Genomic DNA, 121,896 nt, shown 5'->3' with positions numbered 1-121,896 from the left:
CAGCCAGAGAGGCAGGCAGAGAGAGAGGAGGAAGCAGGCTCCCTGCTGAGCAGAGAGCCCGATGCGGGGGCTCTGATCCCAGGACCCTGAGATCATGACCTGAGCCAAAGGCAGCAGCTTAACCCACTGAGCAACCCAGGCGCCCCCAAATCTGGAAAATATAAGTTAAAATCAAGAGATAACTCGAGACTTGACTATGGAAGCAATAAGGCAATTTATTGTTTAGTTTTGTTAAATTTTGTCTGATTTTAGTTTTTATTAAACAGTTACATAGGTATATATATATATATATAAATTTAAAATAGAACCTTCTTTTTTCTCAAAGTACTCCCTTAAAGCAGTTTATCCCATTAACTGGCCTTAATAAAAACAAAAACCAAAAAACTTTCTATGTATTAACAGGCAGCTTCACCTTAATTGGCTTTAATTACAAAGTTCCCACTTGACCCAGTTAGTTAAAAAAAATACTTTTAATTATTCAATTCTTAAAGAAATTTTTTTTTAAAAGTATGTGACAAGAGAAAGGAAGGTGAGCATTTTTAACTTCTTCGCATACGTTAAAAGATTAGACAACAAGCCACAACTTTCTTGTTTTGTACAATCTTCTATTCTTAGGACTTCTGAATTAAGAGTTTGAAGAAATGACTTCTCTGTATGCCAGAGGACTTCCTCAAATTATGTATGTTAATGATTAGAACAGGAATCTTGAAAAGCTTATCACACATTTTCAAGAACGAATGTTCACAGATGGTTAACAGAGGGGAAAAAAGAAAAAATCAATTCAATCCTAAGGATTCAAGCTCTGGATCTGCTCATCAGTAAAAGAAGTTGTACTACAGTCTTTAGTGGCTTCTGGCAACACAGTGCTACAATTTATGCACAGTGGATACCAAGTATCCAGTATCTGCAAAGAACTAAGCTGCAAAGTCTTGCACCTAGATCATACCTGAGAGCAACAGCTACTAGTCCCTTTTATCTCACTTCAATTCTTCACTGCGTATGAGATTGTAAATAAACCAGCTATTGGGACTTAGCCCCCATCTCCACAGGTGTTGTTCAAACCTGTACTGTTCAGTATTCTAGCCACTAGCCACGTGTGACAACTCATCACTTACAATGTGGCTAGTGTGCATGGAGAGGTAATGAAAGGGTAAAATACTTTTGGATATCAAAGATTTAACATGAAAACCAGAAGATAAAGTATCACAGTAATCCTTGATATACCAGATTACATGCTGAAATAGAATTTTGGAGCTACTGGGTTTAAATATTCAACTTTTTTTTTCTTGTTCAAATTTGGCTATAGAAAACTCAGAATTACTTATGTGGCTCACGTTGCATTTTTTTTAGTCTCAACTCTTATGGACCTCATCCACAGATGACTGTGACCTCTCTTAATAGCCCTGATTATAAAAAAACAGAGGGGTCAGCTTGTATTTACATCACTCTCGTCATTCCCCTCTTCTTGCTAATTCCGTCTGGTCAACCATTTACCTTCATTATTACTTGAAACCAAATCCTTCACTGTTAAAGTTAGCAATGATACTTAATCAGACTCTAGATTTCAGATAAGGAAGGGAATAGTGGTTCTTTTCAAAGTCTTTTTCAATACTTGGAAACACACACTATGTCCCATGGAGAAATACACACATTTCCAGACTAAGGAACAGGATATGAAAATGCCTGCACAGTTCCCAAGCCAGTGAATAGACTTTTTACACGTGTTCTCTTTCCTCCTCACTACCTTGAAAACAAGAAGACTTACGCTCAGCCTATCAGTAGTTACTATTACTGAATTTCTGCTGTCCATCCTTGACTCTTGTGAGTCACGGACTATACCCAGGCAGGGAGACACAACAAGGAAAGTGAAGTAGCCATCAGCTTTGTAACTAGTCATATGCATTAAGACAGAAAAATGTAAGTCTTCATAATTCCCTTAGACATTAAGAAGCATTTTTTTAAGAGAATATACATACTCCTCCTTCTCTATTTATCTGATTCTATTCCTCGAGAAAACCTGATTTTGTTAAAAGGCTTCTTAAAAGACCATTCATGAAACAACTTGTACAAGGAACTTGTAAAACTTTACTAGATCCAGGTAATAAAATTCAAAAGTTTAAAGAAGAGCAACAATGAAACAAGGATATTTTGAGGTTACTATAAATATATATGCATGTATAAAACGAGCTGGATAGTTGAAAATAGCTTGATAAAATACCATCAGGAAAACATCCTTTTTGGTTTTAGAAATCTTATTTTGACGTTATTTTTGTTCTAGCCTTGTTTTATTAATAGGTGATTTTAATTAAAATTTGATTTCCTAATAGAATAATATTGATACTGGAGTTTGGTATTTTAAGCAAACTATTTTAAAGTGGAAAGGCACTTCAGGAAAATCAGTCTTATACCCTTGTTTTATAGATGAGTTTTATGTGAGAAGGCCAAAATCACGTAGCTACAAAGTGACAGAAGCAAGACTGTACACATGTTGACTCCAGGTTCAGCTTGTCCCACTTTAGCGGGTTTAGTCCTTCTTTATCTGGCTTAAGAAAAAAAAAAATCAGACCTATCCCTAAAGACTATGTTATCAGCAATATTAATGCCCTTGTTCTATTTACTGGAGTGAAAGTATTTTAGTCACATGAATGGATGTGGAGATTGATAGGTGGAGGTGGGTGGAGTGTTGAAGATACTAAAAAGGTTGGTAACTTTCCAACAGACTCCTTTTTTTGGCGAAGGTTGTTAAGAGAAATGAAGTCTGGAACGGGGTCAGGGTTTGTTACTCTCTTCAGCTTGATCAAGAATGAAAATATTATTTTATTTGGAGGTACTGAATATTCTAATGAACATACCACGGAAGAATTCAAGATCTTGATGGGAATAACTAAGTTGTTAACCTACTATGTAAACTGTACCTTTGGAAGTAATGTGATGGTGGATGCAATAGTAGAACATCACTGTAGATTTTGCTCAGTACTAATGGTACAACAAGATAGCCTATGATATAGATTATGATGAACTGCTCATTTCTCAAGAGTTTCTAAGTTATTTGTAACAGAAGCAACAGGAGAAGTCCTATTTCTGCTTAATTTTCTTCTTCTTAAGGGAGCATGTATAATTTTGCATCTTCTAGGATTTTCGTTTCCTGTTCATCAAGTCTTTCTTATTAACATATTATGTGTTAGGTACTCTTCTGAGTTTCAGGAGTCTAAAAATCAGTAATGTCTACAGCAGGGTTTAAACTTCAGCTGGAACAGGTGGAAGCAAACATATCCTGAGAATACTCTGATATATGTATCCAGTAAAGTGCTAGAGAGGGCTCAGTTCCACATACCATACTTGACTGAGCAGGGAAATGGAGCTGGTAAGCTTAAGAGGGGCATCTTTAAGAACACTCTAAAAAATGAAAACTGTGATGCCAGTCACAAGTTAAAGCTTTCCCTAGCATCAAGAAATTAGATAACAGCCATCTGAACAAGATACAGAATCACTAAGAAGAGGGCCAAAGACAAATTTCATTTTACTTCAAATGTACTTTACATTATCCTTGTTTTTCGTGCTCGCTTCGGCAGCACATATACATTATCCTTGTTTTTCAACAAATCATGGGGAATTTCAGCATGGTACCATTCTGTGTCAGGTATGAACATGGATGATCTTACCTACTTTAAAATGGAAAACAAAGAAAAGGCAAAGAATAAATCAAATACACGCAAAGTCTAGGACTTGGAAGATAAGAAGTTGAGCAAAATCACAGGACTTGTAACAGAAGCAGAGAAATACATTTTTTTCCTAATTCCTAACTTGGACACTGGTAAGAGGGATGGGAGTAAAACAAGCAAAGGAAGTATTCATTCTCTCCCTTACTCAAGACAAGAGCATTCCCCAGAGTAGAATCAAAAGAGCAATGTTCTTTGGTTTATGATGATTTCAGAAGAGAACTTAACCCTCATTTCATCATTTATGAAAGAGTTCAGCTTTTTCTGTCAACTAAGAAAAACTTAATGGATCACAGCATCACCTATGTACATCTAGAAGCAAAAATTTCTCCTGATTAAAAATGCTTTTAAAAGCTCTCTAACATTATTTACATACCCAAATAATTTGTTACTAATAATTCACAAGGAATATCATTTTATTACTGTAATCACAAAATCATAATTTCTGTACAGGAATGTATAAGTGAACATTAATCAATCCATTGATAATTCACTTCATAAAGAGGGTGAACACACTACAGAATGTAAAGAAAAAATATTGTAAAATTCTCTGGCCTTGCAGTGCACTTTTTAGTGCAAGTATTTAAGACACAATAGTGTTCAATTCAGCAAAGTACTGCAGAACGTCATGCCACAGTCCGCTTAATTCCAAGAGGGTCAGGACATGCAGCTTGTAATAAAATGTCAGAGTATATATATATATATATATATATATACACATATATATGTATATAAAAAAACCACATGTAATTCATAAAATATAGAGTGGTTTATTTAGATGGTTTTAAATCATTTCACTGTGGAATTCAGCATAACTGGAACAAACATCCAAGATCTTCGTAACAGAAATCTTCTTGCTAGGCAATGGCTTTGGCTTCAGGCAGGAATGCCTCCCAGTATTTTATCAGCTGCGGATCATAACCAGATATTCTAATTATCTTTTTGTCACTTACATGCATATATACCATACAGCATTTTTTAAAAAACTTAACAATGAATAACATTTACTAAAGTCTAGTTCTATAAGGGATCATTTAAACTTCTAATTCTGAAGTCTGTCAATGTAATTCAAGTATAAATTATTTAAAATGTTAATTACTACAGGCTAATTTCAGTTTTTGAAGTAAATGATAAAATTTTTTTTAAAAAACCTCTCAACTTAAGATCTTCTTTATTTATGCAAAACTCTGTAAGCAGACTGTTAATGTAAATTAAGTGAGAATACCTTAAATAAAACTGCAATGAACCTTTCCAATTTAAAGTGATAACATATTCTAATTCAGAGGATATTCACATTTTATGTTACTCTAGCAAAAAACAATGGCAAAAAGGTGGAAGAAAGAACGTATTAGGCAAGAAAGGGACATGTGTTTGAGAGTAAAAGGAATCTGCTGCCAGTTTCTTCCGTAGTCTACAGAATTAATCAAAGTATAAAGTTACATTTAAAACAATTTCTTTAAAAACAAATTCACATAAATTATCTTATGAAGTATTTAAAGACTAAATAGAATTTAAAGGTATAATGTTATCTCTCAATTAAAAATCAATCTATTACATATTATATAAGCAACTTCCTAATCTACATATTTTAAAGCTGGATAAAGAAATTCTTCAATTCATGACATCAAATAATCTGATTACTCAAATTTATACTATCTTGTTACAGATTTTAATTAAAATTTTAATTACAGATTTTAATTAAAATCTGTGGTCTTCTGTTCTCTAGTTAAGGAAACAAATACCATCTGTGGCATACCATTACCACCTACTACACACAAAATAAAATAAAAATCACAACAATAAAAAACCCCACCCCCAAGCTTAAAAAAAGCCAGTTTTTAAGTTCTGTTATGGAAGAGAACTTATTAAAAGAATTTACTCAAACAGGTGTGATCACTGGGGAAATAAAACCTAGGAAGACCGAAAAAGGGAAACGCTGTTCAGCAAGTTTCTCCTCACCTTAATCTGGGAAAAATGTATCTCAACTGGAGTTTAGGAGTAAAGGCAAAAACGACCTGAAAGTTTCCAATTTAACTACCATGTTTTCCTCTGCGGTCATCAGTTTTTTTTCTACTCTGTTCCTTATTCCTCCATTAAATTTAAAAACTCTCTTTCACTGCTATCTTTAAAATGAAAAAGTATACCAAAAGTAAGTTCTAGAAGAAGTTTGTATGTTATAAAATAAGTTATAAAAAAATTAGCTTACCTGTTGTTGTGTTTGTACTAACGATTCTAAGTACTTGATAATAACAGTTTTAAAATCTTTCACCCGTTCTTTCTGTAGTACAATAAAGAAGAAAGTCCATCAGAACAAAACTAAGTTTGATTTTACTACAAAATCATAGCAAACAAGGACCACGTCATTATACTCGCCTCAAATCTTCCCACTTCTTTTCGAATTGTCTTAGAAATCTGTTCAAAATCTCTTTCTCCTTGTTGTACTTTTGCCTCCCACTAATAGAAACAAACAAAAATGCACAGATTTTTAATTCTTGTAAGGAAAATAGTATAGAACTAGCTGTCACGATCACTCACTTAATTTAATTTCTGTCAACCCTAAGGAAGCTCCATAAGGGCAAAGCCCAATTCAGAATCATTCAAACTTTTATCTAACTTTTCAATACTAGAAATGCCTATCAGCTTAATTTTCATTAATATTTCACTGTCAGACACATACTCAAGATTAGGATATTCTAGTACTTAATCAATTACAATCCTCAGAGTTTAATTAAATATGACTAAGACAGATGAAAAGATTTTTGAATATAAAATTCACTATCAACTTTGCAGTGTTGGGGTAGTTTTATCATTTCTTTCTGATATCATTGTTTCATAATGTATCAAAAAGATTCTGCCAAGTTCAAGAATACATGTTCACCACAATTTATATGCCCATGGAAATACTTTAAATTAAGAAAACTGTACAACAAACATTTAAAAACAATTTTTATATTAAATGCTCAGATTTAAAAAAAAAAAATGTGGAATTATGGTCTACTGAAGACCTACTGGTAAACATTAAGTTCAGTACAGAAACAACAAAACATTATGATTAGTGACCAATGGAGTAGCTAAAATAAAATAACTGAAGACTTAAAGCAATGAAATGATATTTTCCCACTATGTAACCAAAACAGTGGTACATACTCTTCAAAGAGCAGGTACATTTACTTTTAGTAATATAAAGGTTGTCCTACCTCTTCAATTTCCTTATTGAAGCATGGCAAAAAAAGTGTATAAATTATAATAAACTTATATAAATTTACTAAAATACCATATATAGTACATATATATGGGGGATAATGTTGCTTGGAAAGCTAAATGTGGGGTAAGTCTATGCTCTAAAGCTATTCTTAGACATAAAATAAGTAACTGAAATCAAACTGACCATCTCAAAAGAAATTATTAAAGGTTAATTTAAATCTCTTCCTTGTGTGCTTCTTTATCCATTCCATAATCATGTGGAAATACCAAAGGGCTCTGGAGATTTTAATGATGATCAAAATGTTAAAGTAATTCCAACACAGTTCATTAAATTATGGAAAAATGACTAGTGTTGAATGGTTCAGAAAAAAATTTATGAAAAATTATGCATATATGAATGACTCATGAAAAATCTGAGTAAAGCGTAAGTAAAGCATTTTATATTAATCACCTCTCTTATTTCATTTTTAGCTTGCTGTATTTTATCTGGTTTGTTAGCAACCATCATTTTTGCCTCAGTTTCACGTTTTTTAAGCAAAGTAATTTGAGCATCTTCCCATTTCTGCCAGCACTTCATTCGATGGTCAAACACACCCTGTAAGTGAAGGACATGATGTTAGTAAGTGACAATAACACTGAAATACTTTCAAAATACGAGAAGTGCTGTGATACTACTGAAAACAAACACAAAAAAGCAAGTACTTAACACACTAATCTCAGATATTGGGATAATGAAAATAAACAGGCTGATATAAAAGAAACACCCATTTTCATTTGCTTAAAAACAAAAATTTAAAAAGGCTCCTATGACTGGATGAAACAGAACAACTATGAATAAACAAACAAAAACCACATACAAGGGGCGCCTGGGTGGCTCAGATGTTTGGGCGTCTGCCTTTGGCTTGGGTCGTGATCCCGGGGTCCTGGGATCGACTCCTGCACTGGGCTCCTTGCTCTGTGGGGAGCCTGCTTTTCCCTCTCCCTCTACTGCTTCCCCTGCTTTTGCTCTTTCACTCACTCACTCTCTCTCAAATAAATAAATAAAATCTTTAAAAACAAAAAACAAAACCCACATACAAGATGCATTTCACTAGCCTTTTGGGTTTTACATTTGACTAATAAGATTCCTAACAGAGTTTTATGCTTTCAACAAAGATTTCTTTAGTAAGAAAAAGCTAGTATCATACCTACATTCTAAATTTTCCTACTTAGTAATACTAAAAGCAGATTTAAATGTTGGAAATAAGACATAAATTATTAAAATAAAATGAGAAAAACCCATAAACAAGAGGAAGTGAAGACCAAAAGCAAATAAAACAAAGGCAAAGTAATTAAGAAGTAATAGTATAACACAACTCAAAAAAAAAAAAAAAAGAAAAGAAAAGAAAAAAGGAGAGATAGTCCTACACAAAAATAAACAGGGCAAACAAATAGGGGTATTTGTGCATGGCTTTATTGTGTGTACACACACACACACACCCCTATCTAGTAGGCAGGACCAAATGAAGAATTAGACAAAAAGACCGTAACAGACCAAGTCAACCAAATCCACCAGTGGTTTCAAGGGGTTTGGTAGAACAAGAGGAGTTTGATGGAAGCCAATAAATGAATTATGACTATTAGAGTAATTTGAATCTCAGGAGAAAAGGGGATGGACAGGATGGGAAAAACCCCATAGTAATTCCTTTCCTAATTTGATGCTGGGGATACATTGTGTGTTCTGTCAGCATTTGCTAACTAACACATGAAGCAAGTGTTAATAAACTAGGTGAAGCAGAAAGCACTACACCAGAGTTATTTTCATTATTCCAAAAAGAACTTTTTTGACCAAAAAACAGTAAATAAATACATGTCCTAATAAGAGAAAAGCATGCAGATAATTTATTTTTAAAACGCAGGCTTTTGGGGCACCTGGGTGGCTCAGTAGGTTAAGCGTCTGCCTTTGGCTCAGGTCACGATCTCAGGGTCCTGGGTTGCCCACACTGGGCTCCCTGCTCAGCAAGGGGTCTGCTTTTCCCTCCCCCTCCCCCAACTCATGCTCTCCCTCTCTTTTCCTTGCTTGCTCACTCTCTCATATGAAACAAGTAAAATCTTTAAAAACAATGTAGACTTTGTCCACCATGATCAGGCGGGATTCATCCCTGGGCTTTTACAAGGAGGGTTCAACATTCGCAAATCAATCAACGTGATACAACAAATTAATATGAGAAGAGAGAAGAACCACATGGTCCTCTCAATTGATGCAGAAAAAGCATTTGACAAAATCCAGCAACCGTTCCTGATAAAAACGCTTCAAAGTATAGGGATAGAGGGAACATTCCTGAACCTCATCAAATCTATCTATGAAAGACCCACAGCAAATATCATCCTCAATGAGAAAAGCTTGCAGCCTTCCCATTGAGATCAGGAACAAGACAAGGATACCCACTTTCACCACTCTTGTTCAACATAGTATTAGAAGTCCTAGCAACAGCAATCAGACAACAGAGAGAAATAAAAGGTACCCAAATTGGTAATGAAGAAGTCAAACTCTCCCTCTTCGCAGATGACATGATTCTTTATATGGAAAACCCAAAAGACTCCAGGATACAAAGTCAATGTGCAGAAATCAGTGGCTTTCTTATACATTAACAATGAAAATACAGAAAGGGAAATTAGAGAATCGATTCCATTTACTATAGCACCAAGAACCATAAGATACCTGGGAATAAACCTAACCAAAGAGGTAAAGGATCTGTACTTGAGGAACTACAGAACACTCATGAAAGAAATTGAAGACACAAATAGATGGAAGACCATTCCATGCTCTTGGATCAGAAGAATAAACATTGTTAAAATGTCTATACTGCCTAGAGCAATCTATACTTTTAATGCCATTCCGATCAAAATTCCACCGGCATTCTTCAAAGAGCTGCAGCAAATAATCCTAAAATTTGTATGGAATCAGAAGAGATCCCGAATCGCTAAGGAAATGTTGAAAAACAAAAATAAAGCTGGCAGCATCACGTTACCTGATTTCAAGCATTATTACAAAGCTGTGATCACCAAGACAGCATGGCACTGGCATAAAAACAGACACATAAACCAGTGGAACAGAGTAGAGAGCCCAGATATGGACCCTCAACTCTATGGTCAAATAATCTTCGACAAAACAGGAAAAAATATACAGTGGAAAAAAGTCAGTGTCTTCAATAAATGGTGCTGGGAAAACTGGGCAGCTATATGTAGAAGAATGAAACTCCACCATTCTCTTACACCGTACACAAAGATAAACTCAAAATGGATAAAAGACCTCAACGTGAGACAGGAATCCATCAGAATCCTAGAGAACATAGGCAGAAATCTCTTTGATATCAGCCACAGCAACTTCTTTCAAGATATGTCTCCAAAGGCAAAGGAAACAAAAGCGAAAATAAACTTTTGGGACTTCATCAAAATCAAAAGCTTCTGCATAGCAAAGGAAACAGTCAAAAAAACAAAGAGGCAACCCACGGAATGGGAGAAGATATTTGCAAATGACAGTACAGACAAAAGGTTGATATCCAGGATCTATAATGAACTCCTCAAACTCAACACACACAAAACAGACAAACACATCAAAAAATGGGCAGAAGATATGAACAGACACTTCTCCAATCAAGACATACAAATGACTATCAGACACATGAAAAAATGTTCATCATCATTAGCCCTCAGGGAGATTCAAATTAAAACCACATTGAGATATCACCTTACACCAGTTAGAATGGCCAAAATTAACAAAACAGGAAACAACATGTGTTGGAGAAGATGTGGAGAAAGGGGAACCCTCTTACACTGTTGGTGGGAATGCAAGTTGGTGCAGCCTCTTTGGAGAACAGTGTGGAGATTCCTCAAGAAATTAAAAACAGAGCTTCCCTATGACCCTGCAATTGCACTCCTGGGTATTTACCCCAAAGACACAGATGTCGTGAAAAGAAGGGCCATCTGTACCCCAATGTTTATAGCAGCAATGGCCACGGTCGTCAAACTATGGAAAGAACCAAGATGCCCTTCAACGGATGAATGGATAATGAAGATGTGGTCCATATACACTATGGAGTATTATGCCTCCATCAGAAAGGATGAATACCCAACTTTTGTAGCAGCATGGACGGGACTGAAGAGATTATGCTGAGTGAAATAAGTCAAGCAGAGAGAGTCAATTATCATATGGTTTCACTTATTTGTGGAGCATAACAAATAGCATGGAGGACATGGAGAGTTAGAGAGGAGGAGGGAGTTGGGGGAAAGTAGAAGGGGAGGTGAATCATGAGAGACTATGGACTCTGAAAAACAATCTGAGGGGTTTGAAGTGGCGGGGCAGGTGGGAAGTTGGGGTACCAGGTGGTGGGTATTATAGAGGGCACGGCTTGCATGGAGCACTGGGTGTGGTGAAAAAATAATGAATACTGTTTTTCTGAAAATAAATAAATTGGAAAAAAAAAACAATTTAGACTTTGGAACAGATCAAATTTGGATTCAAATCCTAGCTTCGTCACTCTATGAGCATGGATAAATTAACTTCTATAAGCCACAGTTTTCCCATAAAAAAGGAAGAAAATGAGATCTGTATTCATGGCCATGAAATAAAATGAAAAAAAATGTAGCACATGAAATGCATCTTGTATGTGGGTTTTGTTTTTTGTTTTTAAAGATTTTATTTATTTATTTGAGAGAGAGTGAGTGAGTGAAGGAGCGGAAGGGGAAGCGGTAGAGGGAGAGGGAAAAGCAGGCTCCCCACAGAGCAAGGAGCCCTGTGCGGGAGTCGATCCCAGGACCCTGGGATCACGACCCAAGCCGAAGGCAGACGCCCAAACATCCATCTAATAATTAGCAGGTACTATTACCGATGACTTCTAAACACACACATTATCAATTAGAGTTGATTAATTCAAGATTTATATTAAAAGTGCAAATAGTAACAGCTTAGTAACATGGAAAAAAAACAGTATCAGAGTGCATATTTATATCATACTGCATATTTTAAAAATGTAGGCAACTGCTCTGAAAGCTTCAAATCCACCAGAAACAAAAGTATTTTTTTCCAAAGACTGTGCATATTTCATAATAACCATGATAAAAAGATATACTGGGCAAACTGATAAATCAAAACACTTTCATCTACCGGTACTTAAATCCACTTTGTTAGTTTTCATTTGTCGTCTCATATAACTTCTCTTCTCACATTACTAAGTACATCTTACTGTCCCCTTTGTCGGTTATCTTATAGTCATGAGATAACATTTTCCTCAAGACCTTTCTTATTACAAGTTAATTTTGCTTCAGCCAAGTTAATTTGGGACAAAAATCACAAACATAACAAAAACAGCTACCATAACTAGATTGTGCAAGTCACTCGCATTTAGAACAAATCCTCACCCCTTCCACACACACATATACAACACCAAAAAATAATTTAAATTCCTCGTCTTTAGGGGAAGAGGGCCATATCAGTTCCTCATTTATAAGACTCCTCTGTAATAACAATTTGATTACTAAAATATGTACCAGTACAGGGCAAAAAGATAACCATAATGCCCTCTAATTTTAATATCTGCTTAAGTTCTCAATATATATAAACTGACTTTTTTGGTGATACACTAATTTAAACTAATTTGCTCCCTGTCCAATTTAGTAACTCCGAAGATTCCAGAATTATCACATGTTTATTATGGCAAAGATGTAGGAGTTACAAAATAAAGACAAAATTACTAAAGTCAGGTTATTTCAGAAAGAAAAAATTCATCTTAGCTCTGTAAGAAATAACTTTTTCATTTGTTTTCCTACCCTTGGAACACATAAACACACACACAAAAGAATCAAAAGCATACTTTATCTAAAAATGCTACCTTAAAGATCAATAAATCATAACTGTATTTCAAGATGCTAGTCTGCTCTAAGAGAACCCAGCCACTCCTCTAAGAGGGACAAACTTACACTGAGGACACACTTTGGACTCCCCCCCCCCCCCGCCATTTATGTTACACGTTTGTATACAAACTGGTCTAGTTTAAACAAGGCTGCAGTTGTGAAACATTTTTCTTGGCCTATCAAGACACTGCGACTGTAATTTTAATTAATATTACACTGCGATTCAGTGAATCTGAAAGTATGTTGCTCAGGCTCCTGGAGTCCCGAAAGGATGGTGATTACTTATAGCTGAACAATGAGGCTTTTCAACTTCTTGGGAAACCCATCTACTGGGTTGGTTTAAAAACGAATTTGATAGATTTGGTAAATTCAGATTCCCTGCGAGAATTCTTTTTATCAAGAGTTCTAGTGCTAAACACATTGAAAACCATTATTGTCAACCCCTGTCCCTACTTTAGTGATTCACAGAAGGCCAATGCATGAGAATGCAGGCAACGAGTTTACTATTTAATAGTGCTAGTCAGAAAATGGAGTCCTGGAAATGAGAGGCCATGTTCTGTACAAAGAGGAAAATAGGTGTTTCCTGTATATAAGGCCAGGCCTCGGTAATACTGTAAATGGCTGAAATTTATCTTTCTTCAGGGTCCAAATTTCAAAGGGTCTTAGTTCCTTCCCCGCTTTGGCCCTATACTCTAAGTTTCAAAATTATCATCAGAAAAGTATTTTTGGATACGTGGATGATGCAGATGGTTGAGCATCCGACTGGGTTTCAGCTCAGGTTATCTCAACAAGGTTGTGAGATCGAGCCCTGCATCAGACTCTATACTCAGTGAGTAGTCCGCTTGAGTGTCTCTCCCTCTTCCTCTGCACACCACCCCCCACACCCAGTGCTTGGGCATATGCTTGCTCTTGCAAATAAGTATTTTTTTTTTAAAAGTAAAGTATGTTTGATATGATTAAAAAAAAAAGAGCTAAGTAGTAGTAAAGAGCTTTAAGAAATATGTAAGACAAAACACAAGAGAAAACTGGACAAAGGACATGAAGAGTTCACATACACACACACAAGCAAAATACAAATGGCTTATCATCTACACAGATGCTTAAATTCAAACTAACCAAAGAAATGTAAGCTTATACAAAAAAATACCTTCATCATTGGGTGAGAGAAGAAGCAACATGTATGCTGATGGGAGTACAAAGAAGTATAATCTCTTTGGACAGTAACATGAGAGTATCTATTGAAATTTAAAATTCATATACCCTTTGGCCAAGTGACTCCACTTCTAGGTATTTTATGCCCAAAGAGTTATTTTCAAAGAACAGTATTTACAACTAGACTGATTAAATAATGTAAGGTACTTTAATATGCTATCTAAAACCATGCAAACATAAAAAGAATTTAACATCTCAACATATCCCAACATGGACACCTCTAAAATATAAAGGATCAAAAAAGTAGGCAAAGTACAGTGCATCTAGTATGTTCCTTCTTCAAGAAGGAAGAGATGGAGGGAGGGAGGGAGGAAGAGAAAGAGAGAAATGGGAAGAAAAAAAGAGCCTTCATACGTGCATAGCTAATTCTGTAAAGACACACAAGAATGTAACAGCATCTGACAAAGGAAAGAGGGTCTAGCAGTCTTGGCTAGAGAACTTGACCTTTTTGGGCTGTTGGATTTATTATGTCCATGTATCACTTTTTCAAACACAAACGAATCAGTTTAAAACAAAAACCAAACCAAATGTAAAGAGCACAAAAATTCCCTGTCACACTATTCCGTAACTTCCCAACTCCTTGGTGCAGCTGACCTGGGTTGGTTTCAGCAGAAAACACAAAGCCAACATGAAAAGAGCTCAGTCAACCTCAAGGTATAGCTTGAGCACAGCTCTTTAACTTTTTTTTTAGTCGATGAATCACTAGTTCAGGTCTTTCCAAACTCTGTTCCATTCATGTAAAAAGATATTAAATGGAAAACAACTCCTGTTTGTATGAATTTGGAAGTCTCTAGATTAAACAAAGTTAAATGTTTTATTTTTTACTGAGAGTTCTGAGCATTTTAATGCTCTGTGAATCAGTAAGACAGGGATACTGTACATTATCTCCCAAACTCAGTTGATTGTGGTACCTCTTTTAGTGTCACTGTTACTCTGGGAAACATAAATCCAAGGGTAATTTCAGAAAATATAAAAATACACAGGAAGATTTAGGCAGCACGAGGCCTGCCCAGGTGGGAGCTCACCACCCCGGATGCTAGCAGGCCATTCCCACCATGGAAGTGTCCTCCCAGGTTAGCTCTTCTCAGCTGGCACTTCTCACAGACACTGCCCAGCTTGCCTTTGTGGACCCACAGTTATTCTGAAAGTCACTCAAACTTTTTTACAGCAGCCCTCATAATAGTGCAAATTCTGGAATGAAGCTGAGAGCGGGCAAGAGAGAAGCAGGAATCATTATTTGTGAACTGGATTTTTGTTTATCACAAGCTGCTGATATATAGCGAAGTACAATCTAATAACTGTTATCTACATTAACTTCTTCCTTTACAATATTTTATTTACTTGACAGAGAGAGAGAAGCACAAGCAGGGGGAGCAACAGAGGGAGAGGGAGAAGCAGGCTCCCCACTAGCCAGATGTAGGACTAGACCCTAGGACCCTAGGATCATGATCTTAGCGGAAGGCAGAGGCTTAACTGACTGAGCCACCCAGGTACCTCTATATTAACGTCTTCAAATAACTGAAAAGAAAAGTTAACCATCAGGAATATAAAGAGTAACATCTAACAGTAAATACAGGCAAAACTGGTAACTACCAAACCCAAGGTATCACCATTCTGAAGGGCTAAGAACCCTCTAGCAATAATTGTTACAATTAGCTTGAGAAAAAGATCATAAATGAATATGCAGTGTATCAATGTTCTGACTACAGATGAATATTAACTTGATCATAGACTTTAGTTGAAAAAATTCTGCATAAGAAAGCAAGAACAAGGTCTCATTAACTTTCAATAAAAGGTGAATTCCCAATTCCTCCACCCAATGATGATTAATGCTCATAACAATAATTAAAAGATGCAACAAGACCTTTAAGTACCTTCTGAAACACAGAATAAAGTAATACTTGGTTTAACTGTCTGATTGCTGGAGATACTTACAGAGTACCAATTTTTACTAGTTAACTCGATTACTCTCCCAATTACTCAGAAACTGAACTGTTTATTCTTAAACATTACCACTAGAGAACACAATTTATTATCTAATCTAGTCCCATTCCATCTATAAATACACAGTAACTACACCCTTCCGTGTATGCACAGAATGTCTGCTTATAGTCCAAATACATGCTAAAAGCCACCATTAAACATACTTGTGCACCAATCACCTCTGGTTTTGTTTTGCTTCCTATTATACCTTTACTAAGAGCCCATGGCTAGTTTCAGTTCATGCTACAATGAACAATAAATGCTACCACCTAGCTGTAAACTTATATATGTAAATATGAAAGTAAATGTTACCAGTTTTATCTTATTTGGCATTTCTTAGATCTCTTAAAAACATCAATTATATCTACTAAACTGTCCAAGTCATAGTAGAAGAAAACATCTGGCTATGAACCATCATTTTGAACCCATTATATGTACTGGTAGAATACGGAACTTAAACACTTAAATACATGCCTTACAGCTAACCAAACTGTTCCAAACCAAACCACAGAAGTGAGAAGAACTCAAGGGAAGATTGCAAATAAAGCTTACTTTCACTGCAGCAATAAGACGAATGTAGTCACTAAGTAGTTCTGAAAACATGTAAAAGTCAGCAAAAGCTTGTTCTTGATGTAACTGGTCTATCTTCTCCTCTACCTCTGCAAGCTGAGACAAAGCTCTAGATAAAGCAGTGTGGTCCTCAGAGTTACCTAACATGGCAGCGCTTTTCGCAAAGGCAGCTGTGTTGGCTGAAAGTTCTGAAACAGAAAGTATTCACTTTTAGTGTTCTCTAGTAAAGTTCTTAAATACTGCTGTGGTTTTTCTACCTTTCCCCTAAATTTTATCAGTTCCTATATCATTCAAATAATTATTTTAAAATAATTAACATAAAACAACCAGTCATTAAAATGCCTTTGGCATAAATGCCAAGTGCTCAGAGCTCTACTGAGAGTTAAGAAGAACATTAAAGAAAAACTAAGAACTACTGCCTATATTCCCAGGGAAGGAACGATGTTTAATAATTTAATATAACAATCTGCCTCCCCTTTCTTTCTAAAGGGCTCACTGCTTTTACGTATTCTTGCAAAAGATCAGATTTATTTTTAATATGGAATGCAACGGGAACACTTACAATCAATTCATACTACGTTTTTTGGTCTTTAAACATTTATTTGAAATTGAAAATGTCTATAATTTTTAATGAAAATACCATTTAGCTAACAAGACAAAAGTCAGGTAAGTTATATATACAATTCATGGAAATCTTATTTTTTTTTTGTATGTACTACAATGCTTAAACAATGCTCAGTAGAAATACTAAAAATTTCTGAAAGATTTTTGAACATTATCATTTCAGACACTTTGAATAAAGAAAAACAGATGTTTACAGAATATATAATGTCAATGACTAATAATACACTGCTCAGAAACTGACATTGCCTAGAAACTGAATTTATTTCATAAAATTCTCTAAGAACCATAAAACAATTCCCTAAGAGACGGTACAAATGGCAAAAGCTGTTATAAACTACTTTCAATAATGAGTGCACTGATGTATTTCTCTAATTGTTTTAACTAAAATGGATTACTGGAAATGGCAGTAAATTGCTTATTAAGTATTTTAGAAACCTAACATTAAGATCCTTGTATTCTTAAAAAAACAAACGTTTCATGGCAGAATTTAAAAAATCACAACTTAAATTTTCTATCAGTTTTTTCAAACTTGCCCTCCCCAGACTTTCCAATATAGTTGTTCAAAAACAAAGAAAATAATTCAGAGTATTCTATGAAATACAGGTACACAAAAAAATTTTAAAGATAAATTTCAAATATCAATTTTTTAATCTGTTATTTTTAATTATATCAGTTACTAACAAGACATCTTCATTAAACTATAAGTATGCTTAACAGAGTTAAATGAACAACAGTTTTAACCTGAAATTCAAAATATATTTTTACAAGCTCAGGATTTTTCTATTTCTCAACTACAAGTGAGGCTAAAGTAGAAAAAAAAAAATTAACAAGATTCAAATAGAAAACCTTCTCTTAAACTTTTGCTCTCCCTCTTCTATAGAAACCTTGGAATGTTCATTTTAATAAAATTTAAATAAAATATTTGAATTAACTTGCGGTGTTAAACACATAAAAAACAAGGCAAACACACCTTTTCTATGACAGACCAAGGCTTCGACACTAGCATGAAGTTTCCTAAGTTGCTGATCCAGATTTTCAAATTGTTGCTGCTTTTCTTCAAACCACTAAGAAAAAAAATGAAAAATGGAGCTAATTTAGCAAGAACAAACCACTGTAAATTAGGTTACCAATAGCAAGGCACATTCCTTGTTTTAAAGCAACAAATTAACCATGTATAACCATGGTAGTCAACTGATGTGGCTGAGAACTAAACTCAATAAGCAAATTAATATCCTATTTTCTACTTGTAAAGCTTTAAAATGCAATTGTTGGGCTCATTAATTCATCTCATTATTCAAGTCGAAAAATCAGCTCTTACTGCATCCGATTCATTCATCTTGATTGTCATTTTGTTGACAGCGTCGGCAGCCTTGTTCACCATCCTCAATATTCCTGCTCCACTCAGAGCCTGTGTGTTAACTGCTCTAGGCAGCTGGAATTGAATGACAAATAAGGGCAAACAAACCGGTTAAAAGGCTGGAGGTTTAACTGGGCACAAAAGGGACTGCACACCCCCACCAAAAAAAATTAAAAAAGAAAAGAAAAGAAAGAAAAGAAGAAGGAAAAAAGGCGGTTGTATTTTCTTCACTCTCATACGTTTCAATAGTGAGATCTAATTTCTCAAATACACCACTTGTATACTCTCAAAGGAAAACTTAAAAAAATAGACTTTCCATTTGCTTTTCTTCTGCACGTTTACATTTAGATGGAACAACACTCTGTTTGTCAAAATATATTAAGAAATTGCCAACTACCTTAACATTGACCACCTGTTCGCTTGCAGAAATAAACTTATTTATAAGAAAAGAAGAAAGTCTTGAGAAAAATCTCCTTAGGCTCAGTCAGGACAGTGTGATTCTATATTTTTCAAAAATTCTGGGATTCAAATAAATTTTTTTTAAATTCAAAGGGTAGTAATTAAAATTCTAAACTGTGACAAGTCCCAAATGTACCAAACATCTCAACTATAAGGGGAAGCATAGTGATAATTTAAGCTCTTTCAAGTCACAAATCTGCATTTCAGAACCTCAGTAAGAATATTAGAATGTAGACAAATGAACACACTCAAATGTCTATAAAAGAAGGCCCGAATAAACTTATTTCAACTTAATGCCTAAAGCAACAACTTGGGCACTAAGAATTAGACTACTTATAAGTCATTCTTCTAAATGTGGTTTAAAATTTTTGAAAAAGAAACTGATCATCCTATAATTATCAATGCAAAGAAGGTATTTTGGTAGTAATTTAAATAATTAAAGCTAATTAAAATACTAAGCCAAAAAAAATTGTTTTATTCCATTTACCAATCCAACTATTTACTGAACATATATTTTTACAAAAGTTAATAACAAACACAAATAATGAGAACATTCATATCATATAAAAATTTAAAGTAGAAATAATACCTCTGAACTTTCCAGGAACTGCCTTAAATCAGGATCCTGTAGTAAAGTTGGATGCTTTACTGTTCTTTGAAGATACCTAGATTTAAGAATAACATAAATAATAATAAAAATTAGGTAAAACAATATCCTCAGTCTGCCTTCACATTAATTTGTTTTTAGACTCTTAAAAGCAATTTAAGGATTAAAAAGCTTTCTATCTTTTGCAAATTCGTAATTATGTAAAAAGAGACAGTAGGTCGTGGAGGTGGGGGACATAGAAGGGTGATTAACTTACCAAACTTCACACTGCAAAGTATTAGAGTTGTAAAAGGGTACATGAATTTGTTGAATAATTTTATCTTTGAGTGGCATCACCATGTTCCCAGCTATTATTTCAGACTTCCAACATACATATCACGATACATATTTCAATCAACTATTTTTGATTATTCCTATTATTACCAAAACACAGAAGAGACTACCAGTTTTTTTCTTTTCAAATCAGCTTTGATCCTTTTTTGACAGTGGCTAAATTTTCTTTAAAATTCTACTTTTAAAAGGTTTTTGCTAAAAATTTGACTCCTTTTTTAAATACGATACCACATAAAATAAAAATGATAAGGGAAACATCATTATTAATCACTATTAGCCCAACTTTAGTAGTTTTCCCATAGCAGAAAAGCCAAATTCCCATCATCCATAAAAAATTAACATTCTTTCATAAAAAGAAAAAAGGCCCACCATTTAATGATTCTTGATTACTTATCTAATCCTATTTTTCAAAAAATACCATTCTTTCCTTAATGACTACATTTCAATTACAGTATTTTACTTCATTTAATGTACCTTTTTTCCTGTGGAACAAATATAAGCAGTAATTTCTTCAATCTCATTGTAAGATTATGAAATATGCCTGAAGTTTCTGAAAAACATTTGACTTCTATGAAGTCAAATTCTATACAATGGTTAAGATGAATATTTTATCCTGGTTTACACGTTAACTTCTGTTTTTATATATTTAAATAAATTCAACTTCAAGTCATTAGCCCACACATGAAAACATTATCACAGAAATAGAGCATTTAATAGATATGTGCAAGACAACTACACTGTGGCTTAAACAACTACCTATATTATCAGGCTAAAAATGAGATGCAACAGGAACACTAATTTTGTGTTAAAGAAATGTTGGTATCTTCCCACTGGAACTTTACTTACAATTTTAACACCCAAGTTCTCCAATACTATTATTTACTTGTGTAGACTGCATACGGCTAAGAGCAGTTTGTGTAAGCTATTTGTCGTAGAAGACAAAACATGTCATACCCAAACATGGAACAATCCCAGTATTTTAAACCTAAATGTAATTACCTAAAATGACTTATATTCTAAAACAGCTTTCCAAAGTGAGTTCTGTGGAATAGTCTTATGCAGTATTCCAGGGAAAACAATGTTTCTACAATCAAGACAGCCTGGAATATACTAAATACATATTCCTCTGAGTTATAATGGACAGTAGCATTTTTTTTTTAAATTTTATTTATTTATTTGATAGAGATCACAAGTAGGCAGAGAGGCAGGCAGAGAGAGAGGAAGGGAGGCAGGCTCCCTGCCGAGAAGAGGGCTGGATGCGGGGCTCAATCCCAGGACTCTAGGATCATGACCTGACCTGGTTTAACTTTGTTAAACCATATGTTAACAAGACTCAACAGTCTACAGTGTTTCCTTTTTCACCCTACCACAAACTAGTATTCTGAGGAATCATTTTGGAAAATAGTATTCTAGAAAAAAGACAAAATTTTACTTCTTAAGGGTTACACAGAACAAAGGGGAAATAACCATTTCTTTAAAAGTACTAAATTTACATCAAAATTAAGAACAGAAACATAGAAGATTTTTTGTTCCAGAGATAATTACCTTTTAATGTTTTTTTTTTCTAGGAGTGTGAGTATTTACACACACACAAACTCAGGTAGTTTGGTTTTCACAAAAATATTACAGTTATGCTTGTAGTTGTGTACCCTTTTACACAAAACAGTATGTTGTAGATACCTTTCTTTAGCATTAAATATTGTTCTCTAATGCCATTTTCATTTACCACATGAATTCTATTATATAAATGCACTATAATGTCATTATTTTTTAATACCACAATGACCATTACTTGCTTATAATCTGCAAAATGTGACAGTAATCACATTCAATGGAACTTTAGTCTTCAAAGCGGTTGTACCTAATGTGTCTACTTTGCTTTCAATTGCACATTTTAAATGAAAATTCCCTTTTTTAGGGTGCCTCAATGGCTGAGTCATTAAGCATCTGCCTTCGTCTCAGGTCATGATCCCAGGGTCCTGGGATTGAATCCCACATTAGGTTCCCTGCTCAGCAGGAAGCCTGTTTCTCCCTCTCCTACTTCCCCTGCTTGTGTTCCCTCTCTCTCTCTCTCTGTGTCTCTCTCTCAAATAAATAATAAATAAAATCTTAAGAAAAAAAAAAAAAGAAAATTCTAAAATTCTTTAGAAAGTGGTGTGTTTTAAAATCTGACAATTAAAGGAAGAGATTTGCATTTTTTTCTTCCTTCACATCAATCTTAGTATCATAATCAATTTCTGCATTTCTTACAGGCCATGAAACTATCCTTTATCTTCATAATCCTTATGTTCATATATTATGACATATGTGTATTTTTTCACTTATGTGTATCTTTTCACGTTTTTCATTTTCTAATTCCATTATAGTCTACTTACAGTGTTCTAATACTTACAGGTGTACAATACAATGATTCGACAATTCTCTACATTACCCAGTGTTCATCATAGTTAAGTGTCCTCTGTAATTTCCATCACCTATTTCACCCATTCCCCTACCTACCAGCCTACTCTGCTAACCATCAGTTAACACAGAGTGCAACAGTCTGAGGTATACAATTCAGTGATTCAGTACTTCCATACTCATCAGGACTAGTGCACTGCCTGATTTCCATCACCTATTTAATCCATCAGCCCACCCACACCCCCTCTGGTATCCCTACAGAATCTGTTTCTTAGTTAGTTCTCTCTTTTTCCTCCCCCCGTTTGTTTCTTAAGTTCCACATAAAGTGAAATCATGTCTTTCTCTGACTTATTTTTGCTTAGCGAAATACTCTCTGGTTCAGTCCATATCACTGCAAATGGCAAGATTTCATTTTTTTTAAATAGCTGAGTAATATTCCATTTTACACACACACACACACACACACACACACACACATCCCTTCTTTATCCATTCATCTATCCATAGTTACTTGGGCTAATTCCATAATGTGGCTACTGTAAATAATGCTACAATAACATAGGGGTACATGCATCCCTCTGAATTAGTGTTTTTTAATTCTTTGGGCAAACACCCAACAGTGCAATTCCTAGATCATAGGGTAGTTCTCTTTTTAACTCTTTGAGGAAACTTCGCACTGTTTTCCAGAGTGGTTGTACCAGTTTGCATTCCTACCAACAGTGTAAGAGTGTTCCTTTTTCTTCACATTCTTGTCCACACTTGTTTCTTGTGTTTTTTATTTTAGCCATTCTAACAGGTTTGAGGTGATAGTTTTAATCTGCAATTACCTGGTGATGAGTGATACTGCACAAAAGATACATTTTCAAATTAATGAGTATTTGTAAATACTCACCAAATTCAGTATTTAGGTCAGAGAGGTTATAGATATATAAAGGATGGATGCAGAACAGAGAGAGGAAAATACAGGAAGAACACATGAAAAGAGGCATGGGGCGGAAGAGGAAGAAAGAAACGGAAGACATAAAGGAAATGATGAAATGTTAGTATCACACTCAACAAGAGGTAATCAGTTGTAGTTGTTTTTCAAATTTGCTCCAAGGAAAGGTACTGATAAATTTAGAAGAATCACTGAGGGTTTTAAACTTCTATTTACTCATTGAAAATAAGACAAAATAAATCAGGCTATACAAAATTCAGAGGAAGAAAGTTAAAAATATTTCTCCTGCTTGAAACATGTGCTAACAATGAGATAACAGAAAGGCAGAAAGAGCCTGATCTTTGATGACATTCATTTGTTCATTCACCAAATATTTATTAAGCATCTACTACAAGTCACTTTCTGTCCTGAACACTCAGTGTATCAGCAGAAACTGTATTTTAGTAAGAGAAGACTGATAATAAACTATAAATACAATAAACACATAAATTATATACTATGTGACAAGTTGGCAAACGCTGTGGAAAAAGAAAGGATAGAACAATAGAGCAAATGTGATCAAGTATATAAGGTATGGTTGGTGGCAAGTGAAAGAGAAGAGGTTAAGAATGGAGCCAACCATCAGAAAAGACTTCACTGGAAAGAGGATACTTGAACACCGGAACTTAAAAGAGATAAGGGAATCAGCCATGCAGATACCTGGGAACAAAAGCTTTTCTGGCAGTGGGAGAGGCCAGTGAGAAAACTAATAAGGTGGGAAAATGCCTAGAATCTTTAAGAAGCTGCAAAACATCAGCATGGCCTGGAGCAGAGTGATCAAGGAGGTAACAGAGTGAGCAATGCATGTCACGTGTCACGTAAAGTTCTATAGGCAATTGGAAGGATTCTGGCTTTTACGGAGTGAAATGGGGAGGGCGATATATTATCTGATTTGTATTTCAAAACGATGACTCTGATTGCTGTATTAAAAGAACAGAGGTTCAAGGACGGAAACAAAGAGGCCAATTAGGAGTCCACTGAAGTTAATTCCAGCATTTGGACTAGTACTGTATTGGTTGAGAAATGGCTGTAATACAGATAGTGGAAAGAAGCAACAAGACTTCCTGATGAACTGGCTAATGCTAAATATTTCCTTATATGAAAGAGTAGACTAATTAACCTATGCTAACTGTTTAAGCCAAGCCAGTTGAATTTTTCCGTGCTTGCGGTGAACACAATCCCGATATATTGTAAGACAAGTAAAAACATATTCAAGTTCAGTAACTTGCCCCAAGTCACACAGATAGTGTATAGCGTGTAGTGGAGTATAGGCATCAACAAAAAAAGGATTCTACAACTCTTTCATGCCACTCTATACTTCTTTGCGTATATCTACAGAACTGGGTCCTCACCTATGAAATAAACACAATATGGTCTTAAGGAAAAATGTGAAGCACTCTCAAGAAAACCAAGAGGGATCTTATGGATACTCTTCCTAGAAGTAGTTTCTGGTTACTTTAGTAAGTCTAACTTTCTTAACCATTCCCCTTCTCTTCCAGTATTTTAATACTAGATGGTCATCCTTTCACTCAAGACAGTCATCTAGATTTTCTGAGTGAAACAAACAAACGAACATAAACTGGTATAGCATACACAAAGAGAAATACTTCCCTGACCCACTAGATTCAACTAGGTTGGGGTATTCCACAGATAAGCCTGTTTTCTAATTTTTAAATTTTAAGATATGCCACAGAAAACTGCCTTTAGAAGAAGCATTCCAATCTCTCTGCTTCTAGACCTTTACACTTATATTTTAAGTCATAACTTTTAATGCAAAATAAATTTCTCCCTTATATTACACCGTTCCCATTATTATTTTTTTTAACCTGCAAAGTCAACTAAAGTGGCATTTAACAAGTAACACTTATCACTGAAGAAACTACTCAAATATCCAGCAGGTCAAGTCTCAGTATTTCCTTACAATCTCCTCAATGTTTCCTACTACATGATGTTATGGTAAGTACTATGCAATGCATTCAAGTTGCAAGAAAGGTGAATGTAAAACCAAATTATATGTCCTTGGTACAATAAATCTTCATTAAGTTCCTTATCAAGCATGCCATCTGAAATATTTCAAATTTACTCATAGAAAAATAGGACTTGAAAGGTTTCTCAAAGGGTCATGGTTACACTTTCAGAAGAACTAAGCAAAATCAAAATGCAACATTATCTACCCTTTACTCTTAAAAACATTCAGTCTATGTGACCTCTTTCACAACATAAACAATTCTAATGCCTAACCTAAACTTCTCTTGATACAATTTAAGTCCTTTTCCTGAGTAACTGCAATCCTCACAGACATAATCTCATCTTTTAAGTCCTCTCTAACAGTAAGCTGCATATTTAGCTTTCTTATTATAAATCGTTCAAACCTGATTTTTCTGTGGCATTTTCTTAAAATGTATACAAATTATAACTAAAACCCAGAAATAAGATGCCTTAAAGGGTTTAAAAAATAATGTGTATTCTGGACATAAGTACACTACTCCTTAAAATCTGTCTGACCTTACCACACCCACTGATACTAAGCAGAAAGACAAAATAAAGAATAAGCAAATTCAATTAAGATAAACAAATCTGACTAAAGTAAGAAACAAAAAAACCCTATGAAGTTAGAAAATTTGTATGTCTAGGTGATTACCACCTTATGTTCTAAAAGCTGGACTTAAGGAGAGTTTCAAATTTATATTCTCAATTTTCAGCAAAGTAATTAAGGAATAAATGTTAAGATTCTGGGTTTAGGTTCCCTCTATTCATTTCTCTTTTTAGTCTGTGACACCCAAGTCTTCAAAACTACAGGAAATGTGTCAAGTACTCTAAAGGAAGGTAGAGCAAATATATCAGATTTTAAGTATACAGTCAACTCAATAGATGACTAATACTACTATGCACTCAAGTCAAACAATTATACAAAATTAAAGGAGGGAGCACAAACCCAATTTTTCATTGTGTTTAATAATGTTTATGAAGTAATAATTCAAAGGAAAAATTACTCTAGATTACCTATAATTAGCCAAATTATCCAAGACAGAACTTGATACAAGCAGAATTTCCTAAGAACCTACATAATATTAAATATTAAAAATCCAAATATTTTATCACTCTTTTCTTCCCATTCACAAGTTTCATAGTATCTTTTTACAAGCTTGGCAGTTTCTTACTTTTCATGTGGATGACAACTATGACACATAAATTCTTTTCTTTTTTTAAAAAAGATTTTAAGTATCTCTAGACCCACATGGGGCTCTGACAATCCCAAGATCAAGAGTTTCACATTCTACTGAGCCAGCCAGGCATCCCATGATACCTATATCTCTGACTAACTCATGCGTTTACACTATTGCTTATATCACAGCATACAAAAATAGGTATGATTTTATTAGATACACTATTGCTAATAAATATTAATCCACTATGAGGATTCATAAAAGCAGAACATAGTGTTGTGTTGTTAAAAGAATTTTCTTAAAAGTTTAAAGCACTCTTAGTAAACAGTCATGAAATGGTACTGTGAAAAAAATTAATCGTTAAAATACAGTGTGCCATATAATAGAATTAGACTCCTATTACTGAAAAAAAACATGAGTTATAATGCACAGCTGTCCACAATTACCTTTCAAGAGCTGCTCTCCGTTTCTCTACAAATTCAGTGGATGAAGAATCTTCTTTACCCACTTTGACCTTGGTCATGCCTTTGAAAAAAATTGAAAGACACTCATGATAATTTTATTATTGTAAACATCTTTTATAGTCATTTCGGCATAATTTAAAATATATTTAATATTTGAACTTGACCAAAAAATGCTCCTAAATTTATCATACTTCTGAGGAATTAAAACTCATGATACAGGGCGCCTGGGTGGCTCAGTGGGTTAGGCCGCTGCCTTCCGCTCAGGTCATGATCTCAGGGTCCTGGGATCGAGTCCTGCGTCGGGCTCCCTGCTCAGCAGGGAGCCTGCTTCCTCCTCTCTCTCCCTGCCTGCCTCTCTGCCTATTTGTGATCTCTCTCTCTCTGTCAAATAAATAAATAAATAAACTCATGATACACTAACATCTCAACTTGGTAAGTACTTACAACACAAAACTAGATAAAGCGGAGGGTGAGCTTTGTCTGCAGTCTTCACACCTGTTTGGGTTCCGCACCTGTTTGTTTGCTATACTCTTGGTAAATTAAAATGTGTTTGCGTTTCAGTATGCACAGAGATTCACATTAGCAAATTTAAGTTCGATTAATATTTTTAAAATATTTTATTTATCTGACAGACAAAGAGAGGGCACAAACAGGGGGTCAGGCAGAGGTAGAGAGAGAAGGCTCCCCGCTGAGCAAGGAGCCCTATACAGGGCTCAATCCTAGGATCCCAGAACTCTGAGACCATGATCTGAGCCAAAGGCAGACAGATGCTTAACCAACTGAGCCACCCAGGCATCCCTGTATTAATGTCTTCATTTCTTATAAGCAATATTAAGGTTCTTTCATTTGGAGACTAGAAAAGTTAAGTGTAATCCATGAGTTTGGTAAATGTTACACCAATGCAGAGTCTGAGAACAAGCTGTTAATCACTGCTGGTTCTGTGACACTTGAAAGAACAAAGGCTTTCATATTTTAAGAAATAAAAATCATGTTAATCATTTCTGTAATGCAGATGATTTTTTTTCCTTGTTTGCTCTTTCAACATCAATTCTGTAGAAATGAAGTACTGACATAGGCTACAACATGAATGAATCTTAAAAATATGCTAAATGAGGGTGCACCTGGGTGGCTCAGTGGGTTAAGGCCTCTGCCTTCGGCTCAGGTCATGATCTCGGGGTCCTGGGATCGAGCCCTACGTCGGGCTCTCTGTTCGGCGGGGAGCCTGCTCCACCCCCCGCTGCCTACTTGTGATCTCTGTCAAATAAACAAAATCTTTAAAAAAAAAAAAAAATGCTAAATGAGGTGTGCCTGGGTGGCTCAGTCAGCTAAGTGTCTGCCTTCAGCTCAAGTCATGATCTCAGAGTTCTGGGATTAAGCCCTGCATCTCTCTGCTCAGTGGTGTCTCCTCCCTTTCCCTCTGCCCCTCCCTGTGCTCATGCCCTCTCTCTCTCAAATAAATAAAATCTTTAAAAAATGCAAATGACACTACAGACAAAGGGCTGATATCCAAGATCTATAAAGAACTCCTCAAACTCAACACACACAAAACAGATAATTATGTCAAAAAATGGGCAGAAGACATGAACAGCCACTTCTCCAAAGAAGACATACAAATGGCTAACAGACCCACGAAAAAAACATTCATCATCATTAGCCATCAGGGAGATTTCCAATCAAAACCACACTGAGATACCACCTTACACCAGTTAGAATGACCAAAATTAACAAGACAGGAAACAACATGTGTTGGAGAGGATGTGGAGAAAGGGGAACCATCTTACACTGTTGGTGGGAATCAAGTTGGTGCAGCCACTTTGGAAAACAGTGTGGAGATTCCTTAAGAAATTAAACATAGAGCTACCCTGTGGCCCTGCAATTGCACTACTGGGTATTTGACTCCAAAGACACGTGAAAAAGGCCCATCTGCACTCCAATGTTCATAGCAGCAACGGCCACAGCCGTGAAACTATGCAAAGAACCAAGATGCCCTTCAACAGACGAATGGATAAGGAAGATGTGGTCCATATATACAATGGAGTATTACGCCTCTATCAGAAAGGATGAATACCCAACTTCTGTATCAACATGGACGGGACTGGAGGAGATTATGCTAAGTAAGTCAAGCAGAGAGTCAATCATTATATGGTTTCACTTACTTGCGGAACATAAGGAATAACACAGAGGACACTGGGAGATGGAGAGGAGAACTGAGTTGGGGGAAATAGGAGGGGGAGATGAATCGAGAGACTGTGGACTCTGAGAAACAAACTGAAGGTTTTGGAAGGGAGGAAGGTGGGGGACTGGGTGAGCCTGGTGGTTGGTATGGAGCACTGGGTGTGGTACATAAACAATGAATTTTAGAACACTGGCAAAAAAATTGTATTTAAAAAAATCTTCAAAAAATATGCTAAGGAGGCACATGGGTGGCTCAGTGGGTTAAGCCACTGACTTCGGCTCGGGTCATGATCTCGGGGTCCTGGATCGAGTCCCCATATCGGGCTCTCTGCTCAGCAGGGAGCCTGCTTCCCTCTCTCTCTCTCTGCCTGCCTCTCTACCTACTTGTGATCTCTCTCTGTCAAATAAATAAATAAAATCTTTGGAAAAAAAATATGCTAAATGAAAGAAGTTTGTCACAAAGGCCCATTCCTTGTCTAATTCTATTTATATGAAATGTTCAGGATAGGCACAACAACAGAGAAAGTAAATTAGTGATTGCATGGGGCTAGGGGTTTGGGGAAATCAGAGGATGATGGCTAAGAGGTAATAAAAGTATTCTAAAACCAACTGTAGTAGTGTGTACACACTCTGAATATACTAAAAGCCTTATATAAAACACTGAATTATATACACTTTATTATTATTATTTTTTTTAAGAAAGCTCTACACCCAACATAGGGCTTGAACTCACAACCCTGAGATAGAGTCACATGCTCTACCAACTGAGCCAACCAGATGCCTCGAATTACATACACTGTAAACGAATAAATTATATGGCATATGGATTATATCGCAACAAAGCCATTAAAAATAAGATTACATATTTTATTCTTATTCAGGCTGGTACATCTGGTAAATAAACGTATCACTCAATAATGTTTTGTTTAACATAGTTCTTCTGCAATACAACTTTGAAAAAGAAAATCCAAGCACCTAAAATTGTCTACTCTGAATGGACCAAAAGAAGTAGAGTGTTAATTATTACACATATTGTTTCTCTGAAGATATTTTACCACCATGCAGTTTTTGCATTTTTCCCTTTAAGGATCTTGTGCTCATGGTACTTTTCCCACAGGTAACCAATACAGGCCAAAGCGGCAAATAAAAAACACTCTGATCAGTTAACTCTTGCAACTTTTCAACTTTGTTTTTGCTCTTTTCTAAAAACTTAGTGAAATGGTGTTTTTTTTACATTAACTAAACTTATAAAGGGGTAACAACTGAGAGCTAATGAAAGAGTCCTCTTCCTTTAGGGGTAGTTAAAACTTTTCAGCAATGAAGGCAAGTTACTCTTTTACTATTCCTTTTTTGCTATCCCGCTTTAAATGTTCGTCACTTGAAAACCACTGCCTACATAATCAAAAAAGGCCTCCCTCGTTTCAACAGTTTCTTAGACAACCTATTCATTTTGATTAAAAAAAAAATGATGGTCAGTACAAAAAAAAGACTGCTTCTCTATTTGGTTGGCTGCCAGGAAGTTCACAGATCATTTTTTTTACCCACGTTTAGTAATTGTTCAGACTGTATACATATGCTGACAAGAAAATGTTAAACTTGACTTCATCTTATTATTTGACTATGTTTATCTTTCCTGCGAATTTCTTTATTTTGATCTCTTTTTTCTTTTCTCTTTTTTTTTTTGAACTGCATTATATGTAGTTGCCTCAAGTCCTTTCTGGAATAAAGTGGTCTAGGGGCACCTGGGTGGCTCAGTGGGTTAAGCCGCTGCCTTCGGCTCAGGTCATGATCTCAGGGTCCTGGGATCGAGCCCCACATCGGGCTCTCTGCTCAGCAAGGAGCCTGCTTCTTCCTGTCTCTCTCTGCCTGCCATTCTACCTACTTGTGATCTCTGTCTGTCGGATAAATAAATAAAATCTTTAAAAAAAAAAAAGGAATAAAGTGGTCTACCAAAAAATATTTTGAAACAACTCAATCCACCTTAAGTGTACATTAGAAGGTATACAGTAACATAGCATTATATTATTTTTTTAAAATTGGAAAGTTTTCTATTTGGGATAAAAAATAAAAGCAAACCATAACTGTATTTTTAAAAATATCAAAATTAGAGAAGGAACAAAATAGTGATTAAAGGTGTTAAGTTCTAGAGTAAGATAGCCTGTATTCAAAGTTCAGGCTCTACCTCTTAGTAGGTGAATGGAATGGGACATGTTATGTAACCTTGATGAATCTTAGCTTCCTGACACCTATTAGATAACAAGTTAACTTCATAAAATTGCTGTGAGGATTAAATGAGAGAATGCACATAAATTATTTAGTACACACCATAGTACAGTAAACTCTCAATAAATGTTAATTATTCCTATAATTTAATTGATAGCCTTACAATGTAATGGGCTATCTTGGCCATGTATGTGAGTAATTCAAACAAAATTGTGTGACTGTCCCTATTAACTCTCTGAAGGGTGTCAGAAAAGGATGTGCTTAAGATTTAGTTTCTCACTTCTACTTTAACTTTACACATGCTACTTATTATACTGTAATAATTTGTGAAAGGCTGACTAAGGCAAAATATTAGTTTGAAATATAATAAACATGGGCATTAAAATTTACTTTTTTTAATTTCCTGTTTTGGGGGGGTGTTCACTGTTTAAGGACGAGGTTAGCATGTTAACAAAATGAGAGAAATATTTTTTCCCTCTCCTATATAAAAATAGTTATACAACTAAAGTCAAAGGAAAAAAGATAATCATTTGTGATAAATGAAACTTAAGTTCCCTACACAGACAGAAGGATACCAAAAGATACCACTGCAGAAGTTTAGAAGAGAGAAGATTATTAACTAGGTCAGCAGTTCTCAAAGTATGGTCAGAATACCAGAAAGGTTTCTGAGACCCTTTTTTGTACAGGTATGGGGAAGTGTTCACCAAAGGCTATTTTCATAATAATATTAAACTACTGTCTTTTTTACTTTCATGAGAACTCAGTGGACATTTACCAACATGTGTACTATATCACAACAGAATGAATGCAGAAACACACATGAGAACATACCTATTTTCTATCAAGCTGGAAATTAGAAATTTGGAAGACTATAAAAACTAAAACAAAAAGCAAGCCACTCCTAAACTTATTTTGTCTTACCAATATTGAGTTTATTATTATTTCACATTTTAAAAAAGTTTTTAAAAAATTTAATTAATTTAAGGAAACTACCACCAATGTGGGGCTTGAGGTCACAACTGAGATTGAGTCATATGCTCTACCAACTGAGCCAGCCAGTGCCCCTGTAAAGTATTTGATAATTAAAAAAAAAATCACAGAGAATATAACATTTAAATAATCAGAATTCATTTTTATATTTTCTGAATAATCTTACATATAAAGACAAAGTATAGTAAATAAAAACTTGCAACAGAAAACACTGGGAAAGAAACTACAAAATTTTAAGAGATGACAGATGTCTTTTAATGGGACAATGGAAGTCATCCTCTTTTGTAATTTTCTGCACATTGTTTTTAAAAATTTTAGAAGATTTATTTCTTTATTTTTAGAGAGTGTGTGTGCGAGCACACACATGCACACAGAAGCTGGGGAGAGGGACAGAAGGAGAGGGAGGGAGAGAATCTCAAGCAGACTTCCCAATGAGAACACAGCCTGACTAGGGGCTTCATTTCATGACCTTGAGATCATGACCCGAGTTGAAACCAAGAATAGGAGCTTCAGCGACTGAGCCACCCAGGGGTACCCTCACCTAGCACCCTTTTAAAAAATAAGCTCTATACCTAGTGTGGGTTTGAACTCACGACCCTGAGATTAAGAATCGCCTGATCTACCAAATGAGCCAATTCTGCAAATTCTTAACTAAGCCTTTATTACGTGTGCAGGTAGATTTTTTTTTTTTTTTGAGATTTTCTTTTTTAAGGAATCTTTACACCCAATGTGGGGTCCAACTTATAACCCCAAGATCAAGAGCTGCATGCTCCAACTGACTGAGCCAGCCAGGCACTGCACAAGTAGAAATGTTTTTAAACATTAAATTAAAGATGAAATATACTAACATGATAGGTCTTAGAAGATCCAGACTGGATGGAATCTTCTTTTTTGGACACTGAATTGAAAGTCAAATACCTCCAACCCTTAGACATTAATATGGTACTGATATTAAATATCTTTTGAGTGCTACTCAGTAGTAATATGACCCTAAAATGTTAGGGTGTTCAACTGCTTTCAACTTGATAAATTCTGTCCCAATATTTAAGATCATTAGATTATATAACTCAAACCCTAAATTGATCCTATATAAATCAAAATCCTACAATGTTAGAAAATAAAACTATTAGCTTACACATTCCTTAGTTGATGAACGATTATCATAAATGGAATATTTATTAAACTCAGTATCTCTAGACATTATGAGTTATCACAATAATGAAAGATCATGATATTCTAATCTATATAGTTAAACTATAGTAAAACTTGAACTAAGTAACAAGTTTCTTTTAATCATTCATACTTACCTACTATACTCTTTTCTGGAGCTGGTGGCACAATATAACCAACATGTAAATACTTGCTTGCTAACTTGCTATGCAAACCAAGAAAGTCACTGAATCTTCTTTTCACTGAAAATTCACTCTTACTGAACATGGAAAGAGAGGTCTACAAGTGAAGAAGAGGTATTTCAGACTCTGAATACTGTCATTTTTTAGAAGTTAGTATCACACATAACTGTGAACATATATATATATATATATATATATATACACACACACTCACACTCTGGTTTATTTTGCAAAAGAATGTACAGTATCTCACTAATGTGGATGATATATTTCTAACTGAAAAAAACCTACAGTAACCTTGTTTTTTTTTTTTTTTTTAACAGAAGCTTACAAGGACAAAATGCTTGCTTGATTCTATCCTTGACTCATCTCATCAACTCTAATTACATTTATGTTAATCACTCTTAAATCTTTTCCTCTGGTCCAGATCTCCTCTGAGCTTTAGTCCAAGTTATCAAAATGCCCAAGGTGCACTTGCACTTAAATCTTGCTGCCACCTCAAACTCAACCACATCTCTTGCTGGAACATAACCTCCATGCAGGAAGGGCACTTGTCTACATTGTTTCCTACTAAGCCCTGGTGCTTGGAACAGAGCTAGACCCCATGGTAAGTGTTTAATAACTATCTGTTCAATGAATTAACAAATCTCACACCCATCCAAACTGTGCTGCTTTATCTCTGAGATCCCTCTAACAACCACAGAGATCCTCTAATCAGTGACTCAGGCATCTCTGCTTACATCCAAGCCCTACTGATTCTACCTCCTCCTAAACAACTCAAGAAGCCATTATTCATTCCTTCCTTAGTATAAAATATTACTTCTCCCAGCTTGTACTGCTGTAGATCACTCTCTTGTTTCAAGATCTAAGGCCTACAATCCTTTAGGAATTGCAAAGGAATTATATGGAAATCCTGACCTCTATTTTGCATTCCCAACTTAGTAGTCAGAAAGATCTCTTTAAAACAAAAATCCAATTGTGCCACACTCTTGTTTGAATCTCTTCAAACATTCTCCATTATATTCAGGATAAAGCCCAAATTCCTTAATGTGGCTGTTCATAACATAGGGAGGCCACCGCCAAACAATTTTCAGTAGGGACCGCTTCCTGCAGATCCTAGAAAGCACAATGATTTCTTGACTCCTGGCCTTTGTAAAAGCAAACCCTTTTGCCTGGAAGTAGCATTCTTCTCCTTTCTCCCTGTCCCGCCCCTCATGACTTTTGCCCACCTTTGTCTATATTAAGTCCCTGCCTGCATACAGTCACAGAACACTTTACTTCTACTTTAGAGAATTTACACTTAACAAACTGCTCATAACTCACTGTAACTACTTAATTGAAATCTCACTGGACGGTAACCTTTGTAAAGATAGGAAATCCTTAAACCTTAATCACTGTTGTAAGCTCATACTACACACGGTGAGGGCTCACTATTTTTTTAAAGGAGCAAAGACTCACCTTTGTTGTTACTCTATACGCCATGTAAGCATTCATGCCATCACCTATAAGAAAAGTCAAACAATACTACTAAAAATAATAAGCTTAACCACACACTCAAAAAGGCGACTATGTGAAGTAATATGCTGACCGACTTGTGATTGTCAATTCATAATGTGTATATATATTAAATCACACTATGCATCTTATATATAAAATTATTTAATTATAAACTCCATAAAGCTGAAAAAGAGAACAAAAGAAAATGAGAAGCAAAAAAGCCCCAAACGCTTGAAAAAAGAACTATTTCAATATTTAACACTGCACTTGATAAAGAAAAACAGGATACTAACAAACAAGGTACTTATCAAAAAGAAGCAAATTTAAAATACAGTAAATATTGACCCACCAACTTTCTCTGGATCTGATACACCAATTTCTATATCAAAAACATCTCCATTTGCTTCTTCTTCAATCTAGAAAAGGTAATTTTTTTATGTTAAAGATTCCAATTTATGTAATTGTTATAACACTAATAATTTCAATTTTACCATCTATCTTTTATTAGGGTCGCTGTCATAACAGTTTAAAAAGACACTCAGCACTCGGTTTCTGAAAAACAATAAAGCTTCCATATTTCCTTGACAATATTTAAACAAAAACAAAACTCGCACAGACAGAGACAATAAGAAAAGGATCATCTGGAGAAGTTACAGAAAATTTTGTGTTCTCACAACTCCTCAAATTTAGTTTTCTGTAGGAATACTGAGGAATTTTGTTGTTGTTGCTATTCTCTAAACTGAGTCTTCATATTCAGATCATTAAATTAACACCTCCATTAATTTTAATATTAACATTCCAAAGTTCTATCTCTACTCTTTAATGACCAGGAGGTAGCCATTATTTTTGCTGGTAGAACCCTAAATATCTGTAGAAATAACTACACTTAGACTCTTTAGCACAATGATTTCTCCAATAACCTAATAAACAGATGCTGTTTTTGAAGCCAATGAAAGCATTATAAAGTTCATTGAAAAAAGCAGTAAGGAGGAAAAATGATAATCCTATAAGACTGCAGAGAAGCACTTTTTAATGCCATTATAAATAAGCAATCCTAGGAACAGCTCTGCAGGAAAGTCTTGTTATTTTCAAGAAGAGAGCAAAGAAATTGTTAGAACTTGGAACTATTTTAGGGTAATATTAATAGCCTAGGACTGTCTAAAGAAAATGAATTTTTCTAACCACAATCTTTTCTTTGTAAATAACCTTTTTCTTGTATGGATTTTTAAGAAACTAAACCATATTTGAATTATAACATAAACTATATAAATCCTAAGTATATAGCTTAGTAACTTTCACAAACACCATCATTATTCACAGGAAGGCCCTCTTGTGCTTCCTCTCCGTTCACAACCCATCCTATACCCTGCCAACATAACCACTAATATTTACTGCATGCTTCATCAAAAAAAATTACTCAAAATGTTACTTTATTAAAGTTTTTAAAGAACTTTCATACATTTTTCTCATTTGACTAACAGAAATATTGAGAGTCATAAATAAGCATCATGAGATCACAAATGATAAAATCCTTGATTTAAGGAGAAAAGTAATGTACCGAAGTCACTGGGTTAAAATGTGATGAAGATAAAATTAGAAACCAAATCAGCTGACTTCTTAGTCCAATACCTTTCTCCCAAGGGTCTAAAGGCTTTGATTAGAGATTAGGAATAGGAGAGTGATGCTGGGTGGGGGAACAAAAAGCTTACTATTTATATATCAATTTAGAACAAACATTTTCCCATACCTCCTCCCTGGATCTATCGAAGATAACAGGAGCAGACATACTCTTGGATTCAATTCTGGGAGCAATGATTGTAGTAGGGGTCACAGGTGTGACTGCAGGAGAAGGTTCTGAAGACAGGATAGGTTCCCTTTCTGGACTATCCAGAGAAACTTCTTCTGTGGCTTCTAGATACAAATTAAACAAGTTAGTTAAGGATACTGATAACAAACCCCAATAACCTATCTGCAGTTAATGAGTTATGGAAAATATTTTTAGACTGCCCACAAAAAATATCAAAATAATGTTATTTAAAAATAATTACTATAAGTAATTTAATGAATCCTTCCTTAGTTGTTCATCAATACTTTAAAACCAACAGTGAGGACTGTTGATTTTAGGAAGAATTACAGAAAGTCAGCTTAATTATCTATACTAGTGGTCAGGATAAAGCTAGCAGGAAAGCAATGAATGTGGATAATTCCACATTCATTTGTGCTGGGTCTGTAATATATCTTTTGCTTGGGGTAACTTACCTTTCAAAACTGTTTATTCAGGCTAACATTATGATTATTTTATACATACAAACACAAATTTTATGGCAATAGGCTGCCCAGAACTATCCCAGTTGGGATTAAAAATCTGTTATGGAAAATCCACAAAGTTAGTAATCTAAAGCAATTAACTGCTAAAGATTCCTTAATATTAGTTGAATACAGGAGTATGACACAAAGCAAACAGCTGCTTAAGTTTCAATTTAAAATGCTCATCCACTTGAAAAATTTAGTATTAAACATATTTAAAATGAAATCAAATCAATAAACTGATCGTCTACAAGCTATGTAACATTGTGCTAAATGCAATGGAGAAACACAAAGAAACATAAAATATCATACCTGCCCTCAGGGAGTTTATAATCTAGTTGGGAAAATAAGACACAAGCATGTGGAATGTTAAATAATAATAAAAGACAAATAATAGCCAAGAGAACAATAAAAAGAATGTTACAAGACATTTAACTGCTTTATGAACTACAGAACAAACAGTACAATTTAAGATGGGAGACAATACTTTAGGCTGGGGGAAATCAGCAATAGTTTATGAAACTGATCTGAGAGTATCTGAATGGGTAGACAAAAAATGGAGGAAGAATTCTAGAAAAATGAAACAACAGCACAAACAAAAAGCAAAACCAGAAAAATAAAAATTACATTCAGTGGCCATAAAGAAAACCACAGTTCTGCAGGATTATAGAACTGATAACAGGAAAAGAAAGGCAGGGCTATAAGGGAAACAGAATCAGACCGGTGGTTTCTGACCTGAGGTTCTTAGATTCCCAGAGGTTTGGGAAGGTAGTAATGGCAGTCAGTGATCCATTTTAATACCTCAAAAAGTATAGCAGTAACAACATATTTACCTGAAATAAGGTAAATAATGTTAACATTTACATTTAAATGTAAACAGGTCAACATTTTATCAATCTACGCTCTTACTGGTTTTCTTATGATAATGAGATCTCCTTACTTGACATAGGTCTCTTTGTATTTTTATACTAAACCAGAAATCTTTCCAACTGTGGTAACCAGAGAAGAAAAACAGATGAAAGATATAAAATAGACAATTACACAATAAATGACCCTAATATAAAAAACTAAAAGCTTTCAGGCTGTTAAGACGGCTAGTATTTGTTTGTTTTTTAAAGAAATGAAATTAATGAGCAACATAAAATAAGAAAGCAGCGTATCAGAGGTAGGAGGTGTGAAAGCTTTATCTACAAACAAGCAAAACAACAAGGAGCAAACACAAAGAAATCTAAAATTCTCTAAAAGAGGTACAGTTACTGGCAACAGACCCAGAGACAAAGGGAAAGGCGTATTAATTTGATTGATGTGTCAGGACAGATAACGTAACTTTTAAGTTTTCAATCCCATTTCACTTCAGATACCAGATTTTGTGTTCTTTGCAAGGACTCTGATAGGCTGTTTCATAAATAGTAGGAAACCTCAAAATAAGAAAAGCTAAATATGAATTAAGCTACTCTGGAGAAAAAAATGAAAATGGATATTAAGATTTAGCATACAAATATACAGTCTGCCTTAAAGTCTTCTCATAACTTTTAGTTAAGTAAATGTACTACAAATTCAGAAATCTTAATTTAAACCAGATCTGAAAGTCCCAGGAGATGCCCCACAGGTTTTAACTATAAAGATGAACTTTTCCTGGGAAGAGATACTTGGAGGACAAGTATAAATTGATGATGTCAATGCCAGGGAAGAAATAGTTCACTCATAACACAGATACCAAAGAATTTTTTTAAACAAAGGACTATTCATTAAACTTATTATTTGCATTGTTTGCTGAAATGTGTAAGTGAAATAAGCTAAGGACCCTGGCAGAAACAAGTTTAAAAGCCAGAACAATTTCAACACTGGCAGTCTGCGCACCCTCACTTATTCCTCTATGGTCGTTTCTTGGTGTATGGTAAAGCCTGGTGTGAAGGATGTAACAAATAGTGGAGGGGCTGTGTAGTCAAGCTTATGTGGTCAAGGCTCTCCCAACTAAGATGTCACATGCCAACTCTTTCTGATACGATGTCTCACAAAAGAGTTTCTGAAATGCTACCCAAAACGTACCAATACTCTATCTAATCTCTTCATGGTTTTAAAACCAAAATGGCTAGATCCTTAGAGGATATTGATATTCTCTCCTCTAATACAGGGGAAATAAATTAAGTACATGTCCTCATTACCTGAAAGTTAGTCTTCACCATTCCTGATAACATATGCTACTCTTTATTTTGGTTTCTAAGAATCCTACTCTCCACAGGAGGATGAATGATACACCTGCTTAAAGGCATTAAAGAGTCAAGTGTAGTATTAATCCATTCACATATAAGTGACCAGATTAGGTCTTAGAACTACTAAAGATGTCATTTTGAAATGCACCTGAGTTTAAGATAAAAGATCAAGCATAAAAGGTGCTTGGGTAGCTCTGTCGGTTAAGCATCTGACTGTTGATTTCAGCTCAGGTCATGATCTCAGGGTTGTAAGATGGAGTTCCTCCGCCCCCGCCCCCAGCAAGTTTCTATGTTTGTAGACAGCAAAAGAAACTGAAACAGATGACTATGTTTATTTTTTAATAATTTTATTTTTTTCTCTTATTAAAGATTTTATTTATTTGTGAGAGAGTGAGTGTGAGCTTGAGTGGGAGGAACAGCAGAGAGAGGGAGAAAATCTTCAAGCAGACTCCCTGCTGAGTGTAGAGTCCAATGCGGGGTACAATCTCATGACCCGGAGATCATGACTGTGACCTGTATCAAAACCAAGAGCTGGATGCTTAACTGACTGAGTCACCCATGCAAAGCGCCCCCCCCCCTTTTAAAAGATTTTATTTCTTTATTTGACAGACAGAGATCACAAGGAGGCAGACAGGCAGGCAGAGAGAGAGGGGGAAGCAGGCTCCTCACTGAGCAGAGAGCCTGATGTGGGACTTGACCCCAGGACCTTAAGATCATGATCTGAGCCGAAGGCAGAGGCTTTAACCCACTGAGCCACCCAGGCACACTGCCCCCCTCCACTTGTTAAAGCAAATACTAACACTGGTGACCATAACTGAATGACAGTATTTATTTATTTATCCCCCCCCCCCGAATGACAGTATTTAGTATAGACTGCTAGGTAGAGTAAAACATGAAGACTTTTCTAATCAAGCCAAGTGGGCAAATATCTTTGTTTAGTACTCACTTGGCAAACCGAACATCTGTGCATGCTACTGAAAACAACAACAAAACACTCACAACATTGTGTTGTTAGCTTTAGGATACTCCTTATGTATTAATTCTGAGACTTCAAGATAAAAGGGTCTTTTACGAAATAGATAATCTGAAACTTCTACGTATTACTCTATACTATTATAGGATTGTACACAATTTTAGATTAGTACCCACTCAGGAGAGAAAGGACTCAGGTTGTCTTTTAGTTTAACATATAAATGCCATAAAAAAAAACTTTTAAGGGCTGCCTGGGAAAAAGTCCATAAAAGAAAAAAAAATGAATTTAATAACTTTGGTTAAACTATAAGTCGTTAGGTAACTACTAACTAAAAAATAAATGGGAAATAGTATTTGTATGGTATTTTAATTTGTGGTATTTAATTTTAATAAAATTTGTGGTATTTAATTTTTCTGAAAAGGTGAAATACATGAATTCATCTGTAGTAAAAACTTCTCATAAAATGAATCAAGCAGGAACTCACATGGACTTTTGTGATAGAGAATCGTATCTTCAAACACATTTATACAAAAAATAGAGAATGGTTCAAATATGCAACAACCTTAAAAGCTGAAGACACACTACTGAATTTGAACGCAGTGAAAACCAGTTCAGGTAAATTAAGTTGTTAAGCAGACAAGGATTTAATACTTTAATTTTTTGAGTCATTAATTCTAAAAAGATTTGTTTCAATATCCAAACAACAATTTTTACCTAAGTTTTTTTTTTTTTTAAAGATTTTATTTATTTATTTGGCAGAGAGAGATCACAAGTAGGCAGAGAGGCAGGCAGAGAGAGAGAGGAGGAAGCAGGCTCCCCGCCGAGCGGAGAGCCCCATGCGGGACTTGATCCCAGAACCCTGAGATCATGACCCGAGCCGAAGGCAGCAGCCCAACCCACTGAGCCACCCAATGTTAAAGTAGATGTAACTGTCTTGAAGAGAATGCCTTTTTTTTTTCTTTAAAGGTAGGACTACACCAAGTCCTTCCCAGGAAAATAAATTCCTCAACCATCAATTTACTCATACAAAAGTCAGTCAAATACAACAGGTCATAAATATTGAAGTATTGTATTAAAACAAAGACATTTTAACAGATTTTAAAATCCAGAGCTTAATTTTGCTTGTGACACCTGTAAGGAATAAGATTACAATCCCTGGTATTACTCAAAGTATGAATGCCACAACCACTAGTTTTTTGAAAGTAAGTACTGATCAAAACATGGAATTATAATATGTGATTTATTTTCAAATGCTTAGAACCAAAAAGGATCACGGGTTTCCTTCTCTCAACAGTTTATATTTTTCATAGTGATCTAACTGGAAATCTCCTGTCCTTCCAAGTTGCTAAGAAGAGCTACCACTCACACCTTACACAAAATTTCAGTTTTGCTTTAGGAAATATCTTGTAACAGAACAGAGTGGACTATTCCTAAAAAAATAAAGATGTTCAAAATTACCGGCAAAAAGGTCTTCTCTGTCATCATCTAGCACCACCGCTGCAGGTTTCGGGCCATTAGAGTTTGTACTGACATCTTCTGCATTAAAACTGGCTGGTTCTGGAGATGATGGACTCGACTGTTAAAAAAACAGTAACAGATGATGGATTAGTATGTTTAACTATTATAATTACATCTCTATACATTATAGAAATAGAACACTCTTTTAATAAAAAGGGAAAAAAAGAACAAGAACAGCCAGTCATAGTACCTCCTCTAAAGGTAAGAATAAACCAAAACCACATTTTTATTAATTTTCCTTCTTAACAAAAGTCACTTAAGAGTAAAAAAATCTTTTTCAATCATCCCTTTGAAGATAATAATTTTGTCATGTTGTTATAATTAACAAAAATTTAATGCTTTACAGCCATATAAAATAACACTGATTATTTTATAAAAGTAAAAAAAAAAAAATCAGATCTTGAAAACATGTTGCAGGTATAAGAAGTTCAAAGTACTCCTTTACTGTAACTGAAAAGTTTAACAGTAGTTGAATTAACACTACAACTATTATAAAATTTCCATGGTTTAAAACTAAAAAAAATGCCCTCCTCCCCAACATTAACATTTCAACTGAACTTTGGGCTGTTTTTTGTTACTTCTTAACCTTAAAGTGAAATGACCAACATAAGAGAATGAGACTATGAATCTTTTAGCTTTATTATAGTTTTCTTTTTCTTTTCTTTTTTTTTTTTTTAAGATTTTATTTATTTATTTGACAAAGAGAGATCACAAGTAGGCAGAGAGGCAGGGAGAGAGAGAGGAGGAAGCAGGCTCTCTGCCGAGCAGAGCAGAAAGCCTGATGCGAGGCTCAATCCCAGGACCCCGGGATCATGACCTGAGCCCAAGACAGAGGCTTTAACCCACTGAGCCACCCAGGCGCCCCTATTATAGTTTTCTTCTAATACTTAAAACCAATCCTTTAAAAAAAAAATCATATAAAAATGACAGTGTGTATGTCAAAAGCATACAGCTAGGGATTTTTCGGAAACCAAACATGCCTGTGTAACCAGCATCCAGATCCAGAAAGAACATTATCATCAACCCCAGAAACTCTACTCTAATTCTTTATCCTCTCTCCACTGAAGCTTCTACCAGCATGCATCAGTTTTCCCTGTTTCTGTTCTTCATAAAAGTAGAATCACACAGAATACATTTTGTTTTTCTTCTTAATGTTATATATTCAAGATACTTCTATACTGTTGTGTGTACTAATGTATCACATATTCTTGTGGCTGCAAAATATTCCATTGTGTAAATATACTTCAATCGATCCATTCTATTATTATGGCTATTTGAGTTTTGTACCACTATCAGCAACACTGTATAAACTTCCTACTATATGTATCTTTTAATAAACATGTGAACAAATTTGTGTTTGGTATGTATGAGTAGAAAAACTAGATGACAGGGTAGGTGAACATTTTTGCTTTAGAAGATATCACTATACAATCTTCTAAAGTGGCTGCATATTTGCACTCCTACCAACAACCATATGAAAATACCAATTGCTCCACATCCTTGTCAACATTTTGAAAATATTCCATCTTTTCCAGTTTAGACATTATGGTGGTACACTTTAGAGTATCTAGTGGTTTCAATCTGTATTTCCCTGCCAAACAACAATGCTCAACAATTTCTCATGGCAAATGGCCGAAAGATTAACTATCCCCCCCTTTTTTATTTATTATTTTTTAAAGATTTTATTTATTTATTTGACAGACAGAGATCACAAGTAGGCAGAGAGAGGAGGAAGCAGGTTCCCTGCTGAGCAGAAAGCCTGATGTGGGGCTTGAACCCACAATGCTGGGATCATGACCTGAGCCGAAGGCAGAGGCTAAACCACTGAGTCACCCAGGTGCCCACTATCCCCTTTTTAAAAAAAGGTTTTATTCATTTATTTAGAGAGAGATCACACATGCATATGGATAGAGGGGGCAAGGGATAGAGGATCTCAAGCAGACTCCATGGAGCACAGAGCCTGATGCAGGGCTCAATGCCACAGCCCTGAGATCACGAACTGAGCCAAAACTAAAAGTTGGACACTTCACCAGCTAAGTCACCCAGGCACCCCTTGATAAGCCTCTTTTGTGAAAAGTCTGATCAAGTATTTTGCCCATTTTGCTATAGTTCTTAGTGACTTGTACAAATTATTTATGTATTCTGGAGCCAAGTTCTTTGCGAGATATGTAATTTCTCCCAATCAGTGGCTTGTGTTTCAACTTTTTTTTTTAAAAAAGGTTTTATTTTTTATTTATTTGACACAGAGAGAGAGAGATCACAAGTAGGCAGAGAGGCAGGCAGAGAGAGAGAGAGGAGGAAGCAGGCTCCCCACTGAGCAGAAAGCCTGATGTGGGGCTCGATTGCAGGACCCTGGAATCATGACCTGAGCCAAAGGCAGAGGCTTTAACCCACTGAGCCACCCAGGCGCCCCTCAACTTTCTTTTTTTTTTTTTAAATTAAAACTTTTAATTTTAAGTAATCTCTATGCCCAATGTAAGGCTTGAATCTACAACCCTGAGATTAAGAGTCCCATTTTCCACTGACTGAGGCAGCCAGCTGCCCATCCCCAACCCACTGTCTTAATAGTGGACTTAGATGAACAGAAATTCTTAATTTTACTAAAGTAAATAATTTTTTTCTTTTTATGATTAGTAAACTTTTTGTAGGATACTTTTTTTTTAAAAGATTTTATTTATTTATTTGAGAGAGAGAGGTCACAAGTAGGCAGAGAGATGGAAGCAGGCTCCCCACTGAGCAGAGAGCCCGATGCGGGCTTCGATCCCAAGACCCTGAGATCATGACCTGAGCCGAAGGCAGAGGCTTAACCCACTGAGCCACCCAGGCGCAGCTGTAGGATACTCTTTTGAAGTCATTCCTAATTCTTAAGATTTTCTCATAAACTTTTTAAGTAATCTATCCCCTATGGCATAATGACATCTCTTAATAGCTCTCTCTCTTTCTCTCTCTTTAAAAATATTTTATTTATTTGACAGAGAGACAGCCAGAGAGGGAACACAGGCAGGGGGAGTGGGAGAGGGAGAAGTAGTCTCCCTGGCGAGCAGGGAGCCCAATCCAGGGCTCGATCCCAGGACATCATAACCTGAGCTGAAGGCAGACACTTAACCAACTGAACCACCCTGGTGCCCCTCTCAACACCTTTCAAAAAGTTTCAATTCTTTTTTTTCTTTTTTTAACAAAAAGATTTTATCTATTTATTTGGGAGAGAGAGAAGAGTACAAGTGGGAGAGAGAATTTGAAGCAGACTTCATGTGGAGCACAGAGCCCGATGTGGGGCTCAATCTCTCAACTGGGAGGTCACACCCGAGCTGAGACCAAGTCCAACGCTCAACCACCTGAGCCACCCCACTCCAGTTTCAATTCTTTATAGAATTTCAAGGAAAGGTGTTTGTTTTTTCTCTTTGGAGCCTCATTCTTACAGTCTCCAACTCTCACAAAGGTGAGCCTCCTAATTTACCATAGTAATTTCACTTGAAGAAATTTAAAAATAACTAAGCTTATACATTTTTCTTCTGGAAGATCTTCCTGACAACCTCAACCTCACGTCTAACTGAGTCTGGTTAGGGAAATGGCCTACATGCTCCCACAGAATAGCTACTTCCCCTATTGTAATTATTAACTGTTTATAAATTATAAACTCTATAAGGAAAGGAGACTATCTTTTTTTATTTAATTTAATTTATTTATTTGACAGAAATCACAAGTAGGCAGAGAGGCAGGCAGAGAGAGAAGGAGGAAGCAGGCTCCCTGCTGAGCAGAGAGCCAGATGCAGGGCTCGATCCCAGAACGCTGGGATCATGACCTGAGCCGAAGGCAGAGGCTTTAACCCACTGAGCCACCCAGGCTATCTTCTTTTGTTTACTAATTTTTTACTCCGTTCTGGGCCACAAATACTCAATGACTATCTGTTAACTGAATTCCAAGAAAATAATTATGAATATGCCCAAGAATTGTTCCCAAGTTTGTCAATGAAATTATCTGTAATACTGAAAAATTTGAAATAGCCTATAACACATCTACATGAAAATGGAGCAGAGCAGTTTCAACAACGATGCATGATAAAAACTCTAACCAAACTAAAAATACAGGGAAACGTTATCAAGTTAAGAAAGAATAGCTATAAAAACCTACATCAACTTTTTTTTTTTTTAAAGTAAGTTCCACAGGATGCCTGGGTGGCTCAGTGGGTTAAGTGACTGCCTTAGGCTCAGGTCATAATCCCAGAGTCCTAGGGCTGAGTCCACATCAGTGTCCTGAGCCTGCTTCTCCTCTGCCTGCCACTTCCCCTGCTTGTGTGTACCTGATTTCCCTCTTCTGATAAAGAGAGAAAGAAAGAAATCTTAAAAAAAAAAAAAAAAAAAAAAAAAGCACCATGCTCAGTGTGGGGCCTGAACTCACAAGCCTGAGATCAAGAGTCACATGCTCTATGCACTGAACCAGTCAGGCATCCCCTACATCAAAGTTAATGGTTAGAAACTAGACGCTTTACCACTAAGATCAGGAATAAAACAGGGACATCAACCCTCACCACTGCTTTTCAACACTGTACTGAAAGTTCTACCCAATGTTGTAAGACAAGAAAAGGAAAATAAAGGTATACAAATTGGGAAGGAAAAAATAAAACTGCCTTTGTTCAGAAATTATATCAGTGTCTAAGTAGAAAATCCAAACAAAAAACCTCCCAGAACTACTAAGCACTTATAGCAGTGTAGAACAAGATTAGTACACAGAAGTTAACCACTTTCCTACACAGCATCAATGAAAACAGAATTTCAAGTTCAAAACAATAACATTTACATTGGCACCCCCAAAAATGAAATACTTAGGTATAATCTAAGAAAATATATGTAAGATCTACATGAGAAAAAACTCTGATGAATGAACTCAATGAGCTAAATAAATGGAGAGATACTGCATGTTCACGAATAGGAAGACTAAATACTCTCAAGATGTCAGTTCTTACCAACTTGATATAGAGATCTGATGCATCTGATGATAGAATTTTGATAATTCCAGAAAATTATTTTGTGGATATCAATAAAATCCTAAAGTTTATTCAGAGAGGCAAAAGACCCAGAATAGCCAAAAGAACACTGAGGAAAAAAGAATAAAATTGGAGGACTGAAGCTACTTGACTTCAGCCTTATAGTAATCAACATAATGTGGTACTGGTGAAAATATAGATGAATCAAACAGAAAAGCCCCAAAATGGACCCATATAAATACAGTCAACAGATCTCTGACAAATAAACAAAGAGCACAATAGAGAAAAAAAAGAGTCTCTTCAGCATAAAGTGTTGGCCTAACTAGACACTTACATGCAAAAATATGAATCTGCACAGAGACTTTATACCCTTCACAGAAATCAACTCAAAGTGGATTACATACCTAAAAATTGAACACAAAAGTATAAAATCCCTAGACGTTAACAGGAGAAAAATCTAGATGACCCTGGATTTGGCAGTTTTTAGATACATTAACAAAGGCACACTCCATTAAAGAAAGAATTGATAAACTTTATTAAAATTAAAATTTTCTGTGAAAAATATTGTCAAGAAAATTTTAAAAAGCCACAGACTGGAAGAAAAGTGAAAAGATGCCCCACAGCATTTATCATCAGGGAAAATGCAAATTAAAAAGGCTCCACAACACCTCACAATAGTGTATCTATACACATTAGAACACTCAAAAATCCCTCATTGCCAACTTCCTCCACCTGAGTGGTATGGTATATCTGTTACAATATATGAATCTACAATGACATATTGTAATTACCGAAGTTTATAGTATATGGTGTTTTATGTGCCTTGGGTTTGGAACCGTCTGCAATGACATGATGTGTATCCACCCTCATGCTATTACACGAGGCAGTTTCACTGTCCAGAAATCACGTGTGCTCTGCTAATTCATCCCTCCTTCCCTTCTAACTTACTGATTTTTTTTTTTTACTGTCTTCACAGTTTTGCATTTTCCAGAATATCATATAGTTGGAATCTTATGATAAGTAATGTTTGTAGACAGGGTGCTTTAACTAGTAATACACATTTGAGTTTTCTCTGTGTCTTTTCATGGCTAGATAACACATTTCATTTTTTAGTGCTGAAGAACAGTCCACTGACTTGAAGCATCGGTTTACTTACCCATTAACCTACGGAAGGACATCTTGGTTGCTTCCAAGTTTTGGTAGTTTTGAATAAAGCTGCTGTAAATATCGTGTGCTGTTTTTTGTGTGTACATGAATTTTCAGCTTCTCTGGATAAATACTAAAGAGGGTGAGTGATTACCAGACTATGGAAGAGTAAGTTATAAGAAACTGCCAATCTGTCTGCCAAACTAGCTGTACCATTTTGCATTCCCACCAGCAGTGAATGAGAGTTCCTTCTGCTGGCATTTGGTGGTGGTATACAGATAGACTATCATACCTTTCTCTCCCACTGATTAGCACTAAAAGATCTGAACAGAATACAAAAAACAAAGACTTAAATTAAATAACGGCAGATAGATTGGGTAAGGAGACAAAATGTGAGGGTTAATTTTATGATTCTCCCCCCTTCTTTAATCTCTTTCAGCATTTCCTGAGAATGGCTCCAACTGTAGAACTAGACTAGTAGTGTGTGCAGCAATCACTCTGAGAAAAAATCTTTATCTTTTAATTATAACACAAGGCCCCTGCTACCAAGAGAATGTTAGTGGAAAAATTTCTTTTCTTCCTCTTCCTACCCCATTTTCTTTCCTGGCTCTTCCCTGAGGCCAAATTCAGTGGCTAGATTCATGAAACCTGCAATGATGACAGCATTGACAGCTAAAATCCCAAGAGAAAATCTACTTTTCTGGCGAGCTGAACCAGGAAAGGAGGACCTACATACAAATGTGAAGAAGGGGGACAGAAATCCTCATTAGTATCTTCTCTCCTTTCTTTCACTGCTTTTCCCTAAGATTGACCTCAAGCTGAGTAAGAGTATGAGCCCGGTGTAGGCAGCTACAACTCTGACAGAAAGCCACGTTTCTAGGAAATAGCCTTAGAAAACAGAGGTCAATATCTCTTTCCCAAAGACTTCATTTGTTTGGTGTCCATTCTAATAAAGACAATGTTTCCTTGAAGCAAAGCATAGGCATACTTATTGCCTCTTATAATGATCTGGGTTCCCTAAACTCGGGTTCTATAGCTGCAACACAGACCAAAGGCAGATGCAATATTAATCTCCCCACTCCTATTCCTATCACACCACCCCATCAAGAAAGAGATAGGGGAAATTATCACAAACATGATACTCATGCTGCTTGCTATGTTTTAAGTAAAAGTGCTTAATCAAGTCTTCCAAGTTAATTTGATAGCTTAGAAGGAACATACAATTTCAGACTCTACAATTCCTAACAGAAAAAGTCAGTTAACTTGAAGAAAAATCATTAGAAAATATCCAATCTGAATAATAGAGGGAAAACAAAGGCAGGAACTATGAGACAATTTTAAAAAGTCTAACACTGACCTCAAAAGACTCCTAGAGTAGAAGTACACAAAAATATTTCAATAAATGATAGCTAAAAGTCCCTTGGGGCACCTGGGTGGCTGGTTAAGCCTTTGCCTTCAGCTCAGGTTATAATCCCAGGGTCCTGGATCGAGTCCTGCGTCCCATCGAGCTCTCTGCTCAGCGGGGAGCCTGCTTCCCCCTCGCTCTCTGCCTGCCCCTCCACCTTGTGATCTGTCAAGTGAAATTTTTAAAAAGTCCCAAATTTGTTGAAATACCTAAATTTACAGATTTGAGACTTCAAAGAAAATCCTATCCAGCCACATCATAAAAAGCAGCTGAAAAAACAAAGAGTAAAAATAAAAAACTTAAAGTAGCTAAAAAAAAAAAAATTACATTCAGGGAAACAATTACAAAGACTGTATATTTCTCATGAGAAATTATAGATGACAACAGTGGTACAGTTATCTCTATAATGTTTTAAAAAAAAAAAGTCAACATAATTCCTATACCCAGCAAAATTATCTTCCAGGAACAAAGATGGAATAAAGATATTCTCAAATGAAAGAATACTATAGGGCCCTATCATCACTAGGCCAGTTGTTTAAAAAAAAAAAAAAAAAAAAGTGTAGTGGGGACCAAAAGACAATCTTAGCCTGAAGATACATGATAAGAGTTAACATAAATTTGGGTCTTCAGGAATACAGTGAGAATCACAGAAATAATTAGTTAACTGGAGAAATATAATAGACCATTTTTCTTCTCTTACATTATTGAAAATGTGTATGACTAAGAAGCCAAAAATTACAACACTGTCTGGTAAGGTTTTCAATGTATGGAGATATATGTGAAAACTAAAAACATAGAGGAAGGTGAGGTAAATGGTTATAGGGATCTACATTTTATTTGTAGAGTATAATTTTAACTCTAATTAGATGATAAATTATTAGGTATGTATTTTATAATCCCTACAGTAACCACATACATATATAAATATATATTAAAATATAGTTATATGTTATAAACAAATATATGTAAGTATATATATATTTATAAAAGGGAAGATAAAGCAAAAAAATCCAGTAGATAAATTAAAATTAAACACTTACAGACATTAATACAAAAGAAGGAAGAAAAGGGGAAACGGGAAAAACAGAAAACAAATAAAATGGCAGATCTAATCCAGTTACACCAATAATTACATTAAACACACCAATTAGAGGGCAGAGGTAGCTAGATTAGATATAAAGATAGCAATACAGAACAATATGCTGCCTACAAAATACATACTTTAAAGACATAGATAGTTAACAGTAAAAGAATGGAAAAACCATGTCATGCAAACAATCAAAAAAGAGATGGAGTGCTATACAATTATCAGATAAACTTCCAATAACGAGTATTATCAGCAATGAAGAGAGACGTCATATGATAGAAGCATCACCAATTTATGAAGAAATCATAACAATGTTAAGTCTGTGTCTAACAACAGAGCTTCAATATGAAGATGAAACTGAACTAGAAGTAATTAAATTACAAAAATCAACAATTATATTTGGAGACTTCATCACTCTTCTCTCAGTAATTGATAGAATAGACAGGTAACGCGATGCCTGGGGACTCAGTTGGTTAAGCCACTGTCTTAGGCTCAGATCGTGATTCCAGGGTCCTGGGATTGAGTCCCACATTGGGCTCCTTGCTCAGCGGGGAGCCTACTTCTCTCTCTGCCTCTGCCTGCCACCCTGCCTGCTTGTGTGTTCTCTCTCTCAATCTGACAAATAAATAAAATCTTAAAAAAAAAAAAAAAAAAGAATAGACAGGTAGCAAGGCAAGATAGAGCAGACCTGGAAAAACTTTTAACCAACTTGACTTAACATTTATACAACACTTCAAAAATAATATCAGATTATATACATTCATTTCAAAAACATACAAAATATTCACCATAAGAGACCATATTCTGGGCCATGAGACAAATGTTAACACATTTAAAAGTACTAAAATCACAAAACATTTTCTAACCATAATCAAATTTGAGTAGAAATAACAGAGACATATTGAGAAAATCCCCAAATTTTGGAAATTAACACATTTCTAAATAACCCACAGGTCAAACAGAACATCAGAAGGGAAACCAGAGTATAGTTTAAATTGAATGAAAACAAACACAGCACTAAAATTTGTGGGATACAGCTAAAGCTGTGCTTACAAAGATACATACAGCTAATACTCAAAAACAAAACAAAACAAGCAAATAAAAAACCACGAAGTTTCAAATCAATGATTTAAGCCTCCACGAACAAGAGAAAAAAATCAAGCAAAAGCGGATTCTTTGAAAAGATCCCAAGATATTCTCTAGAGAGAATAAAATAAATGAATAAATAAGTAAGCAGAAGACATAAGTTGTCAATGCCAGGAGTGAAAAAGCAGGCGCAACACCCACAAACCCCACAAACATGGTCACAGGATAAAAAAGAGTATTATGAAAAACTTTATGCCCATAAATTTCACAACTTAGACTGAATGGGCAAATTACTTGAAAAACCCATACTACAGAAGTTCAACAAGAAATCACCTTCTATCTATTAAAGATAATGAATTTGAAGTTAAAAGTCTTCCAAAAACAAAACTACATGCTCAGATAATTTCACTAGTGAGTCCTATCAACCTTTAAAGAAGACAGTAAGACTAATTCCATTCAACCTCTTCCAGTACACAGAAGAGGAATGAACACTCTACAATTCCCTTAATGAAACCAGTTATTTCCAGTACCAAAATCAAGGATATTACACATAAAAGAAAATACTACACAAATATCTACTGCAACAGACATAGTAGCCTAAACAAAATACTAACAAACTGAATGCAGCAACATATAAAAAGGAAAATAAGTACATTTATAACTGTGATGGGCTTATCCCAGAAAGGCAAGTTTTATTCAGTGTTTCAAATCAAGCAATATAATCCATGTTATCATTAAGAAAACTACACAATCATCTTAATAAACAGAAAAAGAATCTAGTATCTACCAGCCTCCATTCAGGAATACAAAATACCAGAAGACTAAGAATAGAACTTCTTTAACCTGTTGGAGGACATCTACAAAAACAAAAACAAAACCCAAACCAAACTAAAACAAAACAAAAAAACCTAAGGGACACCTTGCTGTCTCAGTTGGTAGAACATGTGACATTGAATCTCAGTTTTGAGTTCAAGTCCCATGATGGGTGAAGAGATTATTTAAAAATAAAACCTTTAAAAATAAAAAAAACTTAACAGATAACATCATATGTAGAGAGAGTATTTCCCTCCTAAGTTCATAAAAAGGAAGAAAATGGAACCACTTCTACCACTCCTATCCAATATTATACTGATGGTCTTAGCTACTACATTAAGGCATACAGGAAACAAAGAAATAAACTCCAAATCACAAACAGTAGGATTAAATACATGAAAATCCCACGGACTCTCCAAAAAACCTACTAGAACTAATGAGTGTTTAGTACAGTTGCTGGATACAGGGTCAGTATACCACCAACAAACAAATGTAAAAAAAAGCCATAAATATGAACTAAGTATGTGCTAGATTGGTATGCTGAAACACGGATGAAAAAAATCAAGTAAACAAGGAAAAAATGGAAAGAAATAGTAAACCTATGGCTTAGGGGCACCTAGGTGGCTCAGTTGTTAGGCTGTACCCTTAGCTCGGGTCATGATCTGAGTGGGATGGAACCCTCCATCAGGCTCCCTGCTCTGTGGGATACCTGCTTCTCTCTCTCCCTCTGCACCGTCCCCCCCCCCCCCCGCTTGTGTTTCCTCTCTGGCTGTGTGTTTCCCTCTGTCAAATAAATAAATAAAATCTTTTTTAAAAAAATATTAAACCGGGGCACCTGGGTGGCTCAGTGGGTTAAACCGCTGCCTTCGGCTCAGGTCATGATCTCAGGGTGCTGGGATCGAGTCCAGCATCGGGCTCTCTGCTCAGTGGGAAGCCTGCTTCCTCTTCTCTCTCTCTGTCTGCCTCTCTGCCTACTTGTGATCTCTCTCTGTCAAATAAATAAATAAAATCCTAAAAAAAAAATAGTAAACCTATGACTTAAAGGCTCAATACTGTTAATATGTTAATTCCCCACAGACTAATCTATGGACTCATCACAATACCAAATCAAAATATGAGGTGGAAGTTTCGGTAGAAATCAATAAATTGATTCTAAACTTACACGGAAAGGCAAAAGAAGTAGAAATGGGAAAGCAATTCTGAAGAGAAAAAAAAGTCAATGGACTCACTACTAATTTCAAGACTCAGTTACAGTAAGACAACATACAACTGGTAGAGTCAGTAGATCAGTGAAATAGAATGGAGTCCAGAAACAGATGTATACAAATATATATGCTCAACTGATCTTTAAAAAAGATAAAAAAAGATCAAAACCTTTAAAAAAGGCTCAAAGACAACTCATCAAGAAACTTTTCAGTTCTAGTGTAACTTGCCATAAAGCATATGAGATTCATTGACAATACTGAAAAAACTGAAAAATACAACCAAACAACTTGAAATAACATTTACAGAACACTCCACCCATCCACATCTGACTCTATATAACCTTCTGGAGTGCAAACATAGTATTTACCACAAAGACCAGATTTTGATCCATAAAACAAACCTTAACGGGGTGATTAATTTTCAATAATTGGGCTGGAACAACTGGATATCTATATGCAAAAAAACATAACTTGAATGCACATGTAAATTAACTGAATCCTAGGCCTAAATGTAAAAGCTAAAATTAATAAAGCTTCTAGAAGAAAACATAAAACCTTTGTAACCTTGGGTTAGCATTAAGAAAGAATTTTACAAGTGAAATCTAACATACGATCAACAACCAAAGGGTAACTTGCACTTCATCTAGTAACAAACTTTCTGTCTGTAAAGGTGGTATTAACAGCATAAAAAGACAAGCCACAGTTTGGGTAAGCATATCTGCAAAACATACATCTGGCAAAGGATCTGTACTAAGAATACATGAGGAATTCTTAAAACTCACTAAGGAGATCTAACTTTTTAAACAGGCAACAGATGTGAAAGGACATCACCAAAGATGATTTTCAGACAGTGAATATGCACATGAAGACCTCAACATCACTCATCATTACAGAATGTATATTAAAACTATAATGAGTTAACACTACAAACCTGTGAGAGGGCTAAAAATCATTGGTGTGCTGGTAAATGTTGAGAGAGGGAGAGAGAGAGAGACCATGTCTTTGAGAGAGAAGACTTCAACATTATTTATTTAGAGAGAGTGAGCCAGTGAGTGAGGGGAGGGGCAGAAGCAGAGAGAATCCTGAAGACAACTCCCCACTCAGTGCGGAGCCTGACACTAAGCTTAATCCCAAGACCCTGGATATCATGACCTGAGCCAAAATCAAGAGTCAGCTGTTTAACTAACTGAGCCACTCAGGCGACCCACCTTCATTTTTAATATAATTCATTTAAATATGTTTGTGGAACTTATTTTTAACAATGGCTGTGTTTAATAACCGGTTTCCAAATTCTTGACAATTTAACAATCACTTCTTTCAAGACAATGTAATCCCCTCTAAAGCTTACCACTACCTAAAATCAAAAATGACACTAACAAGTGCACACAGGATGTCAACTAGTATTCTCATTCATTGCTATGGGAATGTAATAATACATCTGATTTGGAAGAGTCTGGCAGTTTCTTTCTTTGCTTTCTTTCCCTTCCTTCCTTGGGTCTTTTATAATTTCATTAGATTTCAAAGATGGAATAGATAGAAACCTGACTAGAGACTAAAACAAATCTAGCTGCACAAAAGGTTCCCTGGGGCAAGCTTTCAATATTCAAACATTCAATAATACATAAAAAGTATGATTCTGGATAAGGGTAAAATTTCTGTATTAAAATAACTTTTACTGGGTGCCTAGGTGGCTCAGTGGGTTAAAGCCTCTGCCTTCAGCTCAGGTCATGATCTCAGGGTCCTGGGATTGAGTCCTGCATTGGGCTCTCTGCTCAGCAGGGAGCCTGCTTCCTCCTCTCTCTCTCTGCCTGCCTCTCTGCCTACTTGTGATCTGTCTGTCAAATAAATAAATATATAAAAATCTTTAAAATAACTTTTACGATACCAGGAAATAGAGTGACATGCTTTTGTATTGAAGCATCATACTTTCTAGAGAATAAAACCATAGATTAATGATTCTCAGACTTGGACAACAGTGTTCTAATGGATATGTTCTTGAGTTGTATTATTACTACAGCCATTAACTTATGGGACTAAAAGCAAGTGACTTCACCTCTTGCAAATCATTCTGGCACAAGTATAGCAGTTTCTTAAAAATTCAAACGTACTTACCATACAACCCAACAATCCTACTTCCAAATATTCACCCACAAGAAATGAAAACTGTGTTCATACAAAAACCTGCACAAAAATGTTTATATTGGCTTTACTCATTAATGCTTGAATCTGGAAACAATAGAACAGTCCTTCAACAACGAACAACTGTGATACACTTACAATGGAATACTAAATTCAGCAATAAAAAAGTAATGAACTATTGATAACAGGAAACAAGAGCAGAGTCTCAGATACTTTGGGCTAAATTAAAGAAGCTAGACTCAGAAAGTTTCACAATGTATGATTCCATCTAACTGAACAGTGGTTGCCAGCGATTAGGAATGGGAAATGTTAACCATGTGAGAGAATTTTTTTAGGTGATAAAAGTACTTTGTATCTTGATTAAGGTGGTAGTGAATTTTACTAAATTGAGGTTAATTTTGCCCCTAGTAAAAACTACCATCGCAGGAGGGGAAAAAAACAAAACCAAAACCAAAAAAACCCGAAACAAAACCAAAAAACACAATTTCATTTCGTAGGAAAGTGGGTACTTATAAAATTACACTAAAGGCCAATTTTATTCTTTTTAAGAAAAAAGTCTACAGAAAAGTAACTCTATCTCAAGCAACTTCATTTAATAACATTTTTTAGAGGCACAAAAATAGTCCATTCTAAAATCCTCAAATTTAATGGTTTTTAAGGGCAAGTGGTCAACTCGAGTGCTACTGCTTCAAAAAATTTTCATAATTTTCAGTGCACACCTCCTTTAAACACCTGATCATAAAATATTTCTCTGAAACAAATGTAATTCACATTGGAATTTTCAAAAAAATGAGTACATATAAAGTTGGAGGCCCACCCAGAGATCAGAAAACAGAATTAAGAAAACAACTTATGCACTATTACTACCTATTGCAAAAGCACAGTACATACTAATTTAGTAGCTCTTCATCAACAGTTCCTTGTCTTACTCTACTTATTCTCTCCTCATAATTTCACCCAAGTTCTGGATATCAAAGATCATTTCTATGCAATTAAGTCACTCCAGTCTTCCATACCATTTTTGTGCCATGTGCGCATTTCAATTACACATGTGTCACCTGGTATTGCAGGTGTCTGTTCACACAGCTATGTTTATTACAGACTCCTTTCCTATACTCCCTAGGGCAGGGACTAGATGTCCACAATCTGATTTAATGTAATTAAATTAATGATTTAATTTAATTCAACAAATTCATGAGATTCCTAAATCAGTATTTCTAGCTCATCCAGCATTTCTAACTGCTTGGCGTTCTCCTCACTGGTTTAATATAACCCTCAGTGAAATGAAACTTAAAATTCCTTTGTCTAACAATTACCTCAAGAGAGGGAGACATAAATGATGTCTTTAGATGTCTAACTTTTTAGCTACTGTTCCATCAATTTCCTTTTCTCCTTTATTATTTGTGCTTTCCTTCTTGAGGTCTTTAACTTCAGGCTTAAAACAGCCTTCAACTCATCAACCTACCAGTAATACCTTCCACTCAAAATCACCTCTCAGACTGCTAGCACGTTTATCTTCCCAGGTGATCATGGTAACAGCCATCAAAATCTTTCATAGATCTCACCAACCTACGTAACAAATTCCAAAGTCCTTCACAATCTCACCCATAGTAAACATATAACGCCCCATATTCAGCCACTCACACAACTTTTTATGGTTTCCTAGAAAATGGACTGACCCTCGAGTGAGATTTGCTATTCTCCCACTTTGAAACTACATCACCCCTTCAAGGTCTCTCTTAAATATTACCTCTTCAGTGAGCTTCTCCCAGCCAAGAGATGCATTTACTGTTCATCTACTATGTATCAGGAACACTGAAAGGAATTAGAATCTCCCCAATGTTTCATTGGTACTTCCACTGAAAACAAATGCATTTTCAGACCATATAATCACACCTGTATGAGTTTTCCGTACACCTCTTTCTTCTCCACTGGAGATTTTTTGTCCTCCAAGATTTGCGATAGTTCGCTGATATTTGCACTACGATTATCACCTAAACGGTACCGCAGAGAGTAAATACCCAGGTATTTGCTGGAGTCAATGAAGTAAGATGTCTTCTGAGCACAATAGAGAAAAGGAATTTTAAGACCATCTAGATATTGAATATGAAATGCTCTATAATCTCTATCATATGACACAACTGACCAAACTATGGTCCTCATCTTAACTTCAACTGACCCTTGTATTTGAGGTTAGTACAAGAACCAGGTATGAACATCTATGGTCAAGCAATTTTCAACAATGGTGCCAAAACCACTCAAATGGGGAAAGGATAGTTTTTTCAACAAATGGTGCTCGGACAACTGAACTGCCACGTGCAAAAGAGTAAATAAAGGTGCACCCTTCTTCATGCCATACACAAAAACTAACTCAAATGATCAAAGACCCAAAAGTAAGAGCCAAATCAAAAAATTATCTTTAGAACACATACACGTAAATCTTCATGACCTTGGATTTGGCAGGGGATTCTTAAACATGACAATGAAAGCATCAGGAACAAAATTTTAAAAATAATCTGGACCTTGCTAAATGATTTTTAAAATTGTTAAGGGCACCATCAAGAACACGAAAAGAAACCCAGAGAATGGGAGAAAATATCTATGAATCATGCATGTAATAAGGAAATTGTATCTAGAATATATAAAGAATTCTTGTAACTCAGTAATAAACCACTCAAGTAAAAAATGAGCAAAGAATCTGAATAGACATACTCCAAAGAAGATACGCAAATGGCCAAAAAGCATATGAAAAGACATGAAATATCTTTAGTTATCAAAAAATGCAATCAAAACCACACTAAGATACCATTTCATATTCGTTAAGATGAACAGAACCAAAAAAAGTCATATTAACAGGTGTTGATGAGGGTATGAAGAAACTGGTACCCTTGCACATGGCTGGTAGAAATGTAAAATGGTGTGGCCACTTCTTTGGGAAACCAGTCTGGCTGTTATTCAAATGATTAAATGTAGTACAGTTACTATAGGACCCAGTAATTCTACTTGTACACAAATGTTTACCGCAGCATTACTCATAGCAGCCAAAATGTAGAAACAATCCACATGTCCATCAATTGACAAACGGATAAACTAAATGTGGTACAGCCACGCAATGAGATATTATTCCATCCCATTCTATAAAAAGGACTTTGAAAACATTATGCTAAGTGAAAGAAGCCAATCATGAAAAACCACATATTATATGATTTCATTCATACAAAGTACAGAACAGGAAGTCCACAGAGACAGAAAGTTAGTGGTTGTTGAAGGTTGGGACAGAGAGGCTTGGGGAATGGGGATGGGGGTCATAGTTAAAAAGTACAGGGTTTCATTTTGAGGTGATGAAAATGTTCTAAAACTAACTGTGGTGATGGGTGCACATATCTGTGACTGTACTAGAAAACCATTAAATTGTACACATTAAATGAATAAATTGCATGGTATGTAGATTATACCTCAATACAGCTGTTTAAGATAGAGAACAAGGCATATAATATAAATTTCCCAACTTTATTTTTGTATTAAAGATTTTATTTATTTGAGAGAGCACGCATGAGAGAGAATGTGCATGCTCTAGGAGGGGGGGATGCACAGAGGGAGAGAGAAACTCCCTCCTGAGCAGGGTTATCCAGGACCCTGGGATCAAGACCTGAGCCAAAGGAAGACACTTAAGTAACTGAGCCATCCGGACACCCCTTTATTATTTTCTTTAAGGTGTGATCTTACTACTCCATACTGCTCTAGGGCAAGTACCTTTTAAGCTTAGGGCTTATCATTTAAGGAAAAAGCAGTATTCTTAAAAATTAAAGCCTTGCCTCTCAGGTACCAAAAAGAACAAGTTTCACTAGATTCTTTCTCCTTCTCTTTCTCTTCCCAGCCCCCTATGCCAGCTCTGCCTACTTTTTGTTTCACAGTCACAACAATAACAAACACTAAGAGTTTTAAATATGTTTCATTCACTGAATTTGGCTTTATGTGACTGTTCTTAATCATGAAATGAAAGAAGTCTAATACTATGTTAAAAATATACACGAAGTTGTACAGTCATTACAAGCCTAACAATGATGACACTGAAAATGTCTATTATCTTATTTCACCTATATGGATTTCAATTGATTTGTTTCCCTCCAAATGCCCTCAAAGGAAAAAGTTTCTACATAAATGTTAAATTTTTAAAACTCGGACTTACTTTTTCTTTAATTAAAGACATTAATTTATATGTCTTTCAATTTACAGCTTAGATAATAACTATTCAAAGCAGATGATCTACATCAGAATTATCTGGGGCTTGGTAATTTATTACTGTCTGTGGACCAGAAGCAATGTCATGAGGAGTCTGTTAGAAATGCATAATAACAGACTTTTCCCAGCCCTACAGAATCATAATTTGCACTTTAACAAGATCCCTAGGTAACTTATGTATAAACTCTGAAAAGCACTGATCTAGGGGCATCTGCATTTCAAACAAGAATCCCCTGGTTTCTCTAACACAGGAGGTTTGAGAAGCACTTCTAAAAAACAAAAGTGGAGTTACTGAAAAAGAAAATTCTCTTACAGCACTTTTGGTATACTAAAAAACAGTGCTATATATCCTTCCTGTAAGTTTGGAAAGCAAAAAACATTCTGAATTTATAAATCTCAGTTATACTACCTTAAAGTTAATAACCTGAATGAATCTATAACAAACAGGGTTTAGATAATCAATCAAAATCAACTTTATTTACAACTTTCACCGTGTACTAACCAAGATAAATTGATTCATACTCAAAAGTTCTGTAGACTCTTATTGGGAAAAAAAAAGGCAAAGAGCCTATTAAAAAGACCCAACCAATTGGGAGGTAGATTATAGTTCCTTTTACTCAACTCCTAAAAGCTTCAATTAAACAGAATGCTTAGTGTTCAGTGTCAAGTTTACTCTAGGTCAATAGTTTGTTTTGATCCTAGCTGGTGGAAAACCTCTGCAGCCCTCAAGGAAATCCAGATCTTAGGATCCTGCACAGACACTAACTCTGATTACATTTTAAGACAGTTATACAGTAAGTATAAAGAGCTAAAAAGATACTAAACCCAAAAGGTTAATCTGTTACGCAAGACAATTTTTACTAATTGTTAGGAGATGATGTTTTGACAATGAATCCAGCAATCATTTACCAAATGGAAATATTCAGGACTGGAAGGAGCATAAAGATGATCAAGGTACTATCCCTAGCCCCAAGAAGCACATAATCTGAGGGGAGGTGGGGTCTGACTGAGAATCTGTATACACAATTTGCAGTGTATGGTCACTGTGGAAAGTGGTTCCCAGAAGTTCCCAGTAAATGATTTTCAAATAAAAGGTCTTTTACTGTAATTTCCAATTGATTCAGGGTCTAGCTGCACAAGCTCCCAAAAAAGCATACTAAAAAGCACTTTATAAGGAAATACAGCCCAAGATAAACAATCTTCGGGGCAATTTGCATACATTTTAATACACATACACGCATAAAACTGGGCTATGAGGTGTGGGCGCCCTCACCAAATGCAAAGCAATTCAAACCCGAAATGCATCTAGGAGGCCAATACAGTTAACAGTGTTTCCTTTGACAAAAACAGGAACACTCAACTTCAGAGACCGCTGACCACGCGAGAAAAGAGGAAAAAGGGAGTGAGGATCTGTTTTTACTTCTCCGAGATAACTTTAACACAAAACAGAACAAAACCAACAAAAAAACCAACAACCAACCAGCACTTTCCTGGACTACACCCTCCCTTCAACTTGATATTTTATAAACACTCTTTTTTTTTTTTTTAACACTCTTATTCTTAAAAAGTCTAGGAACTAAAGAAGACAAAACCGGTTAAATGCATTTAACAGTCGAATACTGAGGCACCTCCCTCAAGGGGAACCGGCAGTCCATGAAGGGTCATAACTGGGAAAAGTGCATCCACACGCTCCCTGGACAGCCAGGGCCACTCAACACTCAGTTCACTGCTCTCTCCTTTCAGGGGCACACCCTCCCTTGGGAAGGGGAAAGCAAGCACCTCTTCGAAGCGGGTGCGGAGGTCGTCGGGAGGGTGGTGAGGTTTACCAGGACTCAGGGCAAGCCCATTTCTGGTCTGGAGAAGAGATGCAAGTGACACGGAGGAAGGCCAGCTGAGCCGGGAAAGGGCGCTGAGATGCTCGGGCCGGTCCCTGCCCCCCCAGAGAGGATCTGGTCAACCCCCGGCCCGCGGGCTGGTCTCCCGAGGAAGCCTAGCCGTCCAGGCCAAGCTCCAGCCCGCTGACAGGTACCTGAGGTGGGACCCGCGTCACAGGTGTCGCCCCGAGCAGGTCCCTGCAAACCCGGGGGGGGGGGGGTGGGGAGGGACAAGTCCCGGTAGGGGAAAGGCACCTAAAGGGGAGACGCGCGGCAGTAGCGGAACGCAGCACCCACGGCGACGCGGTCTCACCTCGAGGGTGGACACAGTGCTGGTGAACAGGTCTTCTCCGTCCTCCAGCTCCTCAAAGTCGGTGGGCTTCGCGTCCCCCAGCGGAGGAGGTTCCCTCTCGGCCGCCATCTTCGCTCGTCCAGACGACTGCGCGAGCGGGGCCTCGCGGACCTGTCACGTGAGCACGCACGGCAGTGCTGGCGCGCCGGCCGCCCTGCTTCCCCCCTCCACCCACGGGCCTGCCTCTCGTGGCCCCGCCCCCGGCCTCGTGACGGCGCCCGCCCCGAACGCGCCGCGCTCGGCTCCGCCCCTTTGCCTCTCCTTCCTCTTCTGCATCTGGTTGGGTTGTCTTTCGCCGCCCACTTGCTGGCGGGGCTTGGGTGGAAGGCTTTGGGGCTTTTACTACCCTTTCCTTCGTAGCACGTCGAGGTCAAACGGTTTCTCGGTGTTAACAGTTGTAAAACTGGGGATTACCACTTTGCAAATCTGCTTTAGGAAGTGGAAGAGTTTGGGCTTGGATTATACACACACTGAGGGCAAGACGGAGGATTGGTGAGAAATAGACACCTTTAGGTTGTCCAACAGAACTCTCCGACGTGATGGAAGTGTTCTGTATCATCAGTAGAGTAACCGCTGGCCAAGTGTAACCACTGACCCCTTCACCTGACTATGAGGAGCTGAGTTTTAAATTTTATTTAATTTAAATCTAGATAGCCGCATGGGGCTAGAGGCTACCTACTGGCCAGAGCAGCTCTAGATAACATAAATGCCCTGAATAATTTGTTGTGTGAGGTTTCATCCAGTTTCATCATGAGCCGCAACATACTTTTCCCGCATAAAAGAAGAGAAAGGCTGAGCAAATAACAGGAAAATCAGATGATTGGCAAGAGCGTGATACTTAAAGGCCTCCGCCAATTACTAGTGCTTCATCATGGGAAGATCTCTTGAAGACTTTCAGCTTCAACTTCCCCAGTAGCAAAACGGAAATGTTACTAATTCTTCACTCACACTTCACTGCCCAGGATTATTCTCAGGATCATATGAAAAAATATGTTAAAATATTCTGAAAGCTAAAAAGTGCTATGTTAATGCAAAGTATGCCCATGGAAAATTAAAAGAGGGCATCACAAATGCAACCTGAGGTTATAATTTTGCCAAAGGAATAAAAAGCTTCGATGGGATTCTTTACAAATTAAGTACAAATTCTCAGCCCTCACTGGCCTGCGAATTATGTCTGGCTTCTACTGGCTATGCCCAAAACTTACTTAGCATCGCTGGCCTTATTTTTTAAGCTGCATTAACAGGTTCTTCTACTTGGTTAAGAATTCTTTCGCTCCTACATTTCTAAATTTCTACGATGATTATCAAGAAGCATTAGCCCAAACCATGATTCATTTAAGTAAGTATACCAAGTCTCAAAAATTGCTTGGGTCATCTTACCACTATCATCACTGCTTTACCTAGAACCATTGCTGCGTCCCTTTCTGGAAGAATCATGCCGTTGAGGCATATTCCTTGGCCTGCACCCCACCAGCTTATAGTTAGTCTGGAGTTTGTCACTGATCAGACCCTTCAACCTCTCCTGAAAGCTCACAGCCCAGGGTGAGGTGATGCTTCTCTGCATCCCTACTTTTTGCCTCTGTTTCTGCTTATTGCTTACTACTTTCTGTTTTCTGCGATGGTCATTTCTATACCCAGATTATTTTTTGTACTGCACATCTGAATTACTTGAAATATAGGTCCAGCCACTTGTGACAGAGAAAGTGGCTGCTTTGTAAAAGGAAGGTATATGCAGAACAATCTGCAAAGGCCGAAGGGGCTGTAAGACCAAAGAAAAAGGCTGGACAAGTCCAGCTTGACACGAAATGGTTTTTTATTAAGGTGACTTACAGACAGAAGCGTGTCTTCGTGTCTTCGGTGGCAGCAAGACCTGTAGATCTCCGCAGCCCCACCTCCCATAAAACTGCTTTTATAGCCTTAGAGGCAGGGGAATACTTGCTGGGGGACTACCCAGGAGGAGAATGTTTGAAAATAGTCATGTGTCATATTCATATCTCCAAAGCAGATCGGTGACATATGCCCTGAGGGTACACTTAAGGGTGTGGCTAAACAAAAAGAAAGAATGTGCTGGGGGTGGGTGTTGGTGGGGCTGTGCTCACAAAGGCTTTAGGTCACAGAGGGGTCATCATGGCAGATCTATCCAAGATGGCATTAGTCTGGTTCACATAGCAGCTTCAAAAATGTAGTTTAGTTGTCCCTTATATAGGACCATGAAAGCTCTATGAGATCATCCAGGGATTATAGCTTTGTTCTGTTGTCCTGTCCTCCCTAGGATGTAATCTCTTCCTCCTGGTCCAAGTTGACTCCCCACAACCACTTTCCAGCTGGTGGAAGAGGAATAAAAGGGAAATGGAACGCTATCCCCTTCCCTTTAAGGGCCAAGTCCAGAAGTTGTACACACGCTTCTGTCCGCATCCCTTTGAGCAGCGAGTTAGTTACATGGCTATCCCTAGCCACAGGAGGAAAGGCAGTTGTTACTTCACTTCCTAAAAACTAGAGGTTCTCATACTCTGGAAGAAATGGAAATTTTGGTAGGGAACCAGCAGTCTCTGTTATAAAACATTGATTCAATCTTCATGGTAGCATAATGGCATTTCCTTCTGGTAACCATTCCTTTCCCACACTCTGCTGGAAGTCTCCTCCAACTCCGAAATGGAGGGCGTGACCTGGGCTTAACCCCAATAGCACCCACTCCCTTAGTCCTAGGGATTGGTAGGAGGTCAGAATCAGCTGCATTTCCCACAGACTCTCAGTAGCTTTGGTTGTCTCTCTCCTTATTCAGCCTGAATTCCGTGAGCCAGAACTCTAAGAATTATCTATTTTTCTCAGCTGCTTCTCATTGGCTTTTTGGCTCTTCTGTATAATCTTCTCTGAAGTCCCAAATTCAACCACCAGCCTCTCTAGTCTTATATCCATAGTGCTAAGACCATTTCATACATAAACCCAATCTTGACGGAAGGTCCTGAAGTCCATAATCTTTGATCCCAACTCCACACTGCCTGGATACCATTATTTGTTTCTTTGTCAAATCCTTCAGTGATTCTTCCCAGAAGAGGTTCTAAAACTTTCCTTTCTCTTAAGTGTCCTATCCCCTTTTCTCCTCATTTTTATCAGACCGCTTAACACCCTCATTCAGGGACAAAATAAAATCTGCCAAGGGAATCCTTTGGCAGATTTAAATTAAGCACAATTAAAATTCTCTGTGTTCTGCCATCACTTGCTGTGTATGTTTCTTTAAAAAAATATTTATTTATTTAGTTGATGTATTTAAGGGGAGTTAGGGGCAAAGAGAGAGGGAGAGAGAGTCATTAGCAGACTCCACGCTAAGCATGGAGCCCAATGTGCGGCTCATTCTCACAACCCTGAGATCACAACCCGAGCCAAAACCAGGAATCAGACATGTAACCCACTGCACCACCCAGGCATCCTGGGGTGTATATTTCTATAACACCTAGCATATTGTACTGTGATCATGGCCTCTTTTCTATCACCCTTAATAGTCTAGAGGATTATTGCATCTAGGGGCTATATTTGAATTGACTTTGGATCCTGGGTAGCCCTGTATTAGTTATCTATCACTGTAAAACAAATTAGACCAAACTTAACAACTTAAAAACACAGATGTATATTTTCTCACAATTTCTGTGGGTCAGAAATCCAAGTGCATCTTAGCCAAGTGCCTCTGATTTTGGGTGTCTCACCAGTCTGCAATAAAGGCAACTACCAGAGCTGCGTGCAGTCACCTCAGCACTCCACTGGAAGAGGATCTCTTTCCAAGCTCCCTTTCCAGGCCTCCCTTGGCAGGCCTCAAGTTCTTACTGGCTGTTGCCTGGACATGTGAATTCACCACCACACAAGCCCCTTTATAAGGCCTCCTACACCGGATATCTCAGCATCCTTCCCCAGAGCAAAGACTCTAGGACAGAGACTGGGGAAGCACCAAGAAAGGCAAGGGTGGGCAAGCGAGACAGAAGCCAGAGTCTTTTTATAACCAAATCTCAGAAATGGCATCTCCTTGCTTTTGCTGTATTCTGTTTATTGCGAGATAAAGGGGAGGGGCAAAACAAGGGTGTAAATAGAAGGAGGGAGGGGTCTTGGTGGCCATTTTATTTTATTTCATTTTATTTTAAAGATTTTATTTATTTATTTGACAGACGGAGATCACAAGTAGGCAGAAAGAGAGAGGGAAGTAGGCCCCCCACTGAGCAGAGAGCCCGATGTGGGGCTCGATCCCAGAACCCTGGGATCAGGGCCTGAGCTGAAGGCAGAGCCTTCAACCCACTGAGCCACCCAGGCACCCCATTGGTGGCCATTTTAGAGGTTGCCATAAACCGCCATAGTGTTTAGTACCCAAAATAGATATCTTCGATGAATAAATGAATGAGCATATGACTCAAAAGAGAGAGCTAAGTGGAAGATATAACATACAGTATGTAAAGCAACTAGTGCAGCAAGGATCCAGACAGTCAGGGCAGCACAACCCTAAAGACCACTTAAGAAGCAAGCAAAGGAAGAGGTGCTATGAAGAAAACAGAAAAGCAGTAGTCTAGGACTGTAGTCTAGAAAGGGTTAGAAAGGAAGTAAAAGAACAAAGAGTGTGTGGTTGTATCAAATGCCTTCAGTATATTAATAAGATGTTAACTGAAAAGAGTGAATCATTGCTGAGTACCAAAAAAAAAAAAAAAAAAGGATAGAGCAAGTTGTGATGGTTAATTGTATGTGTCAACTTGCCCAGACCATGGGTACCCAGATACTCGGTCAAACATTCTTCTGGGTTTTCCCCAGATGTAGTTGGGATGAAATTAACATTTAAATCACGAGACTGTCAGTAAAGCAGATTATCCTGTATGATATGTGTGGGCCTCATCCAATCAGTTGAAGGCTTTAATAGAACAAAGACTGACCTCCCTAAGCAAGAAGGAATTATGCCACCAGACCGTCTTTGAATTTGAACTGCAGCTTTTCCCTGGGTCTCCAGCTTGCTGGTCTACCCATTTTATACACACACACACACACACACACACATATACATATACACACACATGTGTGTGTGTGTGTGTGTCTTTTTGGACTCACAATTGCATAAGTCAATTCCTTAAAATAAATCTCTCTCTGTATATATAGCACATCCTGTTGGTTATGTTTCTTTGGAGAACCCAGACAACTATACAAGGATAGACTATTCTTTCAAGACATATAAATAGAAGGAATGCCAGAATAGGTCAGTAACTTGCTGAAGATACAGGTTTACTTTTTCATACATGTTTGTTTTATTTTAGAGAGATTTATACATGTTTACATATTAGGGAAAGTGAGAGCAGAGCAAGAGGTTCACAATATGGAGAGATATAATCAGAAAGGAAGAGATCTGAAAGCATATGGGTAGGAATGAGATAAACAGCAAGAAGTAGGATTTGCCTTTTAAAAAGAAGGTATACTTCTTCTGAGAACAGAGAAAGGGGGGTCAGAGTTTGTATTCGCTATTGTGCATCACGAACCACTCAAAACTTGGTCAATGAAAACAAACCCATTTATTCTTTCTTTTTTTTTTTTTTTTAAGATCTTATTTATTTGACAGAGAGAGAGATCGCAAGTAGGCAGAGCAGCAGGCGGAGAGAAAGGGGGAAGCAGGCTCCCTGCTAAGCAAAGAGCCCAGTGTGGGGCTCGATCCCAGGACCCTGAGATCATGACCTGAGCCAAAGGCAGAGGCTTAATCCACTGAGCCACCCAGGCACCCCCCCGTTTATTATTTCTAATGAGTCTGCAGGTCCACAAGCTGGTTCTGCTGGACGAGATTTGGCAAGTCTCATCATAGGGGTTGTTTGTATTATATCTGCAGTCGGCTGAGGGCTTGACAAGGGGCTGACAGCACAAGGCTGGTCCTGACTAGGACCTTTCAGCTCTGCTGCGTGTACTCTCATCCTTCTAGACTGGTCAACTTTTCACGGCTGTGGCAGGCTTCCAAAAAATAGAAGGTGGAGACACACAAGAACTTCTTCAAGCCTTCACAGAGGTCCCATAGCCAAGCCCAGGGTCGCAGTGGAAAGGGACTACAAAGTTGCAGGGCAAAGGGTGTGGAAAAGAGAGGCCATTAATTTGGGCCATTGATGCAATCAGTCTACCACAGGGTGGATACATTCATAGACTTATTTGTAAATGCTACAGGAGCAGGAAATGGAAAAAGTCCACACCCAAGAGCAATATTTTTTCCTCCCTATGGAGAAAGAGAGGTTAATTTCCAAGAGAAAAGAGGTCAGTATCAGCACAGGTGGCACAAGGAAATGGAAGAGTATTTTCAGTAGATCTGTGAAGATTCGGAGAGAACATTCACCAGGGACATATAAGGAACTGGCAAACATTACTGGAAGCATAAATGAGGTGGAGACCATATGTTTCTGGTGGCAATAATCCCAACATTTGTGTTATTTTCTCCTGTAGTCTAGCATTGGAGGTGTAGGAGTGGAGCTGGATGGTTGGATTGATTCAAGGCTAGACATTTTTAGAATGAGCTTGGTTGAGGGCTAAGGCAGCTAAGGATTTTGAGGCCTCTCAAAAGAGAGGGGTGTCCTTGGGGCACCTGAGTAGCTCAGTCGTTAAGCATCTGCATTCAGCTCAGACCATGATCCCTGGGTCCTGGGATGGAGTCCCATATCAGGCTCCTTACTCAGTAGGGAGCCTGTTTCTCCCTCTCCCTCTGCCTGCAGTTCCCCCTGCTTGTGCTCTCTCTGTGTGTCAAATAAATAAATAAAATATTTTTAAAAAGAAAGAAGGAAGAACTTTTCCCAAGGGTATTAAAAAAGTGGTAGCATAAAAGTAACATTTAGAACCCAATATGGGCTATGCTTTGGGTGAAAAGTGACCTATTACTCAAGGCAAGGAGGTCAAAGGAATTTTCTGGGAAAGCAATCGATGTTGTGAGAACACTTGTTTGCATGGAAATTGTGGCTGTAGGAACACAGCGCAAAAAGCGAAATGGAAGTCAGATGCGGATGGAAGGGTGTAAAGAGGGAGGTCAACAGATCAACAAAACTCTGGAAGACCTTACCCTTGAACAAAACTTCTAGTGAGTTCGGTGACATAAGCAGCTAGGAACACGTAAGATCCATAATGATCTTTGCAATTATATCAGGAAAAATAATCCTTTGGTTGCTTAACTTTAACAATTGTTCGGTGAAAATATTTAAGCTCCTTACTGAGAGATAACGAAAGACTTCACATTTGTTGGAGGAAGGAAGGAAGTTGGTCAGTCAAGCATGGTGATCTTTCTTACAGATCATAAATGCAAACAAGCTACCATTACTCAAAGTGTCAGTGGTCCCTTAACCTGTGACTTGACAAATAGCTATGAAATGGATATATGGTTGTAACCTCCTGTGTCTCAGTCCATGAGTGGCATCAGAGTTCTAGAGACTAAACCATTCTCTCAAAATAACTATTTCATCACTTGTATCTCTTGAACACCATAAAGGGTAATAAGCAGGTCCTTACACTGACACGAAATCCCATTATCCCTTCCTCTCCATTTTCTCCCTCATACCAACGGCCCCTGTGCTTCTCTCACCCCACAATACCCCTGTAAAACCCTTCCCCTTCTGTTTCTGGGTGGTATTTTCCTGTCACTCCCCTGGCCACTGCTGCAGTCACGGTCAACTTTGCAGTCATGAGACGTGTGCAGCCACACTGTATCTTGCACTCAGAAGTGCCCCACTCTTAGCTGAATGCTTTGAGGTCGTTGGCTGCAAATTCTTAGCAATTTTGAGCAAGGGGTCCTGTATGTTCATTTTACAATGGATCTTGCAAATGTTATAGCCAGTTCTGATTCCAGTCTGCCAGTTAGTACAGCATCAGAGAACGCCATGGGACAGGGTGTCTGCTGTCCCCCAGGGCAGAGGGAGACGAGCTTGTGTTCCACTCTCCAGGCTTTTCCTAAGAGGATTGATTCAGTGGCTTTGGTGGCTTTACCCTGGGCTCTCAACTTTCTCCTTCTGGCAGAAGCAAAGTGACTACAGTAGACACTTCAATACTGATAATTCTTGTCCCATCAATACATTCTTTGGAGGACACAGTCAAGTTCAGAGATGCATGTTTATAAGGTTAGCCTCCCAAGGACTGGTGCAGGTGAAGAAAGACTTAAGGCACTTTCTTGGAAAAACAATATTGAGAACAGAAAAATAAGAGAATATTTTGATATTTTGAAGAGGTATATTTATGAATACAGAAAATGGGGATGGAAACGATTAAAGATGAAGGAAAGACCTGGGGAAACAAGATGGAGGTCAGGTAAGGAAATTGGGCTGAAATGAAAACAAAACAAAACGAAAACCCAGTTATTGCAACTTCTTCTTCTTCTTTTTAAAAAAAATTTTTTCCCCCAATTCTTGTCATAAAACCTGTCTCCTACATGAGAGACTTCCCTGTTCCAGGGAAAGATCATATATTTTTGTCCTTCATGGCCCTTGATATAGTACCTTACACATCATCCTCTCTCAATATTTGCTGTTTAATTGAAAATAAATCTAAAAAAGAAACAGAGCCAATTCTTTCAGATCAAAGAAAGCAAACTGTCAGCTTGTAGGCTGACACAGATGGGTTTTATTTGGACTACACTGTTTTTTTTGGTTTTTTTTTTTTACATTTTAAGGTACTGGCAATATTTTAAAATCAGGAATTTCACATAAAAATCCAGATTTCTGACTTCTCTTAAAAAAAAAACAAAAACTGAAAGATCTGGCTATGTATGGCCCAGATCTCTATGGGTATATGCTCTCTAGCTCTCTGAAGTTCCCAGTTCACCCTGTTGTCCTTCTAGCATGAAGGCATTCCCACCGGCCCAGTATCTCTTTCTCCTTAACCAGGTGGCTTGATCTTACAAATCCAGGCCTGCCCCAATGTTCCTTAGTAGTAAGCATCGGGTTTCAGGGGGCATCATGGCAATCCAGGATAAAGAAAAACCTTCCTCCTTCCTTAGAGCCAGGGGTGGCCATGTGACTAAATTCTTGTCATCTTATTTGATGCCGAATTATGTAATGTCAGTGGAGTTTTTTTTTAATTTTTTTTTTTAAAGATTTTATTTATTTATTTGACAAAGAGAGATCACAAGTAGGCAGAGAGGCAGGCAGAGAGAGAGGAGGAAGCAGGCTCTCCGCCAAGCAGAGAGCCCGAGGCGGGGCTTGATCCCAGGACCCGGAGATCATGACCTGAGCCGAAGGCAGAGGTTTAACCCACTGAGCCACCCAGGCCCCCTATCAATGGAGTTTTATGCACAACTTCTGGGAAATGTCTTTAAAAGGATGAGACATGCCCTTCCCCCACTATCTCCTTCTGCAGGCTGGAATTCAAACGTAATTGCTGGCACCCTGACAGACATCGTGGACCATGAAGAAAACTTGGGACTGGGATAGCAATGCAGTAGAGGGAGCATGGGTCCCAGGCTCTGAGAATCTGCCCTGCCAGCCGGGACATGCCTGCCTCCCAGCTTTTACATCAGACAGGAACAAACCTCTATCTTATTGTGGAGGAATTTCTGTTACTTAGAGCCAAACTGAATCTTAAATAATACAACTACAAATTATCTCTGATAAGCAGGAGTTTTCTACAGTTCTACTCATATGAAAAGTTAAATACCCTGAAAACTCACAGTCTTGGGAAAGAAGGACGTATACAGCCGAGCCTGATCATTTCAGAATGGTGGGTGTACATTTCATGAATACAAATTGACAGGTCCATCTGCTAAAACTACATTGCGGTGGTAAAGCTTGGAGGCTTTGCAGTTTCTGATACTTCTTTTCCTTCAACTTCCTCATCTGTAAGACGAAGGTAATAAAAAAGATTAGATGACAGGAATGCACATAACCAAAGCAGTTTCATTCCTTAAATTCTAGGCAGATGAAGCAGCATGGTGACCCAGAGCTGGTAAGGCATATGGAACTAAAGAGAGGCACTTTTTATTTTCTGCTTACTCTGCTCTTCCCACATTAAGAAGTATTACAAAGGGTGGGAGGGAGAGTGCAAAATTTTCAGCAGCCCATGAAAGAGCTATGTTGTTAACTCCAGCCAGCATATACATGGTATCTTGAAAATTAAGACTGATGAGGGAATCTCAAATCCTACCATTTTTATATCACACTTATATCATCCCTAAAAGCAGTACATCTGATGCTGACATTTGAATTGGAATTATATTTTCCTTCAAAGCATCGTTATTAGATGACTAACTTCTCCAAAGAGCCCCAAGTTTACTGAGAAACTTATTCCCCCTGTTGGAGTGAGCTCCTGGTCAGACTCCCTCTCACGAAAAAGAAACATTGTACATAGAGAACGTAGACATTTGTCCTTCTGTTATAGAACAATTTCCATACATTTGTGTAACACCTTTTTGGGGGGGAGACCAATGTGTCAGCAAATAAGAATCAGAAGAAATTCCATATATTTGGTAGTTTTCTATAACATTTAAAATTTTTCTTTATGCCAGTATCTAACCCCTTTCTAAGAGAATCTCTAGTGAAGTCTAAAACCTTAAAAATATCTTTAGTTGAAAGTAAATATAGGGCTTAGAAAAAGTAAAGAAGATGGTGTTATTTTAAGGAAGTCATTTAAAAATGGTTTTATCTTGGCAAACAGAGCATAAATGGAAAATATTTGCATAGACAGAAAAAGAATATTATACATACAGTCAATATGTTATTTACAGAGCTAGATTGTGACATTGTTGTTCATTACTCAGTTGCCATAACGAGAACGACTTGTTTTCCAGTGCTTTTATATTAAAGTTATCATTTTACCAATGAAGAAAGCAGGCTCCATGTATAATTCCCTGTTCACATATCATTCCCCTGCCCTCCACATTTAAAGGAATATTCTAATTAAATAAACAACCTAAGCCTGCTTTCTATTTAATAATGATATGATGTTCCATGAATAAAGTATACAAAACGGCCCTAAAAATCTGAGAAACAATTGGTAGAGACTATACTAACAATTTTTTTCTCACAATTTATTAAACTCCATGAAGACGTGACTGTGGGGACATTCTTTTGTGACAGTTGTCTATTTGTGTAGGGCTAAGGTCCTCCAGGTAAATAGCAATTATTATTATTTTTTTATTATTATTTTATTTTTTTTTTTAGAGAGAGTGTGCACGAACAGAAGTGAGAAGGGGCGGAGGGAGAGGGAGAGAAAATCTTAAGCAGACTGCAAGCTGAGCTCAGGGGCCAACTCAGAGCTTGATCTCACCACCCTGAAATCATGACCTAACTGCAGCCGAGAGTCAGGCACCTACCCGACAGAGCCTCCCAGTTGCCCTGGTAAATAGCAATTATAATGAGCCTTTCAGTCTTTGACGCCAGACTCTCAAAGTATTTAAAGCCTTTAGATATAAAACAGTCTGATAAAACTAGATTAAATATAGCAATTTATGTTTGGCTACCAGTGATCTTTTAAAAATGTTAATGGGTTACTGACTTTTTAGTCTCCCTTTGTCTCTGATTCTGCTTTCTGCAGTTACCTGAAGACATACGTGGGTCTGAAGGCAGATGATACTCCTTCTAACATATTGTTAGAAGGTCGAAAGGATCCTAATGCTTCATCCCAGTGCCTATGCCATTCCCTTCCTTTATCTCATCATGTGGGCATTTTATCATCTTACATCACCACAAGAGGAAGAAAAAGAAGATATTTTGAGAAAGGAACCACATTAACATTACTTTCATTGTACAATATTTCATATAACATTATATTGTTATAATTGTCCTATTTTATTATTAGTTATTGCTGTTAATCTCATCAGCTTAATTTATAAATTAAACTTTAACCTAGGTATCTACATATGTATAGGATAAATGTAAATTATATATAGGTTTCAGATCTTTTGGCAGTTTCAGGCATCTACTGGGTTTCTTGGAACTTATCCCCCCCCCACAGATAAGGGAGACTGATGTACATGTTTTAAATGTATTGAGAGGGACATCTTGGGTGGCACAGTCGGTTAAGCAACCGACTCTTGGTTTTAGCTCAGGTCATGATCTCAGGGTTGTGAGACTGAGACCCAAAACAGGCTCTGTGTGAGTGCCGAGTCTGCTTGAGGATTCTGTCTCTCCTTATGCCTATACCCCCTCTTTCATGCCTTCATGCTCTCTCTCTCTCAAATAAATAAATCATTTATAAATAAGAGGGAGAGAGAGAGAGAGAGAGCAGAGGAAGCGGCAGAGAGAGAGAGGGAGAAGCAGACTCTCAGCTGAGCAGGGAGCCCGATGGGGGGCTTGATCCCAGGACCCTGAGACCATGACCTGAGCCAAAGGCAGATGCTTAACCGACTGAGCCACCCAGGTGCCTCAATAAATAAATCTTTAAAAAAGTAAATAAAATAAAATAAAATAAAAGAATTGGAGCATGCTGTTTGCCTGGCAGCCTCTTGCCTGAATGAATGCCCAGCTCCTATTGATGTGACTGGGCATTCCTGCCCCTGTCAGTAACCCACGTTCAGCCAGCCCACTGGGAGGAAGGGCCCAATGACCATCCCTCCCGGACAGCATAATGCATTAGAGCTCACATCCAGTTCATGCTGTTGGTGTTGCAGCCACCACTAGTTCATGTTGACCTTGTATGTTGGGGCAAAGGTCAAACTCAGTTTTCCTGAAGAGTTGTTGACTACATGAATGTCTTCACCCACCCGTGTCCTCCACCTGCCTATGGTGACTGGAGAAATTAACCCTCAGCTGCATTTTGGCTGAACGATCCTTTCCTTTCTCCCTCACTTGGTCATGAGAGCATGGGAGATGACAATCATTTTGTTTACGCTTGTTTCATTCTCTGTGGGACTATGTCTTTGTGCAAAAGTCAACTTATGGACAATTGTGATTCTCAAGCTTGAGTGTGCACCAGAGTCTCCTGGAGGGCTTGACCAAACAGATTTCTGGGCTCTATGCCCAGGCTTTCTGATTCAAATGGTCTCAGGTGGGGCCAAGAATATGCTTTTCTAAAAACACCTCCATAATATTGATGTGTTTGTTTAGAATAGCACATTTTGAGAACCACTGCTCTAGAAGAAAAAAGCCCATTTTAGCTGTACTTTTGGAACTAGAAAGTTATGTCTTTAATCAGCTGATAAGTAGTTTTATGCCTTTGAGGTCTTTGGATATTTAAGTCTCATTCTGTTTGCTGTCATACTTTACATCAAATGGATTCCTTTGTGTTTTTCAAATAAGTGCTCTTTGATCATGTTCAAAGCCTCAGGCTTTGGATACACACCTGGGTTTCTGTGTACTGGGAGCAAGAGCCCCTCTCGATGATCTGTCTCTCTTCATTGGCTTCCCATTTGGCTGTTGGCCAATAGAGTGTAAACTGAAATTTCTACAGTCATTTTCTACTTTATTTGTTTATAAAGAGTTATTTATTTATTTTAGAGAGAGAGAGAGAACAGTAAGAGGGAGAGAGAGAAAAATCCTCAAGCAGACTTCCTACTGAGTTTGGAGCCTGACACGGGGAGCCACCTGGGGATCCATATGGGGCTCCATTCCAGGACCCTGAGATCATGACCTGAGCTGAAATCAAGAGTCGGGCACTTAATCAACTGAGCCACCCAGGTGCCTCACCACTTTATACTTTAAATAATGAAGACCAGAGCATTGCCTCCACAGAAAGATAAAGTTAAAAAGGAAGAAAGAAGAGAAGGAAGGAGGGGATGGAAGAAAGGAAGGAAAGAAAGAGGAGTGAAGGAAGAAGGAAGGAAGGAGGGAGAGGGAGGAAAGGAAGAAAGAAAACTAATGATATTTAAAAACATGCTCTTAAAATGATGCGTTTAGAGAACCACCTTTATTGACTTAGTAATAATTAAAATAGTATATATATTTTATAATTTATTATCTGAAATACTATATAATTATATATAATATATAATAATATATGTTATAATATGTATTATAATATATAACAGTTATAATAATTATAAAAATATCCAGTACATTTTAAATAATATTAAATAATATATAATATACACAATGTATACAATATACAATAATATGCTCTATATTAATATACATTATAACATACATATAAATTGCATATAATATATATTTAAAATATAATATAATCATATAAAATTATATATAATAATATATAAATTAAAATAACTAAAATAATAAAATACTAACACTCCCCCCCAATTGTGTTCCCTCTCTCACTGTGTCTCTGTCAAGTAAATAAATCTTTTAAAAAATAATTAAAATAATAATAATTTTTTGTTCAGATTGTATTTATCTATTTGTCAGAGAAAGAGAGAGTGAGAACGCAAACAGGAGTAGCAGAGAGAGGCAGAGGGAGAAGCAGGCTCCCCACTGGGCAGGGAGCCCATTGCAGAGCTTGAACCAGGACCCTGGGATCATGACCCAAGCTAACGACAGATGCCCAACTGACTGAGCCACCCCGACATCCATATAACAACTAGTTTTTACTGACTGCTTCCTTGTGCCGGCTAACTACTAATTATTTTACATGTTATACTGCTAATCTTCACAAAAATCCTGTGAAGTTAAGCACTATGAACTACTATTTTCTCTGATGTAAATGTTTTTCGTGATGTTGAATCACATTTAGAACCAGTATTTAATGGAAAATTTTTACTGTGTTAAATCAATGGGCAGGGAGTGTTTACATTCCATAGAAGCTGGGTACCTGAACAATAACGCTCAAAGAACAGCTTATTTTCCCTGATCGTGTTTTTCCGTTCCTGCACGTGTGCTTCTGCTTTGAATGTCTTTTTTTTTTTTTAAAGATTTTATTTGTTTATTTGACAGAGAGAGATCACAAGCAGGCAGAGAGAGAGAGAGGAGGAAGCAGACTCCCTGCTGGCAGAGAGCCCGATGCGGGGCTCGATCCCAGGACCCCGAGATCATGACCTGAGCCAAAGGCAGCGGCTTAACCCACTGAGCCACCCAGGCGCCCCTGCTTTGAATGTCTTTTGTTTCTTTCCTACCTTTGTAAAATTGGGTCCCCTCTTCTAGTCCAGCTCAAAAGATACCTCCTCCATGTTTTCTGTTCTTACCTCATCTTCTTTTGTTTTTTAAAGACTTTATTTATTTGAGAGAGAGAGAGAGGAGTGCATGTGAGTGGGGGGAGGGGAAAAGGGAGAGAGAATATCCAGCCGACTCCCCGCTGAGTGTGGAGCCCAAGGTGGAGGGGTTCCACCTCATGACCCTGAGATTATGACCTGAGCCAAAAACCAGGAGTCAGCCCTTTAACCCACTGAGCCTCTCGGGCGTCCCACCTCATCTTTTGAACAATCACTTTATAATGAAAAGATGAATGTGTTTGGATAGTGGATAGTGGGGCATCATTCTCATTTCTGCTACATATTAGCCATGGGACTTTGGGCAATTAATGCCTCTGTTTCTCTGCTTGGAAAAAATGGGACCAAGAATGCACTCGTAAACTGAGCTGTTTTTATCTTATGGATCTTATGAATTAGTAATGAAATGAGGTTCCTTTGAAACTCTTCTAGAAAGTTCAGAGATTAATTGGCAGTTTCCATCTAGAAAGTGTACTTGGATCCTAAGGATATCTTCCCTGTACTACTCATTTTCCCATTGTACCATTTCCCCAAGACATATATGAAAATAATAACTTTAAAACTTAATTTACAAACATAACTGAACTCTGTGCATACAAATTGGAAAATACAGGAACCCCCCACCAACATACACACTCACCCACAGAGGAATATCTTTCCAATCAATAGTGTTTGGAAAAATTGAGCAGCTACATGCAAAAGAATGAAACTGGACCAGTATATTACACCATGCACAAAAATACATTCAAAATGGATAAAGACTTGAATATAAGACCTAGAACTATAAAATTCCTAGAGGAAAACAAAGGCAGAAAGCTCTTTGACATTGGTCTCAACAATATTTTTTGGGACCAGTATCCTCCAGCAAGGGCAACAGAAGCTAAAGTAAACAATTGGGGCTACAATAAGATAAAAAGCTTTCTGCACAGGGAAGGAAACCATAACAAAATGAAGAGCCAACCTACTGAATGTGAGAAGATGTTTGCATATCATACACCCAATAAGCAGTTAATAGCCAAAATATATAAAGAACTTTCACAACTTTGGTGGGAATGTACACTGTTGCAGTCACTATGGAAAACAGGGTGATGATTCCTCAAAAAATTAGAAACAGAAATACCATACAATCCAGTAATGCCGCTTCTGGGTATTTCTCCAAAGAAAATGAAAACATCAGTTCGAAGGGACACGTGCATATGCTCATTCTAGCTTTTACTCACAAAAGCCAGGATATGGAAGCAACTTTAAGAGTCAATAGATGAATGGATAAAGAAGATTTTGTGTTGAGATACACACACACACACACACACACACAGGTATATTTCCCAGCCACAAAAAAAGATGAGATCTTGCCAGTTGTGAAAACATGGATGGGCCCAGAGGGTATTATGCCAAGTGAAAAGAGTCAGACATAGAAAGACAAATACCATCTGATTTCACTTATATGCAGAACCTAAAAAATAAAACAAGTGAACAAACAAAACAAAATAAAAACAGATATAGGAAACAAATTGTCAGTTACAAGAGTGGGGAGGTGGGAGAGGGCAGATGAAGGGGATTAAGAGGTATAAATTGTCAGTTATAGAATAAATAAGTCATGGGGATGTAAGGTACAACATACAGAATATAGTCAATAATATTATCATAATTGTATGGGGACAGATGCTACCTAGACTTATCATGGGGATCATTTTGTAATGTATAAAATTACTAAAGCACTATGACTACACCTGAAACTAATAGCATATTGTATGTGAATTTTACTCCAGTAAATTCGTGTAAAGTCCTATTGAGTGGACCCTTTTTACTTAGGTAAGTTCTTGTATGAGAATTACCAGTTCTCTGTCCTACTTCTAACTCCATCCTACTGGTTGCTCCAAGGACCCTGTCATTTGTAGGTTGCTCTATCCCTCTCCAATTAACAGAGCTTACTAGGCATTAGACTTCTCCCTGCTCATAGAGATTCTGAAAAATTGCTTGAGTTCCTACTCCGTAGAGTTTAGAAGCCCTAGGCCCAGTGGCTGTACTATTCTTGGCTGTCAGTCATGTTGTCAGGCCTTTTAATTACTTCCGGGGAGATGGCAGGAGGATTGCTTGACCTCCTTGTATCTGGGTCTCTAGGCTTCATGTTCATCCTTGCCCACTCTGCCAAGGAGAAAGTCATTTTTAACCCTTGCTAGCCAGCTTTCTGTGATATTCTTGCCAGCCAATTTCCTGGGGAATGGGTTCTGATCTACCTCTTCCACATAGTGTATTTTTTCCTCTGACTTCCCCGGCTCTGTGCGATTGCCCAGCATCCCCATTGCAAACCCCAAAGATGCACCTCTTATCTGATCTTACATCACATCCTTTGCTCCCTACCCTACCATTATCTTCCTGATTACCTACCTCCTCAAGATCTCTCCAACCACTCCCAAACTACAAAGACATTTTGGTAAATGGATCATTAGGGTGTGCCTAAAGTGCCCACCCAACACCCATGGGGAAAATTTGAAAGTACAAAAAAGAGCAAAAATAGGAGTGCCTGGTAGGCTCAGTCAGTAGCGTATATGATTCTTGATCTTGGGGTTGGAAATTGGAGCCCCATAGTGGGGGTAGAGATTACTCAAAAAAAAAAAAAAGAGCAAAAACATGAGACATATATCAGTGAAGTTCACACAATCAGCAAAAGCCATTGGGTGGTTATGATCAGTTTTTGACAAGAGAATCTATTCAGAAGTATAGAGAACAGTGCAGTAATGTATGAAACACAGTGTTCTCCAGTTGCATCAGAGATGAAGATTAAAATGTTTTCATTAATGCAAAATTTAGTCTATTCAAGTTAATGTTTAAATGACAAAGGGAAATTTCCAGCTGAGTGAGGAAAGTCTACAGTAATAAAATGTACTCACCTTCTGTTTCTATAACATCCTGTGTTCTAGATGAATTCTTTCTGTAGATAACAATCTACATTGCTTGCTTATTTGACTTTGCAACTACTAGTTCTCAAGTGTAAACATGTGAGATAAACAGTCACATGGTTAAAAGATCCCAACAATAAAATTGCCTGATGCCATTAGTTCATCAGGTGTTACAATAAAAAATAAACATCAGCTAACAGATATGGATGTAAAGGTAGAACCAGTTTCCAGGTTTATATATGCCGGTCCCTAACTAAAAAGGCTTATTTATTTCCAAACAAAAGGTTCATTTTTGACATGTGAAAAAGAGGAAAGTATTATAATAGATCATTACATTTACATGTAAATAATTTAAAATTATATAGATGTGATCAATTAAATATAGAAGACTACTATGTATAGTGGGAACTTGGGATAAGCCAAAATATACATTTTGGTTCTTGACCTCAAGAAATTTACAGGGGCGCCCAGCTGGCTCAGTGGGAAGACCCATGACCTTAAATTAAGCTCATGAGTTTGAGCTCCATGTTGGATGTAGAGACAAAAAAAAAAAAAAAGGTAATTAAACTTGTTTTTTTAAAAAAAGAAATTCACAAAGTGAAATTTGCAACATGTGGAGACTTAAACATTTAGAAAGGCTAGGAAATCAGCTTACTGAGATTGTTCAGGGAGGGCTTGTTTAGGGAGGTTTTGGGCGAAGAAATGATAGTGAGGGGTGTCAGGGAATAGTCAGCAAAGGCTTTAAGTGTGACAGAGAGCAATATTGGACATAAACTCTCATGTAAGCACTAAAAGGTACTTAATAAGCATGGAAAAGTAAGTTAATATGTATTCATCTGAGAGTCATAAGACCCAGGGGTTTATACCTAGGTGAGAATGGGAATTTTGAAAGAGCCCAAAGGTCAACTTGCAAGACCAAAGAAGGAGAAGGGCCTTTCTGTGGAATTTTCTAGTACCCAGAAAGTATGTTCTGTCTCTAACAATGTTACTATTTAATTAAGTTCTGTAACCAATGAGATGTTAGAAGTAGAAGTGACTGATAAGATTATTCAATTAGAATTTTATAATGGTTATGTTGATGGCATAATTTTGGAGTTAAAAAAAAAGGAAGTACAAATTTTACTTCTTGGCCATTATCCCACACCATCTCTAGTGGGAAAAAGGAATGGACAAAAGGCAAATAGAAGCCTAAACCAACAATATATAACGCTGCGTGCTTCTGAGTGGTCCCTCTTGTTGGGGAATGTCCGCAGAAAGCGTAGCAAATTCTTCCTGGATGTTCTCCAGAAAGGGACACCAGACAACTTCCACTTACTGCTTACTGTGTACCCTTCCCAGGTGGAACTGGGAGTTTGACTCTAACTTACGTTTCTGCTGTTCCTCAAGATCAAGAAGAGGATGTTGGAAACATGCACCCCAATTCTCTATCTTAATATTTGGCAACCCTCCCCCCCCTTCTCACTCTTTCAGTGTCAGCGTCAGGGAGAAGGATCTCATATGTGAATAACTTGCAATTTTCTTCACCTTGTCCTTGTCAGATAAAAATCTGACCTCTTAAGTTGGCAAGGTCAGTACGTACCTCCAGCACCATCTGGAAAGGGGAGGACAATCAGCCAAAGGCATCCGGATATTTGCCAATCTCAGCAGTGCAGCGCCACACCTCATTTCCACTGGTCACACAGTCCCACTTCAGTTCAAGGAGCCTTGGAAATGAAGTGCTTGGAGAAATGAAACCCCCCAAATCCATCCTCTAACATTCTGGGAGCATCCTGGGGAACCTCTCCTCAAAATACCACTAAGTTGTAGGCAAAACTGGATATCATGCAAATGTTATTTGGTCCACGTGATACTGGCCAAGACAATATTGAAACTTTCCCAGTTAGTGGTCAATATTTAAAAACAGGGATTTGGGGGTGCCTGGGTGGCTCAGTGGGTTAAAGCCACTGCCTTCAGCCCAGGTCACGATCTTGGGGTCCTGGGATCGAGCCCTACATCAGGCTCTCTGTTCAGCAGGGACCCTGCCTCCCTCTCTCTGTCTGCCTGTTTCTCTGCCTGCTTGTGATCTCTGTCTGTCAAATAAATAAATAAAATCTTAAAAAAAAAAAACACACAGGGATTTTTTTATATTTGAAAAAAATCCACATTTTGGGTTTCTCTTGAAAAAGTCAGATTACCTGGCAGTGTTAGGCCTGTATTTCTGTGTGGTACCAACCAGCTAGCTCTGGATGCTGTCTGCTTTCCCCTGTGCCTCAATCTCATGTAACTACCCTAGGTAGTCCATCCAGCCAGATTCAGTGCTTTGGGTTACCTGCTGGCATTTGAATCTGTGATTCTGGAGCACAAAACCCAAATGAGGACCTCTTTTGGCTGGACATGGAAAAAAGCTTATTGTTTAGCCATACCTATTAGTTTGTTAGCACTGCCATAATGAAGTTCCACAGACTGGGTAACTCAAACAACAGAGATTTATTGTCTCAGTTCCAGAAGCTTAAAAGTCTCCATCAAGGATTGGGCTGGACTGGTTCTTTCTGAGGGCTGGGAGGGAAAATCTGTTCCAGGCCTTTCTCCCTGGCTTGTAGATGGCCATCTCCATGTTCATGTGGCATTCTCTGAGGGTGTGTGTCCTTGTATCCAAATCTTCCCTTATTGTAAGAAAACCAGACATACTGAATTAGGCCCTAGCTTAATGAACTTGCTTTAACCTCTGTAAAGACCCTATCACCAAATAAGGTCACATTCTAAGGAACTGGGAGTTAGGACTTCAGCATATGGATCTTGAGGGCACACAATTCAATTTTAATACCATATTTATGTATTTACCTTCAAATGCACAATTACATAAAGATATGGGAAAAAAAACCAAACCCTAAAAATGTGCTTAAGTAGAAAGCTGCTCATCCTACCATAGTGTTGCAAAAAAAGCGGGGTGGGGGGGAGGAGTAGGGATTTTTCACAGGATAGTTGAGATGCAATAGCAAAAGGAAATTCCTTTCTATGTAAGGAATGCCACATTCTAGATTTTCACCCTTTAGTTGAAATGGTCTATACAGAGGCACAGAAGAATCTCTCTGTTCCATGGGGAAAGGCTTTTTTTTTTTTTTTTAAGATTTTATTTTTTATTTTGACAGGTAGAGATCACAAGTAGGCAGAGAGGCAGGCAGAGAGAGAGAGAGAGGGAAGCAGGCTCCCCACTGAGCAGAGAGCCCGATGTGGGGCTCGATCCCAGGACCCGGAGATCATGACCCGAGCCGAAGGCAGCGGCTTAACCCACTGAGCCACCCAGGCGCCCCGGGGAAAGGCTTTTTTGTATGAGAAGAGTTGAGAAGATGTTGTGCTCCTTGGCAAAAGAAGAGAGCAAACTTATTGTGACAGCTCTGCTCAATCTTGCATGAACTTTTCTTCTCTCTTGGGCAGAAAAACATGTTCCCCTTCATGTCGTTGTCTACCCACATCTCCTATCTCCAAAGTGGTTGTGAAGCAACACTTTCAGTGGGCTGTCAAGTCTGTCAGTAACTGGAATCCCCCCACAGAGCAAGGTACAAAATGGCGCCAAAGTTGAAGTTGTGGTAAGTTTAACTGTTCACTGAAGTTCAGTGGAACAGTTCCTAACTGCCACTAACATGTTTTCAGCTACTCTTACAAAAGTGTTCAGTGACTTCTCCTTCTGGGTCAGGAGAACTTGCCAGGCAGAGGCAGGACAGGCCATGGTGGTTTGACCAAAAGCGCTTTCAGCGGCCAGGGCACAATGTCATGAAGCGCTACACACCCTTCCTCTTATGCATCCCTTCACTTACAACACATCCGGGCAAAGGTGAAACTAGAAGGAAGTAGAGTAACACCAGTTCTCAAAACTGTCTATATATACTTGAGGGCTCAAAGAGCCAAACCCTAATGGCCTGATTTAGATACAGAGGGCTAATCAGCATTGAAAGTGAGAAAGAAGGCCCAATTTTTGCATCTTTGTTATGGTGGGTAGCCGCTTTAAAGAGATCAGTTATTTGGGGACTCATAATCATATTCTCATATAAAACACTATTTTAAAATCTTAAGTTGAATCAGAAGTTATGAGGATAAACAACAACCCTCACGGAAAGACCAAAATTCAAAATTCAAAAATTCAAAAATCCTTGGAGATTCTGAGCAAATCAAGAGCACTTGGTGTCAGAGCAGTCAAATGATTCATTTCCTCCCTCATGACATGAGAGGCCGATACCTTCTTTCATGAGGGTTGGTTCGAAAAAGAGGATCTGGGAAGCCTTCTCTGGCTGCTGAGGTGCTGAGTAGCTGAATGCAATGGAGAATTCTGTAACTCAGCAAAATGAGATACTCTATGACTTGGTCTTCTTAGGAACAATGTAGGAAAGGACCCATCTTTTTTTCTCCTGAGTAGAACTTTCTTTAAAAAGCATGTGGCTACATCCTCCTTTGACCCAAGCCTCTGCTGCTAGGGCCTTCCTAGCCTCTGTCCTTCTAGAGTCCTCCTTTCCCTTAATAGCCAAACAACATGGCCCAAGCCTCTAGTTCTGGAAGCCCAGAAGCCCCCCTGGGGGAGAAGCTTCTGGGGCGCTTCTGCATCTGCTTCCACTGCTGTCTGTGCGCATACAGCCTCCTGGTTCCTTACATCACTCTTGGTTATCCTACTCATCCTACTTCTGGGCTTCAAATGTAAGACCATCAGACCTCTGCAGGTAGGCAAGAGACAGTAATTATAGCTCAGGATATTAGCCATTCCTGTCCTAAAAGTCCTCAGCTACCTTCATCATATAAACACTCTTGTATAGCATTCCCTCCAGCCTCTGCCTGCTACCATAATGCTTGGGCCTCCTCTCTCTTCTAGGTTATCCCAAACCTCCCACTTTGGCTGCCTCTAAGTCTCCAGCAGCCAATCTTCTTGTTATAGTACCCATAAAAGTGGGCTTAGCTCGTTACTCATGGTGAGGAGAAGAGTTGTTTTGGGTGTCTCTGGTTCTAGACTTCAAATACTGGGCAAAGCCTCTTGTTGGGATGCAACTTAATCTGGACGAAAAAATATATTCTCAAATTTGCTCTCAAAAGCAAATCCTAAAGTATGTTTGTTTGCATAACAAAGTTTCTTTAGTGGTAGGTGTATTTTTACCGCTGGGAAGATTTGGAATTAAATGTAGAAACGGTGAAGTAGATAATTCATATTATTAAAATTTTTATTACGGAATACTTTTAATTAACTAATTAATTAAATATTATTTATTTATTTAGAGAGCATGAGTGGGAGGCAGGGTAGAGGGAGAGAGAGAATCTTAAGCAGTTTTCCCACTGAGCATATAGCCTGATGCAGGACTCAATTTCATGACCCTGAGATCATGATCTGAGCTAAAATCAAGAGTGGGATGCTTAACTGACTGAGCCACCCAGGCACCCCAGAAATAATCTATATTTAAATATTTATAATGTTTCGGATAATTTGGCCTATTAGGAGGGCCCCGTGATTCTAATTTAACGTAAGTGAATAACTGTTTTATATTTGTGATTTTAAATGAAAATCTTACTGAGTTTGTAAAGAGTACAGTTAGAAAGATTAAGAGAATTTAAGATTTATCTATATATTTAACACTCACTTTGATTTATAATAATCACTTGATTAAGGAATGTGGGCTTTCTTTGGGGTGATACAAATATGTAATTATTGATTATAATGATGGTTGCACAACTCTGTGAATAAAATAGTGTCACTGAATTATATGCTTTCATATATTTGTATTTTTTTAAATAGGCTCCATGGGCGTGGAGCCCAATGTGGGGCTGGCACTCATGACCCTGAGATCAAGACCTGAGCTGAGATCAAGACGCTTAACCTACTGAGCCACCCAGGTGCCCCTGAATTATATACTTTCAACTGTGTCCTTTAAATGGGAGAATGATTTGAGTTGTTGGGGAAGTTTGTTGTGAGTCAACTCTTAACAGTGAAAAAATGAAATAACATAAATACAGCACAAAAAAATTCATTGTAAGAACATTTAAGAGCATTACGTTGAATTGTAAAAGTCACCCTTAAAAATATTAAGATTGTTCTTATTTTTAAAACTAGAGATTCAATTACAAGCCTTGTGAAAATAAATCTGAACACAAGAAATTCACATGTATGCACTGTTTTTGTTGTTTAATCAAACTGACAGCTAGCTTATCCAACTAACTGTTTGGAAACAGTTTCCAAATATGTTCAAAAGAAGAGATACAGTGGAGCCCCATTGCCTTTTACTCCAACAAAATGTGCCAGCAACTCACATGTCTAAAATGGCCATAAACAGTGACTTCAAGGTCAAGTACCATTAGCACAGGTCATTTGATTTATGACCACAGTGATAAATAAATGAGTTTTGGGGCACCTGGGTGGCTCAGTGAGTTAAGCCTCTGCCTTCGGCTCAGGTCATGATCTCAGGGTCCTGGAATCGAGCCCTGCATTGGGCTCTCTGCTCAGCAGGGAGCCTGCTTCCCCCCCTCTCTCTCTGCCTGCCTCTCTGCCTGCTTGTGATCTCTCTGTCAAATAAATAAAAAAAATCTTTTATAAATAAATAAATAAGTGAGTTTTCAGTAAACACTAACTATTGGCCAGGCCCTGTGCTGATATGTTCATGTTTATCATTTCCATGTTTTTCTTAAAATCGTGATGGCATGTGATTTCTCTGAGAGCTCTCTTTCTCAGAATCCCCTTCTCTGGATTGTTTCAAGGTAGAGATGAACAAAGAAGAGCCTCATGGGAAATTTTCGGATATGGTGATGGGCGCACGAAGGTCCTAGTGTGTCCTCATTGTCCTCCAGGACATGTTCCTGCTGCCCAGGTGTGGCCCCAGGCTTGCCCCATGATGTGTAGCTGTGGACTAATAGCCCATGTCTCAGCTGGGAGAGTATTTTCCCTTCTGGCATGGCCTCACTCACCAATCACATTCCCCAAAGGTAGCGGGTGGGGATCCAGTGTAGTCTGGATTACTCACCTGCCTGTGAGCACCTAGATGGTTCCACGAAGGGCACTGTGCATTGGGAAATGGTGGACTTCTTGAAAAGAAAAGCAGACTTTGGGTAGGGCGAATGAGAGGGGTTCCAGCCTTCCAAACTTCCCTGCCAGGGCTTCGGACACGTGGCTGATACTTCCTGCACAGTTCTGCCCAGCTACCTTCTAACTGCAGATGTGTGAGCAATTCCGAGCGAGAGGAGAAGCAGAAGTGCCTCACTTACCCTAGTTAGGCCAAAGAATTCTGTCCAAACTGTTAAATTTTGGAGTGGTCTGGAGCAACGGAGAAGAGAAACAAGTGAGTGTAATAGCAGTTGGCTTCTGGATAGGAGGTCCTCCTGCGCCCCACCCTTGAGCACCTGCTTCTCAGACCGGGACCGAAATACATTAAAGTGGGCGGGGGTATTTTTCACCCAGTCTATCAGAATGCAAGTCTATAACCGCTCACTGCGCTGCTTACTGCCTCAGCTAATGCTTTCCCCCTTAATTTTGTATTTTTTTTTTGCCTGGGGGCTTAGGGTCATTCAGAACCACACCCACTTTTCTGAGTCGCTGTCTTCGTGTTTCCAGATGACCGTGTTTTGAATTTTAGAATGCTCTCTTTCTTACACGGAACAGTCAATATTTCACTGGTAGCAGCTAATATTTAGTATAATATTTAGTATTAGTATATTTCCAGTTTTCTTCAAGATATATTATTTTCTCTCTGTATAATTATGTTCTTTTCCAAGAGACTCTTTTGGAGAAGACAGTTTCTGGCAGTTAATTTGCCTTCTTGATACAGTTCTGTTTATCCATTTGTATTTTCCCCAAAGTTTTGGGATCTAAGTCATTGACTTTTTGCCATATTCAACTTTTAACTGCCAATTCATGCTTTTAACTGTCCATGTTTGTAGACGTAATAACATCAGTGTTTAGAAGACCAGACTGAGTCAGGCTATTTTGGATTGGATTCAGGGTGAACCCTGTAGTAGTTAGATATACTCTTAGTAGTATGTATCTTGGCCAAGATATTTACCTTCCATCAAATCCATTTTATAGCCTTGGGAGAACACAGAGAAAATAGCAATGCCTAACCTATGGGGACTTTGAAAGACTAAACTAAAAAAACACACAGGGAATGCTCAGTGCATCAGCTGTAACACGGGGGTGCTTGATGAATGGTTGATGGTACTATAGCAAAACTTTAAAATCAGGGTTGATGACTTTAGCTACCACCTCTTATTATTTATCAACTCAGTGCATGTTCATAAATGAAACCTGGAAAACAGGTGGAAATAAAAAACCTCTTTCGAAATTATGTCACTTAGAGAAAACTACCATTAACATTTTGATGTTATTCATCTTTATGTGTAACAAAATGCTATTTTAATTTCCATACTACTTTGTGGCCTGTTTTTTTGTTTGGTGTCATATCCTGAACATTTTTACAAAGAAATAAATAGAATTCCACACAAGGATGTCTAATGACGACACAATATTGTAATAAAAACCAGCATAATTCCTTTCCTTTTTCCTTTTCTTTTGCAAATGCGAATTTATGTTTTGTTTAAAGTGTCTTTAAAGCATACTAATTGTTTCAGGATCAGATTTACTTTTTTTTCATATTTTAATTCCAGTATATTTAACATGTACAATATAGTGATTCAACAACTGTATATATTACTCAGAAGTCATCATGATAACCATGATCATTTTTCGTGATTAACTATATAGACACCCAATAATTCTCTCTTAACCAGGTCCCTGGGGCTCCTGGTGGCTCAGTCGGTTAAGCATCTGCCTTCGGCTAAGATCATGATACCTGGGTCCTGGGATCAAGTCCCACATTGGGCTCCCTGCTCATCAGGGAGTAAGCTTCTCTGCCCCTCCCTGACTAGAGTACATTCTCTCTCTGTCTCTGGCTCACTCTCTTTCAAGTAAATTAATAAAATCATAATAACAACAAAAAAACCAAGTAGGTCCTTGATTTTGGATATATAGGCTATATTCAATTTTCCCCTCCTACAGATTATTGTGAATATCCACTTAATGAGTGTGTTTGCTCCTACATCTGATTATCTTTTCAGGATAGATTCAGGGAAACTCAATTGCTCTAAGACTATAAAAAACTCATGTTACATATTTTTAAGTTGTTACCTATTGTTAAAATGCCTCTTATATGACGTATATCTTACTTGTAATAGCATTTAAGTTCCCTGTGGATAGGAATTTTGGTCTGTACTGCTCACAATTGTATCCTAGCTGTATGGAACAGTGTGAATGAAAAAAAAATTGGTTTTCAGTAAAGGAAACAAAAATAGTTTGAGTACATTTCAGTGTGAACTAATATGAGGGAGATGATTTTAAAGACCTCTGCTTACAATACAGCACTTGATTGAGAAAGAAAAGGAAAGGGTATGGCTGTTGGGAAGGCAGCCAAGAGTATGTGCTATACAAACAAAAACACAGCTTGCCTTTTTAAAAAAAATTTAAATTCAATTAATTAACATATAATATGTGTTAGTTTTAGAGGTAGCAGTCAGTGATTCATCAGTCTTATATAACACCCAGTGCTCATTATATCACGTGCTCTCCTTGGTGTCCATCACCCCACTACCCCATCCCCCTAACCCCCTCCAAGCCTCCAGTGACCCTCAGTTTAAAACATAGCTTTCCTATCTTGAGTTATAAGGCACAAGTTACTTCCAATTAAATTTGTAGCAATATTCTTGATTGCTCTATTAGAATGTTGGAGGACACTTGTTTCTGATAGAAAGATGTTGTTTTTTCTTAAAACACACACACACACAAACACACACACAATTCTGGTCCTTGAGACTTGAGGAGAAGCTTGTTATGTGTGTAATGGGTGAATTCTGGGAAGTTCTTCCTTGATCTTAAAAAGAGACTCAGGGAAGAAAAGGGGCTTGGCTTTGTTTTTCCTGTCTCTGAACATTGTATTCATTTCTCAAATGAACCACAGTCTGACGATGAGGCTTGATGTGCAGAGGAGGCAAAACAGAGAGATGGAAAAAAATCTGCATCTCTGGAAATGTCACTGAGCTGCCAACCTCACCAGTCTTGAACCCACCTTATCTCCTGATGGCTTATCACGTGAGAATCAATTTTCCTGTTGTTTCGGAGGATTGAGACAAGGCTTTCTAGTCCTAGAGCTGAAAGCATTTGAATTAATAAAACAAACCACAGACATCATGCCACATGTTTAGGAGTAAGCCATGTGTGTAGGACGCTTGTAGTCATTTGATAATTCTTAGCACATAGTTTCAATGATAAGGGAGGTATATATAGCTACGTATTTAGCATACATGGTATATACGTGGTTAAAACATTTCTAAAACACTTACGCTACGTCAGCCTTTAGCGTCAACGCTGGAAACCCAAAGGTAAATGAAACAGGGCCCTTACCCTCTGGGAGAAAAACATGATTGCTTCACAGTAATTTTTGCTTTTTTCGTGTTTCCAGGAATGAAAAAATGAGCTCTGTTTAATATATGCTTATATGATTTCTTTCTTACTATAAGATCTTCAAAGGATCGTACAGAAATTATGCTATTTTAAAATCCTAGTACGAGAACTAAGAACATATGTGGAAGGCTCACGGACAAAATCCTCACTTATGAAAATTGCCATATTTATAGGTATTTTCTGTAGTTCTGTACAAGAACACTGCTTTTGAAGAGACCAAAGGAAGCACGCTGCTTGGGATTCATAGCACATTTCACTGGAAAGGTAAATTTGTATATTAATGTCCTAATAAATTTTTAGCACATATTTTATGAGAAAGGTGAAATATTATAATATTTTCGACAGCTAATCAATAAGGTAGGCATTTAGTTTTACTACTTTCTGGGTTATTAGGCTGTTGAGTGAAAGCAATATAGCTAGTTAAAGGAAGTATCCATTTAATAAAAGGCATGTAAAATGCTAATTGGTCTTTAAGATATATGCCATGCTCCGAGTGGCCCTCTCTGATTTCCTTAGCTTGGCATTTAAAAAATTAAGTTCCAAAGTTCCCAGGGACCTTTCTCCTTTCTTCATTGATCTTTCCTTATACCTGTCACCGACCAACATCTAAACCAACACGTAAATCATGCACATGAAGTTATAAGCCTCAAAGAGTGATGTAACAAGGAATAAGATAAAGCTGTAAGACCCTGCTTAACACTGTCTCACTCTGAGGAGGGTGTTTTCCAGGGTCCAGTGCTGCATTGGGGGGCCCTGTCCATGGATTCACACCCCTTCTCATTGCACCACCAGGCACGCAGCTGTAGGAGTGGAGGGTGTAATTGTTGTGCGCGTTCATGGCACCATTTCTGTGGCTCCCATCTAGGGGACTGGGCTGGCCCACCATATCAGCATACCGACCAATCTACGCTATTTCAGAAGCCCGTTCAGGACCTTCCTCTTGCATTTTTTCTCCTGGTCTCACAGGATCCTTGCTTAGTGAAGGATCCTTGCCTTTCAGACTGGTTCCTGGTTTTTGAGAGAGAATCTCAGGGCTCACTGGGGTCATCGCAGTCCAACTGTCATTCCTCTCACTGGCCTGACTGGGATTTACCTGACATTCTGTGTGAATGTTTTGAGATGGGTTAGTAGACCTTGTGCATTGTGTCTGTACAATGTAATTAGTAATTCATCTGTGAAAGGTGCTCTGGGGAATACAAAGGAGAGTGGGTGATCCTGTTCCTGCTTTCACTGGGAGTGCCATTCTAGGTTCATTACATGGTCTTCCCCAGCTTGATGTCTGTCTTAGGAAGTGGACCAGTAGAGATTCCATCAAGGACTTCCTGTAGTTCCTGGCTTCTGGTTGGGGTCATCTGATGAGGGTTGTTGTGACAAGAAATTAGAAGAGGGGAAGAGAATGAGGTCAGGCTCTGTATGATCCTGGTCACCTCCCAGGAAGTCATCTTACAAGTTGGCCATCACAGAAAGTCTTGGCTCATTTCAAGGAGATCCACTGGCCACAGCTCTCCCTCCTTCTGGTAACTACTTCCTCTCTTTGTGCCTAAGGAGGTGACAGCACTCCTTAGCTAGCCCAGATTCATAGACTCTCTCTTGGGGATCTACATCCTTCCCAGAGCCCTGGAACAAGTTCACCGTGAATTATCCCAATGTGTGTATGCTGTTTCATTGGTTAGTGTCGGGACCCTAACTGTTCTAGTGGGCTTGTAAGACATAAAGAACTGCCTTGCAGATGAACGTATACAATAGGATTTTCTAAAAAGGAGAAATTCATGCTACCATTGGGTAATGGAAGCATTTTCTTTCAGGAGGGGGCTTAGAATAAGGTGCAGGTGAAAAGGAAGCTCTGATCTCCATTTCTCAGGGTCTTGCCTGAGCATAGGTTTCCCTACACCATGCTCATTTTGAAAAGAGTGGAAGGAAGGTAAGGTGATATGTTCAAGATAGCCATCAGTAGCCACCAAGTGTATTTATCAAGTGCCTAATTTAATGGGAGAAATCTGATAAGCAATCCTTTTTACATTAATAAAGCCTTATCTTCACTATTCCATACATTACCTGAAAGCATGTTTTTGCTCCTTCACTATTTCCTATAAATTTGTTCCTGGTTCCTAAGGTATATGGAATGGGAATAAGTATAACTCATTAGTTCTTAGCTGTCTCACTGTTTTGTATGTTGTAGGTTTATCATGGATACTCTAATTCTCAATTCACCTTAGTTAGAAAATCTCTATGTGATTGTCCTAGGGACAAATAATCACAATTAAAGATCCATTGAAAATGTCCATCAAATGTTTCTTTAATTCACTAATTCAACAAATATGCACAGAGGGTCAACTATGTGCCAGGCACTCTTCCGAACCCGAGTCACAGAGCAGTGGACAAAGACCCCTGTCCTTCTGTCCTTAGGAAGCTCACATTTATATGGGGCAAGACTGACAGTAGAGAAAACAAATAAGAAAAATATACAGAAAGTTAATGATATAAATAAATGATATAAGGGAGAAGGACAGTGAGTGTTGGAGGTAGGGTCACAGTTTTAGACCGTGTGATCCTGGAAAGGCTGTAGCTTTGTAATGTGTGGTTTGAGCAGGCTGAATGACATTTCCATCCCCTGTATGTTTCTTGTGTTATATTTGGAGGGAGGAAGTGAAGCATTGCGTTTTTTATGCATGAAAGGCTAGGGCAGGTATTGCTGTAGTTTATGTAAATTATAGCTTATCTGCTGTTCACTTGTAGCTTATCTGTTGCTCACTTCACTTATATGGGGCAGTGGCCAGGCCTGCAACTGCCCTACCTTCTTCCCCTGCATGTGCTTCCACTTCTCTGATTCCTAGGCCAGCTGGATGCTTAGTTCTAGAATGGAGGGGGCCAGCCAGGTCCTTTCATTGTGAAGTCACGATCACCAGCAAGTTGGAGGCCATGAGAACTGATACAGGTTCCAGTGTGTCCTGCAGGATTCCAGCTTCTCCTGGCCTTTCCCAGTTTTAAATCCATCCTTCTTCCCTACTCTGAGCTATAGACTTTGAGCTCCAGCATCAGATGTGAAGAAAACAGCCTTATGTCTAAGTCTGCTAGTCTTGTCATATTACTTCAATGAGTACTACGAAGATGAGAAGAAAAGCTAAGGGCTGAAAGCAAGCCCAACCTTCCGTGTTATTATTCCCCACTGGGTTCCTCAAGAGTTCACACAAACACAGCATGGACTGTAACAACAAAAACCATTCCCTTTGTCTCAATAGATACCATGCAAAAGATCAAAAGGCAATAGTTATATATTATGGCAAAACAACTGTTGTCAGCTACAAGGAAGAACTTTGGACAGGGTGATTGATATCAGAATTGTTATAAAGCATAGCTAGAAAATCTAAACTTCCAAGATTTTTAATATAAAGTAGATAACTATTGGTCTAATAGAGTTAGCCTTCAAACCTATCCTCAGTATTTTCTAGCCCCTGACTCTTCACATGCAGTTATATGGCACCAAAATAATTCATTGATTCAATGCAAATAAATTAATCATTTTCTTATACATCTACATCTATAATCATTTTCTTATACATTTCTTTCCTTAAAAAAGGAAAGAAAATAGCCTCATGGAGACTGCTAATGAGCTCTCACAATTGCGAAAAGTCAATCTTCGTAACAATTCTTTCTCATTCTGTCTATATAAAATCAATTTATCTATCTATCTATTTCCATATGATTCTGCTTCTTTGATTGAATTGTGTCTGGAACAGAAGGCCTAACTTAAAAGGTGGTATATCTTAGCAAAGATCAAAGGGTGATGAGGGAGCCGGTATGCAGATAGACATCTGGCAAAAGAGCATGCCAGATAGAGATAGAGAGAATAGCAAATCAGGAGCTAGTCATGAATCAGGAGCATGACTGTTGTGGTTGAGGAGCAGCTGGGAAGCCATTGAGGTGAGATTTCAGTAGGGTAAGGGAGTAGAGCTGGAGGGCAGTTCAGAGAGGCAAAGGTTAGGGGACCGGGACAATGTTAGACTGGGTAGGGCTCTACAGGTCACTGAATGTGTTGGCTTTTACTTTGAGTGAGATAGGGACCTACTGGATGGTTTTGGAGCAGAGGGGCAATATGAGTTGGCTGAAACCTTAACAGGATGCCTCCGGGCAGCTGTGTACACAATCAGCTGTAGGAGAGAAGGAGTGGAGGCAGGGGGACCAATTATATTATAAGGCTATTGCAAAATTCAGGCAAGAAATAATGATGGTTGGGCTCCATGTTGAGCATTCATGGTGATAAGAAGTGTGGGATTCTGGACAATGATTTGGAGATAGAATCAATAAGACATTCTGGTAGATTACATGAAGAAAGCAAGATAAAGAGGAAAATGGAGGGTAAGTCTAGGGGCTGAGAACTGAGCAGCTAAGTGAATATAAGATGGGGGAATGGTCATGGAGGAAGGCTTGGGGGAGAAAATTGAGGAATTGAGGACTCAGGTCTAGATAAAATTTTGGGACATCTGTATTACGTTCAAGCAGATGGTCTGGAGTTCAGCTGAGGAAAGATCCAGGCTGGGGAAAGAAATTTGTAAGATGTTGCAATGGAATTGAAACCATGGGGCAGACTGAGAAGCTGGTGACCTTGATAAGGACTGTTTCAGTGGTGTCATGGGGACCAAAGCTTACTGGGCATATATCCAAGAGAAAATAGGACAAGAGAAATGGAAGACAGCAAATCTACACAATGCTCTTGAGGAGTTTTCCTATCATCAATATGGGTTTATAACCGTAGTCAAAGTATACTTAACACACCACCAACCATTAGCATCTTATAGACCTTTCATTAGAGAATCAAGAATGACATTTTATTTAATTTTTGTTCATATCTGTGCCTTTCCCACTAGCCAACCAGCTCTAAGACAGGAGAATTTGTGTTTTTCCCATATTTCTATTCTTGCCAATCCCAATGAATAAAGTAGACATTGATTGAATTATGACCTCTCATTAAATGTTGCTCTGAGTTAAATGCTTTGTCCAACTTTGCAGTTCTTGGGAATATTAAATGTTCAACTGGGCATGGTTTTCATATGGCCACAGCAGTCCAAGAAGACATTAGCATCTAGGGATTTAGTGGAAAGTCTGTTCATTTTAAAAATAAATGTTGCTAGTCACAGATGGAAAGTAGGTAATGGCTCTTTTTTTTTTTTTTTTAAAGAATTACATGCTTTTTTAGATCAGAGTAAGGGAGCAGAAGAATAGTCACAGTTGAATTAAAAAAAGGATGCTAGTCTGTATAATCTTTTTTCAAAGTCAATTTTTGGAATTCCCATAATTATATATTTCACCTGTTTTAATCTTGATTGAGTACAGGAAAATCAGTATTACTTACATTTCTGAGAGCTTATTGACTTAATCTAAGGCTTAAAGTTGCTAGAGGCAGAAAGTTAGGTAAATAATCAAGCAATCTGATGAACCTAGAAAAACCGGTAATTATTAGAGGAGAAATCCACATGAGGTCTGTGAGTGAGATGGACAGAGAACATTTTATTTTATTTTATTTTTAAGATTTTATTTATTTATTTGACAGAGAGAGATCACAAGTAGGCAGAGAGGCAGGCAGAGAGAGAGAGGAGGAAGCAGGCTCCCTACTGAGCAGAGAGCCCGATGTGGGACTCGATCCCAGGACCCTGAGATCCTGACCTGAGCCGAAGGCAGCGGCTTAACCCACTGAGCCACCCAGGCGCCCCGACAGAGAACATTTTAAAAAACACAAAAACTGTATGAGGGGAGCATGAAGATATTATTGGGCCAGAAAAATAGAAATAGTGTTGTTGTAATTGATGTAGATTTGTCCAACATAGAAAATATCTGTGAGACAAACCATAAGTGACTCTTAATCTCACAAAACAAACTGAGGATTGCTGGGGGGGAGGGGGGTTGGGAGAAGGGGGGGAGGGTTATGGACACTGGGGAGGGTATGTGCTATGGTGAGTGCTGTGAAGTGTGTAAACTTGGCGATTCACAGACCTGTACCCCTGGGGATAAAAATATATGTTTATAAAAAATAAAAAAAAAAAAAAAAGAAAATATCTGTGAGTACTTCGCTGCCAGGTACTGGGGAAGCTGTGCACTAATTGTGTCCTCTTAAATTTATATGTTGAAGCCCTAAACCCTAACTGTGACTCTGTTTTTAGAGAGAGACCTTTGAGAGGGCCTTTCAGTAAGGTTAAATGAGGTCATAAAGGTAGGTTCCTTATCTGATGGGAATGGTATTCTTATAAAAAGAGGACAATACACCAGACAAATGTAAGGACACAGCAAGGAGATGGCTCTCTGTAAACCAGGAAAGAGTTTTCACTAGAAACTGGCTCCTGCTGGCACCTTGATCTTGGACTTTCCAGCCTCCAGAGCTGGGAGAAGACAGATTCCTGTTATTTAAGCTGACCATGGTACTTTGTTATGGCAGCCCGAGCCAACTAAGACAGGGAACAATGGTTAACAATGGAAATAAATATAGTATTATTTTTAAAAATATTTTATTTATTTATTTGAGAGAGAGAGTACAAGCTGGGGAAGTGGCAGAAGGAGAGGGAGAAGCAGGCTGCCCGCTGATCAGGGAGCCTGATGTGGGGTTCGATCCCAGGACCCTGGGATCATGACCTGAGCTGAAAGTAGACGCTTCACTGACTGAGCCACCCAGGTGCCCAGAAATACGGTTATGATTTTATTAATATATGAAAAAATACCTAGAAACCTGAGGAGAGAATGGGTCCATTCTGCCAGGTACATTTGGTTTCATCTAATGCTCAGAAATATTCTTTGAAATAGGTATCGTGGTTCCCATTTTAGTAAGACTGGAGAAATTAAGTCATTTATTCAATGCATTGAATAAATTTAGCCAGTACGTGGAGGAGTCAGGCTTCATATTTGCCTTCATTTAATATCGAAGGCCAACCATTTTATCCATCCTTCAAATGGTACTTAAGTTTCTACTACGTGGCAGGAGCTAAGATGGGTATAGACATGTTTCTGACCCACTCCCTGTCCCCAAGGGGCTTGTAACTTGAGGAGCGAGGGTCTGGACCTGAATGCTGTATCCGATGTCATGAAAGGCTGGGCCAGAAATGGGAAGGGAACATCTTAGAGATGAAAACCTCTAGTGGTTAAGATTTGAAGGGAAATGTTAGATTAAGAGTCTGAAGCATTCTGACTCTAGGGCCATACTTCTCAAACCACACGGTGGATACAGATCACCGGGGCAGTGGGTTCAAATACAGTTTCTGGGAGGCTCCTGTGGTTCAGCCGGTAAAGCATCTGACTCTTGATTTCCGTTTAGTTCAGGATCTCGAGGTTGTGGGATCAAGCCCCACCCCTTTTGGGGCTCTGCTCCATGGGGAGTCTACTTGAGATTCTCCCTCTCTTAACTCAAGCTCTCTCTCTTTAAAATAAATAAATCAATCTTAAAAAACAAAACAGAACAAAAATGCAGTTTCCAATGCAGGCACTATGGGCTGGAGCCTGAAAGTCTGGATATCTTACAAGCTCCCAGTTGCTATGAAAGGGTTTGATCCAGGGACTATGCTGGAAGAGTCATGAGATAGGGAACAGGCAGAGTACTTGTTTCGTGCGGTGCCTCCACCATTTAGCCCAGCAAGAACCTGGAAAAAGACACTGGTCCTGCATGAGCACATGCATTCCATCTCACTAATAGGGTAGGTAAAGAGCCTCTTTCATAAGAAAATAGGCATTCTTTTCAAGAATTATTCCTTATTGAACTCCATGTTGTAATTAAATCATGTTTTATGGTTTTCTATAACCCCAAGTGATCAGTTTGACAGAATTTTACATCTTACCACTAGTGCCTTTCACTTTTTTCACAGAAGTCCCTGTTTTGGTCCTTTGTTTGAAATCAGTGTGAAGGGTATGTAAAGGGTATAGAAGGAAATGAAGCAAATTCCCCTAACGAAAGCATTGTATACACAATTGAGGTACTTTTCGTATGTTCTGAACAGTTGGTCATGTAATTAACTGTATTTCAGTTATGGAAACTGAGCCTTACTACTGTTCTCTTTCTCCACCTCTCCCCAGCTTCCCTGAGATACAATTGATGACCTTTCCTCTTTCTTAACCACCACCTCCAATGACGAGCCATGTCCAAGGCTGACCAACGAGATGATTCCTTTTCTGAGCCATAAACAGCTAGGCAGCTCCAATCTATTTTGGGATAAAATACAACCTTTTAGTAGAAATGTTTTGATAAAACCATTTCTGTGGTGATTTCACAGTGAGTCTTCCCTGTTCCTTGGACAATGCTTTATTCTTCCTCAGGAATTTCCGGTTTTCAAATTGCTAATATTTCTATCCAGGAAAGGCCAGAGCAGCTAGAAATGTTTGAAACAACCTTCTAAAATCCTCTTACTGAGCCCTTTCCTTCAAGTCACATACAAATACTTTTTATTTATTTTTTTATCTTTATTTATTTTTAAGTACCTTTCAGACTCAGGTTGGAGCCCGATGCAGGGCTTGAACTCATGACTGTGAGATCAAGACCCGAGCTGAGATCAAGAGTTGGACACTTAATGGACTGAGCCACCCAGGCACCCTGACAAATACTTTTTCAATATGAGGATTAAAAATAGTTATAAGAAATTCATGTTTTTCTCAGTCTTCTTTTGTGACGCCTAATTTATCCTCATGACAATTATCATTTGGTATTTCCACAGTGCTTCCTCCAAGTTTCTCAATACCGATCAACACTTAAAATATTGTCGCAATAACCTAATGAGAGATAGAGATTGAAAGAAAGAGTAAAAGCAACTATTATCTTCCTGCCCTGATAACACCCTTGAAAACAAATCTTAAACTGCAAACGGAACAAAAACTTTTATGACGGTTAGGGAAATTTGAACTGAAGTGATAAGCAATGTACTTGAAGGCAAAAATAAAACATCATCCCAGGGAGGGAAGTGACACAGGAAAGAGTGGTGATTGGACAGGAAGCAAGTTCGGATTCAAGTAGGATGTGGCCCCCGACCAACGCAAGATTTTTTCCTTCCTTTCTGGTCTGTGACTTCCCTAGAAGAAACCATGATCATCACAAAGTGCAGGCATTTGCACTGACTCCAAATTGATATCCCTGTCCCTTCCCCTACCTTCCCCTGCATCTGGGTCTACCTTCTCCCCACCCCACACTTCAAGATCATGGAAGTGCAGAACCACAAATGCAGAACCATCATCGTCCCCCATTCAGCTAAAAATCATGCATTCTCTCTTTGGGTACCTCCGGGTCATGCAAGCTACTGTCACTAACCCCAAACTTCAAGTGACTCAAAAATATGGAGACTTTTCAAACATATTCAGAATGAATTTCCCTAAATCCATTTGCCAGTGTCAACAATTTTCAACTTTTTGGTCAATCTTATTTCATCTGTCCCCCAACTTTTTGTTACGTTTGTTGAATTACTTTAAAACAAATCCCAGACATCGTAGCATTTCAAATACTTCCACATGTACTCATAAGAAATAAGGGCATTAAATACATCCACCCATGATGCCATTATCTTAATAAGGATTCTTTACTACCATCCCATACCCAGTCGTTGAAATTTTTAAAACTGTGGAAAAGAAGTCTTTTTACAGTTGATATGCTTGAATCATTCATTTCATTTGGTTGTTACATCTCTTAGATCTCTTTTCTTCTGTAACTGTTCCTCCATACCACTGGCTAGCTGATGAAATTAGATCTTGCTCTTTATATTGTCCCACATTCTGGAATTAACTATGTCCCTTTTGAATTAATTTGTTCCTCTACCCATTCTTCACCTCTCCCTTATTTTCCCAAAATTGGTAGGTAGACCTAGGTGCTTGATTAGATTCTGGAATGGTTTTATGGGAGAGGGGGCAAGAATACTTCATAGGATTGCTTCCCATTTGTGGTAGCTGACCTCCAAGATGGCCCCCAATGACCCCTGTGCTTTCTCATATTCATGTCCTGTGTCATCTCACTTCCTTCCCCAAGGAAGAGCAGGACTGACTTATGAAACAATAGGATGTAGCCAAAATGACAATATATAGGATATATATATATATATATATATATATATATATATATATGATTTATAAGGCTAAGTCATAAAAGACCTTAGAGCTGCTTTCTTTTTCTTGCGTCGCTCAGTCTTGGGGAAACCAGATGTTATGGCAGGTACAAAGTCAGTGGCCCTGTGGAGAAGGCCTATGGTCCAAGCCATGAGAGTGAACCATCTTGGATGTGGATCCTCCAGTCCAGGCAAGCCCTCAGATACTCATATACTCAGATACTCAGCTATACTCATAGCTGACATCTTGACTGCAGCTTCAAGATTCCTTGAGCTATAATTTCCCAGAAAAATCACTCATAAATTCCTGAGCAGAGAATTTGTGTGAGGTGATAAATGTTTGGTGTTATTTTGAGCCACTAAAATTTGGAGTTAAATATTATGCAGCAATTGAAAAAATTTATCAGTGTATCACATCCTGTTTACCTGACATACTTTTGATGATTGATCAATAGGTTCAGATGTTGTCAGCCTGACCCTTTCATTATAAAGTCCTTTCATTTATTTTTTTTCAAAGATTTTATCTTTTTAAGTAATCTCTATCCTCAACATGGGCCTCAAATTCATGACCCTGAGCTCAAGAGGCTTTACTGACTCAATTAGCCAGGCGCCCCCATCATAAAGTTCTCCATGAACATTTTGCCTAATAGTGTTAACAGTCATTGGTGCTCACTTACTAGATTTACTCTTTTATTGGGGGTTCTATACATACACCTTTCACGTTTATTAATGTGGATTTTTCTGTAAAGAAGGACATTACCTTACCAACTACATGGAAGCACTAAAATACTCTTTGGACAGGAAAAGCATGATAAATACCCTATTTAGAAGTTTTTTTTTTTTTTCCTTTTTTTCCCCTCTGTTAAAGATTTTATTTATTTATTTGACAGAGAGAGAGAGAGAGAGAGAGATCACAAGTAGGCAGAGAGGCAGGCAGAGAGAGAGGAGGAAGTAGGCTCCCCGCCGAACAGATAGCCCAATGTGGGACTCCATGCCAGGACCCTGAGATCATGACCTGAGCCAAAGAAAGAGGCATAACCCACTGAGCTCCCCAGGTTGCCCCTATAAGGTTTCGAATGAGAAATGTAGAAAAATCACTAAAAAAGGAACTGATATTCAAAAGTGCCCTGGGGCGCCTGGTGACTCAGTCTAAGTCAGTTAAGCATTTGCCTTCAGCTCAGGTCATGGTCCCAGAGTCCCTGGACTGAGCTGGAATCAGGCTCCTTGCTCAGCCGGGAGTCTGCTTCTCCCTTGGAGCCTCCCTGCTCCCCCTCCATTCTCTCAAATAAATAAAATCTTAAGAAAAAAAAAAGTGCTCAAAAACTTGGAAGTTTTATGCTGGTTAAGTTAAGTGACACTTTAAAGTTTTAATTTATTGGGCACCTGAGTGGCGCAGATGGTTAAGCAACTGCCTGCAGCTCCCGTCATGATCCTGGCCGGAACCTTGGAATAGAGGCCCACATTGGGGTTCCTGTTCCTTGGAGAAGCCGGCTTCTCTGCCTGCCTCTCCCCCTGGTTGTGTGCTCTCTCTCTCTCTCGTAAGTAAATAAAATATGAAAATTTGAAACGATTTTAAGATCTCTACACACAACACAACCCCAAGATCAAGAGTCACATGCTCTACTGACTGAGCCAATCAGGCGCTGCTAACATTTTTCATTTTTATGTTGTTTTTAACATCTCCTTCACTGATTGGCTTAAGCAAAATAATTATTCGTGTCTTCAAATCAGAACATTTAAAATATAACTGTTATGGGGGTGAGGTGAGGAAGTACTGATGACACGGTACTAAATGACTAGTCTGTTCTGTTTTTCAAGAATGTAACTGGATGCTTCGGGGTCAGGTGGTAAGTGAGATGGGAAATTTGAAGAAAATGGCACTGAGTTTTGGTTGCCAGGGAGTGCTGACTTTAACTGGAGGAACAGGTCTAATATGACTACCAGTGTTTTCTGTTCTATTCAGGTTTAAAGAGTCTCCTGGGCTAAATATTTTGCAAAGCAGCAAACACACTGCCTCTGTAGTTCTTATTATAATCACTTTAACATGATTTTATGTACTCACTTCTGGGCTATAAAGTGGGGCAATTCCCAATGCTTTAAGGTCACCTGAAATTATGGCTAAAAATATATACAATAATTGTCCATGATTCCAGAAATTATTCCCCAGCCAGATCTGGTTATGAGGATGGATTTCTCCCTCTTCTTTTCACATACATCACCTGCCACATATTATATTTTCTAAATCATGAATCTGTTAAACTATTTTATTTCTTAGGAGCACGAATAGTTAAATGCCAGTATTTTGCTTTAAATGGTTTTCAACTATTTCCTCAGGGAAAGCTTTTATATACATTAAGATTTTATTTCACATTTTGTGAAAACCCACTGTTTGGGGACAGGAAACTTTGAGTTCTCACATTTTAAACGTTCATGTTAGAAGTGTGTATCCTGAACTCGTGATTAGCTTTGATCTGTCACCACTGTCATTAACTTACTTTTAGGTTTTGCCTTCCATTCAATTAAGTTCCACTTTCCAAACATTTATTGAATGTTTATGCTCGCAAGACATGAACTATTAGGGTTACAAAGGTGAACGAGTGAGGATATAGTGCCTAGTATTCATCGAAAATGCACAGAGAGTTTCATTTTATGAGCAATTTTGATTATTGGGCACTTCTGGGAATGCTATATGGGTAAGTCTATGGCCACATTCAAGGTTAGTGGGCAAGAATGCCAACATCAAAGCGGTATCTTTCATGACCCAGAGAGTGGACTTGGTGGTAAAAATGAAAATGTTAACCTAAAAATTGTGAGAAAATTTAGGAGGAAGAATCATTATTTCTCAATTGCTTTATAGAGAAAGTAACTATGCATTAGGCCATGGAGAAGGAAAATGTATTTATTTATTTAAAAGATTTTATTTATTTATTTGACAGACAGAGATCACAGATAGGCAGAGAGGCAGGCAGAGAGGGAGGGGGAAGTGGGCTCCCTGCGGAGCAGAGAGCCTGATGTGGGACTCGATCCCAGGACCCTGAGATCGTGACCTGAGCCGAAGGCAGAGGCTTAACCCACTGAGCCACTCAGGCACCCCAAGAAGGAGAATTAGAGAAGAACAAAGAGGGGAAATAAACTTCCAAGCATTAGGAATCTGGAGCATCAAGATACATAAGTGAGCAGTTTAGAACAGCAGCTTGGTGAGGCTGGAGCAAAGTTTGCATGAATAAAAATGCAAGACTGGAAAGAAGAGTGATTTAGAGAGGAATAAAATCAGTATCTCATTAGGTATCAAAGTGATCGAACTTGATATTTTTTATACTTTGTATATCAGATCATGGTGTCTGTGAGACTAAATGACTCTATTTCTTACTTTAAAGAATATAAGCAAAATTCGAAATGTCTTTTCCTAATGTTAACAGTATTATTATAGTGGACACTGCCTGTTGCCCAACATACATTCTCATTCTTTCTGGTATCTTAAGTTTCCATGGAAACCATTCCTTTCCACTCAGCTATTGTTTATAAACTGGAGTGAAGGTTTCCCCTATTTCGGGGGGGAAACCAATGAGTATATCCAATCTTCTGATCAACTAATGGTGATAGGCATCTAACTCAATCAGAGCCAAGGAGACACGAGAAGATGCTGGCAAGACTTCTGAGAAAGAAGAGTATTCACAACTCCGCAGAATCTGGTGATGGAAGGATGAAAGACATGATACTGCTACAGCTGTCTCGGTTCTGAGAAGGGAGCCTCAAGGTGAAGCCAACACATAGGGGAGGACAGAATTGAGATCTGGAGATGAACTGAGTGCACAGAACATTGCGTAAGCCCCTAGGTGAGGATATGCCTGAAGCCTGAGTAATCCTTGAGACTGAAGATAGATGAATAGATGAACCAAACAAATTCCTTTCATTAATTAAGCAAGTTTGAGTTGGATTTTCCATCATTTGCACCTGAGAGATTCCTAGCATACAGACTGTTAAAGCGTCACAATTTTCAGTTCTTTTTGGAGTCCAGCAAAAGTTCTTTGTGTGGTTTACATGCGCCCTTGTTAATTTGCTCCTAAGATTATACCGATGGGTAGCCTCCAGGGAAACGGAGAACAGCTACTCCCCTCTGATCAGGGACCCTGATGCAAGGCTCAATTCAGGAACCCTGGGATCATGACATGAGCATCACACAATGACTTTTCTATCTTTGTACGCTGATGGGTTTCTGTAAGCGTTCTTGGAATGCTGGTTCATTTTTTTTTAACTTTCTTAATATAGTCTGGTTTCAAACCTTCTTTTTGTTTGATTTCTGATGGACACAGTGTCAATTTACCCTCATTTAGTCAAACTGCTGTCAGAGCACAAAAATTTCAACTATGACCCAGTTTATAGGGAGATAAGTTCATGTTTCCTCCCTATGTGAGTAATATTTATAATCATTTGAAGACCACGTTTATCTTTTTAAGAAAGAGCACCATGTAACACATTGCATTTCACCTGCCATCTCTTCTGACTCTTACTCCAACTTTTGGCAGTATTGTAAGGATAAGAAAGTATGAGTCAAATTGCTCATTGTATCCTGAAGTTGACTAGGGTTCTACTGGGTCTGTATTTGAGTTGGTGGGCTACAGAGCATTTGAAACTGCTCTCTCTGGCTTCATTAAGGAGAAACTGATTTTCTTTACATCATGCAAATACTGTGGGTCTTTAAAAACCCTAAGAGATGGTCTCAACAAGTGAGAAGAAACAAAGGGAAATTATTTTATTGTTTTATTGTCACTTTATTTTGAACATTTTGGGGAAAGGCTTACATGAAAATTTCTTTCAAAGAATTTCAGTGGTTTCAGCTCTGTTCTGAAAAATTTACCTCCTCTGGTACTACAATGACCATTAAAGAGTGTTTTTTAAGCTGAAAAAACAGCTTTATTATAAAACTTAATCACTATATATAAGTATCTTCAGGACAACTATTTCACTGCCACTAATTCAAAAGGGTGTTTATGTACAACTCCACTGAAGAAAGATATTTAAACATAAAAAGGTAAATCTATAAGGCATCTTCAAAGAGGTTTAGAAAAAGGCCTAGGCTTTCATAAAAATGTTCAATCATCTATGAAGAAGCCATACATTTTTCTCTTACGTCCTTTTTTTTTTTTTTTTTTTTTTAGAGAGTGTGTGTGTGTGTGTGAGCTCAAGGGGAGTAGCAGAGAGAGAGAGGGAAAGAATCACCTCAGAACAATGACTATTTTAAAAGTTAATAGTACATATGAGAAGGGGTGCCTGGGTGGCTCAGTCATTTAAGCATCTGGCTCTTGATTTCAGGTCAGGTCATGATCTCAGGGTTGTCAGATCAAGCCCCACATTGGGCTCCATGATCAGTGCAGAGTCTGCTAGAGATTCTCTCTCCCTCTGCCCCTCCCCCTTTAAATATATAAATAAAATCTTTAAAATCAATAAAGAAAATAAAACAGTCACTGTTTTGGAGAAATGGTATGTTTGGATTTAGATGTATTGGCCTTGAAGTGGTGATGCGTGTATGAACCTCTTCCTGGAAAAAGAAAGAGAAGTTGTGGTCGATCATGTCCTCACAGAGAATGAGGACAGAGAAAAGGCCACACTGAGTTTGGTACAAGGAGGACAGCAGATGCTGAGAGTAACAGGAAGGGAAGTAATGTCCAGCAAGTCCGGAGAAGGAAAGTGCTGGCAAAATTTTGGCAGTGGAGGTGTTTGATAATTCTCCCAGGGAAAAACGTAATGCCAGGGCCAAGTGATTGAACTTTTTAAGACAGTTGGACAGATTATTTAATTACTCTAAGCCTTCATTTTCTTGTTCCATTTACCTATTACTTAATAAGAAAGTAGCCCAAAATGTAGAGGCTTAAAGCAACAATAATTCATTTTGCTGACGCATGCAATTTGGGAAAGGCTATGTATTAGTTTCCCATTGCTGCTACAGCAAATGACCACCAGTTCAGAGATTCAAAAAACAAGAGTGGACTCTTCTCCAGTTTTGTAGATTAGACAGCAAACAGTTCTTTCTCACTGGGCTGAAATCAAGGTGTGGGCAGGGCTGCATCCCTTTCTGGAAGCTCTAGTCAGGAATCTGCTTCCTTGCTATTTCTAGCTTCAAGAGGCTGCCTGCATTCCTTGGCCTTTTTGATCTTCAAAATTAGCCAACAGGAGGTCAAGTCATTCTTCCACATATTCATTCTGACTTCTGCTGTCTCTCTTCCTTTTTTTTTTTTTTTAAAGATTTTATTTATTTATTTGACAGACAGAGATCACGAGTAGACAGAGAGGCAGGCAGAGAGAGGGGGAAGCAGGCTCCCTACTGAGCAGAGAGACGGACGCGGAGCTTGATCCCAGGACCCCGGGATCATGACCTGAGCCGAAAGCAGAGGCTTTAACCCACTGAGCCACCCAAGTGCCCCTCTCTTCCTTTTTAAAGGATCCTTGTGATTGCTTTGGATCCACCTAGATAACCCAGGATAAGTCTCTCTAGTTCAAGATCAGCTGGTTAGCAATCTTAATTCCAACTGCAGCCTTCATTTCCCTTTGCCATGTAATGTAACATAGTCATGGGTTCTGGGACTTAGGATGTATGCATCTTCCTATTACTGTGCCTACCACAGGCTTAGGGAAGATGCTGGCTCATCTCAACTCCACACGGCATGGCAGCTGGACTGGGTCTGGAGGATTCAGTTCCTCTCTGTGTGGGCATCTCCATGGGGCAGCTGTGGCTTTCTCACAGTATGATGCTAGTTTTTTGGGAGCTATTATTCCAAAGGACAGGAAGTGGAGGATGCCTGTCTCTTATGGCCTGGGTCTGGAAATTGACACAGGGTCACTTCCATCACATTCAATTGGTCCAGGTTGGTCCAAGTCTTCATGGCCCAACTAGATTCAAGGGGGAAGAGCCATAGACTGTGAGGTCGCAATGAGAGGAGTGTCACAGAATTTGGAACCATCTCTAATTCTCCTGTATCTCTAATACTTCTCACTGATAAAATGGGGATAATCTTCACCTGCACTATTGCTGTAATAGAAACGATACACCTAACGTAGCTAACAACAACCCTACTACACGTGTGACACTAAGTGGAGGAAAAACACCCCTCAGAGATGTCTGTTGAATATTTGGATATACACGAACACATGAATGCTATGGTTCTGAGTATTTGTGGGTGCAAATTTGTATCAAGGTTTCTCTGCAGACCTGAAGAAGGTTGTGATCCCTTTCCCCAGAAAAATGCACAGAGGCACTTATGAATACCCTGGAAGACCACTTCAAGGGATTTTCAGATTAGGTGAAGATCCTAAGCACGGAGACAGAGAGTAACAGATAAAAATACTGCAGGCTGGAGCGCCATGTGATGTGGGACATAATTGGATCTATTTCCTTTTTAAATCTAGGACCAGAGAGAGTTTCGGTATTTGCTTCCAAGACAGCCAGCTTTGCTTCTTGCATTAAGTCAGAGATGGGAAGAAAAGATGTTCCACTGAAAGTATTAAAAGTGTCTTCATGTGTTCTTTTTTTTTTTTTTTTTTTTTTTTTCCTGGCTCTCATAAGGAAACGCTATTAGATAGCAATCCTGTAAGAAAGGAAGGGCTGAGTATTTTCATCATTTTTCCACTGCATTTTATCTTTTTTTTTTTTTCACTTTTTCCACTTCCACTCTGGCAGCATGTGTATGGGAATCATTGAACATTGAAGCAATTAATCATTAATAGTTTCAAAAGTATCTTTATTTTAAAAAGCAGTACATTTTCTGACGAATCAAAGTCACAGATACTCCTGAGAATTTAAACAAGACAGAGGGAGAGGTCTTTATATAATTTATTTAAGGTGTAGACATAACCATGGCTAATGGTCTGAGAGACCTCTTTCCGGTTATGCTCATGTTTATATAAAACAGAAATGGGACCAGGGCGCCTGGGTGGCTTAGTGGATTGGGCCGCTGCCTTCGGCTCAGGTCATGATCTCAGTGTCCTGGGATTGAGCCCCACATCGGGCTCTTTGCTTGGCGGGGAGCCTGCTTCTCTCTCTCTCTCTGCCTGACTCTCCGCCTGCTTGTGATCTCTCTCTCTGTCAAATAAATAAATAAAATCTTTAAAAAAAAAAAAAAAGCAGAAATGGGACCATATTGTGGATACTATGCAGCTGTTTTCTTTGTTCCCTTAATATAGCAGACATATCTTTCTTTCTTTCTTTTTTTAAGATTTATAGACTTATTTATTTTAGGTAGAAGGGATGTCGTGCATGCACACACAAGTGGGGGGAGGGGCAGTTGGGAAGGGAAAGGGACAAGCAGACTCCCTGCTCTCCCAACATCCTTTCCCCCTTCCCAATTTATCGTCATGCTAGTTTCACTGGAAGATGCCACTAGGAAATGCCCCCTTGTCATTTATTTCTTTTTTACCCTGCCATAGTTTGCACGGGCTTGCTACTGTGGAGAGAGCTCTGAGAGGGGCCCCAGCTGGCTTGATGAGTAGAGCATGTGATTCCTGCTCCTGGGGTTGTGGGTTTGAGCCGCATGTTGGGTGTAGAGTTTATTTAGAAAGGAAGAAAGAAAGGAAGAAAGAAAGGAAGAAAGGAGCTCTTGAGAGCCCAGATATTCAGGATTGAGTCTAAATCTGCCACTCAGTGTATACCTGGGTGATTTCCTTGCTGCTTGGGGCTGCACTTCCCTCATGTGGAAAGAGAGAAATAGGTAAGATGGCCCCTGCAGCTCTCTCATCTGTATTTGGATTCCTCGGATCTACTGTTTGCTGAGGTCCGCACCAGGGGCTTTCCAGGCTGTCCTTAACACCAAGTATAAAGTACGTGACAGAATCCTCATTTCTGACACAGAGAGGGTGAGAGTAGGGAAATGTAAGACCTCTATAAAATAACAAAAAGACAACCGAGGAAATTTTGAAGATCTAATTGGGCAGCATCCCACCTAACAAGTAGAGGGGAGCTCCAAAGGGAAAGAGGGAAAGGAAAAATGGAAATTATCAGCAAAGAATCCATTGTTTTAGGTGAGGTCTCTGGCCCAAGGGGAACAGGAGGAGTCTATTAGTACATTTCCTAGTACTGACCAGGAAATTCCCACTCCAACTGGTTAAAGGTCATGGTGGAGGGACTTGAAAGGAGTTAGGCTAGGTATTAAGTCTTGGTTTACTGACTTGGGGCCTTAACCTAACGGTCACCATTTTGGGCCTGTGGTCTTCTTTTCAACCATGGAAAGTCAAGATGGGAGCCTGGCATTATCAGAACCGTGCTGAGCTGGAACAAGGGCTGGAGATTCTGAGCTCTAGAAGCAGCTTTACCTAAACTGAAAGGCTGGAGTTCACCAGGGCTTGACAGTTTATGGTACCAGTTCACATGTGTTTCTTCACTTCCGCTTCCCCAATGCCTGTGTGTAGGTGGAACAGATTTTTACTTTCACTCGAAGCTGATAAAACAGAGAGGTTAAGTGGCTTTCACAAGGTCGTACAGAGAGGAAGTGGTATTAGAATTAATTACTGGTTAGCATAAAACAAAACTAGACCTTCTGACCTAATTATGGTGATCGTCTTCATTATTCATATTGCATTACTTAAGTTCGCTGTGCCGATTTCCCAGTTACCATATGGAAAAGGACCTTGAAACTTAGAAATAAGAAGCATACATTGGGAAGAAAATACTTTCAGAAACCAATATGCAATATTTGCATAGACTGTTCCATTTTACATCCTTAAAATAAGAAAGGAATCTTTTACCAATACAGTGAATATTTAGTTGTTTTTTTTAAAAATTTTATTTATTTATTTGACAGAGAGATCAAAAGTAGGCAGAGAGGCAGGCAGAGAGAGAGGAGGAAGCAGGCTCCCCACCGAGCAGAGAGCCCGATGCGGGGCTCGATCCCAGGACCCCGAGATCATGATCTGCGCCGAAGGCAGAGGTTTAACCCACTGAGCCACCTAGGCACCCCTGAATATTTAGTTTTTTTTTTTTTTATTTTTTTATTTTTATTTTTTTTAAAGATTTTATTTATCCCCTGAATATTTAGTTTTGATTCGACTTGTCCTCCTCATCTTGGAGGGCTCCCACTTTGCTCCATGTGTATTTAAGATAGATACAAATTACATGATCTAAACAAACTTTCTAGTTAAGTAGAACTTAATGTTTCCGTTGCAGGACTTTTAAAAGCCGCTTCTCACCTTAATTTCATTTCCATCCTCACATGTCAGAAGAAAGCTTCCCGGGCGCCTGGGTGGCTCAGTGGGTTAAGCCGCTGCCTTCGGCTCAGGTCATGATCTCAGGGTCCTGGGATCGAGTCCCTCATCGGGCTCTCTGCTCAGCAGGGAGCCTGCTTCCCTCTCTCTCTCTCTCTCTCTCTGCCTGCCTCTCCATCTACTTGTGATTTCTCTCTGTCAAATAAATAAATAAAATCTTAAAAAAAAAAAAAAAAAAAGAAAGCTTCCCCACCATAAAAAGCACATGGGAATGTCTCATCTAATAGAACTATCAAACGGGATTAGGCTTCCTCATCATCCCCAAGTGTCCTTTTTGGGCATTACAGTGAGTCTTGGTTAGAAACAGGCACGAGATCTCTGAAGTCTCTGAGGACCAGTATTTCATCTTTCTGTATCAACAATGTGCCTTGGTTTTATGATCTCACTTTTTAAACTTGTACTTTTGTCCCAACCAGTTCTGGTTTCAGTTACACATTTGGCTCAGCTTCCTTCATCAGCTCTCAGCAAGGCTCTTGTAGAGTCCCAGCCCTGCACCTCTCCCCTTCGTCCCCTCCCCTCAGGCCCTCACCTGTCCCTTAACCACCACTAGTCATTTCAGAAGCTCTTTGCTTGCCCTGGGCCGCACACTATTTCCTCTAATCTTACCATGTACTCTTCCTTCCAAGTAAGTTCCCCCACTCCCACCTCTCTGCTCTTCTCATACCAGAATTTTTTTTTTTACCTTTTTGCCTCCTTAAACAAAGGGAGAATCTGCTGTTTAATTCTTTTTAATTTTTTGAAAAGATATTTATTTATTTGAGAAAGAAAGTGCACATAAGCAGGGATGGGGGCAGAAAGGGAGGGAGCAGCCTCCCTGCTGAGCAGAGAGCCCATGCAGGGCTCAATCCCAGGACCCTGAGATCATGACCTGAGCCGAAGGCAGACACTGAACCAACGGAGCCGCCCAGGTACCCCTGCCTATGTAATTCTTTTTTTTAAAAATTCCAGCTTTATTGAGATATAATTGACATGACACTATATAAGTTTAAAGTTTACAATGTAATGATTACAAATATATGTGTATATATATATAATCAAAGATATATATATTCATACATATATAAAAATATATATTACTTATTAAAATAAAATTTATAGATATAGAGAATCAAAATGTTTACCACAGTGCTCGCTTCGGGAGCACATATACTAAAATGTTTACCACAATAAGGTTAACACACCCTTCACCTTACATAATTATTATTTAAATCAAAGATATATATATATATAAAAATATATATTATTTATTAAAATAAAATTTTTATCATTCTACTCTCTATTTCTATGAGTTTAATAATTTTAGATTCCATATATAAGTGAGATCTTACAGTATTTGTCAACCTCTGTCTTATTTCACTTAGGATAATGACCTCACAGTCCATCCATGTTGTTGCAAAGAGCAGGATGTCTTTTGTTTATGACTGAATTATATTCCACCATGTGTGTATGTGTGTTTGTGTGTGTGTGAGTGTGTGTGTATCACATCTTCTTTATCTATTCATCTACTGATGGACACTGAGATTGCTTCCTGCCTTGGCTATCATAAGTAATGCTACAATGAAGATGAGAGTGCAGATGTCTCTTCAAGACTCTGGTTCCATTTCCTTGGAAGTATACTCAGAAGTGGGATTGCTGAATCCTATAGTAGTTCTACTTGTAATTTTTTTTGAGGAAACTTCATACTATTTTCCACAGTGACTGTACCAATTTACATTCCCACCAACAGTGTATGAGAGTTCCCTTCTCTCCACATCCACTCCAACACTCGTTATCACTTATCTTTTTGATAATAGCCATTCTGACAGGTATAGGTGATATCTCATTGTTGTTTTGATTTACATTTCCCTCATGATTAGTGATGTTTTCAGGTATTTGGCTATTTGTATGTCTTCTTTGGAAAAATGTCTACTCAGATCCTCTGCATGTTAAAATCAGATGATGATGATTATTATTATTATTATATGCTATGGAGTTGTATGGCTTCTTTATATATATTGGATATTAACCCCTTATGGAGTAAATAGTTTGCAAATATTTTCTCCCATTCTGTAGGTTGCCTTCTCCTACTGTTGATTGTTTCTTTTGCCATACAGAAGCTGCTTATCTTGATATAGTCCCACTGGTTGGTTTTTGCTTTTGTAGCTTTGTGTTTTTGGTGTTAGAGCAAAAAAATTATTGCTAGGATCACTGTCAAGGAGTTTTCCCCTATGCATTTTTCTAGGAGTTTATGGTTTTAGGTCTTATGTTTAGGTACTTACAGCATTTCAAGTTAATTTTTTTGGGAGATGCAAGACTGGGGTCCAATTTCACTCTTTTGCATATGCATGTCTAGTTTTCTCAACATCATTTATTGAAGAGACTATCCTTTCCCATTGACTATTCTTGGCTCCCTTGTCATATATTAGTTGACCATGTATGTGTGAGTTTATTCCTGTGCACTTCATTCTGTTCTATTGGTCTATGTGTCTTTTTATGTTGGCATTATACTGTTATGATACCTATAACTTTGTGATACAGTATAGAATCAGGAAGTGTGACAACTCCAGTTTTGTTGTTTCTTAAGATTGTTTTGGCTATTTAGGGTCTTTTGTGGTTCCATGTGAATTTTAGGATTGCTTTTTCTGTTCCTGTGAAAAATGCCATTGGAATTTTGATAGGAATTATATCAAACCTTTAGATGGTTTTGGGTTGTATGGACTTCTTAATTTTAATTCATCCAATCCATGAACTTGGGATATATTTCCATTTATTTGTGTATTCTCAATTTCTTTCCTTAGAGTTTTATAGTTTTCAGCACACACATCTTTCACCTCCTTGGTTAAATTTATTCCTAAGCATTTTATTATTTTTGGTGCTATTGTAAATGGCATTGTTTTATTTCTCTCTTTTTCAGATAGCTCATTGCTAGTGTGTAAAAACACAACTGATTTTCCTTTCTCATGTTGCATCTTGTGTGAGCTGACCATACCTAATATGTCAGCTCTATGATGTCAAGAACAGTTCCCTTCTATTTTGTTGCCTTTAATGTGTGACTTCTATAACATGTGATTTCCATGTTTTTGTCCAAGATGCCTTCTCTAGCCTTTGATACAATGTCCATGTCTTAGCCATGGAAAAGAAAAAAGGGGAGTTGGAGAACATGACCCATTTCAACCAGGGAGTTATAAATGTCACTTTTACTTGGCCAGAATTTGGTTATACTGTCGCACCTAGATTTAAAGGAGCTTGGAAAATCTGGCTTTACTCTGGGTGGCTTTGTACCCCGCTAAAATTTTGGGACTCAACCAATTAAGAAGAGGGGAATGAATACTGGAAAGAGCTAGCAATTTTTGCCACATTACTTGAATCTAAATCATACTTCTCTAAAAAGTCTGATGTCTGTAACCCTCCTGTAATGAGTTATGTTGCCTCCTCAGTTTTCTTCAGTGGGTCTGAAATATTTTATCCCCCAAAACCAGCTAGCGTTTTGGAACTCTCTGAATGTTGAAAATGATCTCTTAAAAAGAGGGCTTTTGTTACTTTCTACCAAGAATCACATCATTCAATATTTTGTTGAAATGGTAGATGGAATCCTCCAGTCTCCAAGGAAACTTTATTTCTTGATGTATGAGGAACCATAATAATAAGGAAGCCAGAAGTTAGCTGGGAAAATTACAACCAAGTTTGCTTCAGCCAAAGTTTAAAATGGTCCTGTAAGACTGAAAAAAAAATTTTTTTTTGGTCAGATAACTTTTTGGCAAGTACTCTGTATAACTCAGGGTTCTCCAGAGACACAGAATCAATAGGAGATTATATATATATATATATATATATATATATATATGTAGTTATAAGCAATACCGTATAATAATTAAGCAATACCATATAATAATACTGTATAATATAATAAATATATATATATATTTTTATTATAATTAACTGTCTCATGCAATTGTAGAGGCAGAAGAGTCCTTACAATCTGTCCTCTGCAAGTTGGAGAACCAAGAAGCTGGTGGTAGAATTCAGTTCAAGTCTGAAGGTCTGAGAACCAGGATCATGGATATCTGAGGGCTGGACAAGATGGATGTGTCTTAAGCAAAGAGAACAAATTCATACTTCCTCTGACTTTTTGTTCTGCATGGGCCCTCCATGGATTGGTTGGTGCCCAGTCACACTAGTGAGAATGAGCTTTTTTATTCAGACTACTGATTCAAATGCTAACCTCTTCCAGAAACACCCTCACAGACATGTTCAGAGAGGATGCTTTTCCATTTACCTGGTCATCCCTTCGCCAAGTCAAGTTGACACATAAAATTAACCATTACAGTCTTCAAGTATTACAATTGGAAAGAGACTTAAATATAAGGAAAAGCCTAGGACTGACAATAGAGTCAGAAACAGTCTGATGAACTCTCTCCCTTTCCCTGCAAACAGAAAATGGTTATTTGGAGTAGCTGATTATAGGGCTAGAGCAGGCATAGTACAAGGTCAGCTTGAACATCCTGTGGTGCCAGAAAGTAAGGAAGTGTTCAAAAAAGTGATGTGTAGTCACATCAGAAGGACAAAGGAGCCAATAAAAAGGAGTACCCAATGGCCAAATCTGGGTCATCGGAGCAAAAATAAATTTTTTAAGTGATTAATTATAACCCGTAAGATAAAATAAATGTTTGAGGCCATACAAATATAAATAAGTAATCAAATAACCAAATGGGAGAGAATGTCCTCAGAATAAAATTTCAAGTAATAAAGGTAGAAGCAATGAGGGAAATAGAGAATCATCATATAACAAACACTTTGTAACAATTACTAAAGGCAAGAATCATTAATGGACGCTAATACTAGAAAGTTTCTTGACAGACAGAATATTAACAGAGGCTCAAAATATCTCTCCATAAAACACTTACTAGTTATAGTAAGGAACTGATAGTGGGAGAACTCGGTAGACTTGACCTTAAACAAAAGATCAAAGTGAACATCATTAGTCATGAGACATAGTATATTATGTTCCTCCAGATAAGAAGCACTGACAAGGTCACAGCATAACTCTGTGATATTCTTGCCAAAAGTGCATAACCTGAATTTAATCATGAGGAAAGAGACAAACCAAAATTAAGAGACATGATATAAATAACTAGCCAGTACATTTAAAAAATGTCAAGATGAAGAAAGACAAGGAACATTTAAGCAACATAAATATTTACTTCTGGCAAATTACATAGGAGTTCTGCTCCTTCTGGGATCAGATTTCTTTGAAAACTGATCAGAAGGAAAAAGCCCCACCATTTTTAGGAAAAGCATAATTGATTAATTTCCATTAGGTCTGTGGCTTAATTCTTGGTCAGGCCTTTTGGAATCACTGGACTTTGAGTACAAGCTAATTTTCTTATCTCTAAAAAAGTTCTATAGAGCTACTTCTAGATCTCAACATCCTTACTGGGATCCAAAAAAATTGTATTTTTTCAGTCTCTCTATAGTGCCTGGAAATGGCAAAGCTTCCACCTATGAGAAACCAAACTTCAAAGTGGTTACTTAGATTATAAACTAACAAATTTTACTCCCCCCACATCTCATTTTTTTAATTATTTTATTTTATTTTATTTATTTAAAAAATTTTTTTTAAATAAATATATATTTTTATCCCCAGGGGTACAGGTCTGTGAATCGCCAGGTTTACACACTTCACAGCACTCACCAAAGCACATACCCTCCCCAATGTCCATAACCCCACCTCCCTTCTCCCAACCTCCCTCCCCCCAGCAACCCTCAGTTTGTTTTGAGATTAAGAGTCACTTATGGTTTGTCTCCCTCCCAATCCCATCTTGTTTCATTGATTCTTCTCCTACCCACTTAAGCCCCCATGTTGCATCACCACTTCCTCATATCAGGGAGATCATATGATAGTTGTCTTTCTCCGCTTGACTTATTTTGCTGAGCATGATACGCTCTAGTTCCATCCATGTTGTCGCAAATGGCAAGATTTCATTTCTTTTGATGGCTGCATAGTATTCCATTGTGTATATATACCACGTCTTCTTTATCCATTCATCTCTTGATGGACATCTAGGTTCTTTCCATAGTTTGGCTATTGTGGACATTGCTGCTATAAACATTCGGGTGCACGTGCCCCTTTGGATCACTACGTTTGTATCTTTAGGGTAAATACCCAGTAGTGCAATTGCTGGGTCATAGGGCAGTTCTATTTTCAACATTTTGAGGAACCTCCATGCTGTTTTCCAGAGTGGTTGCACCAGCTTGCATTCCCACCAACAGTGTAGGAGGGTTCCCCTTTCTCCGCATCCTCGCCAGCATCTGTCATTTCCTGACCTGTTGATTTTAGCCATTCTGACTGGTGTGAGGTGATATCTCATTGTGGTTTTGATTTGTATTTGCCTGATGCCGAGTGATATGGAGCACTTTTTCATGTGTCTGTTGGCCATCTGGATGTCTTCTTTGCAGAAATGTCTGTTCATGTCCTCTGCCCATTTCTTGATTGGATTATTTGTTCTTTGGGTGTTGAGTTTGCTAAGTTCTTTATAGATTTTGGACACTAGTCCTTTATCTGATATGTCGTTTGCAAATATCTTCTCCCATTCTGTCAGTTGTCTTTTGGTTTTGTTAACTGTTTCCTTTGCTGTGCAAAAGCTTTTGATCTTGATGAAATCCCAATAGTTCATTTTTGCCCTTGCTTCCCTTGCCTTTGGCGATGTTCCCAGGAAGATGTTGCTGCGGCTGAGGTCGAAGAGGTTGCTGCCTGTGTTCTCCTCAAGGATTTTGATGGATTCCTTTCTCACATTGAGGTCCTTCATCCATTTTGAGTCTATTTTTGTGTGTGGTGTAAGGAAATGGTCCAATTTCATTTTTCTGCATGTGGCTGTCCAATTTTCCCAACACCATTTATTGAAGAGGCCGTCTTTTTTCCATTGGACATTCTTTCCTGCTTTGTCAAAGATTAGTTGACCATAGAGCTGAGGGTCTATTTCTGGGCTCTCTATTCTGTTCCATTGATCTATGTGTCTGTTTTTGTGCCAATACCATGCTGTCTTGATGATGACAGCTTTGTAATAGAGCTTGAAGTCCAGAACACATCAAAGGCAGTCCTGAGAGGAAAATATATAGCGGTACAAGCCTTTCTCAAGAAACAAGAAAGGTCTCAGGTACACAACCTAACCCTACACCTAAAGGATCTGGAAAAAGAACAAGAAAGAAACCCTAAGCCCAGCAGGAGAAGAGAAATCATAAAGATCAGAGCAGAAATCAATGAAATAGAAACCAAAAAAACAATAGAACAAATCAACGAAACTAGGAGCTGGTTCTTTGAAAGAATTAATAAAATTGATAAACCGCTGGCCAGACTTATCAAAAAGAAAAGAGAAAGGACCCAAATAAATAAAATCATGAATGAAAGAGGAGAGATCACAACTAACACCAAAGAAATACAAACTATTATAAGAACATACTATGAGCAACTCTACGCCAACAAATTTGACAATTTGGAAGAAAAGGATGCATTCCTAGAAACATATAAACTACCACAACTGAACCAGGAAGAAATAGAAAGCCTGAACAGACCCATAACCAGTAAGGAGATTGAAACAGTCATTAAAAATCTCCAAATAAACAAAAGCCCAGGGCCAGATGGCTTCCTGGGGGAATTCTACCAAACACTTAAAGAAGAACTAATTCCTATTCTCCTGAAACTGTTCCAAAAAATAGAAATGGAAGGAAAACTTCCAAAATCATTTTATGAGGCCAACATCACCTTGATCCCCAAACCAGACAAGGATCCCATCAAAAAAGAGAGCTATAGACCAATATCCTTGATGAACACAGATGCGAAAATTCTCACCAAAATACTAGCCAATAGGATTCAACAGTACATTAAAAGGATTATTCACCACGACCAAGTGGGATTTATTCCAGGGCTGCAAAGTTGGTTCAACATCCGCAAATCAGTCAATGTGATACAACACATCAATAAAAGAAAGAACAAGAACCATATGATACTCTCAATAGATGCTGAAAAAGCATTTGACAAAGTACAGCATCCCTTCCTGATCAAAACCCTTCAAAGTGTAGGGATAGAGGACACATACCTCAATATCATCAAAGCCATCTATGAAAAACCCACCGCAAATATCATTCTCAATGGAGAAAAACTGAAAGCTTTTCCGCTAAGGTCAGGAACACGGCAGGGATGTCCATTATCACCTCTGCTATTCAACATAGTACTAGAAGTCCTAGCCTCAGCAATCAGACAACAAAAGGAATTTAAAGGCATCCAAATCGGCAAAGAAGAAGTCAAACTATCACTCTTCGCAGATGATATGATACTATATGTGGAAAACCCCACATCTCATTTTAAAAGAAGTTCTGGCTTGATAATATAAGCATGATAATTAAAGAATTAGGGACTTAAGTAAGTTACATCTGTAGGGGTAAAGTATTTTTTATCTAGAAACAAGTGCTTCCCATTCTTGTATTTTAAATTACTGTGTCATAGAAGGGGCACCTGGGTGGCTCAGTGGGTTAAAGCCTCTGCCTTCCGCCCAGGTCATGATCCCAGGGTCCTGGGATTGAGCCCCGCATCCGGCTCTCTGCTCAGTGGGGAGCCTGCTTCCCTTCCTCTCTCTCTGCCTGCCTCTCTGCCTACTTGTGATCTCTGTCTGTCAAATAAATAAATAAAATCTTAAAAAAAATTACTGTGTCATACAAATATAGATATTTATGGACTTAGAGTTGGTTAAATAATAATTTCTTCTACTTTTTGTATACTATCTTTTTGTTTATTCAAGCTCAGTGAATCCCACAAGGGCATTTTTTTAAAATAGCATTTAAGGTAAAGAAGGATCTCAAAATAATTTGAGACAGAAGCTGATTCTGGGGGCACGTGGCTAGCTCAGCCAATAGAGCATGTGAATCTTGATCTCAGGATCATGAGTTCAAGCCCCACATTAAGCATGGAACCTACTTAATTAAAAAGAAAGGAAAAAAAGAAAAAAAGAGAACTGATTCTTGTTTAGAAGTTCAGTTATTAGGTATGTAATGACTGTTTTACATTTTAAGCAATACCGAATGATCATATAATAGCCTACTTATACATTTTTTTTTCAAAATGTGTATTTTCTCGGTTTTTATTTTATAGCCTATAGTAAGAGGCTGGAAATATATTTCCTCCAAGGAAGGAAGTGCCGAAAGCTGCTTAGAGTCACATAAGAAGCAAACAGTATTCATTCAGTAGCAAATTCAAAATTTCTCATAGTGCTGACCCTAGAAATTCAGATATTCTGTTTTTATTTAAGGAAATTTACTTTTATTGGTTGGTAATCTATAAGAAAAGAAGGTACTGTTAACTAGTACTACCATACATCTTCACCATATACTTGGCTCTTTCTGCCTTTGCTTGGTTTCCGACATTTGCCAAAACCAAAAATATTATAATAAAATCTGACTGGATCTTTAGAAGATGGAGGTATAGTACTTAGGAGTGAAAGTATCTTGGGCTTTTGTGGGAAAATATACTAGGGAACACTTTCCCCATGCTCTATTTTTTATGTACAGCTACAGCATAAGATAGGAGATATAAAGAGATTATCCAAAGCAAAACATACCAAAAAGAGACAGAGTCCCAAAGAAAGAGACATACCTTAAAAATTGCCTATTTCCTTTTAGGAGTTCATCACTTTTTATTACTTAGATGATTTCAGGCACTGTTTAGAGAAACAGGTATAACTACTGGAGGAAAAAAACCAATTTTCTCTTCTCCTATTTTTATTGCTAGAGTTATTAAGGCAATCTGTTTATTGCTAGAGATTGATCAAGAGCCATGGTCCTTGGGAAGTTAAGAACAAGACTGTGATGTTATACAGAGTTGGGCTTTTATTTATATATACAGGGCTAACCTTTTTGGATCAATTTTTTTTAATGATCCATTAGACAAAAATGATAGTGCTTTGCTGGTTTGATTACAATCAATCCTATTATCATCATTTTGTTATTTATGGAAATTTTAGACTGCAATGCTACAACAAAGGTCTTATATTCATTTTTGGTCTGTAATAAAAATCTTAGAATTGGAAAATATTTTAAAGATTATCACACCTTCCTTATTAGTATAGAATTTTTACTATGGTGTCCTAAGTATATTAGCATTGATGGTTTCTCTGAGTACCCCCTAAAAGGGACGCCTGGGTGGCTCAGTGGTTAAAGCCTCTGCCTTCGGCTCAGGTCATGCTCCCAGGGTCCTGGGATTGGGGCTCTCTTCTCAGCTGTGAGCCTGCTTCCCCCTCTCTCTGCCTGCCTCTTTTTTTAAGAAACTCCTTACCATTCCTAGAGAGCTCTAGCTGTTGCAGATTTCCACAGCTCCCAAGCACAAAAAACACAACTCTTTTCCACGTCTACCTGTTAATTTTCTTTCTGTCTTCTAGTCTGGAGGATTTGTGGTGAACTCCAGTCAACATTAATAATACAGTCTAAAGTTACCCAGAAAAATCCAAGAGACTCTACCCAAAAATGCTAGAACTCATACAGGAATTTAGCAACATGGCAGGATATAAAATCAATGTACAGAAATCAGTTTCATTGTTATACACTAACAGTGAGTCAGAAGAAAGAGAAATTAAGGAGTTGATCCCATTTATAATTGTAACCAA

General features: G+C 37.9%; 1 protein-coding gene across 2 annotated transcripts; it reads right to left on the bottom strand.

Annotated features, from left to right (window-relative positions):
• Nucleotides 1-4,117: 4,117 nt before the first annotated feature.
• SNX2 (sorting nexin 2) lies at nt 4,118-64,405 on the bottom strand. 2 transcript variants are annotated; one of them, XM_044263749.1, is made up of 17 exons: nt 64,379-64,405; nt 62,510-62,659; nt 42,156-42,273; nt 36,952-37,115; nt 35,554-35,620; nt 35,166-35,209; nt 33,663-33,804; nt 26,950-27,028; nt 19,610-19,685; nt 18,523-18,636; nt 18,175-18,268; nt 16,563-16,768; nt 7,375-7,518; nt 6,917-6,928; nt 6,093-6,173; nt 5,926-5,997; nt 4,118-4,627 (listed from the first exon to the last, which is right to left on the bottom strand). In XM_044263749.1, the coding sequence occupies exons 2-17, from the start codon at nt 62,615-62,617 to the stop codon at nt 4,577-4,579; spliced, it is 1,572 nt and encodes a 523-aa protein (XP_044119684.1). In that variant the 5' UTR covers nt 62,618-62,659; nt 64,379-64,405; the 3' UTR covers nt 4,118-4,576. The 2 variants fall into 2 exon arrangements, with proteins under 2 accessions (XP_044119684.1, XP_044119694.1); XM_044263759.1 differs by lacking the exons at nt 6,917-6,928; nt 64,379-64,405 and having other exon boundaries at nt 62,510-62,683.
• Between the last annotated feature and the right edge of the window lie 57,491 nt (nt 64,406-121,896).

This window comes from Neovison vison, chromosome 1, assembly GCF_020171115.1.
Source record: "Neovison vison isolate M4711 chromosome 1, ASM_NN_V1, whole genome shotgun sequence".
Taxonomy (NCBI): Eukaryota; Metazoa; Chordata; class Mammalia; order Carnivora; family Mustelidae; genus Neogale; species Neogale vison.
The sequence above is the reverse complement of the archived record's forward strand: the minus strand, read 5'-3'. Positions and strand labels throughout refer to the sequence as shown.

What these genes read in the sequence shown, in the direction of transcription:
- SNX2 (XM_044263749.1), bottom strand. Translation starts at nt 62,617, where the DNA reads ATGGCGGCCGAGAGGGAACCTCCTCCGCTGGGGGACGCGAAGCCCACC. An exon ending in CAGAGAAGACCTTTTTGCCG is followed by an intron (nt 37,116 to 42,155) that starts GTAATTTTGAAC and finishes ATTTGTATCTAG; the next exon opens with AAGCCACAGAAGAAGTTTCT. An exon ending in GTCTTATTGCTGCAGTGAAA is followed by an intron (nt 7,519 to 16,562) that starts GTAAGCTTTATT and finishes CTTCACTTACAG; the next exon opens with GGTGTGTTTGACCATCGAAT.